The sequence below is a fragment of the Sarcophilus harrisii genome, chromosome 1, assembly GCF_902635505.1.
Source record: "Sarcophilus harrisii chromosome 1, mSarHar1.11, whole genome shotgun sequence".
NCBI classification, from domain to species: domain Eukaryota; kingdom Metazoa; phylum Chordata; class Mammalia; order Dasyuromorphia; family Dasyuridae; genus Sarcophilus; species Sarcophilus harrisii.
Window position 1 is genome coordinate 32,290,148 of NC_045426.1, and position 144,179 is coordinate 32,434,326.

The window sequence follows — 144,179 nt, forward strand, 5'->3', positions numbered from 1 at the left end:
TGGCAAGCATTCATTGGTACCCTTTCAATGTCAAAAAATGAGGAAGGTCTTCAAAATGTTGGGCTTGACCACTTGACAATGAACTTTGAAGACAATCTCTATTGTTGTAGAACTCCCTAACCAGTAAGATCACATATCCATTTTTGTTGTGCATTTGGTTCTCCCAAATGAGATAATAACATTATTATCCCCAATTTTTTCATTTGAAGAAACTGAGGTTCAGAAAATTTAAGTGGTTTGCTTGGGGGTGAGGGGAAAAGGGAATTGCATAGCTAAGTACTTATGTAGGATGGGATTTGAATCCCTGTCTTCCTCACTCCACATACAAGCAACTCATCTTCCATGCTCTGCTACCTCTCATTTAGGAATTTCAGGGATCCAACACTAATCATTTTGCAATTGGGAAACTGAGGCCAGCATACAAAGAAAGTTTAAAGGAAAAACGACACAAGCAGAACAATGAAAATGAAGTTGCAATTCAACATTCAGACTATCACTTACACCTCCATTCTTCACTTTCTTTAGCTGTCATCCTAGAGGGAAAGATATGCCTTATCGGAATAGAGATTTGTGTTAGAAGATGATTTCTAGGTGTCCTAAGAATGAGAGAATATGGAAAAATTCAAATTTTCCTTCCTGAAGATCTATCTCCCCCTTTGCTTTGCTTTACACAGGTTTTGCTGTTAAAAAAAAATAAACTTTGCTCATGTTTCTTTAGTAGTTGAATGATTTGGAAGTCATTTAAATATTTGATGTGATAACAGAAACATATTTTTGGGCAAGAATCAAAACAAATAGAATAAAGATCTATTTACCTCCCTAATTGCTGAATTATATTGAGGGGGAAAAGTTACCTTGCTAACAAGACATTCTTCCCAAGTGTTTCTGTTTGAGTCTTCCCTAAATCCTTGGGTGGGATCAAGATTGAGAATGTTTATATGGGGTGGGGAAAATTTGAGACCCAAAGTTGAATGTTTGCAAATAGTGGAGTTGTGTATGCAAAATATCCAGGTTTGAGACTGAAATTTTCCATTTCACTGGAATGGTTAGCATAGTAGAAAGAGGACAGAGATTGTTCAATCCTTGGCTTAGTCCTACTGTTGCTCCTTGTGATGGGGGCACAGATTCAATTTGATTCAAGACAATTCAACAAGTGCCTACTATGCACAAGTTGAATGATCATCTGATATAGTAGATCACTGGACATGAATTTAGGAAGATCTGGAGGCAATTCTCTGTCTGTCTCTGTTTCTGTCTGTCTGTCTTTCTGTCTCTGTCTGTCTTTCACACTTTCTCTTTCTCCATTTCTCTGTCTCTGTCTCTGTCTCTCTCCATTTTTCTCTTTGTCTCTGTATCTCTTACTCTTTCTCTCCATTTCTCTCTCTCTCTCTCTCTCTCTCTCTCTCTCTCTCTCTCTCTCTCTCTCCCTCCCTCCCTCCCTCCCTCTCTTTGCCTATCTTTGTCTCTGTCTTTCTGTCTCCCTTCCTATTTAGTCAGTTGCCAAGACTTATCAATTCTGCCTCCATAACCTTTACGTAGATATTCTTCTTTCCTTTGACGTTGCTACTACCCTGTTGCAGGCTTTTATCACTTTGCTCCTGGACTATTGCACTAGCTTGCTGATTGGTGTCCTTACCTCATATCTCATCCTGTTCTGGTCCATTCTCCACTCAACTGTGAGTGATCTCCCTAAACACAGGTCCGACCAGGTCCCTTTCTCCCCATCCAATAAACTCCAGTGGCTCCCTATTGCTCCCAGGATTAAACATATTTACCCAAGTCATTCACAGATTCATGAATGGCTCTCCTCCATTCTTGGACCACTCTCCCTGCTCATCTCCACTTTCTGTCTTCCCAGATGGGCTCTCAGTTAAAGTTCTACTTTCTATGAGAAGCCTTTCTCAGTTCTCCTTAGCTTTAGTGCCTTCCCTCCGAGACTACCCTCTTTTATCCTTTGTTTGTACATGATCCTTTGAATGCTGTCTCTCCATTAGACTGTGAGTTTCTTAAGGGCAGGGATTAGCTTTTGATTTCTTTTTTTCCCAGGCATTTACTATAGTATCTGGAATGGAGTGGGTGCTTAATGAATGCTCTTTGAGTTGAGTTTACTGTGTGACCACGGACAAATCATTTAAACTCCCAGAATCCAAGGCAATTCTCTAAGACATATGAGTCTATCAATGGAGGGAGTTTTCTGAATAGGATGTTCCTTACACTGATGAAACAATATGTCATCGGATCATAGGATCACCAATATAGAAAGGAAATTTACCCACCAGGTTCATCTATTCCATTTTATAGTTGGTGAAACTGAGACCCACACAGATTAAGTGTCTCACCCAAGATTAAACAGATAATTGGCATCAGAGCCAGGGACTTCTGATGCTAAATCCAACACTTGGCTTCTCAGAGCCCAATGAAAAAATATTCAAGGCAAAAATGAAATTGATATTGCCCTGAAGGGGCTTATAGTCTCTGTGGGGAGTCAGCGATGGTAGTATAATGCCATGGGTACACAGAGAAGTGTCTATAAAGTAATTTGGCAGCATACTGACAACTGGGAGCAAGGCTCAGAAAACATCCCAAAGTTGACAGTGACATCTGAGCTGAGCCTTGAAGAGAGTTAGAAATTCTACAAGTCAAATCTGAGGATGGCTTGCATGTACCAAGCATCATATACACCCTGAGCAAGGATGCAGGAGCAGGAGATGCAATATGTATAGGGAATGCCATATATGCCAGTAGGGATGGGATATAAACTGCATAAGGGAGAGGGATGTGAAGAAAAAATACTGTAAAGACAGGCAGAAGCCAGAATGTGAAAAGTTTTGAATGCCAAATAGAGATGTCTGTATTTGATGCCAGAGGCTATTGGAGACATTGAAGTTTCTTGAACAGGTTCAGAACTGGGTTTTAAAAATAATTCATTTGTCAGCCAGGTAGAGTGGGTAGATCAGAGAGGAGAGTCTGAAATTCGGGAGAGCAGTTAGTAGGTTGTTGCAAAAGGCAAGAGGTGCTGAAGGCTGGACCAGGGTGGGAGGGAGTCCTGGCAGTGGACAGAACGAGACAAAAATAATGTGATGGGGGAGATGATGTGATGGTGGAATCAATAAGCCTTAGAAAAGGATTGGATTATGGGGGAGAGGAGTGAAGCGGAAGAAAGAATCAAGGGGGAAGCTGAGAGGGCGAATGGTGCCCGAATGCCAAAAATTAGCATCTTATCTTTGCATTTGTGCATTCTAAAAGATGGGGAAAGAAAATCTAGGGGGAGATGTATGGAGTAAGGACTGACTGGGAGTCTTTATCAAGTTCAGATCAGAGACCAAGGATATAGAAAATTTGACTAGCACCGTAGGGATGGGAAAGTGAAAGGAACATCAGTGGGGGTGCTGAGCAAATAGTAACAGAAGGCATAATTGATTAAAAGGTCTGGGTCAAAAAAACACACAAATTCAGAGGGTCTTACATGTGTTCTGCAGAGCTGGAGCCATAACGATGCTTTGAATGCTGACTGAATATTGGAAGTGGTGGCTTTTGAAGTCAGCCCCACCTACAGAGTACCGTGAGGGTCTGCCAACACATCTTAGCCTGGTGCTGACAGGCATTTCTATTTCTGTCTAAAAAACCAGATTATTGGCGCATCCCACTGAGTTTTTGGCCTCCTGGTTGGCTATTTGTGGTCCTGTGGGATCTAATCTGTGAGTTAGGAGGTGCATCTGTTGTCTGTCATCCTGACAGTGTGCAGAGAGGATAGAGTCGTGAACTTGGAATTAAGACAGCCTGAGTTCAAATCAGCCATATACTAGCTCTGTGACCACGGAGAGGAATTTGGTTTGTTGGAAATAGGGTGGGATTTGAAGGCACAGGATCTGAGTTCGAGTTCTTCTGCCACTTACTTCCTGTGTGATCTCTGCTAAATTGTTTAATCTGACCCAGTCTTAATTTCTGAAAGAGTTTGGTACAGTGAAAATAGTGCCAGATTAGAGCTCAAACCTACTCTCTGCTAATTACCACCCCAGTGACCTTGAGTAAGCTGTTATTCTGGATTAGTTTCCTACTCTAAAATTAGAGGGTTCTGGGGCCTGTAGGTGGCTCAGTGGAGAGAGCACCAGCTCTGAAGTCAGGAGGACCAGAGTTCAAATCTGGCCTCAGATACATAACACTTCTTAGCTGTGTGACCCTGGACAAATCACTTAACCCCAATTGCCTCAGCAAAAATAAATAAAATAAAATAAAATTAGAGGGTTCATCTAGATGATCTTGTGAGAACCTTTCCAGCTCTCAGATACTTTCTTTTTTCTTTTTTTGTCACTTATTTTTAAAAATTTATTTTATTTATTTAATATTTTCCCCAATTATATTTAAAAACAATTTTTTACATTTTTAAATAAAATTTTGAGTTCTATATTCTCTCCTTTATCCCCACCCACAATTAAGAAATCACAAGTGAAATTATGCAAAACATTTCCATAAAAGTTAAGTTATAAAAGAAAATAAAAACTCTCAAGAAAAAATTAAGTTTAAAAAAAATGAGAGAAAGAGAATACTTTGATCTAAATTCAGACACAACCAGTTCCTTATCTGGGTATAATTAGGATTTTCATCCTAAGTCCTTCAGGGTCGTCATGTTTGATTGTATCACTGAGAATTACCTCTCAGTTTCTGATTCCCATCTGTAAAATGGGAACAAGATTTGTAAGAACAGAGTTGTGAGCCCAAATGAGCTTATATCTGTGAAGAATGAGCTTTTGTTATTCCTCAATGACTTGCTTTTCCACGTTTTCATCTGATAACATGCCTCTGTTATGTCTGCCATTTTGGTGCTTCTATGGAAGGCCTTCCTTTGCCCCATGGTCATGCAGAGAGATCTTGCATTTTGTTGCCTCCGTGACATGTAGGGCAACCTTAGCCTCTTCCATTTGTCTTTGTGGATGGCTGCTCAGTTGCATGGATACAAGAAGGCAGGATGTAGAATACAGGGATCTCGCCCCGTTCTTATAGAGTCCCCATCCCTGTCAGCATGGTGCCGACTGAATCAAATTCAATCATTATTTATAGAGGTCATGCAAAAACCTTTTTGGGCCAAGTTAAATCTAAAGTTGAGTCTATTAGGTGTTAATCAAGTAATTTAAAAACAATCCTGGCCCAAGTATGAGCTAGCTTTCATTTTACCCTCAGTTTTTTAGAGTGATCAATGCCAGATTCTCCAAGGAGGAATATCTCACAACAACCTTCTTATGAGTTATTCAAAATTTGATGCTGCACTATACTCAGATTCTCCAGCTCATGCTCAGTCCCAATCCTCTCTTTTTTATGGATAAGGCAGCTGTAAGGGGAAAAACATGGTGTTGAACTTAAGTCCTGTGGTTTTTATCCACTTTTCTTTTTCTCTATTCTTCACAACTCACAGAATCATAATCACATTATCTCCAAGTTGGAAGGCACCTGTAAATTCTATCAACCTGAATTTGACCCTACACTCTTTCTGCAACCTTCCTGATTGCACAGCCATTCAATCTCTGCCCATTGGAAAGCACTCGAGGTCCCTTTATAGCAGAGTTTCAAGAAAGTCCAGAATTCTAGTTCCAGTTGCCAGATCTCTTCACTGAAGATGTAACAGCCCTTTTCAGTGGTCCTAAGGGAGAGACATACTTTTCATTTTCCTCATTAGTGGTGAATGGGGAACAGGAAAAGGAAGAATATCTTATCTATCAAAGGAGCCCCAGAGTTTTGAAAATAAAGAGCTAGGAGAGAAGGCAATAGTGGTCCGGACAGAGCTCCTACATCCATGCCCTCTAGTCCTGGGCCTTAGCACAACAAAACCAAGCAGCCCATTTGAGGCATTAGCCAGACCCAAGTATGGTTTTTCAATGCGGTGAGATGCTCCAAGAAATAGAGAAAGAAATGAAGTCTTTAGGACTGGACTACACAAGTCAAATTTTATAAATTAAGGAGACAAGTGGATTATAGTTATATTTATCTTCTCCAATTCATATAGGGGGGAGAAGATGGGGCAGAGTTAGGTGGAATATTGTGGCTAGGATTAAGATTGAAAGTTTTACAAAGGTAAATGAGTCTTGATTCTTCTGTTCTATTATGTTTTTATTAATTTGACCTAATACTTATTCAAACTCACTCAGGGGAATAAAAACCATCCACATCCCAGAGAGAACTGCATGGTTATCTGATAAGAACCACTAAAGGACAGGAACTTTGGAGAAATACACTCAAGTATGATTGTTTTAGTCCTACAACAAGGTGTCAACTCGGTGGATTTGATAAGACACTGGTTATCTAGTTTATCATGTGAGTTCTCTAGTTCAGTATGACTGCCCTAGTGATGTAATGATTGGTTTATACTCAGTATACTGCAATGATGTAATTGTAATAGAGCATATAAACTGGGATAAACTCAGCCAGAGAGAGGCTCAGAAAAGACAGAAGACTGGAGGCTAGAGATCAAGCTCTCGGACTCCAAGAGATTCCATCTTCATCAGCCTCCTGGTGACTCTCCTGCTTCCCCCACTGAGACCAAGGCCCGTCTGAACGGCCTCCAGGAAGCTAGCCTGGGCCCCAGGCAAGGAGACAGACTGTGAAGGAGACAATAAAGACTTTTGGACTTTATCCCTGGCTATTCTTGTGGTGATTACTCAGCTGAAACGAAGGCTGGTCCCCAGACCGCTAGAAAACTAAGCAGCACATTATAAGAACCTATGGTTTTGTGTGATATCTGTGAAAGATAAGGCTGCGTACTTGATGGAGAACATCTTCCCCAGTCCTCTTGCTGGTTAATTACAAAATTAAAAACTGTTTGCCCTCAGGGTTATCTGGTTATTGGCAAAAGAAGAAAGAACTATCTCATACTTCCCAGAATCTGGCTAGTTTGGTTATTGGTCCAGAAAGATTTTCTATCTATTAAATGACTGTCTAGGCTCCTGACTTATATTTAATCATTCCATAGGTTCTCATTGTTAGAAAATTTTTCCTGATCTCAAGCAGAAATCTGCCTCTTTTAACTTTGACCTATTTCTCCTAGTTTTATCCTCTGTGGCCAAAATGAACAAATCTAGGATTACATGGTCAACCCTTCACATACTAGAAGAAATCATCATTTCCATGCCCCTCTTGCGTTAAATCTTCCCTTTTCCAAGTTAAACATTTCCAGTTCCTTCAAGCAACTGCTTTTTCTTATTAATTCTTAAATTATTTCTTTTTAATGTTTTCAGATTTATTGTGTTTTTATAAGAAATATTTACATTTTCCCTTTGTTTCAATATTTCTTGTCTCACTAATTTCTCTTTGTTCTGTTCTAATTTTTCAAGGAGTTTATTACTCGTATGAGTTTTCATGCTTCTTTTATTAAGATTTTAATTCTCCTTACATGATTTTTTTCTTGGATGTTCTCACTTCGTTTTCAGTTCTTTCTTCTAGTACTCTCATTTCATTTACGATAATATTTTTTACTTGAAAACAGCTCCTGTTTATGTCCTCACAAAATTTTAATTTACCTTGTGACCAAGCTTGGTTTTTCTTTGATACTTTGCATTTATTTTAGAATTATTCTCTATTTCATGACTTCTATCTTTGGCATACCTAATACCATAACAACACTTTATGATGGAATTCATTTATTTATTCTTGTTTGTCCATTCATTTAGCCCTACTTTCTGAATTGTGACTTGGTATTTGGGTTAGACCCTATGAGCTGGAAGGTTGAGGACTTGGTTTTTCCTTTTTTGTAATTTCTAACATCCTTTTGATGCCTTCTCTGGGTATTAAGTGTTATGTTATTAAAAGATCTCAGGCTGGGAAATCTATCAATTATCAGTGCATCTATCCTAAACACTCTGATCTAGGGTTAAATTTATATTCAGAATTTTGTAATAAATCCTATTGTCTGAGTTATGCAATCTTCTGACCACAATTTGTGTTTTAGCAACATGACTACAGGCTAGTCTTTGATTGGTCTTTCAGTAGACTACTACTGGTTCTAGCCTTCATCAGTCAGGTGGTTCTTCAAGTTAAGATCAATAAATGTGCAAGTGCACCCCACTCCTAGCCCTCCTTCCTATTCTAATCTGAGCTCCCTGCCCTGGTCACTCCATGGTATGTCTCAGATATAGCCAAAGTAGAATCCATGATCTCAATTCAAGTCATTGACAGATAGATTATATGCCTGCTTCTTGCCCACTATATTGCCTCAGGCAATTCTGGATCTTTAGATCTGCTAACACTTCTGGTCCTTGAACAGAGTAATAGGTCAGCCCTACAGATCCCTTTAAAAGTTTATATTATGTGAGTCAGAGCCATATAGGCAAAGGCTGGCTCCTTTTGTCTCCTTTACATAATAATAATTCTTTCACTATTTCTACCACTATTCTTTGCCCGGGTCGCATTCTAAGTCCCATTCTTGCTTCCTGGGCCAGAAATTTTTTTTACTTTTTTTCTGTTTGGATTTCCCAATTACTTCTCAGTCTTTTATCTTTCCTAGATCTTAGCTGGCATGGTTATGTATATGAAGTTGGGAACTGAGATGGAGTGGAGGTCGTATTACTTCCTTCTATCCCACCATATTGATTATTATCCCTTTAACTTTCCAAATCAAAGCATCCCTTCCTGGTCAGCAATATCCTTTGCGTGTTATCTCCTGTTAGAACATAAAAGCCTCAATGGTAGAGACTTTTTAATTTTTATATTCATATTCCTAGTGCCTTGGATCATAATAAATGCTTATATAGCCTGGTCTCAAGTCCCTTCACCATTCTAAATAAAACCTCTGGATTTTTTCCAACTTATTAAAAGGGCATTGTAGAATATTTCATTAGCTTTCTCCTATAGGACTAACTCTGCTCTCACAGCTTAAGACTTTCTAGGGTTTCAGAAATACTCTTTGGGGTCCAGGGGAATGGAATCTGCCCTTTGTTCAAATGCTGTATAGCCACTCCTTGGCTATTATTCTTCACTCTATTGTAAATAGCAAAAGGCAGATGAAAAGGGGGAAAATATATTTCTCATTGGAAACTACTTACCGCGGTCTAGCTAGGGCAATCAAAGGGAAACATCAGTTCCAGATCTGGTCAGTAATAATTCACATTGGACTTTAATATACTATGATAAACTTTTGTGGAATATATCTTTTCAAGGGTACAGTACTTTGCCTCTGATTTAATGTTTAGGGGATTGGTCCTGCACTGAGGCAGGTTAGATTTAGCATCTCTGGAAATTCCAGAGCCGTTTTAAATGACTTTCTTTTACCCCTTGTTCCAGCTTCAGCTTTCAAAGAGAATGAGATGTTTTTGGAATGAATTGTGATGGACTTATATTAAAATTTATATGACTAAGAATTGGATTTGTTCCTCTGGAATATTATGGATTATGTTTTATGTTGGAATTGCACTGGTGTGCAGAGCTGCAGAAGACTAGCTTAATGTAGCTAAAAATACACCTAGGCTTTCCAACGGCAATATAGGTGCACCTCGTGTCTCAACTGCACCCCCCTCCCCACCCCGCCATTGCCAATTCCCTCCTTAATGAAGATGATGACTTCATAACTCATCTATGCGGTAGATGGTAGAGATCTTTGAATTTTATAATAAGCCCAGTACTAATTATCCTTTAAAATATCTCACACATCTGTTCCTTCCTAGATATTCCTACTGTCTAGTATCCTAATTCAGTGTCTTATCTCATGCTTCTACTATTGAAATGATGTCTGAACCAAATTCCCTCCCCAGTCTTTCTCCTTTTCAATCTATTCTTCAGGGTGCTAGATTAATTTTCTTAAAGCACTATTGAATCATGCTATTCCCTTGCTCAAAAACCTTCAATAGCTCTCCATTGTTTATCTGCCTTTCTTCCCTCTCCCTTGTTATGTATATACCAGCTACTCTCAAGTAGGTTCTGGACTACCTTTCTAGCCTTGTCTTCCACTATCCTCCTATGTATCTTCACTCTAGTCTCTTTGTTGTTCAGTCATTCAGTCATATACAACTCTTTGTGACTTCTTTTGGACTTTTCTTGGCTGAGACACTGGAGTGTTTTGTCATTTCCTTATATGATTCATTTTATAAACAAGAAAATTTGAAGCACATAGGGTAAAGTCTCTTGCTTAGGGTCCCACAGCTAGGAATTACCTGAAACCAGAATTTGGGTCTTGCTGACTCCATACCTGGTACTCCATTCTCTAGCCATCCTATTTATTGTTTCAAATACCCAATCTGAGCTTTTCCCTTTCGCTGTAATTTTTCTCATATCATCCTTAACACCATCCCATATGTTAAAGTATTATGACAGATAGAGAAATGGGTTGTGTCAGGAAGACCTTAGTTCAAACCTTGCCTCAGATACTTACTAGCTGTATGACCATAAATAATCACTTAACCTTTATCTGCCTCAATTTTCTCATCTGTAAAATGGGGATAATTATAGCCTTTCATTTCCAGATTTGTTGTGAGCATAAAATAAGATTTATTTGTAAAGCACTTTACAAACCTAAAGCAATATAGAAGTGTTAGCTGTATTATTATTATTAGAATTATTATTACTGCTCATCTCTCAAGGCTTAACTCAAAGAACTCCTCCTCTATAAAGCTCCTCCTGATTTCCTTGGGAAGAAATATTCTTTCATTCATCTACACTTCTAGTGTTTCTTCTTTATTCCACTCTGACAACATTTATCAACATTTGTCAACAACAGCTTCCTCACAGGGCAGTTATATTGGCTTATTATCTCCAGGAATAAGTTACCCTTCAGGACAAAAACTGATCATTTACCTTTGGATCCATTGCCACATGTGTATAATGTTCACAACAAATTTTTTGAATGAATGAATAATAAATTTTTGTGTTATAGAGAATTGGTTAGAAATCAATACTCTGTACTTAAACTAAGATTCAATTGCAAATAGCCCAGATTCTCCTAGTGTCTAAAATGCTACTCACTTCCAAGATAACACTTTGACAGAGCTGGCCCTGGGTAAAAATTGCTAAAAAAAATTTATATTGATGCATTTAAAAACTACAATCTCTTGTCAATAAATCTTCATAGTGCTTTTTTTTTCCTATAACAGGAGTTGTTAACCTAAGCCCCTGAGAGATTTCTGAGGGTCTATAATGTTGAATGAGGGAAAGAATGCATCTTTATTTTCAGTAACCTTTGTGTTCCTTTGTAAATCTATGAATTTGAAAATATGATTTTTAAAAAATAAATTTATTTATTTTTATATGCATTTATAATTTGCCTCTCCTAAAGTCTCCTTCTTTGCCTCCCAATTGAACAAAAGTTTAAAAAAAGCAAAATGAAAAGAAAACCCTTATCACAAACATATTCCTACATTGGCCACACAATAAAATTTATGTCTCTCTGAATTTTAGATTTAACACCTCTTTGTCAGGAGGTGAGTGACGTGTTTCATTTTCAGGCTCCTGGAATAATGATTTTTCATTGCACTGATGCAACTGTAAAGTCTTGCAAAGTTGTTTGTGAAAGACCCATTCTGAGAAGGAACCTATAGACTTCACCAGACTAGTGAAGGGTTCCATGCAGAACTCCCATTTTATATCAGCCATAAAATTAAGTAGAACGTCTAATACCATGGCAAAGACCAACCATGTATGGAACTTTCCTCAACCATCATCCATGATTTTTTCCAATAAGAATAAGACTGCCTCATCATCAGTCTTCTGAAGCTGACATTCAATTGTTCATTGTAATTGGTCCGAGCACTATTATATAACTCTTAGTATGGATTTTTAGTGTTCTCTATCCAAAATGTTTCTTTTCTAAAAGCACCAACTACTTTCTTTCTTTTTTCTCAATAGTATTTTATTTTTAAAATACATGTAAAGATAGTTTTCAACATTCATTTTTGTAAGACTTTGTGTTCCAAATTTTTCTTCTTCCATTCCTTCTCTTCTCCCTCCTCAATATGTGCAATCCTTTTAAACATATTTCCATATTTGTTATGCTGTGCAAGAAAAAATCAGACCAAAAAAGATAAAACCACGAGAAAGAAAAAGCAAACAAACAAACAACAACAAAAAAGGTGAAAATACAATGTATGCTTCGATCTTCACTTAGTTTCCATAGTTCTCTGGATGCGGATGATATTTTCCATTCCAAGTGGAAACACTGGAATTGTCTTGAATCACTGTATTGCTAAGAGCCAAGCCCATCACACTTGATCATCAAATAATCTTGTTGTTACTATTTACACATCAGCTATTTTCAATCCACCACTTTGGTCCAAGCTGACTAGGTGGGGATTTAGATAAAGAAATATAAATGGACATACATTACCAACATCCTGAAGTTTCCCCATTTATTTGACCTTAAAAAACTTTCTGTTGTATTCACTATCTCAGACCACTCTTTCTATGACAATTTTTCATTGTGCAATGATTGTGCTCCTCTGCATCTGGTAAAGTACTTTTAGGTTAAGGAAATCACAGTCCTGGAACAAGAAAAAACAGCATAAAAATGCAACCTGATCCCTCTTCCTCTTTGCAGTTGGGAATTACAAGGTGGTCAATATATTCTTCTTATGCTATAGTATGTTAGAATTATGTTGTAATATCACTAAGGTTAGAGAGTCTTTTAAAACAATGGTTGTCTCATTTTAAATGAGACAATGGTGACATGAAATGCTCTCTAAAGTTCTTCTCAATACCAATATTTCATGAATTTAGAGTTGCTAGGTAGTATAATAAATAGAACACTGGTCCTGAGTTCAAGTCCTGATTTAGACACTTATCCACTGTGTGACTTAATTTCCTTCTGTCTCATTTCCTCATCTGCAAAATGGGGATAATAACAGCACCTATTTCCTAGAGTTATTTTGAGGGTAAAATGAGGTACTATTTTAAAGTGCTTAGAATAGTACCACGCAAATAGCAGATGCTCAATAAATGCTTGTTCTTCCTCTTGCCTCTTCTCTAAGTCTTGCCCAAATTAACCTTGATTGGTTTCTGGGATATATGAAATAGTACCCTAGAATCTCAAAAATTTAATGCAGCTGGTAAAGGGGACTAGATTATACATGGGAAACAGTTTAAGCACTTTAACAATATGGCTCAATCTAAGAACAACTCATTTTAAACATTTAATAGAAAGTTGTTAAATAGGAATAATAGTGAATGTCATCTCTTTAGCATCTTATGTACCTTATCGTTTTTGAGCATTCAGTCAATCTTATTACATAGTGACTTCAGGCATCATTATCCCCATTTTACAGATAAGGACACTAAGACAGAATAATGAAAGAATTTGATGATAGTTACACATCGGTAGAATGGGATTTTAACTCTTTTCTGCCTAATTTAGTCTGGCCTTCCACTGCCTTTTGAATTATACACTCATATTATCATCACTTCAGGACTGGAAAAAACATATCAGAAGCTATCCAGTCTAACCTTGTTAATTTACAGATGAGGAAACTGAGAACCAGGATTTGCTGAGGATTAGGAGAGGGGCTTCGAAACACAATTTTACCCCAGATCCTCTGATTCCAGGCTCAGTGGTCTTTCTCTTCTACAATGAATCTATAGGCAGGAACCCCAAAGTAAAAATGAAGGGGTTATTGAGAAACATTGAATTGAAAGCTTTGCATCTATAGAAGTTATGGCTTTACAAATTTGCCCTAAGTACACTTTAGGAACAATAGGCTTTTGACCTTGGATGTTATATAGCTCTCAAACTAAAAGGTTTAAGCAACAGAATGCCTTCAGTTGACTGGATCATTGTTGACTGATAAAAACAATTTATGGTCCTATAACTGTCCTGTAGAATGCTGATGAGGAAGCTGGCCCATGTGGGATGGAGAACAGGTAGAGAGCTCCACGGGTCCTTGCCAAAATAAACCACTCCAAGGTGAGTTCCTCCCCAGCCCTAGATGCATGAGGACAGGATCTTGGAATACCAATGAAGTTATTATATGATGACCCTGCATTTACAATTTACTACTGTGTGCAGATCTTAAAAGCATTTTGAAGATATTCAGAATTTTAACTACTCCCCAAGCTAACTAGTTTTAAAGTGTCCATTATCTGTGCAGAACACACACACACACACACACACACACTTTAAACATTTAATCAGTCTTACTCTCTTGTTGCTTTGAAAATGTATGATCCAAGTTTAACTCAGCTACTTTAATTTTTGTTGTATACAGAAGGAACTTTTTGCCATCCCCCTTAGTCACATCTTCTTTCATACACTGTTATGATTATTGGTTCCAAATGAAACAAAAGCAGGAAGTTGCCAACTTATGTTTAAATGTAATTTTTCTCCCCTTTGGTAAAGAAATAGATATAGAGATAGAGAAGTATATATATACATACATATATATATATTATATATATATATTACTTTCATCTCTCATTCTTGTTATAGTTAGATTTTTATTCAAGGTCTTCCTGAATACAAATATCATGCTATTCCACTAAAATATGTTGTAAATGAGCTTATCCCAATAACACTTATATAGCTGATAAGTGGCAAATGTTATCATCCAGTGAAATCCAATCATCCTTCAGTAACTTCTTTCCTCTTTATATTGCTGACCTTTCACACCTATCTGATCCTTCCCTTCCTCCCCCCCATTTTGAACTTCTGGAGAGCAGAGACTTTTTTGTATTAATATGCCCTTTGCTTAGCACAGTGCCTTACTCATAGTAGATGGTTAATTTCTACTGACCGTTGACTAAAATAGGACCACAACTAGAAATAAAATGGAACAAATTTTCCAATGGGTCTATAATAATCTTCTCATCATTGATGACAATGGAATCATTACATTTGGAATATGATATCTTAATATCTTATTGCAATATAAAGAAATGTAATTGTACTTGAGAAGATGAAATCAAGGAAACTGACTGGATCATCCAGCCAAAGTGTGCCACAGAAGCATATAGCAGCTCATTAATAAATGCTAATTGACTGACTTGACTGACCAAATGCTGCTGACAGCAACAAAATAAATGATGCTGGAAAAGGCATTTAAAAGCACTCCAGGATCAATTTCAACATAACAAAGAACAAAAGTTTCCAGGAAAATGGAAATTATTATTATTAGCAGAAATAAAAATGATTGAAAATAGTAGCACTACTGACCCCTGTGTGTACTTTAAAAACTTTTTTTTTTTTTCTGATAATGGTCTATGCTTGAGGATATCTCCTTGATAAAAATGGAAAGTGTTCAGAGACTGCTAGCAGAGACTATAAACACACAGAGAAATAAGAGAGGGAATGATTAAAGGAGGAAATCACATTTGGGCTTTAAGGGATCCTAAGTGTTCTAGCTTAGCCATATTGACATAAACATTATTTATATGTTTATACATATATATGTATGTATTTTTATGTTTATACACATATAAATATACAAATAAATAACAAACCTTTGATATTGCTAGGTTTGGACCAGAGATTATGCTAGGCTTTGAGGCCTATAAAGACAAAAATGTAGCAATTTCTGTCTCAATAAATTTCCATACCTTTGAAGATAGATCTAGTACCTTAGTTCATTTTACCTTACAAAAAAAACAAAACAAAAAACTAGTGATTTCATGTGCTCATACAACAGTTCTATCTGGCCTTAAAATAAAATGACAATACATTTTGTTTATCTTGCATTCTAAAATTTGCAGGACACATTTTATTGAAATTATCTCATTTTATTCTTGCAACAATGCTTCCATGTATGTGCTATGGGAATTAATATTTCCATTTTACAGATGAGGAAATTGATGATCAGAGAATTGAAGTAATTCATCCCCAATTATACAGCTAGAAACTGAATTTGATTTTTGAGCTCCTGCTTCTGAGGAGAGAGACTAATTCACAGAGCCTCCTAAATAAGCTGAATAAGTCAATTAAATGAACAATTTGACAACATTTTTTAAATTAAGTAAACATATTCCTTGACATTTTACCAATGTTTAAAATTTTATATATCCTAGGGAGAGAGCCTGTCATTTGACCAGAGCATCTGCAATGTGCCTCAAGTTACATTATTAACATTGCTTTATTTTGTTCCAATTTATAGTGGAAGATTATTTATGAAACTCCCATTTCAACATTTTCCATCTATGCATTTGTACTTTAAAACGATTTCTAATATGCCCCACATGGAGTTTTCTATTTGCCCAGTTTCCTTGTCTGTGTTTTCTTAGTCCCTTGGAAAATACTTAAGAGAATTTCACTCAATTTGCTTTGATTGTCCAGAGATGCTAATTCGTTTTGCAGGTCTGTCATCTTCAGCAGTGGAGAAATTTCAAAACCGAGTTAAACGTAACTGCATTTTGCCAGTGTTTCCCATACTTTTTTGTCTCCTTGTAGAGATGCGCTAGTTTTTATAAAACCCGTGGAGCAGATCCATGAGAAAGAGACTGTGAGCTTATATATTGCTGTGGGAACAACATAGTTCCCGATTCTCTAAAAGGGTTGCATGTTCTCAAATCACTTTTGGGATGTGTGTGTGTATGTGTGTGTGTGTGTGTGTGTGTTTGTGCATGCGCATGTTTGTGTGTCCCTGGGAATCTCTTCCTTTATGACTGTCACATTCTTTATATTCAAAAGCAGGATATTCCGTTGCTGCAAAAAACACCCGCGTGCTGCTCCCAGATTCTGACATTTACATCTCATCAGTCATCACATCCACATCTTTTCCCTCCCTTTATGTGTTTCTAAGCATTTAATTAAATCTTTCTACCTGTGTGGGGTTTACCAGCTATGCTTCTTAGTACAGTAAAGTCATATGATGTAGGGGGCGAAAATAACAACGCTGACTTTGGGTCCAGGATCCTAATTTCAAATTCTCCTATGATCATTATTATTATACATGTGACTTTGGACAAGTCACTTCTGATTCTCAGCTTCTTATCTACAAAGTGATTTGGATTCTTTGGATTCTCTGCATTCACGGATTTCTTTGCCTAGTCCCTTACACCCCCAAACTCTGTTCCACCTCTCATTTTGTTTATTGATTTTCCCATTATATTTTAAGCTCCTTATATAGGCAGGGACATTTTTATTTTTATAGTTGCATCTCCAGCACTTAGCACAATGCCTGGCACATGGGAGATGCTTAATAATTATTTATCGACTATTGATTATTGAAGTATTGAAATGTTTGCACTCTATGGATTCTGAAATTTGATCTATGATCTTATGATTAAAGTAAAATTTTTGTTTGAAAAATGGATGCTGTGTTATTATGGTTTATAAAGAAGAGAATATTTTCACATCATGTAAAACTGGCATTTTCCCATGTATCACAGTTAATTCTAAAAAAATGTTCAGTGGGTGAACTTAGTAAGGAAAGTGAGGACATCTTGCTGTTTGCACAGGACTTTTGCTGCAATTCAAAAAAGGAGAAAAAAACCAAAACATTTTCCAGTTCTTTAATCTCCCAGTATTCTATTTAAGTCATTGTCTTTGGTGATGGTGGTGGTGGTGTTGGGAGGCAGAGAGAGCAAAAAATAGAGAATATGAAGTCCAGCCTACCACTTTCCAGACTCACTGCACACTAATCTTCAGAGCTTTCCCAGCCTCACTTTACCCAACAGTCAAATGAAGGAATTAGATTAGATGACTCATTCAAGGTCTAAATGTATGATTTTATGATGAATTCTATTCTTCACGTTTTCTACATCCAAAATGGGATAGAGTCCAAAATGTTCCTAAGTGGAAACAGTGACCTCAAGACTCCAAATATCATGGTAGGTCTGATTTGAATCTTGGGACTATCTGATTTGGGAACTGGTAAAAGACAGCCAACTCCCCTATCACCCAGTGAAGAAGGCTGAATTTAGAGCAAGAGGAACTGGGATCTGATCTGAGCTTTGCTTCTCATTACCTATGTTACTTTGGACAAGTAATTTCACTTTTCTAGAATTGTTTTCTATAAGGAAATTGGATGTTTGTGGGCTTTTTCAATCTGAATCTAATATTATGTGAACTCAAGTTAAAATGGGAAAGAAAAGCTCAGCTCCAATGTTCAGAAAGTTAATTCCAACTGGGTAAAGATGATTTGATGTAATTGATCTGTTCTTTAGCTTTTTAATAGGCTTTTTCAAAATCTTTTTTAAAAAATGGAAGACAAGACCAATAACTAAGAGTTTCAAGATGTTTGTGTAAAAATGTTGGCAGTTGGAAAATATTTATTAATTAGTTGTCTTCTCTTAAAGTCAGTCAATAATATTAAGTATCTTTTATAAGCCAGACACTGTGCTAAATGATGGGGGTGAAAATATGGAAAAAAGAAATCCTGCTTTCAAAAAGCTTACATTCTAATAGGGGAATAAACATGTTCTCTAGGGAGAAAAGTTTGGTTTAAGCAAGCCACAGGGATTATGAATGGAGCCATGGAATTTTATTCCCTGTCTAGAAGCAAAAAATATTTGGTTGCTATTATCAGAACAAGATCAAGCAATGGGAGGGAGGGGAATATCTAGACAGGAAGGGCTGATGTCAAGGTACTCATGCTAAATAGATTCTGGTATACTGGTGGATGGCTAGAAGGTTTGGTATAGTCTGGGACTTACTGGATATAGTGGGTGAATTTTCATTGACTAACCCACTAATCAGAACAGCTCAACATCAGGGCACAGAGCCAAAATTTCACTGGGAGGGAGAGAAAGGGCATGGAGAATGGGGGTGATGTATGGATAGACTATTTACAGAGTGGAGTCTGGAGGATCATTCTTCCTGGTGAGAAGAGGTGCTGTAATGGCAGGGTAGGTGGAAAATCACAAGAGCAAATTGATGAGCATTGTTTGCTTAAAGACAACAGAATGGAGTCTCCTGAAATTAAGGTATATTCTGCAATAACTATAATCAAGAAAGATTTTCAGAGAAAATTGTCTGTTTTCTTTTCCCTGCTTTGAACTAAGAAATCATTTTCTATTTCATATTGTGTCCTTGGTTACTATACAAGTATGTTGTGGTGGTCAAAATTTTTATTAATGTTAATAATTACAAACTTTATCAGGAAGGGAAAAATCCATAGTATCTGAGTGACATGCTGCATTAAGAGCTCCATGCTGAATGGATAGCCGCATTTTTATATCTTTTTAGTGCTCGTAGAAATTCAAGCTAAGAAAACTGTAGTTTCTTTTGCATTCTCCTGTTTACCCTATGACAGAAATCAGGAAAAAAAGCAATTGATTAACCGAGGTCATTCTCCTCCTGAAACATGCACACAATTCCCATTAATGCTCATTAGAACTAAGGAGAACCTTCCTGTAACAAATTAAAAATAGACATAACCTGTTATGGCATAATCATAGACACAGATTAATATGGTCTAGAATTACAGCACTCCGCTGAAGCACATCAGACTTCAAATCCACCAGAGATGTTTCAGAGACATCGGCTGTAATTACAGCAACATGGTTCCTAATCATTTAATTCCCTTTTCTACCTAAACTGAACATATAAGTGAGTTTTAAGGGATTGTATAAATAAATTTTTAATTATAAAATGATGTTCTATCATCCATTATTAATAGTAACCAACAAAGCATGATGTTTATGTATGAGTCTATTAAGAAGAAGAGCTAATATATGGATGTCAATCCTAAAAGAGTGCCCCAGTTCTCCCGGAATTTGGGGATAGGGCTGAATCCATGGTGCAAGCTGGTGAATGTAGTCACAGAAAGAGGGGATTAGCATGCCAGCTGGGAAGCAGGAATGCAGTGAAAACATTTTGTGTCAGTTGTTTTGGATTTGTGTTTCATCTACGATTAAAGATTTTGTTTCTGAGTGTCGTGCAGTTGTGAAATTGTGAACAAGGACCTTGCGTGCGGAATGCAATTCTTCCCAAATGGATGCAAGATAATGTGATATACAGAGTCCAAGATGTTTATAACAAATAGACCTCACATCCTGGTCATATGGGAAATTTCTAGGAAATCAGAGTCTTTCTCTTTCTTTCTTTCTTTCTTTCTTTCTTTCTTTCTTTCTTTCTTTCTTGATCTGGTGCTTTCTTATGTTAGCGGTAACAGATTTCTGAAATCTCCATGGCCAGCTCTAAGCACTCGCTTGTCTCGTGACAAGATTCAAACAGGCTGCAGTCAACATCACAACTGCAATTGCAGTCATTTCTGGCATGATTCTCATCGGAGGCATGATGGTATCGATGAGATGGGCAGCACGTATTTATGCACACAGTTTCACAAGTATCAGGCAGCATTAGAAGGCAATCCAAAAATTGGCAAAACAGACAGGTGAGAATAAGTGAGGCACATTCATCTGTCCAAAAAAAAGGGAAAAAGATTATAAGAAACATAAAAGGAAGAAAAACATAAGACTGATGTCAAATAGAAATTGACAAGCAGGGTAACTGATAAATAGTACATCCAACTCTAAATAAATGACCCATATTCCAGAGAGAAATGGATTTTTCTTTCAATTTTAAGAAAAATAACCCCAGAATCTCTTTGTATAACTATTTAGTTTGTTGTGTTCACTACTGACCATTTTCCTACATGTTTTCTCTTCCTCCTACACATATATACATATTCACACAGACATAGTCACCTTATCTGATTTTTAAAAAAATATTATTTAGCGTCTTCCCAGACTGTTTTCTCAAGGATACAATGAGAAGACTGACACTTTTAATACCTTTGGATGTTGTTCTTGGGGAAGCACTTGGTGCATTGTGAACACTTACTCCATAGGTGTAAGGTTTTTTATTTTATTAGTCCCATTTCTCATGCCCCTCTATTAGTACAGATATTCACCACAGAGTTGCTTAGGTAAGATACATATTAATATATTTAAAGAAAAGTTCACTTTAAGAAAAGTGGTTTGAGAATTCATTATCTGGGCTTGTAAAAATCCAAAAAAGATCTCCAAGGGCATTTCTGGTAATTGGGAATTTCAGCCAAACAGCTGCAAGAGCTTCCCGCTGACAGTATTTTATTTTTCATTGAGGAATATGCTAAAAAATTTGGCAGTTCTATTGCTAAAATAACTTTCTATTTTTTCAGGTAGGAAAGAAATAAATTGAAAAAACCTTGCTGGTTTCCTGTAACTGAGAAGTGAGTGAATAGAAATCAAGGCAGGGTATCTAATTAACTGAAATGCATCATCTGAAGATCATCGCTGGTTGAAAGAAGTGGTCCATCACGACATAGAGAAAACATCCCAATCTCCTTTCCTCACCCCTTCCAGATGGACTGATCATCTGTTTAAAGTTTAATTTTCATAAGGAGTTTTATTTAATAAAATGTTCACAAACAACAATTGTAGGTCTCACCCTATCATGAGACAGAAAAGTGTGCCCCAGTGAGATGCAGGCTTCCCTCCAAAGTCCCTTGTACCCTCAACGCACTTGCCTCCAACAACTTTTTAAAGCTATTTTCTTCTCTGTGGTTCATAGGCTTGTAAAATTTTTAAGAGGTAGAAAAATATGGAAACTCTCCCCAAATAGAAGAAATATATATTTTTTTCTTAAAGCAAAGCTTTCTTCCCCCCCCCCCACTTGTAAAGCATTCTGTAAAGCTGCACTGTGAGCTGTGAATATTGGTATGTATTTTTTTTTCCTTTTAATGAGATGGCAGTGAGAATTCCCCTCTGACTCCTCCTGACGAGTATAATTGTCACATAAGGCTGCAGGTGCCGGGGCAATTACTCAATATTTATAGTATAGGCAGCCGTGCGCCCCTAACGCTGCCCGTCTCAGTGAACGGCACTTGCCTTTTGCCAGTTTTGATTGGTTTTGATTCACTCAGTGCCAGCTCCTGGCATATGGACTGTTCGCCAATCTCCCATAAATAACCAGAAAATCATCCACAAACATATAGAAGCATTCTAGCAGGCTGCATACATTCCAGCAGGTCTATGCATTTCAGAAGAGAGGAGTGTTGGCTGTTAGATATATGAGAAAAAAAACCCAGAAACCCTCGATGCATCAGTGCCTAGGAGACTGCCGGGGCTGCAGCAGCACCTAGCAGGGAGAAGGTTGGCTCCTGAGAGAAGAGGAAGCTTCGTTCCAGAGGGCAAGCACAGCTTTGCCTTAATACCACTGAAATGGGACCCACGCTATGTCTCTGATTGGAAGTGCACATGTGATCACAGATCCACGTATAGATAGACAATCGCATGTCTATGGGTAGTTGAGGGGTTGGTGCAATTCCTCTCAGGGCTGCGAGTGAGGAAATAGTATCTTTTTTAAAAAAAATATATATTGAAAGAATAAGTAAAATGTTATTGTTTCTTTCCAGGATTAATATATTAGCCTGAATGTTATCAATTATACCGATTCAAAATGCAAATGTTGCTTGGACTTTCCCTTTTAGGGGTGTTAGAGTAGACCCTACTCTGGACATTTGGAGTCAGGGAGACCCGCCGAATTCATGGGCTCGTTCCCTTACTACTAGTTAAGCTGCAATGTGTAAAACACTGAGCCTGGAGTAGAAAAATCCTGAATTCAAATCCTTAGGCACATAATAGATATGTGATTCTAGGCAAGACTCTTAATTTTAGACAGCAGCTGGTGGCCCAGTGGACAGAGTGCTGCATCTGGAGTTAAAAAAGTCCTGAATTTAGGGGCAGCTAGATGGTGCAGGGGAGAGAGTGCCGGCCCTGAAGTCAGGAGGACCTGAGTGCAAATCCAACCTCAGACAATATTTCCTAGCTGTATGACCCTGGGCAAGTCATTTAACCTGACTGCCTCAGCAAAAAAAGAAAAGAAAAAAAGAAGCCCTGAATTTACATCCTACCTCAGATGCTTACTACCTATGTGATCCTGGGCAAGATAATGATAAATTGCTGAAAAGATCGAATGAGATAATGATTGTAAAGCTTAACATCCTGTTAACTTTCTATCTTTGTGACTTTGGATAACTCACTTATTTCTCTCTTATATTCTCTGAATTTTATCTTTTGTAACATGGGAATAATAAAAGCATCCACCTCTTCCAATATTGTTGTAAGGAACATCTACACATTACTATATTGCCATGCTATATATATATATATATATATATATATATATATATATATACACAAATATATAATAATATAATGTAATATAATTTGTATATATATATACAAATAAATTTATGCTTATTAAAATAAAATTATATCATTCCTAGAATATATCATAACAAGAATAGCTTTTAAGAGTCCATTCATATAAGAATTTCAGGCATGTGTGTATTAAACGTGTGTGGGTATAAGTCCAAAAATGCATACATATATACCTGCATCTGAAAGTATTATATAAATACTATCTATTATTATATATCATGTACCTTAAAATATTATACAGATATTACCTATTCCAAATTATATTACCTAGGCATATGTGCACACATGTATACACACACATATATGCACACACATATATGGCTGAAAATTAAACAAATGCTACCTGTTATAGCTATATAACTATACAAATAGATACGCACATATTCACACATATATATTATACAAATGTTACCTATTATTATAAATTTTTGTGAATATTAATCTGCATATGTGCCTGAAAGTGTTATGCAAATACTACCTATTATTATAAATACTAATCTACATATATGTCTGAAAGTGTCATACAAATGTTACCTATTAGAAATTATTATAGCTACATATATATTGCACATGTATATGCACACATACATGGCTAAAAGTGTTATACACATGCTACCCATCATGAGTTATTAAGTTACACATATGCTTTCATATGTACATGCACACACACACACACACACACACACACATATATATATATATATATACCTGGAAAGTGTTATATAAATGTTCCCTATTATTAAAAATTACAAATACTAATCTCTCTCTCTCTCTCTCTCTCTCTCCCCCTGAAAGTGTTATAAAATGTTATCTATTAGAAATTATTATAGCTACATATATATTGCATGTGTATATGCACACATATATTGCTAAAAGTGTTATACAAATGCTACCCATCATGAGTTATTACAGCTACATGTATGTATGCATATGTACATGCACATATATGCATGTATACTTATATTCCTGGATAGTATTATAAAAAATGTTCCCTATTATTATAAATTACAAATACTAATCTCTCTCTCTCTCTCTGGAAGTATTATACAAATGTTACCTATTATAAATTATTATAGCTACCTATATATTGCACATGTATATACACACATATATTGCTAAAAGTGTTATACACATGTTAACCATCATAAATCATTACATCTACATACATGTATACATATGTACATGTACATATATGTATGTATAAATAGATGCGTGGAAAGTGTTATACAAATGTTCCCTACTATTATAAATTACAAATACATATATATATGTACATATATATCTGAAAGTGTTATACAAATGTTACCAATGATAAATTATTAGTTACATGTATGTGTATACATTTATACATGTATATATGGCTGAAAGTATTATACAAATTTGTTATACAAATGCTACATATTATAATTTATTATAAGTACATTGTATAAACACATATATATGTACATATATGCCTGAAAGTGTTATACAAATGCTACCTTTTATAAGCTATTATTAATACCTATTTAAAAACTAAGAAAATAATTTCTGTAGATTTCACTCATTTATTTCACAGGGGAAGAAGCTGGGGCAAAGAGGAATCAATTGTTTTGCCCTGGGCAACAAAGGTAGGAAATGATTGCACTGGCACTGGAAACAGGTTTCGGGGACTCTGTCTCTTTCAGTGTTGATGATGAGATTGCTTTTGCCAAACTGTCTGAACTTGGCTGCCTCCTCAGGTCTTGACTTTCAGGACATATGGTAAACCTTATTTGAAATGTTATTTTTCTCTGTATCCCTTGGCAGAATTATCATTAGGTCCCCCAATTTGCTCTTGAGAATAAAACTTGTTTTCTCAGTTTCTCAGTTTTTTATTTTTATTTTTTTTAATTTGGTCGTAAAAAGTGGCTACTCTTGCCCAGGGTAAACATGGCGACATTAATGAATTGAAAACAGATTTCTCCCCTAACTTGAAAATATGTTCCAGCCTTTGCTTTCTCAAAAGAAGCATTAAGGAATTCTACACAAGCAGAGGAAACCATTTTGCATGTGGCCTGTTTTTGTTTGCACAAAAGTAAAAGCAGCAGTTCAGAGGAAATTTTGCAACTTGCTTGAAAGAGAAATAGAGCATTTCCTGAGAGCAAGGATATTTTCTTTTCTCTTGTTGTACCTTTTCATGAGACTTTAATGTTTAATAAAGAACAAAGACACGGTGAGAGTCCCCTCCCACCATCTCTGCCTCTTTCCCAATTGGTCAAGGACTTGTTTCTGTTTCTTACTGGGTTCATTCCAAGATCATGAACCTTAGACCCAGTATGACTTTGAATAACTGAAATCTTGGGGTTTTTTCTAACACATTGTTTTTTCAGCATCTTTTAAAAAAGAATTAGAAATATTTGACTTCACTAAAACACATTGTGGAGGCAGGTTTTTAATTGGATTTATACTTAAAATGGACATTAGATATCATTCAATCAAAAATTTTCATTTTATGGATGAAGAAACTGAGTCTCAGAGATGTAGGTGGTATGATCAAGTCAAGTCAGAATTAAGGAGTGCCATAGTTTAGCTTTCTACTCAGGTCTTGTAAGTAGAAGACTTACTTACATCCAACACTCTCTGCAAAAGCATTCAACACAAAGCAAACGAATTCAAACTTAGTATTATATGCCCTTCTCCTTTTTGAGGAGAAATGATATTGTTATAACATGCATAGATTTATTTGTGTATGTCTATATATGATAGAGAGAAAAAGAAAGAGAGAGAGAGAGACATAGAGACAGAAGGCGTCTCACACAAACACACACAGAGACAGAGACAGAGACACACAGACATAGAGAGACAGAAAGCATCACACACACACAGAGACACAGAGACAGAGACAGAGACAGACAGGGACAGAGAAAGAGACAGAGAGAGGCAAAGAACATCACACACACAGACAGAGACAGAGAGACAAAGACAAAGGGAGAGAAAGAGACAGAAACAGGGAACTTCACACAGAGAGACAAAGAGAGAGACAGACAAAGACAGAGACAGAGAGACAGAAAGACAGACAGAGACAGAGACAGAGAGAGACAGAGGGACAGCGGGAAAGGGAAGAGGAGAGAGAGACAGAGAGAGACAGAGACAGAGATAGAGACAGAGATAAGAGAGACAGAGGGAAGAGGAGAGAGAGAGAGACAGAGAGAGACATATATATAGAGAGAGACAGAGAGAGACAGAGACAGAGATAGAGACAGAGATAAGAGAGACAGAGGGAAGAGGAGAGAGAGAGAGACAGAGAGAGACATATATATAGAGAGGGACAGAGGGAAAAAGAGACAGAGACAGAGGCAGAGACAGAGAGAGACACACAGAGACAGACAGGAGATAGAAATAGAGAGAGAGAGAGAGAGAGAGAGAGAGAGAGAGAGAGAGAGAGAGAGAGAGAGAGAGAGAGAAAGAGAGAGAGAGAGAGGGAGGGAGGAGAGTTAGTTTTAGGACAAACAATAAGATGGAAAATGGAAATCCATGAAGTCTTCTTTGTCCCAGATTCGGGATGATACTATATGCAGTTATGGTTGCATGAAAGAGTTATGGGAAGCAAAAAGATAAAAAACCCCAGAAGAAATCCTAATATAGATTTCAGCTGTGGAATTGAACCTGAAAAGATCTGGGGGTCCCCAGGAAACTTCTACCTAATTATTTTGATGTTCTCACTGGTTTCTCCCACATTCCACCTCCTTCCATATCTTTCTCTTCACCTTTTTTTGTATTGAAATCCTGAACTCCCCACATTTTTGGTCAAGGGTCAGTGGGATCTTGTAATACATTTTAAAGAGGTCAGGTTTGGGCATTCCTAAAAGCTCACCACATATTGAAGAATCATTCAATTACCAGGAGCATCTCCCCTATTTGAAGGCTTAGCTGTGGTAGACTTGAGGTGAGCCAGAATAATGAATTTAGACATCCAATGTGCTGCCCACAGTCAGGTGTATCCTGCTTTTCCCCATTTCTGCTACTCAGTGTTAATATCACATCCAACGGGAAACAGGAATGTCTTTTGGGGAGGCAACAAGCCATTGTCTCATTATCCCCCGTGATTAGCCATAACACTCCCTTGCAATGCTGTTGACTCCATTGGAAATGGTATACAAGGTAGGAGAAATCACACTTCCAGGAAAGCCCTGATGGGTGGAAGGAGCAGTAAAACCCTGTTTTCCCATCATGTGCCCTAATATGTCGCTGCATTATTGTGTGGAAGTCTCTAGAACAACTGATGAATTTCACTGAACAGCTTTATGATATTTTTGTTCAGCCTGGGAACCTAAAGTTTCTCATCCAAAAGAATAAAATTACCCCACCCCTTACCCAACGGTAAGTACTCTTAAAAATATTCTTTAGCATATAATATGAATAAATAAAGTGTGATTGAGTGTCTTTCTGTAACCAGTGTATCATCCCCAATGTTTTCAATTGTAATACATATTTAAATATGTCAAGAGCTATTTAAGTTCAGACAAGCACAACTAACTTTTAAGTCAGTTCTTTAGAATTAGAATGACTGGATTTGGGTGATCCTGAGTAAATTTGTGCTTTTATTTTTTTCTGAGTAAATGAACTGAAATAATTATAAAATTGAAACATTTTATAAGGTGACACGGCTGCATTTAATTGTATGAAATTTACAGGGTAGAAAATGTAATCATTTTATCCAGTAGGCCATGGTGTAATTAAGACTATTCTTTTTAGGTACCTTATATTTATGATTTTCCCCTCCACCTAGATAGCATGTATCAAATTCAAAATTACACATCCATTAGGCATCTTCTCAGGCTTTAAACACACACACACAGACACACAGACACACACACACAATGTTTTCTAATAACAAGGATATCCTTCCATTCATTAACCCAGTGATGCCCTAGTAATCAGACAAGAGCTCGATAATCCAGGACCCAGAGAGAGCGACTTCTCCAGACTTTCTCCATTATCCTGCAGAGGGACCACACCAAAAGCACAACATTGTAACAACAAAGTGATGCTGTAACACATAGATTCTGATGTTCAGTGAAGAGACTGTTAAATCCCCATCAGAGCACACACCATGAACTGTGCTAATGGATGCAGCACATTTTACAAAATCTGCATGGGTGAGGCTTTTTCATCCTGTTTTAAGCGGGGGAATGTATATAAATAATAGATATTAGCAATTAAGCATCCATTCCGATGCACGCATTTATACATTTGAAAATAAATTAACCACAAACTGCATAAAACTGGATGTCAGCTTCCCCATTTTCTTCCTGTTTCCCCTGCTATTTTTGAAAGACTTGACGGTATTTATCTCAGTAAGAACAATGACCCCTCCTCCCTATTTCTCAATGCTTACATTATTAAATTAATTGCAGCCGCCAAATCCTCCATTAATGAAGTGACTCTGAAACTCTCCAATTTCTTGATTACTATTTTTTAGGATTTAGGACACTGAGAGTGATTTGCTCTTCCTTCCCTGGTGCCTTATTCAGAGTATTTTATCCCCTTGTATAGCACAAAAAACTCTTTCCTTGATGTCTTGTCACAATGGGGTGAGTAAAGGATAGACTATTAGCTGACAGGTCAGTCATAAACTTGCATTTCCTGGGTCAGGCTGGCTTCAGTCCAGATCTTAACAAAAGCAACCTCATTCAATTAGCCTTATTAATTTCCTCGGCTATTTTTAACAATGAGAAGCCTGTTATTTATGTTGCACGAAGCTACTGTGTACCAGTTACCATTTTAATGGAGCAATTACTATGGCCCTTCATTGAAAATGCAAGGACCCCTGCACTCTCTCCCCGGGTAGGAGCCATTCTCATTATTCTGGGATCATCGATACAAGAGTTTAGAATAGTTCCTTGGGAGCATTATGGTTTATTGTGTTGATCTGTACATTGAGAATTCTTAACTCAAGGATCGTTTGCTTGATCCATAGGACAAATTCCAAGTAGCCTGGGGACAATCTAGCAAAATGCTTTATTATTGGAATCCTCACTGGGAAGTTTTGATTCTGGGACTTGTGTCCCAGTCATTTAATAATATCCTATAATCACAGAGGTAATCATTTCACTGTGTTAGAAGGGAAAAAAGAATATTTCAGGTACCACTGCCTATATGTGACCTTTCCTAATTTCTCCACTCATTATCTCTTGATAATATCCTTTTGCATATCCTTTTTTATTTAACTTTTTTTTTAATGAAATGCTCTATCTTTCCAATATTTCCAATTCCATTTCTAACGTAAACTCTTTGAGGGCAGGGACTGGTTCATTTTAATCTTCATGTTCCCAGCACCTTGGACAATGCTTAGTATATCTATCAACTATTTAAAAAGTATGTGTTAAATTAAATAACTGCAGGAAAAAAAAGTCCAGTAATGATTTAGAATTACCTGGGAGACATCTTTTTCTCTTCCATATTTTTGTGTTCTCTCCATCTTCTTCTTTTTTCCCTTCCCTCCTTCTTTCCTTCTCTCATGCTTTCTCTGTCTTTCACTCCTCCTTCTCTTTCTGTCTTTTTTTCCCTGTGTATCTCTGTCTCTGTCTCTCTCCCACACACGTACATACAAATACATCTCATTATTAGCATTAGGATATAATCTAATCTTTATATAGAATTTTCTAACAGTAACCAATATTTTTCATTCAAGTAAATTTGTGCTAGAAAAGTGAATGAAGAAAAAAGCAACACTGTCTTTTAGACTGAAAAGATCCATAATTGTATAGTATTGATGGTTTTCTACAGATTGGGTTTCTGGGGACATTGGAATGGATGCAGCTTCTAGGAATTTTCTCTGATGCTCTTTTGCATTACAAGATTATGGAAAGACATTTTTGAAATTGGAAAGGATCTCAGAGATCTTCTAGTCCAAATATTAAATTCTGTAAATGGAGAAACTGAAGCACAGGGAGATGAAGTGACCTCTGCCAGAGAGTACTGTAAATTACATAATGGAAAATCAGAGAGAACTTTTCTCCCCTACTTGGATCTAACTGTGGATCCTGGGTTAGATCTGCCATTGTCTCCAAAGAAGTACTGTTTTACAAGGTGAATGAATAAGTTTTTTTTTTTTTAATTTAGTATGTTATTGACCCCAATTGTGTGTAAAAACCATTTTCATATTCATTTCTAAAAGAGTTCCAAATTATTTCCCTATCTTCCCACCTCCCTCATTAAGAAGGCTGGTAATTTGATATAAATTATATATGTATAGTCATGCAAAATATATTTCCATATTAACCAAATATAGATCAAAATAAAAAGCAATGAATGAAGAAAGAAAAAAAAAGTGTGCTTCACTCAAGATATATAACTGTATATCAGTTCTATCTTTGGATTAGATAGCATTTTTCATCATAAGTCCTTGAGAGTTGTCTTGGATCATTGTATTGCTGAAAATAGCTAAGTTATTTACAGTTAATCATCTTACAATATTGCTGTTTGGGGGTACAATGTTCTTCTGATTCTTCTCATTTCATTTTTCATCAGTATCTATGTCATTCCAATTTTTTTTTTGAGAATATCTAGCTCATCATTTCTTATATCACAACAGTATTTCATCACAACCACAGGCTATAAATTCAATCTTTATCCAATTGATGGATATCCCCTTAATTTCCAATTCTTTAATACCAGAAAAAAAGCTGCTATAAATATCTGGGTATAGTTCCAAATTGCTCTACATAAATGGTTGAATCAGTTCACAACTCCACCAACCATGTGCTATTGGCTCAATTTTCCTATGTGTCTTTCAACATTTGTTATTCTCCTTTTCTGTTCTATTAGCCAATTTAATAGCTGAGAAAATGATGCCTCAGTATTGTTTTAAATTGCATTTCTCCAATCAATAGTAAGTTAGAGCATTTTTATATGACTCTAAATAGCTTTTATTACTTTATCTGAAAACTGCCCATATTTTTTATTATTTGCTAACTGGGAATGGTTCTTATTTTCATTAATTTGATTCATGTTTTTCTATATTAGACTAAATCAGAGAAACTTGCTTCACATATTTTTCCCACAATTAAAATTATTAACTGTATTTCCTTCCATCTTATTTCCCTCATTTATATTATTCTTTCCCCTTTCATCTCATCCCTTCTTCATCCCTTCTTAAGTGTTTTTGCTTCTGACTACTGCTTCCCCAATCTACCTTCCCTTCTATAAGTATAATCTCCCCCTATTCTCTTATCCCCTTCCCCTCCTACTTCAGTATAGGGTAAGATAAATTTTTATACCCAATTGAGTCTGAATTTTTCTCTTTAAGCCAGTTCCAGTGAGACTAAGGCTCCAACACTCTCTACTAACTTCCCATCTTCCTCTCCTGGTAAAAAAATCTTTCTTGCCTCTTTTATGTGAGATATTTACCCCATTCATTTTCTCCATTTCCCTTTATGCCAGTGCATTCCTCTTTATCTCTCCTTAATTTTATTTTTTAGATATCATCTTATCATATTCAGCTCACCTGTGTGCCCTTTCTAGGTACATGCTTCTTCTAAGTACCTTAAAAGAAAAAGTTCTTATGAGTTACAAGTATCATCTTCCCATGTAAATAGGAATGTGAATAGTTTAACCTTATTAAATCTCTTATGATTTTCCTTTCTTGTTTCCCTTTTTATGCTTCTCTTAAGCCTTGTATTTGGAAGCAAAATTTTTTCTATTCAATTTTGGTCTTTTCATCAGGAATGTTTGAAATGTCTCTATTTCATTTCTCCTCCCTAAAGGATTATCTTGATCTCATTAGTAGATGATTTCAGCTGTAATTCTAGCTCCTTTGCTCTCCAGAATATTATATTCCAAGCCCTCAGATCCTTTAGTGTAAAAGTTGCTAAATCTTGTGCTATTCTGATTGTAGCTTCACGATACTTGAATTGTTTCTCTATGGATACTTGCAATATTTATCCTTGACCCAAAAGTCCTAGAATTCTGGAGGTAATTAGTATATTCTTTCAATTTCTATTTTACTCTCTGATTGTAGATTAATAGGGCAATTTTCTTTGGTAATTCCTTGAAAGATGATGTCTAGACTTATTTTTTTCCATTATGGCTTCCAGGAAGTCCAACAATTTTTAAATTATCTCTCCTGAATCTATTTTCTTTCTTTTCATTCTTTTGATTTTATTTGATAATTTCTTGATTTCTCATAGAGTCATTAGCTTCTACTTGCTCAGTCCTAATTTTTAAGGAATTATTTTCTTCAGTAAGATTCTGTACATCCTTTTGCATTTGGCCAATTCTGTTTTTAAGGAACTTTTTCTTTGGTGAGTTTTTGTATTTTTTTCCACTTGGCCAATTCTGCTTTTCAAAGCACTATTCTCCTCATTAGATTTTTGAACCACTTTTACCATTTGGTCTAGTCTTTTTTAAGATCTTATTTCCTTTAGTATTGTATGTGTATCTCCTTTACCTATATGTTGACTGTTTTTTATAATTTCTTCCCTTCCTTCCTTCCTTCCTTCCTTCCTTCCTTCCTTCCTTCCTTCCTTCCTTCCTTCCTTCCTTTCTTCCTTGGAATTGGGGTTAAGTCACTTGCCCAGAGTCACACAGCTAGGAAATATTTGTTGAGTGTTTGAGATTAGATTTGAACTCAGTTCCCCCTGACTCCAAGGCCAATAATTTTATCCATTGTGCCATCTAGCTGCTCCTCCTTCCCTCCTTTTATAGGCATATTTTCTTTGAGGCTTTGGATGTAGGAGTTTTGACTTTGCTTATTTTTCTGAGTGTGTGTTTTGACTTTCCTTGTCATCATAATAACTTTCTATAGTCAGAATTTTTTTCTGTTGCTTGCTCATTTTCCTAGCCTCTTTCTTTATTTTAAAAGTTTTTGTTAAAATAGGGTTCTGCTTCTAGGGTAGAGGAAACACAACCCAAGCTTCAGAATATTTGTACAGTTGTTTTCAGAGATACTTCTAGGGATTTGAAGGTTTTCAGTTGTTCAAAGGAGTTATGATCTAAGAAGTATGTTTACTTCTCTCCTGGCCAGTGCTGGTCTGTGAGTGATCACAAATACTTTCCATCCCTGAAATTGTAAGTAGGGTACCTGTTCCACTGTGGCTGCAAGGTCTAGTGGGCTAGAGCTCTCCTGTGCCCTAGGATTGCCACCCAGGACTGTGATCCAGATTCAAATATGTGCAAAGCAAAGTATCCTGACTTGGTGGTAGCAAAGAGAACCCTATAATCTCCTTCTAATCAGCTGTTTGGCTCTCTTATTGTCTTATTGAGAACCTGCTCCTCTTTTTGCTAGAATCTGTCTCTGCTAGTGTGGCTTATGCTCCATCCTCACCAGATATGACAGACCTTTTTTGACTAACTTCTAAGTTATCTTGGACTAGCTTTTACCTTATCCTTTTATGGGTTCTACTGCTCCAGAATTCATTTTAGGGCATTATTTTAAGGTCTTTGGAGGGGTTTGGGGGAGAGTTCAAACGAATCCCTGCCTTCTCTCTGCCATCTTGGCTCTTTCCCTTGAATAAATATTAAGTATATACTATAAATAAATAGTAAGGTGAGAAGGGCTGGGTAAGTGAGTTCTCAGGAACTGAGAACTTCTTGTTGAGGACACTCACTTTATCAATGCAGTTAGTGCCTTGCCCAGAATCATACAGCCAGAACAGATCAGAGGAAAGACTTGAATGTAGATCTGTTCAGTTGGAAGGTAGGTTCTCTCTCCTGTATGCTCTACTTTGGGGACATGACAATTCTTAATTTTCTGTCGTAAATATACAATTTGGGGTAGGTACTTCTGTTCCCTTTCAGGGAACTTTAAACACATCCCTAAATATGCACCAGAAAATGCAGCCCCTGATGAGAGCTGGCCCCGAGGCCAGTGTGGATCTGCCTTATTCTTAGGTGCTCCTTCCAGACTGCTCTCTTTAGGTATGAAAACAGGAGTCTGTAAACCAAACATGGGCCCATGGAGTTGCAAGGAGAGTAAACAAAGGAATGATTTCCCCCTCTTAGGTATGGAGTCTCTATCCATCCAAATGACTTTGGTGAGGATTCTGCCTCCAAATCTTTTTCAGATTGCTTTGTAACTTGAATATCTCTTTAATGATACGTCTAGGTGTTGGACAGCTCATATTCCCCCCAATCAGCAAGTTCAGAGATCAATACTTCTTGCAGACATTCTGTCCTCCATAGGCAGCTGGGATCTGGTTCTTTGCATTCCCCACAAGCTTTATTTGTCTCTTTTGGAGCCACTTAGGCTTCTTCTTCCAATTTCTTTACACAATAGCAAAGGAAAAAGGAACTCAGAACCTTAAAGGGGAGTGGGGTGGGGGAGAGAAGCTTGCATTACCTAGCCCAGCAAATAAGACTGATTATACCCTAGCCACTTAAAAAACCCATTTTTTCAGATAAATTCCCAGTTTTGAGAGCAAATGATCTGTCGAGTATCATGTTATTGCCAAGTGACCTTGACATGTGTCATTCACTGTTGTCTAAATTCTGAGCCCTCTCTTTTAATATTCATAAAGATTTCTCCAACAGTAAGCATATAATGCTCTTTTCAGGATTGGGGGGAGGAAGGAGGGGGGAAAGGTTTTATTTAGAGATCTGTTGAATTTTAAGAAACATACCATCATTGTCTCTCTGATGAAATGATGTATCGTTTTGGAGGTATGAGAATTTTGTTTGGCACTCTTCAGGAGAAGATAATGATGTGCTGGATGCTGACAGTTTTTTCTCATTGGGGGCTTCCTTGGATGGTGCGTCGGCAATATTGAATTCGGATACTGAATTTATAACGATGCCCTTAACAGATTTCTCATCTGAGTGTTTTTCATTTGTGAGTTGAGTATCTGAATAAAAAACACATATACACACAGAAAAAAACCTGAAATTGTTTATATAGGAACTCTAACCCAGTATTCTTAAAGATATAAATATCATAGATTTCAAAAAAATTAATATATTTTCAGGTAAAAAAAGAATATCCATTCTAGACTTTTGAAAGTAAAACTTTCATTCCTAATATTATTTTGCGTATATTACTTATTACATATTATAATTAGATATTTGTATATATTTAATTATCTGTGAAAAGAACATGTCTCTTCCCAATAAAATATAATCTTCTGGAGGGCAGGAACCTCTTTGTTTTTGTCTCTGTATTCCTAGAATGGAGCACAATGTCAAGACCAATGTGGACACTTATGATTTAATTAAATGAATGAAATAATTTATAGGATAAGTTTTAGGAAAACTGGAAATGAGAAATTTAACAAGTGAAATAGGATGTCTACAATTCAAAAATTTCATGATGGTAATGAATGATTATTTACCTATTCCTATTTTATTGTAAAGAACTGGCCTCTGAAACCCAAGAAGATTTGGATTCAAGTCCTGTCATATATATATATACCAGGAAGATTTGGATTCGTCTTGTTTCATATATATATATATATATATATATATATATATATGCTATACACACACACACATACATATATATATATATATGAGTTGTTTGACCCTGGGCTTCTCCCAGGGTCAAATGTTTTAATATGATATAACTCATAAAAAAGATGTTGACCTGAATTGATAGAGGAAATCCTCTCAACAAGAAGTTTCCTAAAGCAATGAATCTCTGGTCCAGTTCCTACCCCTACCCTGTTTTGTTAGGGGTTGCTCAGTCATTGACCCTATTGGAGGTTTTCTTGGTAGAGATGCCATATTCTTCTTCAGCTCATTTTATGTATAAGGGAACTGGGGCAAATTAAATAAAATGGCTGGTCTAGGATCATATGTTAAAGCCAGCACTCTCCTTATGATACTACCTGGCTGCCCATTTTTGTTAGGGGTAAGGAGGAAGAATTGATCAATGTATACAGAGCACAGAAATATTGTTTCAAAAAAGTCTCATTGTAGCTTTAATAGAATTTAATTATAGTCTAATCTTCCTAGTAGAATGTAAGCTCACTGAGGGCAAGGACTATTTCATTATCATCTTTGAATTTCTGGCATCTATCATGGTGATGGAATGTTCAGTGTTGGTTGAATTGGGCTTTTTAAAATTATAACTCTATTTCAAGTATAATGATTTTCCTTTAATGTATTTTATGCGTTTAAAAATTTTATTTTGAAAAGTGCTCCATAGGTTTCACCAGAGTGACAAAGAACTCTAGGATTTTTGGTGTTTATTGGTAAAACATATCAATTCTTTTCTAACCCCCATATTCTGATGCTCACAGGCTATATTTTGGGCAGGGCCATCAAGTATCAAGGGCTGGTTAGTTTCTTAAAAATTAGAAATGCAAGTTGAAAGAGTTTGGAATGACTCAAATCATTTCTTCTCTGTGGACCTCAATTTCCTTATATGTGTCAGGTGAGAAAGTCTTATGAAATGATTTCAAATAGCCCTTTTAGCTCTTGTATTCTCTGATACTTAGAGAAAGATTATCAGCATGCTCTACCATAGCCTGCACATAGAATTAAAAGTTTTTTGAGAGTGAAAACAATTCTCTTTTTGTCATTGTGTTCCTAGTTTCAAGATCAGAGATTCTTAACCTCAGTTTATGTCCTGTATCCTTGGCCAGCCTGGCCAAATCTATGACCCCTTTTCAAAATAACATTTTCCAATGCATAAGAAAAAAATAGAACTACCAAGGAAACAACTTACATTAAAGCATATTTATCGAAATACAAAAAAGTTCATCAACTCCCAGGTTAAGTAGACTATTGAATCCAACATGGCACCTTCTACTTGCATGAGCAACAGTATGTCTTGGACTACACAGGATGGGGAACTGAATTAGATAGAACAATCCATGACCCCAGGATAAAAAGTAGATTTTAAAAATCAAATCACCATCTTAGTCCTTCTGTGAGTTGCATCTAAATTCAGTGCAGATGGAAAAGTCGGCTTGATACCCATTTATTCATTACAGCCATTTAGCTTTGGCCAGCAAAAGAGGGAATGGCAACAGCTTGCTGGCTCTTGCATCAGTGATTTTCAATGAGTGATTATAAGTGAGGTGCTGGTGGATACACCAGAGGATTGCTGGAATTAATGGCACAGGGCACATGCTTGTCTCAGGTGATTCTGGTAAATTTTTTCATCATTGTTATTTCAGATGTCACAAAGGGACTACATTCTCAACTTGCTGGTTGTACCCTCTCCATTTCCCTACTGGCTTCTTTTCTTCCCTATGGTTTGATCTTTAAAAAGGGGTTGGCAGGAACACAGGTTGTGTGTACTAGGAAAATCAGAAATCTGTATGTCGGGGGGGCTCAGAGAAACATCTCCAGCAGAACAGAGCAATGAGAGTGATATTTGGTAAACAGTAGGGTTGGCCAATTGGATGGGGAGCATCCTAATCTCTCTCAACCTTATGGAGCCGGCATTAAGCAGAGCAGCACCCATGTCTCTGCTTATAATTCTAATAATTCAGATATAAAAACACACAGCAGATAGGTCAGTCATACAGCTTCTTGCCTGATTAATCTTAAAGAATAATTTTCCTAATTTTTAAATTGCAAGCTCTTTGAAGGTAGTTATAGTTTTCATATAATGTAGAACCTGAATAATAATAATGGACTTGTGAATAATGCAGGGCAGCTTAGTGAATAAAAAGCTCGGTCTGGAGTTAGGAAGAACTAAGTTCAAATCCAGTTTAGTGACTTACTGGCTGTGTAACTCTGGACAAGTCACTTAATATTTGTCTTAATACATTGGAGAAAGAAATGGAGAACCACTTCAGTGGCTTTGTCCCAAAATCCGCATGGACAGTTCTAGTGTGGTATCACTAAGAGTCCAATTAAACTGAATAACAACTACAACATAATGCTTTGAAACTCGCAAAGTATTCTACATATATCAACTCCCAATTCGGGGTAGATACTAGAGCATTATTCACTCTATTTTACAAACAAGGAAACTGAGGCTTAATGGCTTGCTTATAGCCACACAGTTGATTAGTATCAGTGATGGAATTTGAACCCAGGGCTTGATTTGAGATTAAATCTTGGATTCATTATACACACTTCATTGGAAAAAAATTAAATTAAATAATGGTTCCCCACTAACAGATCTAATCATGTAATTCATTTACTCAAACATTTTCAGTGCTTCCTTTTTGCTTCTAGGATAAAATAGAAGATTCTTAGCATAACATAGAAAAACCTCAGTGGAAGAGGTATAGGTTTTAAGTCAGAAAATCTGTATTCAAACCCATGTTCTATGACTTCTCTACCCATCTGAGTTTGTAAGCCTTAATTACACATCTGTAAAATGGGGAAATTAGACTTGATCACTTTTCCAACACTAAATTTGTAAGCCCACGACTTTCCATCATCTTGCTCCCATCATTCCTTCCAGTCCTTTCATGTTATTCACTTCCACACCACTCTGTTCCAAACTAACTTCAAACTGACCTGTTCTCTCTTTTTTGTACACAATATTCCATCTGGCTTCCATATATGTTGTTCTTCCATATCTAGAACTAGTCCACAGTCCCTTCTCTCCCTTCTGTGCTCCCTTTTCCTTTCAACTTCATTTTATGTGTTGTTTTCTCTCTTTAACACAAGCTCCATGGGGATAGATACTCTCTCCCTGTTTGTTTTTGTATTCTTAGTGCCTATCAAAGAGCCTGGTCCCAAGCAACTGCTAGCTGATTGAATGGCAGGGACGGGAGATTATAGAATCATGGGATTTTGGATGCAATTTGGTCCGATCCCCTCTCCTTAGATAAATTCTGTAATTACAGATACTTCTCCTCCCCCATGGACAAGTATCATGTACAAGGGGACACACTCAGTTAGCATCAGAGAAGAAGTCAAAGTAAGATGCTCTTAACTATAAGCCCCCAGTGCTCTCTCCATTGTACCACATCTTAAGCGATGGAGCAGCCCTACGGTATTATGAACAGCCTAGCTGCACAAGTCTGCAATCCTGAGCCTGGCTGGTGAAAGCCTTCCACGGCTGGGCTACTTACTTCCTCAGGCTGGGATCCAGTGTGTTACACAGCTGCTTCCCACTGTATATAAAAGAAAGAGAGCCCAGAGAAGGTTGATAGATAGTAAAACCTTGATGAATAGAGAGATTGCAGGAGCTATTTACTTACAGAATTAATTAACAATCAGCTGAAATTATCACATGTAGTCAGGCTGCATGTAATTTAAATTGCTTTTGCACAAAGTAATTCAGAAACAAAAAAAGTTGGATAGGGGTTACTAAAGTGTAAGAACATGCTGAGAATACTGTATAAAACAACACAGAAAATGCTTCTCTTTTTAACTTTGAGACCTTTATAAAGTATATCATTTTGAATGGAGATGATATACTGCATTCAAGCAACCACTTGGAGCAAACTGGTCCCATACTGACATGGTTTTATGGAACATCCAAGCTGCCATTTGTAAAGCTATTTTAAAATTTTTATATCCCTGTTTATATTGTTATTTTTTTCCAATTCCCCAAAGAGAGCTATCTCTTCCTCTTCAGCAGAGCATCTGACATACGCATTTCAGAGCCCAGCCTGTTCAACCCAGAGTTCTGACATCTGAAATGAGTCACAGTCTTGGGGTGTATGTAAGTGACATTTCCCATCTTCGAGTGATGGGAAGCTAGCAATAAATTTCCCAGATTTCTTCTTTCGCCTAGTTCTTTGACATTGTACTCAAAGTATTATACAGTAGCGGCAGCTAAAAGAAGAAACACATAAAAAGAGGTATCAAATCTTGTGTGCAGGCAAGTATCTTGGAATTAAATAAGAAACTTGCGAAACTATATTTGGAATGTTATACATAGTTCTTGACATTGACTTGGAGAAAATATATTTTTTTCCAAAACAGTAAAAATAAGTCAAAATTAGAAGAGCTCGGAGGGTTTAAAATTAGAACAACTAGATTTCTTAGAAGAAGACAAAAGACTCAACAGGATGAAACCTCTCTTCTACAGAGTGTCCATGAAACAGGAAATTCATGTTGAGATTAAAGGTCAAGGCAGGAATTGATGAACATAAACTTAAGTAACAGAAAAGACAGACAGTTAATTAATTTTTTATTACCTTTGAGCAAATGTTATGAATTTAATTCAATTAACATTTATTGACTGCCCTTGTGCAAAAAAAAAAAAAGAATCAATATGACAGGCATTTGTAATTGATGTATCCTAAAGTTATTAAGGAAGGTAAGTTTTGAAAATGGCTTTCATTTTTCTTTTTTCACATATTCCTTTTTATTTTTTGCATTCATGGGATCTATATTCCAATACTTCAAGCATCTATGCTGGATCCTCAACAAATAGTAGCCCCCTGGGGATTCAATAAATGGTCTGAAAGCAGTTCTTAATCTGTGAGTGAGTGTGTGTGTGTGTGTGTGTGTGTGTGTGTGTGTGAGAGAGAGAGAGAGAGAGAGAGAGAGAGAGAGAGAGAGAGAGAGAGAGACAGACATACACAGAGAAAGAGGGACGGAGAGACAGAGACAGAGACAGATACAGAGAGACAGAAACAGGGAGACACAGAGATAGAGACAGAGAAACAGAGATGGAAGGACAGAAAGACACAGAGAAACACACACACACACACACTCAGAGAAAGAGAGAGAGAAAGAGAGAGAAAAGAGAAAGAGATACACAAAGAAAGAGGGACAGAGAAACAGAAATAGAGATGATACAGAGACAGATACAGAGAGACAGAAACAGAGAGAGACAGAGACAGAGAGATAGAGAATCAGAGATGGAAGGACAGAAAGAGAGAGAGAGAGAAAGAGAGAGAGAGAGAGAGAGAGAGAGAGAGAGAGAGAGAGAGAGGAGAGAGATTGAGAGAAAACGACAGAGAGAGAGAGAGAGAAAGCGAGCGAGCGAGAGAGAGACATACACAGAGAAAGAGGAACAGAGATGATACAGAGATAGAGACAGATACAAAGAGACAGAAAGAGACACACACAGAGAGATAGAGACAGAGAAACAGATGGAAGGACAGAAAGACACACACAGAGAGAGAGACACACACACACACACACAGAGAAAGAGAGAGAGAGGGAGAGAGAGAGAAAGAATCCTCTCATAATCACAGAAAGTCTCAGAATAATGTCTTTCAATGCATACATAAAATTTAAAACAGGGTTAGAAAGAAAACTAAATATATGAAATACTGGTATTAAAATAATATTTCCTTTAAGTTCATGGATCTCATGAAATTGATCCATAGACTCCTTGGAGATCAGTGGGCCCCAGTTTAAGAACCCTGTCTTATACAGTTTTTAGAATGCAAAATTCATCCCTTGCGGTCAACTTAGTAAGAAGCTAGTGTGACTTGGTTGTCTGACAACAGATACACAGTTCATCACTGGGCCAAGCCTGAAGCCTGCTTAGGTTATTGGAATATTGCAGAATACATGATTTACTAGCATTACTTTTGAGACCCCAGAATCCCCCCCCCACCAATATGATAAGGCAATTGATGAAGGATAAAGGCCATTTCTGAAAAGAGAGTTCCTTATTTGTCTCCCATCCACAAAAGCCGTAAAAATATTTTCAATAAATCAAGCAGCATGGGAAAGTTGAAATATGGCTGGCTCTTCAGAAAGTGCTGGATCCTGGTTCTGATGCTGCTAAATCTTGGGCAAGTCTTCCCAGTTTCCACCTTTGCAAAATTAGGGAGATAAACTAGGAGATCTCTAAGGGTCCTTTTAAGCTTGATTCTATCATTCTCTATAGTTGCTATATTATCTCAGTTGTTCCTTAGCTTTTTGTTTATTATTTTTCTCTTCTTTTATAACCCCTCTTTCTTCCATCCTTCTCTTCTTTCTCTAGCTCCTTAAATATGGCTGTTACTCAAATTCTATCCTCAACCCTTTGGCTCATCCCCCACATTTTCTCCCTATTGAGATCCTTTGATTGGATCACAAATCTTGAGTAAGAAGTGAAGTAAGAGGCCATTTAGTCCAATCTCCTCATTTTACCATTGAGGAAACTGAGACTCGGATCATGGACCTCACTCAATTCACCGAAGTGGTTTGCCCAAGGGGACACAGTGTCAAAGTCAAGATTTAAACTCATTTTCTGATTCCAGAACTAAGATGCTCCTATCTAAGTTTCCAGCCAAATCTCTTTCCTGTACTTCACTTGCACATTTTAATCTAGTTGCTAAACATTCCCCCTGGGTCTCCTGCATTATCTCTAATTCTCATTATCTAAAACTGAGCTTCTTTTCTTCCCCCTTCCCTCAAATGACTCCCTCTTGGGATTTATCCACCTCGGTTAATGGTACTATAATTTATTCTCCTAATGCCCCAAGCTCAAAAATATTTTTGACCCTATTGTGACAGTTCATTTAGTCCTACTACACTTCATTTTTACATATGATAGAACTGAGGACCAGAGAGGTAGAGTGATATCCCAGGGCATATAAATAATAAGGCCTCAAACTAGATTTCTAACCCAGGTCTTCATACTCCATTGGCAACACTCCTTATGTTATACCATCTTACCTCCTTTTCCAACTCAGAAATAGATTTCCCCTAGTTTTTTTCTGTGCTGAAAACTGCTTTATTAAAACAAATCTCCTATGTTATATGCCAGGATTTCAAGGTCTCGGATGTAGATAATGGCAATACTTTGGTTAGGACCCATCACAGAACTATCACAGCTGAATTTGGCCATACCCCCTTTCATTGCTGGCACATTCATTGCCTTCTAGGAACTTTTATAATCAGTGGCTTCCAAAGTACTTGAGAGGCATGGCCAGTGGAGGACCATTTTTGTCTCCCCTCTCCCTTGATAGGTGAGTTATATTATCTGTTCCCTCTGAGGAACAAAGAATTCTCACACAATCATGAACAAACTGAGTTCTTTGTGAAGGCCACTGGAAACTCCCTTCCTTGGTACTTAAGGTAATGTCTACTACATAGAATTTTCAGTTTCACAAGCCACACCAATCCTTTGTCTTCTGCGTCATATTCTGAATGCTGGATGTAGTCCCCATCCCTTCAGGTACGTGTAATGGCTCACATGCTGTGTCCATGTTGCACTCCATCTGCCCTGTATCCATCCTCCTAGGCTGTTCACACTGTAGCTTGATGAGTTTTCCCTCTCTGTTTTTCTCTGTCTCCCAATTTGGATTACAGACAGATTCCTATTTAAAAACTTGGTTTATTTCAGAGTTGTTTTTTTTCCCCCATAACAACACCGTTCCTTTATCCTATTTGAAACTCTATAGAGCCAACGAGAGGCTGACAAGGTAATGCTGACTTAATATCCAAGTTTAAAATTAACTTAGAAAACGGAAGATTTCTGACACAAACAATTATAAGAAAAACACAAATCCCCATCAGGTTTCCCTTAGCTAAAATGGTAAATGATATTCGTCCCCAGGATTTAAACCATGAGAAATTCAAAATTGTCATCATCCATTTATAGACAAGACAAGGTAGCCAAATGACTCTTCAAAGTTCCAGCTCCCCAACCAAATGACTGTATTATTATAATATGAAATATAATATGCTACATCAAAGCAGAGGAGACCTCAGAAATCATCAGGATCAGGCCTTTAATCCTTATCCTTCTTGATCTTTTTAGACTTTTGGACACTATCCATCACCTTCTTTCTGGGTTTGGGGGGGGGTGCTACTCTCTCCTGGTTCTCCTTCTTATCTGAATTTCTCTCAGTCTCCTTTACTGAATTTTCATCCATGTCACATACCTGCTAACCTTAGTATCAACAGAGCTCTGTCCTGGGCCCTTTCCACTTCTCCCTCTATGCTATTTCACTTAGTGATCTTATCAGCTCTTATGGATTCAATGATCATTTCTATGCTGGTGATTCTAAAATCTAATTATCCTGCCCTAACCTCTCTGCTGACCTCTAGTCTTCAATTTCTCAGTGCCTTTCAGACATCTCATACTTGATGACCAGTAGACATCTACAACTCACAAAAATATCCAAAATTGGACTCATTTTCTCTACTCCTAAACCAGCCCACTTTCCAAACTTCCCATTACTATTGAGGGTATCACCATCCTCCCAGTCACCCAGGCTCACAATTTGGATGTCCTCCTTGACTCCTCACTCTTTGCAGATGCAATCTGTTGCCAAAGTCATTCACTTCTTCCTTCAAAATGTTTATTGATAATTTCTATTTCTCTTCTCTGACACTGCCAGAATCTTGATCCTTACAAACCTCATACTTGGACTATTGGTCTATCAGCTGTAGATCTTCCTCATTCCATTAATCTTTATTCAACTGTGAAAGTGATGTTCCTTAGGAGTGGGTCTGATCATATCTCCCTGTCTAGTCAATAAAGTCTAGTGGCTCTTTATACCTCCAGGTTCAAATATAAAATCTTCCAGCATCCAAAGCTCTTTATAGTCTCTCTCACCTCACCTTTTCAGTCTTATTTTTCCTTACACCACTCTTCCAACTTACTCTCTGATGCAATGATACTGGTCTTCTTGCCATTCCACAAACAACACCCTCCTCCCAATTCCACTCATTTGGACTTGCTGTCCCCCATATCTGGACCTATGTTCCTTCTCATCTCTTCCTCCCAGTTTCCCTGGCTTCCCTCAAGTCCCAGCTAAACTTCCACCATCTAAAGGAAGCCTTTCCCAATATCTCTTAATCTTAGTGTCTTCCTTCCATCAATCACATCGTATGTATCCTGCTCATAGTTTGCTTCCATGTTCTGAAGTCACGGAGGACAAAGACTGTCTTGTTCCTCTTTGTATAACCCTAGCATTTAGAACAATTCCAAGCACATAGTAGGTGCTTAATAAATATGTACTGATTGATTAATAGAGCCCTAGCTAGAATAGGAGAGCAGTCACACAGAACTCTTTATTAAATACCTTTTGCTCCAGACACTGTTAAGTTTTGAGGAGAAAAACAAAGACTTAAGGCAATTCCTGCCTTCAAGGAATTCACAGCCTAATGGGATGCTATAACACAGAAAAAGAAGCTGGAAAGGGCTGGAGATAGAGTGGTTATCTTGTGCAGGGGCCTGATATAATTTGGAAACGATCTGAAGAGGTGAGAAGCTGAGAGATGATTTCATTTTGTAAAATGATGAGTTTCTGGTGACCTTAAAGTCCAGGAAAAATGTTGAGTGGGAAATAATGAGGTAAATTCTCTGAAAGTCCCCCCCTTGATTCATGGAACATCAGGAAGGAGATTGCCATTGAACTCTCCACCTTCTCCAGACAGGGGAAAGGAGAGATCTCACAGCACTGCACTTTAGAAGGTGTAGAAATCAGCACCCAATGAGTTCTTTTCCTGCTTGCAGGAAACTTCCCTAGCTTCCCTAGGTGTGACCTTGAATATCTTTGGGGTGATTGTGTATTCCCCCCACTATAGGGAAGTACTAGAAAACTCTTGTCCCACAATCAATTTGAGAGATCATTTAATACTTTCATGGTGAGAATAGGAATGGTTGCAAAATACTTCATCATAGTTCTAATACCAACATTTAATTTTATAGATGAGGAAAACTCATGTTCATTGAGGTTAAGCAATTTGCAGTAGTAATCTTCTTATTGGGAGCTTCAGTGTCAGTACTGTATCAGGACTCCCCATTTTCTCATCACTGCTTGTGACTATATTACATAGGAAAACAATCTTGCAGATTTTACTTTTATATTTTAAGCGCGCGCACACACACACACACACACACACACACACACACCACCTGAAATTAAGCAATTATTTTCTCCAAAAAAAATATGATTTATTTTCATTATAGTTGAGTTTGCCTGAACACAATCACCCTCTAAATACAGACTAGGCATTCAATGGGACTAGATTGAAAAATGTGATGAAAACCATCAGAAGCTGCCAGAGGAACATTGACTGTATCTGCACCCTGCTAATATTTGTGTCAACCAAAGTTTTAGAGCCGAGGCACTGCGGAAAACAAATCAAAGGGAGAAATATAAAGGCATGGCAGAAAACTGACTTCTTCATTCCAGCCCCATTTGATAAGAAGGGAACAAAAGTCATCATTCAAAAAACTTTTCCTTTTCCTTCAAGAAAAGCATACTTTAAAAAAAAATATATATATATACACACACACACACACACACACATATATATATATATATAGTAACTACATTGTCTCCCCAAAAGATTCATAGGAAACTGTCCAAAGTCCTTCCTACAGACTGGGTACCATGATCTTTTCAAAATATTGTTCTTGTTTTTGTACAATTATTTTTTCAATCGTGTCTGAATCATTGTTACCCCATTTGGGGTTTTCTTGGCAAAAATAATGGAGTGGATTGCCATTTCTTTCTTTAGCTCATGAGAAAACTAAGGCAAATAGGATTAAGTGACTTATCTACAGCCACATAGTTAGTATTTGAGGCCAGATTTGAACTCATGAAGAGGAGTCTTTCTGACTCAATGTCTAGCACTTTATGTGAGAATAATATTAGCAATATAGAAAATGAAACTTCATTTGATCTCTAGAAACTGGTTTGTGGAATTGGGATAAGTCTCTCTTCTTTCTGAGTTAAAACTCTTGGTGGTGGTATAGTATAGTAGTAGATAAAAAGTGTGGGCCAATAAAAATATGTTCTTTGAGGCAGGAACTAGTTAATTTTTGTTCTTTGTCCTAGAGTTTGACGTAATGCCTTACAAATACTACATGCTGAACAAATGCTCGTCGAATAAATGGATCTGAAGTCAGGAAGAACTGGATTCAGATCCCACTTTTCATAATAACAATAGCTAATATTAATATAGCAATTCAGTTTTGTACATTGGATATCGGATAAATTGCTTAAATAATATTTGACTCAATCAGCTCCCTAAGATTTATCTACTAGAGCTACACAGCAGGTGTCCTCCCTAAGCAAATCTTCCTAGAATCCTTAAGCATCCTTCAAGGCTTAGTTGTTATGCCACCTTCTATGAGAAATCTTTCCTGATCCCCAGAGTACTCCTTTCTCCCTCCTTAAATTATTTCACATATCTGCTTGCAAGTTGTCTTCTTCCCAGTAGAAGGTTAGTTTATGAGAGAGGATGAGCAAAAATTGTTTCTTTTTTTTGCCTTTGGAGCTATTGCCCAGAGAGGAAGACTTGGATCTTAATAAATGTGACAGACTGAAGAATATTAGACCTTTTTTTTTTTTTTTTTTACTTATACATCAGAATTGAGCAGAAAGTTTCATTCAAGGATGTTCAGCTACAATTAGATTTCTTCAAAAAAACTAAAAATTTACTTTTCTTATGGAACTTAAGTATCAAATAAAACAGGCATTTTCATTTAGAGGAGAAAAGAAAAAGGTTTGTACATGAAACTACAAATTTCTATTAGGCTTTTAAAAAGTCAGTTCAATCTTTAGTTTTTGAAAATGCTCTGTTTTTTTTTTTTTTGCTTTTTTTCTGCCCTTCCACTGATTTTCTTATTTTAAAATGATAATGATTTTAATATACCTTCCTTCCTTCCTTCCTTCCTTCCTTCCTTCCTTCCTTCCTTTCTCTCCTCTCACTTTTCCTTCCCTCCCTCCCTCCCAACTACATTTATACTTCTGAATTGTCCTTCCTAAAACTCTGGAAAGGGAATGTTTATTAGAACCAGACCCAGGAAAAGAGATTTTTTTTTTCCTATTCTCACCCTCCCTATAAATAGAATCTCCTTAATGTTGAAAATGATTCAATTAACAAATTAATAAAGGAAATAATGTATTATGTATTGGAAAATATTTCTCACTTTGGTACATCCCTTTGGTTGGATCTACATAATCAGGCTAAACTCTATGAGGGCAGTTCTACAGAGATTTTTTTTAAGGAAAGGTATTTTCTTGACTACAACTTTCTAAAAAATTACCTGAAATTCTAGAAAATTACCCCAATTTCCCTACTTTTCTCTGCATGTGTAGATATAGCCCAAGTGATATACTTTTATTGCTACATCATGTCCTAGTAATAAGATGCAATTCACTGCAAAAACTCTTTGAATCCAGAAAACAGTGTATTAGAGAAGAAAACAGTTTGCAATTATAGGTCTCCATTTCATTTTTATGCAGTTACCTTCAATTTAATGTTTGCACAAAGTGTCTCAAGAAATAAAGATTATGCTACAACAGCATAAAAAAATGGTTTGCAGTTTTTATAGCCTGATGCTACAAGGATTAGTAATAGGTTTAGAGCTTAGGAAAATAAATGAAGCCAAACGTGCTTTAAAACTCATGCATAATTGGTATTATATGTACAGTTGATATTTTTTATTATCAGTGTTTAAGTATGAATGCAAAAAAAATTAAATTACAATTATTCAAAGTCTTTTCTATTACCTTTAAACTAAAAACATAATATATCTCATACATCACTTCTCTTTTCTTCACAGTCTCTTATATTATTGGTACAGTCTGCAAGACATTTCAGCAGTCAAACTTCATATTCACAAATTCATTTTTGAAATAAACATGAAAAGAGCAATCTTTTGGGAGGATGTTAACCTCGGCTGTTTCCAACTTTCTGAACACTTTCTGAGAAAGTTGAATCTTCCAGTGAACATTTGATTTGAAGGTATTATATATGTACATCAAAACACTAATCTATTTCATAAACTAGGATTTAAATTTCCCATACTAGTTAGTCTCAGTTTTAAATTTCTTTATTGGTAATTAACTCACATTTAATTTGGATCTTGGGACATATATCTTGAGTTGAAAGGAGCTTTTAGAGGCCATATAGTCCATTCTTCTCAATTTACAGATAAAGAAACTGAGGTCCAGACTTAATGTCCCAGAATCACCCACATCAGCAGAGAGCTTTTGAGGTGAGATTTACAATCCAGACTCACTTCTTTCACTGTCTCATTTTCCTCCATGCATTAATATCAGAACTCTGGGTTGTTCATTTTAAATAAATGCCTGATTTTCTAAAATCTGGGAAAACATAGATTTCTTTTATCTGAAGGTCTAGAAGAATGTAAAGTCCCTGAGTAGAGTGACTCTATCATTTTGTGTGATGTCTAACACAATGCTTGGCGCACGGTTGGTGATTGTGAGTTTTTGTTGAATAAATGAACAAATGAATGAATAAAGGAGGACTGTTTCGTATTTGCTGCCTTTGGAGGAATTCCTGTAAATAGTAGCTCTGTGAACTGCTCAGGGACCTGGCATATAGCAGACAATAAATATTGAATTATTATTGACTTTCCTTTTCTTCATTCCTCAAATCCAGAAAGTTGCTAAATTTTGCTACTTCTGCCTCCACAGTCTCCCTCATCTAGACATATTTTTTGTTATTTAGGATATAGTCATATCTATATATAATATATATGTACACAGAAGTGTTACTAGTTAATGTTACTAAGTAATAAAGCTTATAGCTAACTCATGCTACGTGAAGAATGCCAGGAACAATAAAACAATAAAAAGGTTTTTTTTCCCATTTTTTTTGGTTAGCTATATTGTATGAAAGAAAAAAAAATCAAAGCAAAGACTGTTGCTGACAGGAAGGAGGGAGGCAAGATGATAATCACTGACAATGTATAGCAGAACTCACTAGTTCTTGATTTTTTTTCATTTCTTCTGCCAAGGAGAATGAGTCTTGAAGTAGATATGATGGAACCACAATATCTAACAAATATTTGATAAAAACAAGTAAAGAAAAAGTAAAAAATATACCTAGTTGTGCTTAAAGAATTCAAGTTTCCAAATCCTTTGGTACCAAAAGAATTGGGCATATGGTGTCTGAACAATTCACTGTCAGCGATCTTTGAAAGATTGTAGAAAACAAGAGAAATATGTAAGACTGAGGAAGGGCAAATGTCAAGATTTTCAAAAAAGGAAAAAGAACAGAGACTACATACCAGTAAGCTTAAATTCAGTTTTGGAAGAAATTCTAGAATGGATTGTTTAAGACCCACCTAATATACATTTAGGCAGCTAAGTGACCTAGAAAATAGAATGCCCAGCCTAGAGATGGGAAGATTCATCTTCCTGAGTTCAAATCCATCCTCAGACATTTAATAGCTTTGTGACCATGGGCAAATCACTTAACCCTGTTTGCCTAAGTTTCTTTATATATTAAAAAGGGAGCTAGAGAAGTAAATGGTAAAGTACTCCGGTATTCTTGACAAGAAAACTCCAAACGAGTCTCCCTTTACTACATAACAACAACAACTTCAAAATAACCATCTAGAAAAGGAAGCAGCGATCGAAAAGAGCCAACATGGCAACATTATGAATAGAAAATGCTAGATGAATCATATTTCTTTTTCAGATCAGTTATTATGCTAGTAGATCAAGGAAATTCTATCAATATTGATTACCTAGATTTAGCAGTTTGATGAAGTACATGATATTATTCTTGGAGAAAAGATGGGGATTTGTAAACCAGATAATAAAACAATTAGATTCAGAATAGATTGCCTGGAGTAAAAAAGTTATTGATGATGATTCACATTAAGTCAACAAGTATTTAAAAAGCATGTATTACAGCAAAATAACGTTTTGGTCATGTATACTTATTGTGTATCTAATTTATATTTTAATGTATTTAACATCTACTGGTCATCCTGCCATCTAGGGGAGGGGGTGGGGGGGGTAAGAGGTGAAAAATTGGAACAAGAGGTTTGGCAATTGTTAATGCTGTAAAGTTACCCATGCATATAACCTGTAAATAAAAGGCTATTAAAAAAAAAGCATGTATTATGGGTCATCTCTGGGAAAAGCACTGGAATTCAATGAGAAGATGGTAGAAAGTCTTCAGCTAAGTGCCCTAGGGACCTGTACTTTCTACTGGGATGTTTAATTCAGCAATGACTTGGATAATAGGGTCATAGATATATTGTCTATGAAATATGAGTGTGAACTCACTGGAAAGGGAAGCTAACCTATTTCATGACACATCCAGGACCCACAAAAGATCCTGACAATAAACTTCATCCAATCTGATGAAAATAAGTAGAGTATAAAAATCTTGCCAAAATGGGCCAAAAACTAAATCTTTCATAAGTACAAGTACATAGGGGAGACACATGTAGAGATATGAAAGCTCAATATGAATCAGCCCACGTGACATAGAAGTAAAAAAAAAGCTAACTTGATCTTGGAAACTATATATGACATCCTCCATTAATTTGACCTGATCTGAAATCTTGTGTTCAGTTCTGGGCATCATAATTTAAGGACATTGAGAAAATGGAGAATGTCTAGAGCATAGCCAAGATAGGAAAGTTGTATGTTCTACAAGGATCAATGAAATGAAATAGGAATGTTCAGCTTGAGAAAGATGAGTCTTGGGAACGACAATTCTCTCCAAGTATTTGAAAAGTTGTCCTGCAGAAGAAATATTAGAATTGCTGAACTTGGTCTCAGAGCTTGAACTCATGGTACTAGAAATAGTAGAAAGAAGTTGTAAAGAGATAAGTTGAGGCTTGTTATCAGGGAAAATGTTCTGTTAAAACTGTTGAAAAGTGGGATGTGGAAAAGACCGAAGGACTTTCATTGATTGTCAGTTAACTAATATTTCTTAAGTGACTATTAATGCCTCTATATTAGCTTGTGATGATTTCTATGTAAATGGAAACAACTCTACCAAATTGAAATTATAATGATCAAACATGTTCCCAAAGAAAGAAATATGAAAAGACACATTTCATACTCCTTTGCAAACATAGGAGAATATGAGTACTGACTATGGGTCAGTAACAAAATCCAGACTTTAAAAAACATTTTGTTTAGTTTTGTGCAATTTTATTCTTTTTTCTCATAATTTATTATAAAGGATGGTTTTTTATAGTTATATTCTAAAGGGAGAGCAGGAGGAAAAAATGTAGATGATGTAAAAACAAGAAACATCAATCAAAATTAATTTTAAAATATATTATATCCAGAAGTATATATAATACTCAGATGTGGTCTGACTAGAATAAAGATGAACTAGCTACATTATGAGATCCCAAATCAGTCAAAATAAAGATTACATGAGCTTTTTCACCAATCCATCATAATGTTGGCATTTAAAGTTTATATTTGTGTGTGGGGGAAGGGGAGAATTTTTTATTAAGCACCCATTGTACTCCAGGTATTATACTAAGTTAAAAATAGCTCATTTGATGCTCACAAAAATCAAGAGAAGTATGAATTATTTTTATCTCCATTTTACAGTTGAAGAAACTGAGGTAAGCAGTGCTGACATGACTTTCCAAAGATCATATAACTAAGAAGTTATTTGAATTTGAGGTTGAATTTGAAGTCTGGTCGTCACTTCTCTAATTCCTAGCTGCAATGAATTTTTTTTTGATATAAAATAACTATTAAGACAGATCCCTTCATTTTGAACGGGCCATCTTGATGTTCTTTGCACAAGACACCTCATGTCTCCCCTCCAAGAATTTTCACTGGCTCTCTTCCAATGCCTAAAATTTTCTTCCTTCTTTCTACCTCTCACCTCTGCCTTCTCACTTCCCTGACTTCCTCCATGTCTCATCTAAAAATCTCAATTTTTATCAAAAGACCTTACTTCCCCCCAAATCTTTCCTGTTTCTCCTTAATACTGATGCTTTCCTTCTTGAATGATTTATCTTGTTTCTACATAGTTGTTCATATTATCATCTCTCCAAGCTAAATCGTGAGCTCTTTGAGAAGAGGAAATTTTTTTTTCTTTGTATTCTCAGAGCTTTGCAAAACCTATTAGATGGGGTATGCTTAATAAATGTTTGTTGATTTGACTGCAGTTGATAGGGATGCTTTTCCCCCCAAACTAAGTGTAAGATTATATTTAATTTCATCTTGTTAGTTTAGTCACTTTCTAGGTTGGGGAGATATTTTCCAACTGCAATATTCATTGACTTTCTGGTTTTTCCTGGTACTCCATTAGCTGCGTGGCTGCATGGAAATCTGCAGCCACCCCAAATGCACAGGTGGCTACAGTTGAATTTTTCTCTGAGTTTCTGCAGTGGAAAAAGGATTAACAGAGTCTATTCTAGAAGTTCTTGGGTGCCATAACACCTCAGAGCAGAACTATTCCTGACAAGAATGTGCAGATGGAGATGCATATTTATGCCATTTAAAGTCTACATGAAGCACACAAATTTAAGCTATTACAATAAATAGAAAAAAAGCCTTCTCAAGTTCTGGGTAACCCATACTCAAATGCGTTGGCTTTATCCGCTTGCAGAGCTACCATTTCTTTGTCTATGGTCCTAAGCAGGCAGATTCAAAGAGCCTGAGGTCAACTCAATCACTTTCAGTGCTAAATTAAATTTCCAGAGCCAAAGATGAATATTACAAGTATTTCTCTTTTTTCATATAATTGATAACATCAACAACAAAAATGATGTTATTTTTCTTTGGTCAGCTTTTCAATACCTAGTTGTCATATATAAAAAGCAAAATAGACACTAAAATCCAGAATAAAAAATATGGCTCTTCTCTTGCTCCAAAATTGCTTTCTCTGAAGATGATGAAATTGTAAGATTTTTAGAGAAAGAGGGAAAGAACCACAGATGTCATAGAAAAGACCAACACTCCAGATGTGGAGCCACCATCTACATGAAGCCCTTCATGATATTGCTAGCTGCTAGTAATTCTCCAATCCAGATATTACCTTGCAATTATTTTGTCCTGGACCTATAATCGGGAAAACATGAATTTAATTCCTGCATTTGACACCTACTCTCTATGTAACCCTGGACAAATTACTAAGTTCAATTACCTTCCATCTATTCTACATGAGTTTTGTATATATCTTTTTATAGGTTTGTTGTCTGCTCCATTAGAAAGTAAACTTCCCAGATACTAGGGATGATTTTTGTTTTTTATTTGTATTTCCTGCCTTTAATGCAATATCTGGTCTATTGTAAGTGATGGAAAAATGTTTGATTGTGAAGCTTTCAGGATCTCCATCCTCTTTCTCTAAGAAGAGAAATTGCAGAGTAGATGGGAAGCTACTGAGTTTTAAGGAATTACTTATCTAAAGCAGTGGTTTTCAAAGTGATATCTAGAGAATCTCTGTATTTCCCTTTCAGAGGGTCTACACATTCAAAATTATATTTTTCTAATATGATAAATATCTTTAAATATAACGTACATAAACAAAAACTCTTTGGAGAGATCCTCAACAATTGTTAGTAATATAAAGATATTGAAAACAAAAGTTTGAAAACCATTGATCTTTTATTGATGAAATCCTAGTTCCAATTCCTCACCCCCAAATATATACTTTTATATATACAAATATTGTCTTTTTTGATAAAATGTAAGCTCCTCAAGGATAAGAGCTGTTTTATATTTGTCTCTAAATGTACAGCACCTACAGGTGTGTAATACTACTTGAATCAACAATCATTTTGTTAAGGTTTCACTGCATCAGCAATGATCTTGCATGTGGGCTTCTGCTTTAATCCTACTGTAGCTCAGAACTCCTGAGTTTAAGGGATCCAGCTTCAGCCTCAGTTTCCTTAGTAGCAGAGATTACAGGTCAGTGCCCAAATGGCAATTCTGTGGTTTCAAAGAGCTGATATTACTCTTAAAAAAATTCAAAAGTTCTAATGACTTTTATGACTATTAGAGATATCATAATGACTGTTGTGGCTAAATCAGGTATTTTAGGGATTATTCAAGTCCACTATGAAGCAGGTTCAATTTCATTCAAGGGCCAAAAAGAGTATGCCTGAAAATGAAAATCATTGTGAATCGACAAACTGTTGTTGAGAAAAACAGCCTTATTTACCACTAAAAAGACAAAAACTTTCAGAGGGACTTGGAAGCTGGATGAGATTGGTATTGATTCTTTTGTAGTACTTCATGAAGTTGAAAGAAAGAGAGAAGACTTATAAAAATATATCAGATTTTAACCATTGCTATAAAAACATTTATCATGGCAAGACAAAAGAAAGACTGGAGTATTAATGAAACTCATTTGTTCATTTAAAGGCTGTATTAAAATAGTTGTTGAAGAAGTCCAGGTAAGCCTTTAATATCTGGTTATCTCCATTAGTCTATGGAATATCAACCCAAAGAAATGTTTATTTCTGCTGAGTCTGAAAATATTGACTCCATTAAGGGAATGATTTTCTGCTCAATATATTGCTATATTGAGAAGCAGAGTTGTCCCAGTTACAGAAGTATGCAATATACTCCTTCATTATTAACATTTTCGTAAGTCTGTCCAATTAAAAATAAATAAATCAAGTAATGATTTATACTTGTTGACTTCTAGAGGTGTAAATATTCACGTTTGACAGTTGACTCTCAAAGGACATTTAAGCTGTCTCTCACACAGGCTTCTGGAATGGAGGCTTGAGAGCATTTCATAGTACCTTCTTAGACTGAGACAAGCAGTTAACACTGATAAATGGAGGTAGAATTAGAAGATAGAAAAGTCTACTCTCTGAAGATCAGGAAAAAATGTACCAAATATTTGTGTCAATTATTGGACTCTTCCATGTCTAATTTTTTTATGTTTTATTTTTAATTTATACAATTAAACAAGCATTTCCATGGTCTAATATAATAAAAAGATGATTGCACATGAAACTGTAAATTATGTACAATTTATGCTTCTTTAAAAATATATAATAGAGCTCTCATGGAAATTTCTTTTTTCCCCTTTTCTCTTATCCCCACCCTAGAGATGGCTACCATTAAACACAAATATGTAGATATGCATGTATATATAAATATATATGTGTATATATGTAAAATTATTTTATACATATTTTTATTTATCAGTTCTTTTTTATGGATGCAGATAGTGTGTTCCTTCATATATCCTTTTTTTGTAGTTAATTTTTGTAGTTAATTTAGATATTGAGTAGTTAGAATGATTTATTCACTCAAAGTTCTTCTTACAATAATATTGCTATTCCTGTATATAGTGTTCTCTTGGTTCTATTTGTTTCACTCTTCATATTCTCATACAAGTCTTTTCATGTTTTTCTAAGGTCATTGAATTCATTATTTCTTATTTCCATGTCTGATTCTTAAAGTGCTTAGGATGGACCGATAGGTAGAAATGCTTTCTGCTGAAGTATGGTCTTTAAATACGATTAAAAAAAAATCTGGACAACTCTCTTAGGCAGGGGACAACTCTCTTAGGCAGATAATGACTACCCAGAACTTTGTGTATTCCATAAGTTTTCATTGAAATTAAAAAATGAAAACTAAGTCAAATTGGAAGCTGTTAGAGCTCAGGACAAGGATCCTCTTTCTAATCCTGGAGCTTATTCAAGGCTGAAATACTAGACATTTGCAGTTTCATTGTATTGTCTAGAACACGTTGTCCTATTCAGTGTGACATCTGATGTCTCCACTATGGGCCCAAGCAATTTACATGTTTCTATACATATCATACTTTCTGAAAAGAGGGATAATGTGTCAATGGAGGAATAAAAAATGTGGTTAATATTTTTAATTTCTCACTCATTGTTATAACTTGAATTTCAAGAACCTTATCAAATTGCAATTGAGAGATGGGGATTCCTTACCTTACCCATTGATACTCAAAATTTTTCTAATATTTCCCCACTGGAAATAAAGTTAACTCTTCAAATTAACTATATGCCTGTAATTCTTTAAAGTATGGATTTTCTATACCTATGTTTTAAAGTTTTTTCCTTAAGGTTTTTTTTTTTTTAAACATAAATGAGTGCTATATTTTATCAAGGCTTTTTTCTTTTTCTCTTGATGTAAGCATCTTTTGTTTGTATTATTCATTGTGTTAATTATTTTCTTAATATTTATATCAATGTATGAATCAAACTTGCTCATAGTGAATTATTTTGTGAATATTAATAATCCTTTAATAGTATTGTATCAATAGTCATGAGACAAAATGGCCTACAGTTCTCTCTCTCTCTTTGCTTTGTCCCTTCCATGTTTAGGAATTGAGATTATATTTGTATCATTAATATAATTTATTTGAGTGATTTCTAAAATGGAATAAAAATGCTTTTCTAGGTGGCAGGTCAAATTACTTAAGATCTTATTGGACAAAACTAGACATTTGGAGAAAAATATCTTCTTTAGTATTCCTCTTCAACTATTCAGTGACCAACATATCTATTTTATACACGAAAGAGGAAGATAATAACAGCATATGAGTAAACAGGATGTCTGTCATGCCCAGATTTTTATGAATTGAAAACTGGGTCATCTTGATTGAAACAAGGTGGCTTCTAGGACAGCTATGGGTCAGTTATAGGTTACCTACATTAAGCAGGCTTCTATAATTGCATAAGGCCTTCCTGAGCACAAAACAGCAGAATATCTTGTTGTTGCCACAAAAAAATGGAATGATCTATTTTTTTATTAAGACATAAGAAAAGGTACATGTTCCCTCATTTTAAAACCAGTTTCAAAATGGAAGCATTTAAGCTGAGCTACCTTATAGATTTCTTTATTTTTAAGAATATTTTTGTAGCATGAATATTAATTATTCTTTAAACTTTTGATAAATTTATTTGCAAATCCATCTCTAGTAAGGATAATTTTAGCAGTTCTTTTATGAATTGCTTTATTTTCCAGAGAGTGCCTTTAAGAATTTGTTGTTGTTGTTGTGAATTTGGTTATTTTATGTTTTTGTAGATAATCATCTACTTCCTTTGAATAATCAGTTTTACTGGCATATAATCGAGTATAGTAGTTTCTGATGATTCTCATTATTTTTTCTCTGTTCACTGTGACATCTTATTAATTTTTTATTTTGATAATTTGATTTTCTACTTCCATTTTTAATCAGGTTACTTAATGGTTTATAAATTTTGTTAGTTTTTTAAAAGCAGGTCATAATTTTGTACTGAAGTTTGACAGTTTTTCCTGAAGTTTATTTACTTCTCTAATTATCAATATTTCTTTTGTTGTACTTGTTGGGGATTATTAATTGGTTTATATTCAGGTTTTAAAATTGCCTCCTCAATTCATAGATCTTTTTTCTATTTTGTTAATATTAAATTTATTCTGAGGAATACTTTTGTCACAGGCCATACATTTTAGTATGTTGTCTTATTTTTATAATTTTCTTTATTGGAATTATTTATTATTTATGTTTTTATTCTCTGAGTCCCTCATTAGTCAGGATATCATTACTTCATATCCATTTAGTGCTATTGGAGACTATATTTAAATGATAATATGTACTATAAAGAGTGTGCTTATTACTTCTGTCTACATTTGTTATAATTCCATTATGCTGGCCCATGATCACATTTTGTGAAGGTTTAATAGAAACTGATAAATATACATTTACAAACATACATACATATGTGCTCATTCTAAATTTAATGTCTTTCAAATGTATTTTCCCATATAAAAATGTGTATGTGTATATATATATATATATATATATATATATATATATATATATATTTCTTTTATCTTTCTGTTGTGTTTATTTGACTCTAAGTGAAGAATATTAGAATCTCCTACTGTTTTGGTATTGCTGTCAAAGTCTTATTCTATATGTCTTAAACTGTCACAAGTTTTGGTAATTAGTTGGAGCACTGTTAAAAGGTTAACTTAAAAAATGTTGCCTATAATTAGGTACAGTAGAAAAGACTTTTGGGAATATCAGAAATGGTTTATCCATGGTTCTAGTAAATTAATCTTCACTATTTTTTCCTATAACAACTATCTCATTGGGTATTTCATGTCTTCTTTTCTTACTGTTGTAATTTTTTCTTTATTCAGTTACAGAAGTTGGTGCTTGTCTTGTTGATTTGAGGTTTTTAGGGGAAGCTAAATTCAAGTTTTTCAAGGGTTTTTCATGTAGAAGAGAGATTTTTCTTTACTTCAGAAATCAGAATTAGGAGCAGTGGATATTATTTGCAGAGGAACAAATTTAGGTTTTTGATATCACCAAAAAAAATCATAATTAGAGCAATCCTAAGGTGAATGGGTTTACAAGCTAATAGGTTACAAAATAATTAATCTTTCTGCATATTACTAAGAAAACCAAAAAAGGATAAACATAAATAATAATTTCATAGGAAGTAAAAAATCTGAGAATCTATCAAAACACTTAAAATTTACATGATTATGACTATAAAACATTGTAGAAATAAAGGTTTGGTTGTAGAGATAAGTAGAGAATTGCCAATATAATAAAAAATGTTAAAACCTAAACTAATCAATAGTCCCAAACCATCTTTCAAAAAAATCATAATAAAAAAAGACACAATAAAGACCTAGATTTATCAGATCTCATATAATAAGGCAGTAAACATTAAAATTATTTGGCAACGATTTTAAAAATTAGGCAAGTTAATTAATAGAACAGATTAGGTGAACAAGAATGAAAAGTGATGAAATTAAGTGTAGAAGCTAGTGTTTGATAACTGTAAGAATGTCACCTGTTGAAAGGATTCCTTATTCAACATGAACTTCTGGGAAAAACTAGAAATCAATTTGGCAGAAATAAAGTTGAAATAATATCTTATACTACGTAACAGAACAAGCTCCAAAAGCAAATAAAAGGTCACATCATTGAAAAATAATAGAAAATTGAAGTCTTCCTTCTTTTCCAGTCCTTTCCTTCCCTCTGTTCCACATAAAGTATTAATACCCAAAGGAATGTAAATTTTGATCACTGAACCCTTTTAAGATATCTTGGGGTTTAAGGGCTAGATTTCTTTCTTAAGCACCAGGCCTTAAGTTCAAATCACTTTGGCTCTCACTGATTGACCAACAATAGAACCCAGGCCAAGCCCCAGTTGGTCATTGATTGGGCCCTGATTGGCTCAGAGTGAATGTAAATGGCAGTTGTTTCTGTTTAGGTCTCATTCTTAAGTGGGAAATCCTATGGTCAGGTTAGGATTTGATCTCCCAGATTTACACACAGACACACACACACACACATGCACTCATATCATATTATATAGTATATATATATATATAATAGTATATATTGTATGATATGTAATAGTATGTAATATAGGGTCTTCCTACAGCCACTCTCTTTCCCTCTCCAACCACATTTTGTACCATTTCCAGAATAAGCTTTCCCAGGCTAGATGTGGTTTTCTCAGTTGTATTTCAAATATCTTCAAGGATTTTCTGTAACTTCTGGACTAAAGCTTAAACTCCTCTCATTAGGATTGCAATACCTCCATGACTGGATACCTCTATTCCTCCCATAAATAAGCCTTTTATTACTCCCCTCACTCATTCTACATTCCAGGTGAACTGTTGTTAAAGTTTGTCCTTCACTCTGGAAGAGGAACGTGGCAGTGGGGAGATGTTGCCATGAAATGCCAGTGAACTGGATTTAAGTGAGAGAGGGCTGGGCAAAGTCTTAATTTTTCCTCTGGAACTATCTGGATCCAGTTGCAAGATAATTTGATGTTTATGGGCTGTATTTCTTTCGTTAGAACAAGAAACTGGGGGGATAAGAAGGCATGGAGAGTTTGTTATCTGGGAGGGAGTTACTAACATTAATGAGTTCCTTGATATGCTAAAGTATTGATTCATTCATCTATTGTGATAATGTCCTATATCTTTTCTTAGTTTTCCACTGTAAGCATCATGCACACCACAATTCACAGAACTGAGTACCTGGAGCAATTAGTTACTCCCTACCTGGCTCTCTCCAAAGCTGATTTATAACCTTAATTGACCCTGTAAGCAGTCAAAATGGTATAGAGAATAGTCTCAAGCATCATATTCCCAGAGAACCATTGTTCATAAATGATAGGGGAGGTCTGTCACAAGCTGACATAAGTGAACTTTCTTATTCTCTTAGGAAATCAGGAAATCATGTCAATACTTCCAAATGCTGCTAGGATGCTGCTTCCCAATCAATCCAATTTTAGAAGAGCTTTGCTGACTTTTAGAGAAAAAAAATTAGTTTTATCTATTAATTTATGTATATGTGTGGGGAGAACCCAGTTGAACATTAGCCCTGTTATAAGGACCCTCCTATTAGGGAATTTTGTCTATCCATCTTCCTTTATTAGTGGACTTTTCCTGGAAATTGAAAGAAGGGGTAGGAAATCCTTAAGTGGGAAATTCTATGGTCATTTAACTGATGCTACTCCTTCTACTGCACAATCTAGTTCTAACAGGCTCTTTTCACTCTACCTATTTTAATGGCTGGGTAAAGAGAGCACATTGTTCAGCATATTCTTGACTTGCACAGATAAGGCACTGTAACTAGCTATTGGAGTGACAGAAGTTCACTCTAAAGAGAAGGAATAGGGGTGAGCACACATATATGAAATATGTATGTTCAGGGCTTGTATAGTACTTGGTACATATATAATAGGCGTTCCCTTCCTATCTCTGGCCATTATTCATTAATCAATTAAGAAGAATATATTAAGCCCCATTACCTATCTGGCACTGGAGATACAAACAAAAATAGAGTAATTTCTGCTTTCAAAGAGACTACATTCTACACATCAAACTATTGTTTGTTGTGTAGCACAATAAGACAATATTCCTAAATTCGTTGGTTAAATTTCAGATTTGCTGGTATCCTGTTAATGAATTGACTTCCTGATTAACTTTCAAGCTGGTAGATTGAAAGCTGCTTGATGGTAGGGGCTGTGACATTTTCACCTTGTTTCCCCAGTAAGTTCTATGATGTTTTGTTTTGTTTTTAAGTTGATTTGTCATGTTAGGGTTTTCTTGGCAAAGATATTAGAGTGGCTTCCCAGTTCCTTCTCCTGCTCATTTTACAGATGAGGAAACTGAGGCAAACAGGATTCAGAGACTTCACCAGAAGCACCCAGCTAGTAAGTGTCTAAGGCCAGATTTGAAGTACTTTGCCACTTATTAGCTGTGTAATCTTGAGAAAGTTTCAGTCATTCTTTAAGTTTGAAACACTTCACCTCCTGACTTTCTGGGTTTCCATCAAATTTTAGCTAAAGTCTCACTTTCTATAAAACAGCTTTTCTTGATCCTTATTAATCTTAATGCCTTTTCTCTGAGAGTTTTAGCTAGGGACACCAAATGTGTCTTATTATGGAGACATCTCTCATGAGAGAATGAGAGCCTAACTACGTTTTTTGATGAAATTGAGCAAGTATTTAGACTGTTATTCAGCAGCATCCCCCCTGGTTCCATGAGTCTCCTTTTTCTGTTCTCCCTCCTATGTATATGAAGCCCTTTGGAGGGACTACTTACATTCTCATTAAAAGCTGCCCATTTTAGGAAGAAAAGTGCTTAGTTTTCTTGTTTCTCTTAATGAGGATGTTCTCCCAAGACACTAAAGCACCCTGCTGAGGACACATTAACTGTAGCTTTATAATTTCAGGCCTAAATATTTGAATTTTCCACTGCCCCTTTGCCTCCATGAATGTTAGTGGTAGTATTGGGGTCAGCCCAGGAGCTCTGATCAAAACTCAGGGTCTCTGCTCTGAGACTTCAGTGGTGGTTAAAGCCTCAGCATCTTAGAATAGAATTCACCTCTGTGTGCTACCACCGAGGTAAGATGATTCTTCCAGTTTCATTCTCTATTACAACACTGCACTTAAGAACATCACTGCATATTTTTTCCTTCCTGACACCTCCAACAAAGTAAAGGAGAAAAATGAAAATGTCTGTTAATTGAAAACATAATATTAGATTTGCTTTTCTTTTTTTTTTTTTTTATAAAGGATATTAAAACAGATTTATTAGCTTTGATGGAATGCCAGAATTGGGTAGGGGATCTTAAATTCATGTGCTTAAGACAATGAAACATCATCTTTTGAAAAAAAGTATTTATGCAAGTATATTTATATATATGCACATATACATATGTACCCACATATTTCAGATCTTTCAAAAGTAACAGAATAAATATATGGTAGCAGTGTTTTGTCACATTCGCAGTATTTTTAAAGCAGGTGAAGCTTTCTGTGGAATACGTTCTGTAGCATGATGAGGTCGTCCACAAAAGAACTTTTTTTAGCTTAATAAGATAAAGTAATTTATAATATTGATACATCAATATGTTTTTCAATAAACTTTTCCCCAGGTTTTTTTTTTCTCCTGAATTCTCTTCACTTTCAGAATTATAATTATATGTCTTCCTCCCACTTTGAAGGTGGCACAAGGTGCTCATTTGCAGAGTTCTAGCGTTCAAATCTTCCCTGAGAATAGAAGTGTCATGACTCAGTTAACAATGCTTTATTATTCACATTGATCTTTTTTTATAGTGTTCTTTATCTCAAAAACATTGTAAATCAGATAGCTACCTCCCACTCTTTTGTTCATTTGCAAATTTTTATTATTCGAGTTTAAGAAAGCAATGGAGTGTCAAGAGTCAGTGTGTATTGTTTATGTTCTTTTTGCTTTAAAATTACTTTTAACTGTAAAAAAGTGAAGATTCCATAATCATGCCAGAGTTTTCATATCCTTTATGTATACATTGAAACATTGAAGAAAATGTTGGAGCTCTTCTCTATTTCTCTCTCTCTCTCTCTCTCTTTCTCTCTCTCTGTCTCTTTCTCTCTCTCTCTCTCCATCCCTATCTCTCTGTCTCTCTTTTTCTTTCTTTCTTTTTCTCTCTTTCTTTTTTCCCTTTTCCTTCCTTCCTTCCTTCCTTCCTTCCTTCCTTCCTTCCTTCCTTCCTTCCTTCCTTCCTTCCTTCCTTCCTTCCTTCCTTCCTTTCTTCTTTTTTCAAGAGAGATATTTATAGATTTATGAACCTTGAAAAAATGATTATGAATTGAAAGTACTTCACAGTTTTTGATGTCCATTGTTTTTCCTCTTAGTTAAAAACCTGTTTGCTTGAGTCTCATTTTTCTCTATTTAGCAGCATATGACTTTACCTGGAAGAACAGGAAATAGATTGACTATGGTGTCATCGGATCATAGCTCCAAAGCCCCAAATATACTCACAGTTAAATCCTCTGAGCTCTAATCTGACTCTCTTTTAATGGTGGAGGAAGTAGCAGCTGCTATGTTTAATTTACTCAAAGTGTTTGGGGTCAGAGAGAATTATTGAGCCAGGGGCTCATGATCCAGCACTGCTGGCTGCTGTCATTAACAATAGGCTCCCTGAGATTTGTTCTGGGTTGTCTTTTATCCTTGCATATGAGATATTTGGTCCTGGGTTATATTTCCTAGTCCTGTGCGATTTCCTGCCCATTGGATTTTGGATATTATTACATATAAACAATCTCCTAAATTTTGTTTTTAATTTAAAACATATATTAAACTCCTATTACATATATGGCAAGTGTGAGATAAACAAAAATAAAAGTGAAATAATGCCTGACCTCAAAGATCTTACATTCTGCTGGTACTGTACTAAATCATTATTGAATGATAATGAACATATTAGTGTTTGGATCTAGCAGTCAGTTAATAAACATTATTATATGTGTAATTCAAGAGCCAGGCCCATTAACATGGGACTCTCTCTTCAATAGTGGAGGGTGATGTCCTGTGACAGCAAAAGGGATAAGGTAGAGTTGGTGGGAGCTTGATTAAGGAAAGATCAGCTGTCTGCACTCCCTGTATTTTTCTATCTTTTGCCTTTGAAAGAAAAATCGATGAGGTCAGCCCCAGTCCTAACTGGATGAGGAGAAAAGGGTTCTAGGAAAAAGCTGATATTGTAGGGAGCTGTAACATTAAAGATATTAAGGATGTTCTCTTAGAAAATGAGGGACAAACAAGTGCTGGGGATACAATTAATAAAGAGAAAGATAGTCCCTATATTTAAAAATCTTATAATGCAAAAGGAGGCAGGAAAGATAAGGAGACATCTGGGAAGTTTTGTTTCAAAAAGTTGACATTAGAGCAGCAGATGCAAAGTGAAGTGAGTTAAGATTCTATTTTCTTCCCTCTGTAAAGGAAGATATTGGGAGGAGTTTGTTAATATATCCTCCAATCAGAGGGGAGAGGAAGCTGAGGAAGATGGTACAATTTAGTGCAATTTGAAGCTGTTAAATTTTATGTTGCTTTATATTATGTGTTTTATATTTGTCTGTATATATGTGTGTATTTCTATCCATATATAATAAAAAGAAATATGATGTAGATGAAAGATAAATATAAAGGGATCTTTCCCATTTGATACTTCCAAATTTTCTTGGACAATGACTATTATCCAAGGAGCAGCTTAGTTAAGTACAGGGAGACTGGCATGAAGTTGGCCACTGGTGAATTTTTTCCAATGGTGATTTATGAAACTTATATATGTGTGTGTATATATATTTATATATATATCAGTTCTTCATCCTATTTCACCCATTTGTTTCCACAGTGATAATAACAGTGACAGAAAAGGTGTCAGAGGGTGATAAGTCACATGTTTTTTTGTCCTAAAAATTAATTGTTAGTCTGTTGAGAGCTTTGGTTTTATTGGTGTAAAAGACACAATTCACAATATATTTATAACTATATATATAAAATATATACATACATATGCATATATGTGTGTGTGCATATATATGTATACATATGTGTGACAAGTTACTAAAGTGCTCTGAGCTTCAGATAATATACATATTAATTATATTTATTTAATATATAATGTATGAAATATGTAATTATATACACACACATATCCTGGAGCTCAGAAGTTTCGAGTACTCTTGTGTGCGTATTGCCTGAAGTTCACAGCAGTTTAGTAACTTGTCCTATAGCCAGCACATATGAGAGGCTAGACTTGATCTCATGTTTTTATGCTTCCAATTCTTGAACACATTTTAATGAACACATTAAAACATGATGCCTTTTTAAAGAACTTAAATAATAAAAAAATGGAAGAAATAGACAGCTCTTTGATCAATGGTCTTTTGATCTAGTCTGATTTCCACTTAAATACTAAAGAAGCAACAAATATGTACGTGACATTATTTCATATTCCAATGCACATCTCAAGAAATGTCTTTAATCAAAGTGCAATTGAACAAAAAAGCAAAAACATCTACCCAACACTTCAGTAATAAGTATTCCTCCCTGCTTTTAAGAACTAATTGTCCAGCTCATTACAAATCTCCAACTGCCAATATAATCAAGTTACAGAAACACGAATTCTGAAATGTACTTTGCCTTATTAATATATAACATATACTTGGGCGAAGGATCCCTGATGTGCTTATTCTAAATTGTTCATCCTTTTGTCTTCTAGACTATTAAGGAGACTAATGCACGTAGAAAGAGAAAAGTTTCCAAAATCAATTTACTGGAATCTGGTGAAACACTTAGAGTTTCATACTTTTTTTTTTTTTTTAAATATATTAGTGCTAGATGCTGAAATGGAAAACTCCTCCCATGGCAGGAAGTTTTCTGAAAGCACACTTCTTTTTCTTTTATTCTTCTATTTGTTTATTTTTCCTTGGGAAATGAAAGAATTATGTCCCTACTTTAACTCTCTTTTTCTGGAAGATAACAGAGGCATTCAAATATGTCAAAATAATAGTAGATGAGATATATCTTACCCTAATAAAATTATTTGCTCACCTGTCAGTAAGAGGATTGGTACAGATGATCTTTAAAGTCATTTCAGCCTTACCATTCTATGGATCAGTGATCCGATGGCATTAATTTCAATATATTTTCATTACATAACAAAGGGAAATTCTTCATGACCAACACTTTTTATTGTAGGTACCCCTTTACTGGTGCAAAGTCCAGATGTCATTGGTAAAATGTCCCATTTTGTTCAAATCTACCATATTTGTTCTGTTGTCGTTTGTATTAACTATAGTTGTGATTCTCACCTTCTGATGGATTTGGATGATTCAGAGCTATAGTGTCTCACTGGAGGAAATATTAGCACTAAAGAGATTTTTTTTGTCTCAAGGATAAGCTCAAGAGCATCAATAATGAAGCATAAACTCACAAAATGTGGCCTGACTTATCTTCTTTACTTTTTAAATTTTGGGAATAACACACTACATTCCTAAAGCTGGAAGGTCTGACAATACCTCTTGCCTGTTCCATAAGATCCAATGACTCTCTATTGCTTTGTCAATCAAATACAAATCCCCTTAGTTAACACTTAAAGTTCCTCACAACCTGGTTCCAATCTATTTCTCCAGATATACAATATATTCCAGGTATACAATATACTTCCTGCACTCCACAGTATACCCACAATGACCTTCTTGTTGACCTTTATATAAAATACATTATCTCTCACCTCCATGCCCTTGCTCAGACTGGCCCACATCCCTGGAACTTTCATCCTCCTCCCCCATACTTCTTAAAGCTCATCTCAAACACCACCTGCTACCTGTATTTTTTCCAAATTCACGCTGATAGTGTCTCTGCCTTGGGAAAGGAATATGTATTTATATAGTGCTTACCATGTGCTGGGGATTTTACTCTTTTTCAGTATTATCTTATTTGATGCTTACAATAATCTTGCAATAACCCTTCTCATTCATTTTACAATTGGAGAAACTGAGGTCAATAGAAGTAAAGTCACATATCAAGTAAGTGTTCAAGGTGAACTTAAGTATTCCAGATTTCAAATTCAGATCTTGATCTGCTGTAACACCTAATTGTCTCAAAAACTAGTTAACTTATTCACTGAAAGAGATGTCGTTTCTACTGATAGAATGAAAACTTTTTGAGGGCAGGAACTGTTTTGTTTTTCTCTTTGTAACTCAGTCCCTCAAGCAACATCAGTCACTTATTACAGGTCTAACGATCGATCTACTATTGATGGACTAACTGGAGAGTCTGATTGTTCATCTCTATGTCATTTTTATAGTGTGATTAGCAAGGCTAATGTCTTTGGAGTTACTAAGGATCTCATTGAGGAGGCTCTGCCATGAAATTAAGGCTTGGGGCAATCAGCCCAAGGTGAGTTAATCTGAGAACAGAGGAATCAAGAGAAGCTTGGAATCAATATGTAATTCCTCTTCATATCACTCTGAGTGTATTTTTATAGTCCAGGCAAATCATTAAACAGAAACAGTGAAAGTTCTATAGGCACCTTTTCCCAAGAAAGGAGGATTGAGGAATTATAAGTTTCTAAGAGTTTGAGGGTTAATTTACTGTTTCAGGAAACGCTTTAAAAATAGGACATGATCAATCAATAAAATAAGCATTTATTAAGCATCTACTATCTATTGGGTTCTCTGCTATATATTGGGGATATACAGATAAACAATGAAATCGTTCTTGCCCTCGAGGAGCTTATCAAGAATGACTAGTATATGTGTGTGTATATCTATATATAACAAAATCTGTAAAGAGTGAACTAAAGATTATTGAAGAGATGGGGTAGGGATGGTAAGGTAAAGACAGAGTCAGCTGGGAGATCAGGAAATACCACATTCAGAAAATTGTATTTGAGCTGAGACTAGAAGGACAGCCAGAGACACCAGCCAGAGACAATGTGCAAACAACTTATTATAAACAGTATATAAATACAGTAAGTTGGAGCTGACCGTGGATGGACAGCACTATCAGTGAGGAGGATTGGGAATGATTTCTAACAGAGACTTTAGCTGGAGACTGAAGGAAGACAGAGAAGTGAGGAAGTGGAAAGGAGGAGAGAAAATTCTAGGTACAGGGATGCCCTTTGAAGATTCCTGGAGTCGGAAGATGGAGGGCTTTGTAAGAAGAATAGCACGGACACTAGTTTTTCTGTGTTGCAGAGTATGTGAGGTATAGAAGAAGCTAAAAGATATAAGAGAAATAAAAAGGTAGGAAGGGATTGGGTTATGAGAGCTTTAAAAATCCAAATGAGGATTTTATATCACTAGAAAAGCAGTAGGAAACCACTGAAATTTATTGTGTCAGGAGGTTACCTGGTCAGATCAGAACTTTAGGAAAATCAATTTGACAATTTAGTGGAGATGGACCAAAGAAAGGAGGGATCTGGAACAGCTAGTTCTGACTGATAGCTATCATAGTAGTCCAGGCATGAGGTGCTAAAGGTCTGCATCAGGATGGCAACTTTTTCAGCAGAAAGAAGGGGGTAAACTTTTGAGATTCTGTGAAGGTAGAATCAAGAAGATTTGGCAACTGATTGGATATCAAGGGTAGAAAAGTAAAGCCAATCACAAAGTTGGTCTCATGACAGTGTTAAGGAAGATAGGAAAAGGGGAATGTTGGGGAAGATGATGAGTTCAGTTTGGGATTTGTTGAGTTTGAGATGTTCAGTTCAAGATACCCAATTGCTGTCAGAGATGTAAAACTGAAAGTCAGGAGAGATGTTAGCACTAAATAAATAGATATGGAAATCTTCTAATAAAAATATCCTGTGCTTCCATTATGTACCAAAAAAGTATGGGCTTGATATAGTGGGACCAAGAAGACCTGGGTTAAAGTTCCCTCTCTGAATTATCCTGGCTGTGTGACCTTAGCCAGGTAACTTAACTTCTAAGGGCTATAGGCAATCTTTAAGACTATATGTTGTGAGATGCAACAGAAGGTTTTGCAAGCGTCAATGCTGAAAAATTATCCATGCATATATCTTGTAAATAAAAAGCTATAATAAAAAAGATTATATGTTGTTGACAAATATTAACAGTCTAAGTTTTCTCACCAGGGAGTGAGCTCCCTATAATAGTGAAACCATTGGTCCTAGACCCTTTCTTCTTTATCATTTGATGTTCAACCAACAACTTAGTTTCAAACCATTTTTCTAGTTTTCAGATTTCTCTCCTCAAAAACAAATCTCTAGAAAAACCTGATTACTTGCTAGTTCAGTATATTGGAAAGAGCAATGGATTGACATTCAGACCTTGAATGCTAAACTTGCAGCCCATTCCCTGAGTGATTTTGGGAAAACCACTTCATCTCTGTAGGCATAATTTTTTTCATCTGAAAAATGGAGTTGGACTAAATGATCTCTAAGGTCTCATCTGGTTTTTGAGTTATGATAACCAGTCCATGACATTCTTCTGTGAAGTCTTTTTAAAGTCTCAGCAAGATAATAAATGACTTCCACTGATTCCAGTGGTAAATAAAATTTCTCTTAAATTTGAGCAATTAGACTTACAATTTTTAAAAATTACGTTTCAAGGAAAGATAATGAGGCAGGGAGATTTGAAAGTAAAGGGAGGGGAATCTAATTTTTCCAATGCATTATGGCTTTGTAGGACTTAAAAGTTAGAAGAGATCGTAGATGTAATCTAATGCAACTCTCTCATTTTACAAATGAATAAACTGAGGCTTGGAGAGATTAAGTGAGGTAGCAAAGTAACACAGATTTGAAACCAGGCTCTTGCCTCTACATTGAATAATATTTCCATTTATCTTCCTATTGCTACTAACTTCGGCATGGCTTGGATTACTTAGATAACCTCTGCAATCTAAAAACATATTCTGTATTTGGGCAAAAGGTAGTTTGCCTTAGTATTAAAGACCAAAATCTGAAGTCAGTTAAAAAAAAGTTTTTTTTTAATGTTTATTCATTGTGTAACCATGGGCAATTCACTTAAACCTTCTAAAGTTTAGGTTTCCTCATTTATAAAATAGATATTATGGGACCATGGGCTTAGGTTTGCAAGCCACCTTGAAGGTCTTTCAGAAGAAGAATTGATAGAAGACATTAAAGCTCTGACCTAAAGTCGGACACATAGGAAGTAACAAAACTAGCATTTCAATGTAAATATTCTGAATCCAAATGAAGTATTTTTTTCCCACTATCATTCACTGTCTCAGATAATAATATCTACAGTACCTAGCTCAACAAGACTCTATCCTGTCTTGTGCTTCTAAAGAAATTGGAATCTCTATTAAAAGTTTTGGGCAGAGTAGGTATTTCTGATCTCAGAAAACTATGGAGAAATTTGATTGTATGGGAAAGAGTTTTGTCCTTGGATGGGACAATGGAAAGCAACCAAGAAATTTAGAATAATTGTTTGTAGAATGTTCCAATCAGAACCTAATCACTCTAACATGCGAAGTACTCCTTCATCAATCTCACAACTTTGTACTTCTCTTCCCCAATATTATACTATTATATTAACTTTTCCTTCATCACTGTATCACTCCCAATTTATTCATTTGTCTCCACAAGCCAGTTGTTAAACTATAAATGGTTAGTCATATTTCATTTGTGAGGAATTTGCTTGTGTCTCTGGTCCAATTCTCTATTTAAATTCACAACAACATAAGTGCCTTGGCTAAAACAGGAAAATGCAGAATGCTAAATTAAGTTCTGGACAGGGTCAAAGGAAGTGATCTTGCCTTGGACACTTACAGGGGCAAATCACTCAAGTTCTCTGAACCTGTTTTCTCATTGCTAAAATCAGAGACAGGATTGGACTCTGAGGTTTCTTTCAGCTCTAATTGTATGATACTATGATCTGAAAATGTTTTGAAAACCTTAAAGGTCAGATTATTATTATTATTATTGTTATTATCATCAGCATCCTCCTCCCTCTTTCCCCATTTCCCCATTCCCTCCATTTCCCCAGGTATCGGAGAAAACTAAAATATACGTGGATTTTTCTTTGGCAATGAGCCACCTAGTCTGGACCTCACTGGACAACTCTTGCCTATTTGGGGGACACATGTTAACCTCTGACGACGCAGCCCCAGCAGCCATGGCACATCATTGCCTGTGACTGTTTTGCATTCATAACAAGAGCAATCTCCTTTCTGTCAGCGGAGCACTATTGTTAACAACTATAAATGTATTAAAAACACAAGGGCATTTTCATCTGTGTTTTGTGCATGAGAAATATTGTTGCCTGACAAGCTCCAATTGGCAAGTGAAAAGGGGTCTTATTGAAGGAAACAGCAGTAGCAAACAGTGAGCTAGGCAGAATCATGGTAATTGTCCCTTTAACATTGGCAGCGTGCATTCACTTAATATGACTGCTGCTCTGTCTCTGCCTCATCCAGACCCAGAGGACCTGTTAGACAAGCCGCCAGCCACCTCTCTCTGGGATCAAGCTGTCAATGCAAACTTGCTTTCTTTCTCTTTTTCTGAGCTAAGCTCTACCCCCAGAGCTCGGCTTGCTTTTCCTGAGTGAAAGCTTTAAAAGAACTCCATTCTAAATGATATCACCCGTACTGTTCTCTTCAAACTGACAGAACAAAAGAACAAAATTCCAGAAGCTGGGTCTGAGTGACTTGTTAGTTGCCTGGAACGATGGCTTCCTATACCTTGGTCTATCAACACATGTTGGCAGAGGTTTGACCTTGCTGAGCCCCGTCTCTCATTAGTCTCTAATAAAATGGACGGTTGAGATATACTTGGTCAGAGACTCCTCCAAAGTAAGCACCATTAGGGGCTTGAGGAGGAGTATCTATCCTGATAGACCTGGGATTCTAATTTACCTGTAAGGACAGAATAGGTTGGTTGCTATTGGAGCTAGTTCCTTCCTTAGCTTGTCCCCTCTGCAGCTGGTCCAGTCATCATGGACCGGCTTTCCTGAGGAGTCTTTGTCAGTATCAGATTTACAAGGGATGCTCAGCTTTTTGCCCATCCATTCCCTGCCCCCCCTCCTTGATAGTTACCATCTATTAGAGCAACGAGAGTCACTTCATTATAGGGACGGTTATAACAATGAATTGAGAGTAATGTGTACTCTGGAGTCAGAGGCCCTTGGCTTGAATTTCCTCTGAAACTTACTACCTTTGTGACTTTGGACAAGTCCCTTAAATCCTTAAATATCTCATCTATAAAAATAAAACTTGCATGAGCTTTCAGTTCCTTCTCTCCTCTGGATCTATGAGCCTAATTCTGAGATCTAACACTGATTGTCTTACGGGAATGTGATGTTATCACTTCTGAGTGCCTGAAATAAATGCTTGGCCCATTAGGAAGAGTAAATACTTTTTCATATTCCGTGAATAAGGAGTGAAATCTCATTTTCACTAACCTCAATTAAAAAATTGGTCTACTCTGTGATACCTTTATCTGTTGAAAACAGCTCTCTGATTGAGTTACTGAAAAGATTGATCAATCAGTAGGCATGTATATATGATTGCTTATACATCTATTCATGTTTATCTATGTATATATATGTGTATATACATATATATGTATATACACATATACACATATATATGTATGTATATATACATATACATATATATACATATATGATGTGAATCTCTTTGCCTAAGTTATGATGAGAAAAGGAACTCTACTAGCTAACAAAAGAAAATAACCATATTTCTGATATATTTAAATAGCAGTGGAAAGTTAAATATTCCCCCAGTCCAGAGCAATCCAACCTAGAGATGAAATGTTAAGCATTCCATTTTGAACCAAGTTTCTGAGAGGGAGCTACTCTTGGATGATACACAAATGGGAATAGTAATCAATTTGCCTTCTGAGGATCTCAACCTATGGATTTAAACCTGAGTTGGGCGAAGAATCCCAGAAGAGTTGTTACTCATTTAAAATATTAATACTTTCCCACTCTTGGGGGGAGAGGAGAAAGCAGAGGGCAAAAACATTCGTCCCCTTCCTTTGATTGAGCCAAGAGGAGACAATATATCCAGCTGGGAGAAGAAAGATGCAAAGGACTCACTGAAGATAAGTCCTTTGTACCACTGAATCTTACTTTTGAGCCCATTTTTGCCATGGAATTGTATGTATTTACATAAGATTGTGTTCCATACATGTGCAGTGATATTTTATAGAAACTTTTCTTAAAGAAAAAAGTTCCTTTTCTCATTATGACTTAGGCAAAGAAGTTTTACATCACAAGATATAAACAATCTCATATACATATCATGCCTATTATTGATTGATTCTGTAACTCAATCAAAGACCTGATTTCAATTGATAAAGGTATCACAGAGTAGACCAATTTATAAACTGAGGTTATGAAAATGTAAAAATCCTTTTCTAAAAGCTAATCAAGAGCAGATGATTAATGTTAATCAGAAGCATACTGATGGGGTCTCATGAGCCACAACTTCTCATCATTATCCCTAGAATTCTAATGGAAGAAATAACCAACTTCACTCTGAGGAACTCAACTTCTGAGTCTGAACACAAATTGGGTAAGTGGTCTCAGAAGAATTGTTGCTCGTTTAAAATGTTATCACTTCCAAACGGGTTTAGGAATATGGAAATATTCAATGTAAGACCTAATCCTGGAAAATATACTGAGAAGTTGTGTTGGGCCACGGATACAGGACAGGACTCAGAATCAGGAAGACTTGTACCACTTTTGACACATACTGACTATATGATCCTGGGCCAATCTCTTAAGAGTAGGTCCCATTTCATTCTTTGTATCCTTAGCAACTTGCAGTCCTAGCACATAGTAGGTGCTTAATAAATGCTTGCCAATTGATTGATGTCTCAATGCCCCCAGGTAATTCATTAAAACTATAAATTGCAGAGTGTGTGACACTGATAGAGGGAGTGTCCTTAGCAAGATTTCTTTATATCCATGAAACAATAAATCCAATCTCTTCAAAATATTAATAGGCTACAAAAGTCTTAAGGGGACTTTTATCCTTTAAGCGGCTCAGTTTTCCTTTTATCCATATCAACATAGTTGGTTTAGAGCCCATTGATCATAGTGCTATGCTGGTCTTAGAGATGAGATGAGGAAATGAATGACATTGTTTTTAGTTGATAGTTCTGGGTTCAGATCTTGTTTTTGACACAAACTGTTTATAGTATTACAGAAAATGGCAAGTCACTTAATCTCTCACAGGCGAGGCAATCCTCTAGGACTATAAATTACAGAGGAATGAATTACCATCAGGTTATATATATATATATATATATATATATATATATATATATATTGTTCCTTGTGAACCTGTTTTCTCATTGCTAAAATCAGAGACAGGATTGGACTCTGAGGTTTCTTTCAGCTCTAACTGTATGATACTATGATCTGAAAATGTTTTGAAAACCTTAAAGGTCAGATTATTATTATTATTGTTATTATCATCAGCATCCTCCTCCCTCTTTCCCCATTTTCCCATTCCCTCCATTTCCCCAGGTATCGGAGAAAAATAAAATTGTTTGAAATCATATATGACATAAAGAAACTCATCATTTGATTACAGTGTTGAATTACCATTTGCTTTATATATATATATATATATATATATAATATATATACATATACACACATATATGTATATATATAATAGCTTTTTATTAAAAAACATATGCAGAGATAGTTTTCATCTTTCACTTTTCCAAAATCTTGTGTTCCTTCCTTCTCCATCTCCCTCTTCTCCTTGACAGCAAGTAATCCAGTATAGATTAAACATGGCCCACCAGATTCTTGCACTGGGATTTCTCTCACATCACTGGTAGAGTTCTAGGCTTGGAGTCAGGAAAGCCTTAGTTAATTAAAATATTGAACACGATCCTTAGAGTTTGGAAGTCTGAGCAAGTTAGTTAATCCCTATATGTCTCAGGGAACTTCTTAGGGGTATTTGCTAAACAGTAAACTAGTAATTATGTGCTTTATAGAAAGAATTCTCACAGTGGGAGTCTCCTGTGCTGATGTATTCAGTTAATTTCTTTCTATTGTAATTTAATACTTAGCATGCTTTTATGTCTCATGTTCTAAACTTATATCTTGTTTGGAGCAGCTCAAGGAGAATAAGTTCACTCTCATTAGAAGGAGCTCATCAGAGGATGGATGTTTACTTGTCTTGCAAGGAATAGTGGGAATTCCTTTTTGGTATGTGTTGATTATTATTGTTCCAACTAGACCATGAAGTTGCTGCTGGGCAGGGATAGGTCTTAATCTTACTTTTATCTCCAATAGAAATAAGCACTGTGCTTTGCACAAAGTTGGTACTTACTTAATAAGCTTATTTTTATCTTAGTGTAGCTACAAGCTTATTGTAGTGAAGAGCTAAATCAACTTTGAGGCAATCAGATAGCACAGGGGATAAAGCATTTCCTGAAATCTGATAGACCCCAGTTCAAATCCCACCTAGAATTTTACTAGTTGTATGAGTCTGGGCAAATTGCTTAATCTCGTTTTCCTCAAATGCCCTTAATAGTGGTACCTACCTTTCAGATGTCTTGTGAGGATTAAATTAGGTAATATTTGTAAATATTGTAATATAAAGTACCTGCTAAATAAATGTCATTTCCTAAAATAGCCTTTTATCATTAATTCCAATTGGAATGAATTAATTTAGAAAGTTGATAAATATTCAAGGTGAAGATTAAAGTTATTCCTTTAACATGTACCCTTAATAGCCCTTAATAAGAAAAAAGGAAGGGAAGTAATGGTGAACTTACCAGAATCTTCAAGGGGATTTTGGCTTGAATTGGATAATTCTTCCAGAAAGATAGACAGACACAGACAGAGATACAGACAGAGATAGTGGAAAAGAGAGAGAAACAAACAAAAAGGGTTAATTCATTATTTTTAAAAAATTGTTAGCATTTCTTCTGACTTCCCGATTTTCTTTTTTTCCCCCTTCTTTCTGTCTTTTCTTTTTTTTCCTCATTTTTTTAAAAAAAAAGTTAGCCTCATGGAATTTCCCTATCCATTTGATTCTATCTGCTTTCTTCAGACTACAAAAATGGATTTATAACAATAATAATTGTAAGAATTAGTGTTTAAAATTTTAAATTGTTCAAAGTATCTCACTTATAACAGTAGGTGAATGGTCTTCATTTTACAGATGAACTCTTGGAGATCATGGACCTTGCTCTTGGTTGTGCAGTTAATATATATCAAAGCTAGGATTTCTATCTAGTTATCAGGACTACAGTTTTATAGAAATAAGAGCAAAGTAAAATTGTGTAGATGAGCTATTTTACATAGAGAAATATATAACTACAGATATATAGATATAAAAAGATAAATGATAGATGGATAGATGGATGGATAGATGAATGAGAGATCTCTGTTGGGATCTAAAACAAGATAAATGTAGATTCTTATGAAATTCTTGTTGCATTTGAAGTAATATGTAAAATACTTTTTAAAAATAATATTGAGTTGAAGTGGTACCCTAGACTATCATAGATTTTTAGGAATTGATCAATTTGGATGTGGTTTCCAGTGACCTTGATATTTCCTCATTTGTTCGTCAATGAAGCACTTAGAAATTATATATGACATAAAGAAACTCATCATTTGATTACAGTGTTGAATTACCATTTGCTTTGAAAACCATTATTTCTTATCTTCCACTTCCTGTCCCTTTTATGGGAATTGTGTTGAATGAAATAGACCATGAGACATCTTATCAGCGGGCAAATTAGCAACCACAAGACCTGGATGGAGAAGAAGTTAGTCCAATACAGTTTGCATATAAGAAACAGAAGGGTTTTAATGGCTTGTCAGATCAATAAGAGGAAAACATATGATGTGTCAGACAGAAGAGCAAATGTGACTTTGGGCTGTGTTTATGGAAATTTCATTTCTAGAAGAAGGGAGTTGATAATATTTCATTGCCCTGTCCTCATCAGGTCCCATATGTACTAGAATTATGGAGATCACATTTTAGAAGAAATGTGGACAAGCTGCTGTTCAGAAAAGGATAGGACATGGTGATAGAAAGATAACAAGAAAATTTGACCAAGAATGGAGAGCTCAAGAAGGGAGGAAAACAGGGATGTTTAACCTGGAGATGAAAATAACTTTTTAAGAGGTAGTGATTTTCTGATATTTGAAGAGATGTCAGGAACAAGAGGGTAAAAATTTGATATCTGGCCTCCGACACTAAAACAAGGGACAATTGTTGGAAATTCAAGAGAGACAGATTTGGGACTAAAACAAGCAAAGAAAGTTAGATATATCAAAAAGCAAAAAGAGCTCCCTTGGAGATGAATAAGTTCCCTCACTCTGAATATCTTCAAGCAGAATCTGGATGACCCATTGCTGAAGATATAGTAGGCGGGGTTTGTGATGAGACAACCTCCCATGGGTTTCTTCTAGACTGAAGATTTTATGATTCTGTAGTAATTTTTGTAAAACAAATAGTAATAACTGATATGTGCATAATGTATTGTGTTTGCAAAGTGTTTTATATACAGTGCCAAACTGGGTTCTTATAATAAGAGAGCCAACATTCACTCAAGTATTTGTTCTATTCTAAAATTACAAACTTCACCCCTAGATGGACTTCTCTAGAGTAAATATACATCACTAGTCAAAACGAGAGTACAGCGAGAGACAGCTAAGTGGTGCAGTGGAGAGATCACAGGACCTAAAGTCATCCTCATGAATTCACCTTAGACACTTATTATCTATGTGACCCTGAACAACACTTTGACACTCTTTGCCTCAGTTTATTCATCTGTAAAATGAGCTGGAGAAGGAAATGGCAAATCAAAATCTTTGCCAAGATAAACCCCAAAATGGGCCACAAAGAATTGAACATGAGTGAAACAACTGAACAATAACAAAAGTCACTTTGGGGAACTGGAAGAAAGTAGGAATGCCTTGACATTAACTGGTCTAGAGGAAAGTATGAATGAAATTAGGGCCAGATCAAGAACATTTTTCCTAACTATTGGAGTAAGCAGGTTATGTAAGCTCTGAGGTTTGGGGAGATACAAGTGCATAGCTGAGACAAACTAAAATCAAGGGAAAATACTGGATGGCTAAAGCAGAACTGTAACTCTCAAAAGTCAAGTAGGGCAGCTGGATTGATTAGTGGGGAACTAACTAGGTAGGGAAGACCTAGCTTTATAATTATATGAACCTGGACATTCAATCTTTCTCAACCTTAATTTCTTCATCTTTAAAATGGAATGAAAGTTATATACCTCAAAAATCGTTGTGTGGAAAAAATGAGATGATATAGATATTATAATATAATATGCACATATTATATATTCTGTAATATATAATAGTATTATATCTTTTCTATTATAAAATAATATTATATACACATCATTGTATATTATTTAATAAATCTATTTTCAAAACTGGTACAGTTAAAACTATATGTTAGCTATTAACAATAATTGTTATTATTATTATTATTATGACACTGAAAATAATCATGATGACCTTGGCAATGATTAGTTGTGAATCACTCCTGGTAATGGGTATACAAAAGAACAGGGTTCCTCTGTGGTAGTGTGTGTGCTCTTTTGGGGGGGTAAAATATGATCATCCCTTTGCACCACCAGGATTGTCAGCATAGTCCCTATTTCCTAGAGATCCCCCTCCAGAAACAGTGTAGAGTAGATTCTGTGATGGGCTGTTTAGAAAGTTTAGATGGGAAAGTTTAGAGAGGTCTAAACTTTCAGATAAAGGATACCAATGTTTAATTCCCCTCTCTACTCCAACACACTTACACACAGATTCATGCACATTCACACATGCATATGTACACTCTCTCACTCATCACACACAAACACATTCAGCTGAATTTCCTCAGTTATAAGAATTATTAGTTGCAGATCTGAACTAAGGGATTTGAGTATTGAAATATTTTCTATACCAGAATAGACTTTCAAGGTGGATTTGCTTTTGTTTAAAGCTCAGGATTGTGGGACTCTTAGTGGTCTCAATAGTGAGTTGTTTTTAAAGTGAAAAATCACCAGTTAGGATAAAGCAACAAATTTTGATCCAAAACAAGGCCTCTAAGGATTTCTTAGCAGACATTGAACTGAACGGGATCTTTAGGGAGGAATCCTTTAATTGACTTTTCTTGTGTCCCCCTGAAAAGGAGAGGCTGGTGTTAGGAACACTAACAAACATAATACCAGCAGTGAATTTGCTTTGATCCTTCCCTTCTGTGTTTGAAGGAGAAAAGTAGCAGTCACCCCATTTGTGGCTCCCTCCTTTTTATCATGAGTAAACAGTGGGGTGCTGGCTTTTGGGTCAGAAGATTTGGTTCCAGAATTCATCTCTGATACAACCTACATGACCTTGGGCAAGCTCTAACCAACCAGAGTTTACTTCTCATTTGCAAAATGAAAAGGTTAGATTAACTGGCCTTTAAGGATCTGTATAGTTATAAATCCATAATTCTTTCATTTCCCACCTCTGTGCCTTTCCATTGGCAGTCTCCTCTACCTGACATACATCAACTCCTTGCTTCCAAGTTCTGAAAACCCCTACTTGCTTTCATGATTCTGAGACCTTCCTTCCCTTCTCTGTTTTCCTTGACTTCACTTTGAATATATTCTGTATACACAATTTGTTTACCCTACCACTAGAACAACTAGATTGATTTTACTTTTCTTTGTATCCATATTTAGTACTTTTGTCTTTCTTGTAATGAGTCCAGATCTGTAAGTTCATTAACATAGGGAACTGCCGATGGGAAAAGCCCCCCTTTACCAATGTAGATTGCCCCCCTGCCCTTCAATTCAGAGTATTAGAGAATTGGTTAGAGCATTGACAATCCATGTGACTTTCTTACAACCACCTCTCCAGGATGCACTCTCAATCCACTAAGTCATTCAGTCTTTCCTTCAGCATAGGCTATAGATGCTTAATAAATGTTCAATAAGCAAATAAACTACAGTAGTATTGTCTATTTAATTATAAAGAAAGAACAACTTCTTAAGCAAGCATCACAACCCTAGTATATGTTCAGGTATTCTCTGGATTCTTGACTCTCATTTAAAAATGTGTTTCCTAGCCCTTCTTACTGTGAATATCCTTGACGATATAAACAGATGCACTGTTTGGCTTTTTTATTCTGAATCCAGACTGACTGAAAGAATAGCTCCAAGAAAGTGTTATTTTTTTCATTCCTCAAAGCTCAATTATGAGTACTTAATTTTTTTTTTTTTTACTTTGCACATTACCGACTGTCATAGCCTTACCAACCAGGTTTTTTTTTCTAATTTTTTCTGGCTAGAGATATAGCTATTTCTTTAGGATCTTCCTCTTTCAAAGTATCTGCTATAGAAATAAACACAGCAACAAGTTTAAAATACTCCAGGCACATTACAAGTTGAATTTCAGCATTTAAGACATTTATTAATTTCCTCAAAATTTCAGAAAAAATAAGATTAAGTTTTGAGCTAGAAGGAAAATTTTGGATCCTCCCTTCTTTTCCCTCTCTTTCAGAGATGAAGAAACTGTGGTCCAGTGACATGGCCAAGGAAGAAGGCAGAGGCAAAAATGGAACCTGTGTCATCCAAATCCAAATTCAAACGATTTTCCATTGTACCAAGCTGCTTCTACAACTATGAAATTGCAAGTTTAGGACACTTAGTAAGCAACTTGAAGGTAATGAATGTTTCCAATAAAACTTGATTCATCCTTTGAAAAATGAGAACAGTTAATAGCTTACTAACTCACTCTTACCCTTTGCAGGTCAGGATATTCTTCATTTTTGTTCTAACGAAGGTGCTGGCACAACATTTTTAGACATGGAATTCATGGTACTAATACTGAGACCTGCACTTACAGAGCTCAGTACATACAGAATTTAGCCAAGGAAATTAAATCATTTCCTAGGAGTTGCTGGCATTTCTGAGAGCTGCTGCTTCCCTTAGAAACAGTAGATAAGAAAGTCAGCTTGAGCCAAATCAGAGCCCAAGGAGCAGGTGTCTGTTTTGAAAACTAGTACACTGTTAGTGGAGCTGCAGATTGTTCCCCTTGTTATGGAAAAGACCTTGGAAATTATGCAAGAAAAATCATCACATTATTTGCATCCCCAAAGAATCCCAAACCTGGACATACAGCAAAAGAAGTGAAAGATAGAAAAAAAATGAAAGATTTCTTTTATTGTCAAATATTCAAAGAATTATTTTTATAGTAGAAAAAAGTAAAACATATGGAGTTTCCATTGAATGCAATTGAATGCTATGATATGACAAGAAATTACAACCCTAAGCAATTTAGGGAATTATAGGAAGAACTGTATGAACTAATGCAGAGTGAAATAAGTAAAATCAGGAAAACAATATATGCAAGGATCGTAATAATGTAAGCAAACCCAGTTCTTTTTAAGTGCTTATTTTTGAGTAATTGTAATGACCTTAATCCTAGAGAGCACATTCCCCTTAATTACAGTAGAGAAGTGGAGACTATTGGTCTTACATGCTTAAGTCAGATAAGTTCACTATATCTGTTGGTCTTATGCAATTTTTTCTTTGTTAAAAGGAAGAGCTCAGTTGTAAGAATATAGAGGGACTACAATTTGAAAAGTAAAGGGAAAACCAAGATGAAGAATCTCCCTTTGCCAGTTCAGATCAGCACTTTCTTGACAAAGTTTAGAGAATTGCCCAGAGCCTTGAGACATTAAGGAACATTGCCAGGGTCAAAGGTAATATGATTAAGCCATGATTTCAACTAAGGTCCTCACAGCTTGGAGGGCAGATCTCTCTTTTCTATATTAAGCTGGCTCTGTATGAGGAAAAAAAATATTACAGAAAGGCAAAGAAGGTCAACAAAACTCCCATGTATTTTTCAAAATCATACATGATCCCTTGAAAGATTCATGTTCAAAAATAATTTAAAGGCCCTTGTTATTCAGTCTTGTCTGACTCTTCATGATCCCATTTGGGATTTTTTGGTGATAATCATTAAGAATATCAATTTGATAATCATATAGAGGATTTCTCCCTATAAATTATTTTGACCCATTACTGTATATTTTTCTTTCCTTTCCCAATCCAACTCAATGAAAAAACAATCTACTAATTGAGTAGTAATTAAGTACTAATTTAACTAATACTGGCTATTCAATCATTTGCAAATTAGATTCCTACCACATCACTCAACTGAAAATAGCTATCTCCAAAATTACCAATTACTCCTCTTTTTAAATTAATTAATTTTTAAAATAATAGCTTTTTATTTTCAAAATATATGCAAAGATAGTTTTCAATATTCACCTTTGCAAAACCTTGTGTTCCAAATTTTTTCTCTCTTCCTTTCCTTCATTCCCTTCTCTAGACAATAGTCATCTCTTAATTGATTAATATGGTTGTCTTCTCTTGGTCTCAATTCTTCTGAACTGATCTACTGAATTTGATGCTGTTGACCACTCTCACAGTCCCTCTTAATGGATTATCATCCATATCATATCTTCTAAGTGTGGGTGTTCATTCCTCAAGGTTTTGTCCTAGGCTTTTGCACCCATTGTTCCACATGCTTGGGATAGTCTTTCTCCTTCTCTTCTCTTAAAATCCTCTCTATTAAGGGACAGGTCAAATCCCCGAGAGCCTCCACAGCTGTGCATCATTATATCTGAAGGAGTTGCAGGGAAGCAACAGTTGTGCGGACTAGGAATGAAATAAATTAGAGGCAGAGGGAAGAGGAGAGAGATCAGACAATGCAATGGCCTCTCAGTCTCCTTGTATCATCCTCTCACAAGAGGAGATCCATTCTGGGTTGGATCTCCAAGAAGCCACTGTCAGGTAGTCCCCATGTATTTCAGCAGCTTTCCCGTGTATTCCAATACTTCTTCTTCCTTGAAAACTCATCTCAGATGTCACTTTCTTCAGAAAGCTTTTCTTTGTCTCCACATCTGCTAGATTCTTGAAACTAGAGCCTTTCCCCTTTATTTTCCATGCACCTATCTATATACCAATATAATCTTTAAAATTCAAAGTCCTTGAGAACAGGGATAGGCTTTTCTATTTAAAAAAAGCTCAAGTGCTTATATAGCGTTAATAAATCATTGCCTCAATCATTTATTTCTTTGTTGATAATTGAGAGAAGAGAGAAACTGGACAACCTATGTAAGTAGCAGTATAAATAAGGGAAGATGTATAAAATATTCTGTTAAAAAATCTGATTAGAAAAAGAACCCTATTCTCATGAACTTTATTGATGAACTCCATCAAATGGTTATTTGATGTAAAGAATGAATCCACAAAGAATTTATACAATAGATAGATGAAAGGAGATAAATTGTGATGTCTATCATTAAAGGAAGCTTCAAAGATAAGATGGATGAGATCACAGCTCCATGAGAGTCACAAAGCAGAAAAATAATACAAACCACTTGATAATCACAGTGAAACTGGCTCTCAGTAGCAAGTCCATTGATAAAATCAGACCCAATATTCATGATTTCTGAATTTTTTTCCTCCTAGAATTTTTCTGATATGTTGTTGGACACACTGAGAAACTCATTTATCTCCAGGTGTTTGAGAACAAAGAAAAAAAAAAAGAATCAGCCGGACAATATGACTATTCTCTCTCCACTTTCTTTCCTTGGTGGATAGTTAGGCTGAATATTTTTTGGGCTATATAGTTATCATTTCAGGAGGTCTGAAATGTCCCAAGGCTTGATATAATTGGCACAAGAATATGAGGAGACTTCACAGATAATAAGGAATTCTTCTTCCTTTTGAATTTTATAGATTATATGATAGTAAACACCAATGGCAAGCATATGGGTGCCTTGAATAAAATTGATAATCAGTTGGCCATTAAATAAAATTCAATCTGATATTAAATCTTTTAGTTTTCCCCTCTCAATCATAGGTACTATTCAGAGGAACCTTGGAATAGATATTCTAGTTTTAAGCTTTTTTCGTATGGACCAGTTTATATAGATAAAGCAGTGAGGGTCCTTGGGGAGGAGATAGTGAACTCTGGAAAGTAAGGAGTAAATCCCAGCCAGGAAGTAACCGGAAATGATGGTCCAAGGCATTCACCAACCAAGAGAGAGGGCCAACAGATTTAGGCATTTTTGGCAGCCTGGTGAAACATGGCAGACTCTCAAATATCCTTCTAAGCCAATATTAGTCACCTATTTTTCTGAAGTCTTTTTCAAAATTCCCTCTTTCTTTAAGTATATTGAATTGGTAAGACTCAGCATAGAAAATTATTCTATCTGGTTAAAATACAAAATCATCTAGTGGAACAACATTATGTAGAGAACTCTGCCTTGATCTATACATACTGAATCTTAAAATGTGATCATCTCATGGCTTTTTTTCTGGTGGTTGGCTTTGGAAAAATGAGGTACAGTAGAGTACAGATGTGTTGACCAGATGTGTTGGGGAAGAGTTTGGGAAGAGGGCTGCCTAGTGAGGTGGTAAATGGAGCCTCTGACAGGAGGAAAGGGAAGAACAGATTTTGTTCCAAAAAAAAAAATCTACCATAGGCTCAGCCTAGATACTAGTTTTCAAAGACAGCAAGGTTGCAGAGAGGGATAATGGCTTCTGGGGCTTAGGTTGATCGGCTTGTTTCTGGGTTATTCTCCTGGCCAGGCAGCTACTTCTAATTGTAAAATGGAAGAATCTTTTTTATCTTCCTCCTGCTTCTTAAGGCTAATCCCTTGCTAGTCTGTATTGTTTCCCTGTGTCTTTTGTCTTGGGGAGAAAGGAGACAATCTCGGGCTCATGAACATCTTGTTAAGGTCTGTTGAGGCTTAGGGGGGTGTGACAAAATTTTCTTGCTGAGTCTTTTTATTCAAGTTTTTTTTTTTTTTTTTTTCCAGCTGGTTTGTCTTGGAGATCTTTGAAATGTCTCCTAGTAAGCGATGATTTTCATTTCCCTTTGTTCCCTTACAGATCTGGGCTGTATTTTGCTCCATGCTCTTTGGGGGTCTATTTCAGGCATGATGGGAGCTGGCTGCCTCACTTCCAGAGTAGTTGGGGAGGAGGGAAAAGAGCCTGTAGGGAGCTGTCCAGCCCGGGGCTGAGTGCCTTAACTTGTGTTTCCCTTCCCCAACTGCCTCCCTATCTCTTTTCCCCTCCCCTCCCAACACTGTTGCTTGAAATGGGCCCATTTTGGGGCTTGCAGTTTGCAGAATTTTACAGGCACCCATCTAAGGAAAGGTTGAAAAGCCTGTCTGGGATGCTGCAGCAGCATTTTCCATAAAAAGCCCTGAACTTCAGCAATAGAATGACAGCATGGAAAACTTTATGCTCTCCTGGAGAAAGAAGGGAAGGAAGGAGATTCTCTCACTTCTGGAGAAAATGCCTTATCATAGTCTCTAGTCTTTATACTGGGTTCAAGAGCAGGTGAGGATCAACTGCTAATGGCATTTGCTCTCAATCTGCTCATTGGTTCATTCCCCAACCCATTCTTCCTTTCATTTCCCGGGAAGTGATTTGACTCCTTGAAGGATTTTAATTCTTCTCCCCAGACTTTTCCATATTCAATCGACAAATATTTATTAAGCCCCTACTATGGGCCAGACAATGGGCTAGGCTCTGGAGACATAAGAAAAAAAAGAAAACAGCATCAAGGAACTTATGCTCTCATAAATAATAATAATTATTATAATGGCTAACATTTACATAGTACCAACTGTGTGCCATGCTCTATGCTTTATAAATCCTATCTCATTTGATCTTTGAAACAACTTTTGAAGTAGGTATTATTATTATTATTATTATTATTGCTGAGGCAACTGGGGCTAGGGAATTTGTCCAGGGTCACACAGCTAGGAAGTGTTAAATGTCTTAATCTACATTTGCACTCAGATCCTCCTGACTTTAGGGCTAGTGCTCTATCCACTGAACTACTTAGCTGCCCCAGTAGGTGCTATTATTAACCCCGCTTTACACAAAAAGAAACTAAGGTAAATAAGGGATAACTAATTTTCCTGGGCTCCTATAGCTAATAGGTATCTAAACCTGGAATTGCATTCTAGTCTTCTTGACTCCAGGACTATCGCTCTATCCACTGTGCCATCTTCTTGTTGTTGATTTTTCAGTTGTATCTGATTCTCTGTGACCCCATTTGATGTTTTCTTGGCACAGATATTGGAATGGTTGAGGCAAATAGGGGTTAACTAATTTTCCCAGAGTCACCTAGCTAATAAGTATCTGAACCTGGATTTATATCCAAGTGGAGTTTTAAAGGTTCTCAAATACTGCTCCTGTCTTTTTGTTAAAACAAAAACTGAAGGATATATATGTGTATATATATATATATATGTATATATATATATATATACACACACATATATATATAAATACATATAAACAAAAACATAAGTATTTAATTGCCAATTGACTTAAAAGGTCTTGGATTTGGTTACTGTAATGTAAACTGTGATCCTGGGCAAGTCTCCTCCATTGTCAATGCTTTAGGCACCTCTCTCCCATCACTTTCCCCAAGCTAGAAGATAGTTTTGAGGTCATTGATTCCAATCTTCTTATTACCTGAGGAACCCAAGCAAAAGTGATTTGGACCAAAGAGTAAGTATCCAAGTCCAGACTGGAACTCAGAATTTCTCTATTCCACGTCTAGTACTTTATCCATTCAATAGAGTGCTGGGCTTAGATTCAGGAAAAACTGGGTTTGAATCCCATATTCAACACATTTACAGTTATTTGACTGAGCCCCCATTCTCTGAGAGTTTTTTCTGAGCACTTCTCTGAGACTCAGTTTCTTTATTTATAAAATGGGAACAACAATAGCACCAATCTACTTAAGTAGCATGATTTTTATATTTGTAATTTGGAAGAATAGTCAGAATTTATAGTCCCACAGAGGGTGGTTTTGAAGTCATAAAGAGATCATGTGTATAAAATGCTTTGTAAATCCAAGCTTATGTGTATGTAGGTTTTCACTAGAATTTGGAAATGAACTTTTTGGTGATCCACACAAGACCCAATGTGTTCAAGAAAAAATGTCACGGGGGATGGGGGAAACCTCTTAGATCATTGAGGTGTGGACTTTTAATATTTAACTCTTTGCCTTAGTCTTTTGATCACTTCTTTGACTAAACTGACAAGGATTTTTCTTAATGGGAATCATATAAGACCATCAAAGGGAGGCATTTATTTGCAATTGAAATCTCAATTAAGATAACACATACCCTAATACTGTAATCAAATGCATCTGATGGATGATATAAAGGTTTTTTTTTTTTTAATGCTGTGAAAGCTACAGAAGCATGCTAACAAATCAATTTGATCAATATATGGGATGTAAAAAAAGGGAGAAGACAAGATTGACTGATGAATAAGGAGAAGCTGACACCAATAGGTTGGCAGCCAGTTACAAGTCTCTTTAGGGCAAATGCAATTAACTTAGAATAATAGACTCAAATTTGATGGTTAGAAATGCACTTTTATTAAAAATCACTGGCTGGATCATTATGCACTCTTATGAATAAAATGGTACTGATATTCTGTGCATGTGTGTGCTTGCATATATAAACAGACATAGATGTACCCATATGTCTATCTATATCTACATACATATACATGCACCCATGTCTCATCTTCCTATGTACTGAGCACACTGACTCTGAAGGTAAAAGTGGATGTCAGAATAAGATATTTTTAAAGGGAAATTCATTCACAAATGATCTGTGGAACTATAAATTCTGAATATTCTCCCAAATTACAAATATAAAAATCATGCTACTTATCAGGTACTATTAGACATAAAGTCAGTGAGCCCTGGTCCCAGAACTGCTGGTCCTTTTGGGATTTGAAATTGCAATCAGGGATTTACAGATTTCATTTTGAAGAGGAGAAGTCATTACTAGAAACCTAAGCTCATTTCCTCTCCTTTAATAGCTCTTTTAAATCATTCATTTAGAAAATACATTAACTATTTAGTGTACTTGCAATACATTTCTCTGAGCATCAAGGCGGCATGTTTTTTTATAATCCCTTTTTAAATTATTTCAAAAAAGTGGGTTAAAATTAGAAGATAGATGCCTAGTAATTTTTCTTGATATTGCACTGCACTGTGGGCAGATTTTGTTTCTTCCTTTTGTTATTTAAAACAAATATATATATGCATATATATTTATGTGTGTGTATATTATAATGCATTTTTTGTACTTGATTTGATAACATTGGCCAATAAATGCTTTAAAATCCATCTGAAATCTGTTTTTGATAATCTGCAAATTAATCTGACTGGAATAGAAAACAAAAATAGAAAAACTCAAAATGGTTTTTGACTGAATATGGTACAGAAATATCAATTTAACATAATGTTCTTTAAAATCTGTTAATAAATGAAATAAAAATAATTGATATCTTGGGACTTAAGACAAGGTAAACTGCCTTCAACTTAGATGACAATTAGTGAGAGACAGTAATATGGTGGAAAGTGTGATGATCTGGATTCAAATCCCAACTCTGTTACTTTTTAAATATGAGCTCATTAGGAAGTCACTTAACCTTGAGCACATCATTTGTAAAATGAGTGTTTTGGGTTAGATGAAATTTAAGTTCCCTTCCAATTTTAAATCTATGATAGTTATCAGTGAGTGCTGGCAAGAAGACTGACCTGGCTATCATCAATACAAGCTAGACTGTAAACTCGAACAAGTCATTTCATTCTGAGTCTCAGTTTGTTCATCTGTAAGATGAAAGGATCAGACTGTCTTATTTCTAAGTTCCTTCCAGCAGATAAATGAAATAATGAATAGAGTGATGAACTAGGAATCCATAAGATCCGAGTTGGAATCCTGCCATGGAAACTTACTTGCTGTGTGACCCTAGCCAAATCCCTTAATTTCTATTTGCCTCTGTTTCCTTATCTGGAAAATGAAAGGCTTTGCCTATTCAATTCATTCTAGTTTTAAATCTATAATACTGTAAAGGTGAATCTGGAGGTGATAAAGGAGAAAATAAGAGGTATCAAAATAGCAACTTTGCTATTTCCCTGGAAAATTTTGAAGATGGTATTTTGTATAACACTTTGAAACCTGCTTCACAACTGGGAAATCCAATAAGCAAGGTGAATTTTCAATTTTCACAGACACTATTTGCCTGTTATGTTTTTATTACAACATGTCCACATGCCTGGCCGAGTATATGGCTCTGTAATGTAAAGCTGGAAATATTTTTGTTCATGTTTCAGATTTAAGGTATTTTTAACATATGCTTAAATTATCTTTAGTTATTGGCTTAACTTTGTAGATAATTTTAAATGCAGAAAGAAAAAAATTCTTCAGGATATGAGTCACAGAATGTCAAATGTGTAGGCGACTTTAGAAATGATCTAGCCCATTCCTTCCCTTTTGCAGAATTGGACACGGGGTGGGGCTGGGCAGGGGGAAGTGACTGATCTGAATTTGCAAAGCTAGCTAGTGGCAGACCTGGGATTCAAGTCTGCATCTCTGGACTGCCAGCCCCAGCTCTCTCCTCCATACCAGTTTCCTTGTAATTGCTCCAAATTGTCATTCTTCACAGGAACAACACAAGGGCTGGCAATTCAAAATCTGTCTGTCACACTTCAATGGATTTTGAATGTCTTCTGGTGGCATTAAAATAGGCTTATTCCCCTAAAAGAGCTGCCATTACAAATTCAGGAAAACGGAACTCATTCATTCATACATTCATTCAATAAGCATTTATTAAGTGCCTGCTATTTGCCAGACATTTTGCTGGGGGTACACAGAAAAAAAAATAACAAAATTCACCTTATTTCTTGGATTTCCCAGGTGTGAAGCAAGTTTCAAAATGTTATACAAAATACATAAAAAAAAATAATAACAGGATAGTCCCTGTCCTCAAACGGCTTACCTTCTATAGAGCAGAAATAGCCTACAGAGAAGTCAATATACAGCATATACAAATAAGGATGGTGAATGGGAGCAAGCAGGGGAATGAATATCATCTTGTAGGAGGCAGGCCCTGAGTTAAGCCTTGAAGTATTTTATGTAGAAATTCTGTGTAATTTCGGTGAGAAAGGACTTACTTTCTGGTAAAAGAGCAGAGGCAGGAGATATAATGTGCATCCAGAGCATCCCCCAAGTCTTAGTATAGCTTTAAGCTTTTATGAGACTATTAAAATGTGCTAAGATTAGGGAGCCACCCTGTATTAGGGAGAACAAGGAGAACAAGCAGGATTTTAAGCAGGTTAGGGAGTGACAAAAAGGGACTGGTGCACTATTAGAAGAGATAGGATGGAGCCAGGTTGTGAAGACTTTAAATGTCAAAAAGAAGAATCTATGCTATTGTTATTATTTGGGCATTTTGGTCATGGTCAACTTTTTGTGACCCTATTTGGGGTTTTCTTGACAAAAGGACTGGAGGGATCAGCCAATTCCTTTTCCAAGAAGAATCTATATTTTAGGTTTAAGACAATGGGAAGTCACACAGAGAGACATTGTCAGAGCCCCTTGCTCTGTGTTGTGAAGTTTGTGTGATCATGGCCTAAAACAGAGAAAACATCAGCCATGTTTTAAAAACCAAAACCACAATATTTTCTAAATGTTCCCCAAATTTGTGATTATCTTTGGCATTGAATGAAAATGTCCATCTTTTATATGTTTTTGAGGATTGTTCTTTCTACTTTTAATAATACTTTCTCAAGTGTCCATAGTGATGTTGTACCTGTCGTGAAAGCTCAGAACTAATCCATGGAAGAAATCTAGGTATTTCAAATTAGCACTGCAGGATTGGAAATGTTTTGTCTTACCAGTCATCCCTTCCGATTGTTCTTTTTGGAGAAACAGTGTTGAATGACTTGCTTAGAGTCACACAATTAGTATCTGAGATTGGATTAGAACTCAGGTTCTCCTGACTGCAGGACTGATGTTCTTCTGTTCATTGTGGTATTTAGTTGTTTCCAGTCAGTCATCCATTAATTTCACATGCTTAATATGGAAGGTTATTCTAGGAGGGATGAAATTCCAAAGATACAAGATGAATGTTTTCAATGAGGAAGAAAAAATAATGCATATTATCTGAAGAGACTGATGTGGATACACAGGGAACTCACCAGCCAATTTAGATCTAAGGAGGATCTGTCTTCAGGAAGTGGAAGTTAAGTTCCAGAGGATATGTACAAAAAGCCTGACACTATAAGCATAGTTGAGTGCTGAAGCTCAGGGTAAACTGAGGCTGATTAGGAAATTTAATGACAATTTAAAAAAACTGTATTAGCTATTTGGCAAAAAGAAGAAAATCAAAGAAAGGATAGGAATATTGTGGTATGACAATAATTGTCAAAAAAAAAAAGATAGCACAGTGGTCCAATTCATAAATTGCTTCTGTTTTTTTATGCTGAGGAAGTGATCTTTGGATAAGAAAGGACAGAGAATGAAAGGATAAGAGGGATCTATATAAATGGATAGAGAGAGAGAGAGAGAGAGAGACAGAAAGAGAGAGGGAGACAGACAGACACACAGAGAATAAGACAGAGAGAGACAGAGGCAGATAGACAGAGACACACACAGAGATAGAAAAAGACAGACCGAGAAAAGAGACAGACAGAGACAGAAAAACAGACAGAGAGAGACAGAAGAAACAGAAAGAGAGCAAGATAGAGGGAGACAGAGGTAGGGAGACAGAGGTAGGGAGACAGAGGTAGGGAGATGACAGAGAGAGAGACTAGAACTTGAAATCTGAGAGCCAGTGAGCTTTGCTTCAATTCTTGGCGAAATTCTATGTCAGTAAAACTCCAACCAGTAAATATCGAGAAAATAAAATGGCCAAGTGATTAATAAACATTTATTAATTGTGTGTCGGGCGCTGTATTAAGTACAGAGGATACGAAGAAAAGCAGAGAAACCTTATATATTACCAGGGGAGGCAACATGGAAATGACTGGAGACATACAATCAACCAGAATGGGTCTTGCCAAACTAACCTTATTTCCTTTCTGACAGGGTTATTAAGCAGATAGATTAGGGTAAAACTGTAGACATAGTGCACCTGAATTTTACAAGACATTTAATAAAGTATAAGTTAGATGATAGCCCAGTTTAATGGATTCTGAATTACATGACTAGTTTCGGTATCAAAGAACAATGCTTAGTTGTTCAGTATCAGTTTGGAAGGCGCACAAGGGTGTGTACTTGACTTTTTGATGTTCAGAATTTTTATCAATGACTTAAATAACAGAATAGATGACAAGTTTATTAAATTTGCAGATGACCTAAATTTGGAATGGAGACCCAGCTCCCAGGAAGGCAGGAGTTAGAGATTCAAGAAAGATCTTGACAGACAGGACATTGGGCTGAATCAAATATAGATGAAATGAAGTAGAGATGAATGACCAATTTTACACTTGCATTAGATAAAGAAGATCATGAGAGGCATACTAAGATCATAGTTTATATTAAAAAACCTGAAGATGTTTAGTTAGTTATAAGTCATTATGAATCAAAGAGATGATATAATATCACCTTCCCAGTCCAAAAGTAAAGTTATCTAAGGCTACAATAAAAAAAACAACAACAGAATTTCCAGGAATAAGAAGGTACTCTGCCCTGAACAAACCACAACTGGAGTATTTTGTTCAGTTCTGAGTGATATAATTTAGGAAGGAAACTGCTAAGTTGGAGAATGTGCAGAGGAGGGCAATAAATGGTGAAGGAAATTGAGACCTTTAGTTTTTAATGCCAAGGAAGTGATTTTTGTATAAGAAAGGACAGAGAATAAATGGATAAGAGGGATCTATATAAATAGAGAGAGACAGAGAAAGACAGAGAGAAGGAGAGAGAGAAAGACAGACAAGCAAATCTCTTGAAAAAACTAAGGATGGGGCAGCTAGGTAGTGTAGTGGTTAGAACAGCAGTCTTGAAGTCAGGAGGACATGAGTTCAAAACTGGTCTTAGACACTTAACACTTCCTAGTTGGGTGAACCTGGGCAAGTCACTTAACCCCAATTGCCTCAGCAAAAAGAAAAAAAAAAGAAAAAATTAAGGATATTCAATAGGGAGAAGTGAAAACTCAGAAGTAATGTAGTAGTTCTCTCTAAATATCTGCTGTAGAAGAGGATTGCATTTGATCTGTTTGACTCTGCAGGGCAAAAACAGTTACAGTAGGAAGAAGTTACAGTTTAGTCCTGATGTCAAGATATCTTCCTCAGATTAAAAGCTTGTCCAATATTGGAATAAACCCCCCGCTCCCCCCCCGGGTGCTATTTAATACCTCTTTGGTGGAGATTATTAGGTAGAAATTGAATCCTTCTCAGGTATATATAATGGATATGCTTTTTAAGCTATGACTTGGATTATGTGGTTACTGAGGTAACTTTTGACTTTGAAATTCTATTATTTTGCGATTCTATATTAGCATGAATAATAACGATGGCTTCCCATGTCTATAGGTCTTAAAGGTGGCAAAGTGCTATATATATATATATATAAAATCAAAATCTTATAAAAATGCTGTAAGGTAGACACTATGGGTATTACCTCACTTTATAGATGAGAAAACTGATACTTAGAAAACTTAAGTGAGTGGCCAATAATAACACAGCTGGGAAGTGTTAGAAGGGATAGTGGAACCCAGGACTTTTTAACTCCAAATCCAGTGTTTAAGCAACTATTAGCGTTTAAGTGCCACAATTTTATCATTCACTGGTTTTCTTTGACAGCAAGTGTCCTTTCTGTAATCCTAATCCCCAAACCCATGTAGGCCTTGTTACATTTCTAATGGCTGGAGGTAGCATTGGTATATTAGAAAAGGTATTGGGTCTCTAGTTAGAAAACCTGAGAAATAATTCTGCTCTAGATCAGGAGTTCTTAACTTAAGGATCCTTCAATTTTTAAAATATATTTGAATGTATTTTACAAGAATGGGAATACATATTCAAATATATTTTTACTAATATATATAAATATATTTACAAATATAATTGGTTTCCTCTCTAATCCTATATATTTTACTGTGTGCATTAAACATATTGTTCTGAAAAGAGTCCCATTGGCTTCACTGGACTGCAAAGGGGACCATGACATAAAAAGAGTAAAAATCCCTTCTCCAAATCTCTGATCTTAAAATCCCTTCATTCCCCAAAGTGTTAAATGACTTGCCCAGAGTCCCACAGTGAATAAGTGTCTGAGAACAGATTTGAATTCAGATCTTCTTAACTCTAAGCTTGGTACTTTATCCATCGAACCACCTAGCTGCCTCAGGTAGCTTTCAGGTATTCTATCAGCAATCTGTCATTTAAACTCTCCCTCAGCTCATTTGTAAATTGGGAATATTAATATCTATTTCACTGGATTGTGGGAAAATCAAACAAGATGATATTTTTAAAAACACTGTAAACCACAGAATGATAAATAAATGTGATTTTTAAAATTATTATAGCCAAATATCCTAAAGTTGGAGCTTAGAAGGGAATCTGTGACATCATGTAGTTCAATCCCCTGGTTTTGCAGATATAAAAATAGAGGCTAGTGGGCAAAATGGCTCAACTGGACAACTTCTTCCTTTCTCCTTTGTTTGAATCCTACATAGTTTGTAACTCATAGATATTTAGGGTACAAAAAAATTTCTCCCTTTTGCTGGATGATTCAGTACATTTTTTTAAAAACTTTTTCCAAATTTGGTTTTGTTCTTGACTAACAGATCCTTGAGCCTGGGTAGGAATATACAAACAAAGAAATAAAAAAACAAACAATTTTATTTTCATTTACCTCTAATTGAAATTTAGATTTTATTTTGAATTTATAAAATATAATTCTGGGAAGAGTCCATAAGCTTCAAAAGACTGCCAAAAGGGTCCACCACACACACACACACACACACACACACAAAAACCTTAGAACCCCCGAAGCAAAGGAATTGATAGCAATATCTTAAGCTCTGAAATCCCTTTGGAAAGTTTTGTTTTCTGACAAGTTTTGCAAGAATAATTTTTTTTCATGTTCAAATGAAAATTTTTCAAGTGTTTCAGTGGACTCATTTTATTTCATTGTGGATATAAATGACTTTTGATACCTATGGCCTGTAATATTGATAAATCATTGAAATATGCTCTTTAAGAAATGTAACTTTTATTCTGGGACTCCTAGTCATTCTTAAAAACTACATAATTAAAAACACAACAAAAATGAAACTCACAGGTGTGTCATTAAATCCAGCACAACTAATAAAAAACCAATTAAAGGCAGAGAAACAAATTCAATTCATTTTCATTTGGTCAAGGTCAGACAATCTATTAGCCTCTTTTCAGTAGAAATACTCAGGCACGACCAGTGTTGCCAAGAATCATTGGAAAGTTTAACTGGGCTTGGAGTTAGGAAGATTTGATTTTAAATCCAACTTCAGACATTTGCTAACTGTGTATCATGCATGTGTATATATTGCAATATCTAGGTGATGCAGTGGATAGAGTGTTAAAAGTTGAGAAAATTCATCTTCATGAGTTCAAATCCAGCTTCAGACTTTATGGCTATACAGTCCTTGGCAAGTCACTTAAGCCTATTTACCTCAGATCCTCATATGTAAAGGGAGCTGGAGAAGGAAATGGTGAACCATTGAAGTATCTTTGCCAAGAAAAACCCAAATTGGGTTCTTGTAGAGTTGGACATGACTGAAATGATTGAACGACAATAGCAATGTGCATGTATGTGTGCATTTTTAGGTTTGTATACACACATACGCACACACATACATGCACACCAACATATAATTGCAAATACCCTTGCTATGGAAAAACATCTCTCTTCTTCTCTCTGTCTCCGTTTCCATCTCTCTCCTCTCTATCTCTCTGCCTTTCTTTGTCTTCTCTCTTTCTCTCTCCCCTTCTCCTTTCCTCCTCCTTCCCTTCCTTCTCCTCTCTTTCCCTTCCTCCTTTCCCTCCCTCCCCCCTTCTCTCTCTCTGTCTCTGTCTCTTTTGTATGGAAGTACCATTAAATCAACAGTGACAGATGATGATGAAAACCATCCCTCCTTGTCTTCTTCACTTCCCTTTTTTGGGCCAATGATGAGATAGATGCTAAGGCAGCAAGCAATGTAGTCCTTTGCTTTATTTATTTTCTTGAGATTAAAGTTGCTAAGAGACAGTAGTTATTCCAAGTCTTAATGGTTGGTGCCAATAGTAATAAAATAAAGAGCTAAAATTGCTTTAGTTATTAAGGCTAATAATTTTTTTAAAATTCTTGAGGGGCTGAGGAAGTTCACTGCCTAAACAATAAACAATGTGTCAAGTGACCTGTGCTATGGCACATCATTATATTCATGGTTAAACTAGTATTGGGATATTTGGGTTTAAACACTAGAGCTGGAAGTTGCGTTTCAAGCAGTTTATTAAACAGTTGTTCTTTGAACCAAGGGAAGAGAGCAGGGTGTGTAAAAGTACTCTCTCTCCTTTATTCAAACAGCCAGGGGGATTTTTTTTCTTATTTTCCAGTCCATTTTGGCCTCTCTTCTCTGTGCACATTATGAGAGTTCTGTACACTCAATTTTCTTTCATTTTCTTGGCTGCCCTGGACCAGACTTCTAAATTTTTTTTCCTGTTGTTGTACACACTTCTACCAAACTCATTGGTTTTCTCTGATTGTTTTGTTTTGTTTTGGTCCGAAGATAAAATCAATGTAGAGAACTCCACTAATGCACATGGGCAACCCTTCTGTTATTTATTTTTGACAGCAGCCTGGGGCATTGAGATGTTTAGGGACTTGCCTAGGTTCACTGTGTCATTGTGTGTCAGAGAGCTACTTGAACGCAGGTCTTCCTGACCATAAGCGTACCCCCTGTCCACAGTGCCTTGCTGCTTCTTTCCAATTAAATTAACAAAAACTCTATAAATTGGGCCAGAGCACCAACTGTTAATTCTCTTATTTGATTTTTCAAAATTCATTTTGACTTCAGAGTGATCAATGACATTCCATGGGGTAAGGCTCAAATCATGCCTACAATTTCAGTTATTACTGTTGTTGAAAATAATAATATTCCATGTTTTTCTTCCTAACATGTCTTTCCTTCGAAGGACTTCAAGTGCCTCCCAAACATCTCATTCATCCCCAGGGCATTTCTTTGGGAAGGTAGGTAAATATTTCCTAATAACGCTTTTAAGAAAAACTATTAAAACATTTGGGCTGAAAAATAGATCCCGAGCAGCCAGCACCACAAAGACTTGTTCTGTAAATTTGAGTAATTTCAAATTATGGGTGTTTTTACTTCACAGAAATTTCCAACTTCCCCCAGAAACACTTTAAACATGAATATCCAGAGTTTCCACTGGCAGTTTCTTTGTTTGTCCTGGAAGCATCTTATGATTTGGGGCTAAGAAAATATTATGTTCCATTTGGATTTATAGAAGCAAACATATGCATTTTCCCTCTTTAACACAGTTCTTTTCATTGGGAGCCAGGCTTAATGGCAAATGGGCAAAAGCAAACAAAGCCTCATCAAAATTATATTATATTGAAAATTCACTTGATTATGGATTTAGAACTGGAGGCAACTTAGAAGTCATTCAATCCAACCTCCTCGATTTACAGATGAGGAAACTGAGTCTCAGGTGGGAGAACACACTTGTTCAAGGTAGAAAGAAGATTGATCTAGGAATACTGAAACTGGAGTCATATAGCCTTAATTAAAATCTCAGCATTGTCATATATTATCTATGTGGCTCTGGGCAAGTTACTTAACCCTGTATACCTCAGTTTCCTCATCTATAAAATGATCTGGAAAAAGAAATAGCAAACCACTCCAGTTTCTTTGTCAAGAAAATCCTCTGAATCAAACAACTAGGAGGAGTTCCCCCTACCAACGTCTTGTTGGTCTCCCTCTTGAAGAGTCAGACATGAGTAATACAGCTCAATGACAACAAGAAGAAGACAGAGCTTTTAAATGATGACACTTCTTGGGGTGATTTTATTGAAAATCCTATGCTACAGGATCACTGTTGAAATACCCTTCCAAAGAGATGACATCTTCATCTTCATCAGTGCAAACATAATATGATAAGTTTGTGATTGATTAGAATCACATTAAATAAATTACAAGAAGGTAGTTTCTGCCCACAGCTCTGGAGCCAAAAATCCTTCTTAAGATCTGTGGTTGCTAACATCTGGTGAACTTTGTGATATCAATGCTTTGAGTTTCAATGGTATTGTTAGAAACTACATCTGGGACATAAGGAATTTTCTCATATTTACAGCCTGTCTTGACATTTGCCTGCGCATATGTTCCTTCACCAACTAGCAGAATATAAGCTTGAAACTGTTTCATTTTTGTCTTTGAATTCCCAATCTCTAACAAAGCCTGTGTCCTGTGAATCTGTTCCCAAATTAAGACATTAGAGCAGATCTATTATTATTTGCTTGTAGTCATAAAATCTCAACTCCTTTAGCAATTGGCCTAGAATTTCCTGATATAAAGGAAATAGAGAATCTGTGTCTTCTAACCCAAACCTGGCAGGGAAAGCCTCTACACTATTCCAGACAAGTGGTTATCTGCCTTCTCTCTCAAGACAATCCCTGAGGAGGACTCGGCTACATCCTTAAGTAGCGTATTCTACTTAGGGAGAAAACCTTTCTAAAAATTAGAGATATCCCATTCTCATCGGCTCCTGCAACGTCTATGTGGTCCAATGGCCAGCAATTTGCTGGCTGTACAAAATAACAATAGATAACATTTGTATAACACTTATATAACTAAGAACAGATTGTTCTTAGCAGTTATTCAGTTTCAGTTATGCCTTAGCTGTGAAAGTAAGGCTCAATTCATTAGCATAAGATTCTCCTCATTGGTAAAGATTGATTACTTAATCAGTCCACCTCTCCCCAGGCACAAAGCAGGAGTAATCAATCTTCATCAAAGAGGAGAGTCTTATGCAAATGAAGTTGAGCCCCAAATTATAACTATATTATCTCTTTTAATCCTTACCACAGTTTTATAAGGTGCCTGCTGTTATTCTCTCCATTTTACAGATGAGGAAACTAAGTCTGAGAGAAATTAAATGACTAGTCTGAGATCACTCAGCTGGTAAGTATGTAAAGTATAATGTGAAAGCAAGTCTTCCTGAATCCAGATACAATAATCTATTTATAAGTCACGTAGTCAGAAAATACAGAAGAGATATAAAAATAAAATATGTTTTTGAGACATTAAATATTAAGAAAATCTAGAAAGGTTTCCTAAATTTAGAAGTTAGGATATTTCAGATAAGGATTGGGATTGGGATAGGACTTAGTATGGACAGAAAGACAGGGATGTAAGAGACAACTTGTATAGAAAGAGCAAACAGGTTAGTTTAGAATAGATGAGGATGAGTAAAATACAATCAGTCTTGAAAATTAGACTGAAGCTTAATTGTAATATAACAAAGAGAGAAATCATTATTTTTTATGGTCAATAGAGAGCTACTGAAATTTATTGAGCTGGGGAGTGACATATCCAATCCTATGTTTTAATAGTACCAATTTTCCTGGAAGATAAATTAAAGAGGTAAGAAGGAGTGCAATGATACAGTTAGGAAATTATTGCCAAGGTCCAGGGAGTTGTGATGAAGGCCTGGACTAGACTGGTTGTAGTGTAAGTGGAGAAAAGGGAATAAATGTATGGATGCTGAGGAAGTAACGTTAGCAAGACTTTGCAACTGATTGGATGGCAGAGGATGATGATGAGTGAGAGCAAAGTATGGAAGATGACTCATTGATTGTGCCTTTATGACTGGAAAGATGGAGATGGTTTCAAAAGAAATAGGAGACTTAGCAGGAAGAGTGAGTTTAGAGAAAAGGATAATTTGAGCCATGTTGAACAAGAAATGCCTGTGGAATGGATGTGTAGCAGACAGTTAGGAATGTGGGTTTGGAGGTCAGGAGAGAGAAAAAGAATGGAAATATAGACTTGGGAGCCATTTGCATAAGGATAATGGTTGAATCTGGGCTTGTTGGGGGAATCCCAGACAGTGTGTTTAAAAAAGATAGCAGAGAGCCCAAGACAGACATTTTGGTGTTTTCAGGTCTTATATATTCTATAACTAACCAAAATCTACTTTTAACAAAAAACTCAATTTGATTCAAATGGGATGATACACTTCCTTTCTTTATCATTGCCAAACTTTACTATCATCAGAATCAGCAGGTGTGGTTCTTCAGGTTCCTTAGGTACTCCTACAAACCAAAAAATAATCTCTACCATGAATGAGAAAGTGATGGGATGGATTACCAGTGTACCCAGATAATAAACTATAAACTTGAAATTAAATCCTAAAAAAGCAGATTGTTCTTAGCAGTTATTCAGTTGTGTCCAACTCTTGGTGATCCCATGTGGGGTTTTCTTGGCAAAGATACCAGAGTAGGTTGCTATTTCCTTCTTCAGCTCATTTTACAAATGAGGAAAGTGAGGCAAACAGAGTTAAATGGTTTGTCCAAGCTCATTCATTTAGTAAGTGTCTGTCTGAATCTGGATTTGAACACAGAAAGATAAGTCTTTCTTACTTCAGGGCTGGCATTCTATCCATGACATCACCTAGCTGCCCAAATCTGTTGGAATAAAAAAAAATTTATTGTACCCTGAAAACTCAATTGAAAAATATCCTACTCTTAGCTCTGAAACTGACTAAAAGGAGCTGAGGTTTTGGAATTTTTTTCCATACAGTATTTCTTGGCACAATGGAATTATAAAGACGAAGAACCCAAAAGGGGGTAAGTGGCAGTATTAGTGCTAAACTTTTATAACTATTATTCCAGTGATGACTTACTTATTAAAACATCATATTTGTATTTTTGCTTTCCTCTGGAGACATTAACGTTTTGTTTGTCATTCCTAACATAAACCAGTTCCAATTATGCAAAGAACAAGTCTCCTAAATAGTGATGATAGAACATTAGTGTCAATTGTATTGTTTTTACCAACTGTAAATTCTGTATTTGAATTCCAGTGAATTTAATGGATAAATTAAAGACATATTTTAAGACTACTTAAAAGAATCATTTTCTAAAACTCCCAACCCCAGGCTTAAATTGCTTATTTTTATTCAGTCTGTGCAATTATTCTAAACTATTATTTTTTCAAAAGTTTTACATTATTATAAACAGATGTGAATATATACTGAAATAATATAAATAAATCTTGGAAAGAAAAGACATAAAAGCAAAAATAGTCATTCTCAGAGCTTCGGTTTCTCTTCAATTTGAGAAAAACTAATTTTTAGTGTAGAATTTTTAGCACAGAAAAACTAATTTAGTATAAAAGTCTTTCAAACAATAACTATAATACTAAGTTGATTTACCTGGTAGGGTGGTGGAAAAACTTTTATTTAATAACTGGAAAGGTAAAATGTTTTTCTCTCATAAAATTCAGACTTAGGGAAGAATTGTCAGTTGAAGAAAAGGTGAAAAAGGATTTCTGAATCCATCCAATTCAATTTGACAAATGCTTACTAAATGCATCCTCTGGATAAGGCACCGTGTTTGGTTCTGGGAATACCAGGACAATAGTGTGCCAATCCCTGTTCTCTAACGATCTACAGGAGGGATACGGCATGAATAGAGGTAATTTAGTAAAATTTACTAAATTTAGTAAAAAGTAGAAATCATTTCAAGAGTATTAGCTATTTGGGAGATCAGAAAAGATATCATGTGAGAGGTAGCTGCTAAACGCTATTTTGGACTGAGATTCTTCAAGGTGAAAGTAAGAAAAGGTGCATTGTAGACATGAGGGACCCTTAGATCAAAGACATGGAGATGAAAGATTGAATGTTACATATGAAATTAATATGATAATATAAAGCATATGTTTTTTTATTATATTCCCCCACACATATATTTATGGGTAGCAGGATTAGAATGCTAATTTCTTGATTTTATTTTTTTAATAATAACTTTTTATTTTCAAAATGCATGCAAAGATAGTCTTCAACAAACAATATATTTAAAATTATTTACTTAATATTAAAGCCTTAGCGTTGGGGAAAGGGAAATTTGATGTGGTGGGAGCTAGCCAGAAATAGAAAACCCAATACAAAATAATGAATGAAACAAATAGTTATTAAAGTTTACTATTCTAAACATTTACAAGTACTATTTCATTTGGGTCTTGTAACAACTGTGGGAGACGACTACTAATGTTATAGCATTTTCCCATTGAGGGAGGTAAGGCAATCAGGTTAGATGACTTGTGTAGAGTCATATAGATATTAAGTATCTGAGATTTTTGAATTCGGGTTTTCTGGACTGGAAGGGTTCTGTCCCTTGTAGCACCACCTAGGGGCCTCTAAGGTTAAGAGTGTATGAACAAGATGTAAAATCAAGTCCCATATAAGCATATTTAGTCTGAATTTGGAAGTGGACCCATATTGACCTCCTAGGGGAGGAGGGTTAGTACCAAGAAGCACAGGCAAAACTATATCTGCTCAAGCAAATATATGGGTTAAAGGACAAAAATGTTTGGGGAGATGCATTGTAAAATTGTTCTATGACATATATTCTGTCCAGTTAGATGGATATCACATGAAGAAATTGCAAATATGTAAATGGAAAGACCAAAGGTGAGAATTAGAGTATGAAGTCAAACTCTGGTGAAATATAATTAATAGTTTCAGTCCTAAAGAACCGATAAAAACATCCTTTCTTCTTTTCAGTGAAAAGCTGGGGAACCAGAAATATTGAATATGTTAGTTTTATAATTAGAAAAGTTTCAAAAGGGTAGATGGTTGGAAGTTTAAGGAGAGATGATTGGTGTCAATAAAATATGATTAATAAAAAATCCAAGCATGAATTGCATTGCCAACATTGTGTGTCTTTTAGAAATCTATTTCGTACCCATTTGAAAGAGGTGGTTTGTTTGCTGGTGAGAATGCTGCCTTTGGGTTCAGGTCTTGCCCCTGAGAGTAATTTGTTCATCTGTAAAGAGAAAATTGGACTAGCTAACATTTAAGGCTCCACCTAGTCCCAAATCTATGATTACATATACATATTTGTAAAGACTCATACATCCACATACATGTTTCTATCTATACATATAAAGCACAGTTGCATACATCAGTACATATGAATGTAATCTGAGTCCTAAAGTACAGTGGTATGGGACCCCTTCCTCCTGAGTGGAGATAGCTGCCTGTCACCTGTATGAGGGGTGGCAGTGGGAGAGAGGAAATTCAGCCTCTTCCCATTCTTTGGACTCTATAGTAATTTAAGATACTTTTGGCTTCCAGCTTTCAGGTAGACTCTGATTAGAACCAACCCTACTTCATATTGTTGAACAGAAAATAAGACTCAGGAAGAAGCTGTTACATCAGCAGAGTTGGTAGTCTGAAGCAGGTCATTATCCCCAACTTACCATTTTGGAGGTTTTGGGGAATTTTCCCTTGAGTAGGATCTGGGACTTTGTCTCTTGGTTGAGTTGAGTTACTTCATTGCCAGTGGGAGGGCTTTTTCACTTTGTATTGTCTGGTATAAATATATTTCCTATGTATACCTTCTCTGATTTCTGTTTTACTACCAACTTGCATAAATGGGCTTCTATACTCTATGCCATATATGTGTTCATTGTGAGAATTTGGTGGGAAAGGGACCAAATCTTGGATCTACAACTTGGGATCCTGCTGCTTCTATTAAAGAACAGTGATCAAAAGATTATCTGGAGAATGAAAACTATATTTTGTAAATTAACAATATTTAAGGAAGAATATAAATATAATTCTAACCTAGTATGCTCTCTCTTTGAGGAAAACATGATGACTAAGCTACGCTCCTGGTTCCAACCTCTTGTTTCCCTTCCTAGCAGGAACTAAAGTCTCCTTTGAAGAAGGATAGAGGGAGAAGTAATTAGGGATGTCTATTGTGCCTCCTTTACAACCATACTATGATGTTCCCATGTTACATATGAAGGACAGCCATCACTACACACACGAACATATGTACATACTTATAATCATGAAATTTTGTAATTTGGGATATAATCACAAAGCATATCTCAACCCGGGTTCATTGCCCAAACAATGGAGGAAAAAAGCAAGAGGAGGCTCATTCCTATGCTTCTAAGGAGGAAATGAACATAAAAGCTGCATTTTTAATTGGTATGTTTCCCAAAAAATAATTATTCAGCATTAAAAGCTGATTACAATAGGCAGGTTCCCACTGGTATGGTGAGTAGTATCATACCTAGGTGTGAAATAACCTGTGACTTACCACTGAGCACTCAAAATTAAAGGGTGACAAAATTCACATTATAGATAAGAATTTATAGTAGCTCATTCTCCTTCCCTCTAGATTTTGTCTTAATTTTTATAATTATTTTCATATCATGAATTATTAAGTTGATTTGCAGATTCTGATCGTGATGCTTACTCCAGACATCAAACCTACTAGTTTTAGCTTTAGTGGCAGTTCTACTATGTGAAATGTCCCAAACATTGTGTTATTTTTTAAAAGAAAATGAATAACTGACATTTGAATAGGACCTTAGAGATTTTAAGAGGATTTAAATATAATATCTCATTAGATCTTTGCAATAACTTTATTATTATTATTTTTATTCTCATTTGATATATGACCAAGTTAAGAATTTGATAGGTTAGGCGACTTGTTTCTAGTCACACAGCCATTAAGTCTCTGAGGAAGAATTTGAACAAAAGTATCTCCTTGCTCAAAAGTCTTTATTTTATATATTATGCCATAGTAACTATGTGTAGTTTTATACATTTTTCCGACTGGTTTTTTTTATGAGCCAGTCAATAGGAATGACTAAGTGAGTTCCTGGGCATATCTGGCACTTTTAGGAGTGCACGGACTATTCCAGGCCAAGAATAAATTATTGATCCCTGGCATCCAGTGAGTGGTATGAATTCTAGTAACCTGCAGAGCTGGTACTTTGCGAAGCACCTCATTTGCATTCAACAACTACCTTTCTTAACAGACTTGGGTCAATTGAGAGGAGCATCAAGCATTCAAGGTTCTAGAGAAGGTATCAAGGATAAACTACTTCCTTAAGAACAAAGATTCGATGGGCTAAAAATAGTTCTACCATTATGTGTGTGACACATTAACACAGGTCCTTTTAATTTAGATGGTAGTCCCGGGGTCTTGATTGTATTGCGGGAAATGTCTTTCTCAAACAGTAAAACGCTATTCTAATTTAGTTTTGAGGTGTTGGGAGGAGGTGGAGTGGGTGAGATGGTATAGATGAGTAAGCTTAACACCCCTATTATAGGCTCTTTGTTTCTATGAGAGAGAGATGTGCTACGTTCTTGGGGGCCATGGTTTGGCTAGGAATGCAGCCAGACTCTTTAAAGCAATCTGTAGTATGATCCCATGTATGGAAGAACAGGTTTTTTTTTTTTTTATAAAGGCATTTTACTGTAATTAATAAAAAATTAATGGTCCAGTTCTTTCTTTAGGGAGGTACATTAACTCTTTCAGGACATTAGGGTCCATTTATTTCATTCCTTCTTTTCCCCCTCATGTATGTAACAGAACCTAAGCAGCCCTAAGGAATTAGCACAGCTTTACAAAGAAAGTGCCATTTAGTCCTATCTCAGTAATAGAATCAACTCATTATAAAGGGAAACCTAAAGTTGTGAGATTTATTCCTCCCTGATTAGCCATACAGAGTAGCACCTGGATTAGACAAATCATATTCTTGGCCCTCCAGTTAATCCTGGCTGTCTGAAATCCGCTACTTAGGGTTTTTTTCCCCCTTGTTAAGTTTCCTAAATATATCTAAGATAATAAAGCTGGAATTCAAAGTGGATTGGTTATTACAATAGTGACTCGAGCTAAAAGTTTGAAACGGCTTGGCAGATGATTAGGCAGTAGGGGTTCAGTAGGTGCTATCGAATTTGTGGGACTTTTTTTTTCCTTTTGCTTTCAGTGTCCTCTGAGGTGGATTAAAGTTCTGCCCCTGGCTGGGAAGCAAGTTTGGAGGGAAGTTAATTGTATCAAATGGTATGGAGCAGGGAGAGTCACTAGAAACAGAAAAACGGTTTAGCTAGTGTACAGTAATCTAGAGATTACGTGGCTAGGATTTGGGTTATGGTGGCAGAATTACCAGAGTTCTAGACTCAAAGTAGTAATGAAATTGAAAGTTTTCTGGCAGATTTTGGCTCATATATTTAGGGATCTTTTAAGTGTTGGTTATGTCTTATTTTGGTTGTGCCTCAATAAATCTCAGGCACAGTGATGTTTGCTTGTTAACTGAGACATGTCTTTATCAAGTGCAGAGGACTAAAATACACATTAATTACTTTGGGGAAATTTGAGCTCCAAAACATGTATGCTGGGCTATGTCTGTCAACTTCTTGGCACAGTTGAATTTTAATTCTTGTGTGAAACTCAATTCAACTGTTCATACAAGAAGGAACGGAAGCAGATTATAACTTTTCAGAGTTCTAGTAGATTATTTGAATTTTCTTCAGAGGCTAAAATATATCCTATTGCAAGAATAAAGAAATCATGGAAGTAGAGGGGGAGAGATAGAGATAAAGACATAGAAAGATAGAGTGAGACAGAGATAAGCAGAAAGGAAGAAGAAAAACAAGAAGGGAGAAGAGAGGTAAGAAAACTGGGCAAGTTTCACAAAGTGATGTTTTAGTGTATCCACCTCCTTGAAGTGCATCTGCCTTCTTAAAGAGGATGAGATACAGATTTGGCTCATGGTCCCTTATAGACTTCAGAGATTTTGAATTTTCTCTTCTCTTTCTGGTCAGGAAAAAAATACAAGATTTTTCAATGGAGATGGTACTTTGGGGAGACAGGGGAACGGAAAATGATTTGGGGAAAGAAAGAGAAAGAAAGAGAAAAGGCTCACCTTTTCTTAGTGGTTGTTGAGGTAAAGAAGCTACAAAAAAAGTGTCAAAGAATAATTTGCTGGAAATAGTATTAAAAGTAATATCTGAAATGTGGTTTCCCTTTTCAAAACCATGGGAGATGAAATGAAAACAATGGAGAAGATTGGAAATGTTTATTAGATGCCCTTTGGTATGGCAGCAAGCTGTGTGGTTGGCTTTTGCCAGGCATGTGGAGTACCTGAATTGTTATAGATTTATTTCTGAAACAAACCTTAGACACTATTGAATCTGCCTCCCCTTGTTTTATAGGTAAGGGCAAAATGGCATCCGAGATAGCATTCAGAACCTCACTGTTCTGTCTCCAACTCAAGAATTCTACTTCTATGCCCTCCAGCTGTCATATTTCCCTTCCCTTTTACCTCCTATTTTGGGTGTGACTGGCCCTTATTTTTAAGAATTCTGTAGTAAATTTTTTTCAATGTAGTCCAATTGTATTTGTCATAAGCATCTCTAGTCTATCCAGATGTGTATTTCCTTGTTACCCTTTGTTTATGGAATGTGTGTGAAGTGGGTCAGCTCTGGTCATTCTAATTACACAGAGGAAATGACTTCAGAAGCACACTTTTCTAGCTAAGGTTTAGGAAGCCCATCATTAGGCCAGGATAAAGAGTCAACTCTAATCACAAAAGTTTCCATTTACAAAATTCCAGCTCACTACAGGATTTCATACCTCTCCAAATGAATCGATGAATGCAAAAGTATTTATTAAATTCTTATTTGCCAAGTAATGTGCTAATCACCGGGGATATGAACACAAAAATAAAGACAGTTTCTGCTTTAAAGGAATTTATATTCTAATATGGAGAGACAATACAGAAAGAAAAGAGAATGGTAGCCTGAGTGGGAAGGATTGTTTAGTTTGCAAAGTCATCAAGAGAGTGAATAGAGACACAAGGAAAGTTGATTGATAAGCACTCTTTCCAGAAGCAATAGCAATATTGATTTGATTATGATTCTAGAAATGGAATGGGGGAGGGGAGAAGACAAATATTTCATGTGTAGTGAGATGACCAGTGAAGAGAGGTCCAAAGGATAAAATGAAGTATGGCTGGATCCAGCTGAAGGAAAACTCCCAATGGTGATTTCATTCTCTGTGTGACTGTCTTGTCTGTCTCTCTCTGTCTATTCTCTCTCTGTCTCTGTCTCTCTTTTGGTCAGTGTTAAAAATAGGGGGAAGATATTAGATCAATACATAGACCTATGGGGTGGGGCAGTAATAAATGAATCAGAAGAGTATCCTCCAACTCTTGTACAAAATTGGTTACTATCCCCTACTCTGACCCAAAGACTTTGACTTGATCCCACCTACAACTCTAATTCCTTTAGCCATATTTTGAAGATGCTATGAGGAAAGGGTAGGCAAGCGATCTAGGTCATTTATCCTTATCATCCCCATTTCCATGCTTGAAGCCTTTTGTTGTATTTCAGGGGGAAGAGAGGAAAGAAATAACATGCTATCTTCTCTACATTGATCTTGATTTATCCAAAATTAAAATACTCATGTTTAGCCCCAAAGAAGAAATATAATTAGTCTAAGGTTGCAGAACACATTATATAGAGGCAGATTTTGAAAATATATCAGTTAGTTTTGTTCACCATTTAAATCCCTTATTAAAGGGAAAATAAGGGAAAAGACATGGTGGGAAATGTACATGATACAAGAACAAAATATATCGAATACACACACACATTAAAAGAATCCCTGTTTCTTCTAATATATTGCTTAAGTGACACCTTTTTTATGTAAAGCCTTTTCTGACTCTCCCAGCTATTAATATTCTCCACCTCAAGCTAATTACTTTGTGTGTTTGTACATATATACACACACACATATATCTATATGTATGCTTTATATATGCTTATTTTTCTACACCTTTTCTCCCCCAAAAGAAAATAAGCAGGGGACGGCAACTCCAGCACCTAGGAGAGTGCCTAGCACATAGTAAGTGCTTTTTAAAACTCTTGATTTATTGATTGGTAAATGAATGGGACACAGAGTGAATGCACAATACATGAAATTAATATATTAAGTCTCAAGACTGACTATATATTGCGTTGGAGAGCGATAGAGATGCCAGGCAGGATCTATGGAAGCTGCTGTTTCTGTCTTTGACAGGTCTGTAGCCAAAGGCTCATTTCCAGGTTGATGCTATTCCTTGTGCTGAGATGGGAGTGTTACAATGAACAGAAAGGATTAAGTTTCAGCTCAGGACTGTGCTGGTCTGCTTGAAGTTCCGTCAAAGACTTTGGGTGGGCAGAGCCCTTGAACTGTTTCCCAAGGGTTGATCCTGATTTCTCTGAAACACATACAACATCTGCTACATTTAATAAAAGGAGATGGTAAACAGCAGAGCTGTTCCTTAACCAGTGCTTTGGCTCATCTCGCCTTCATTATGTTCTGAATGGGAAAATATCCGTGTGCTTACATAATGGGCAGGGGTTGTGTGTTTAACGTACAGGAGATCCGATTCCTTAACAGAGCCTCTCGGGCTTTTTCGTTTCATCATTCCGTGTTCAGTAGACATTGCCACATTTTCCCTGTTCCCTCCCTTTTCTCTCCAACCTGGCTGGTAGTCAATTGTTGAACTCACTCTTCAAGGTCACGCTTCTTTGTCTTAAATGCCCCAGGATAATGGGCAGCAGGCATCTGAGCGCACACAAAGTGACATGGAACAGATCTCTTCTCCTTTCAACACATCCTTTTGATAGGTTAGTCTCATATGGGACTTGCTGGGTGGTGCCATTTTGTCCAGCATACTAGAGCTAAGAGGGAGATCTGGGGTTTAGAGTAAGGGATACAGCTTTAGGTCCAATCTTTCAGTTCTTTGCATCAATTAAAGTCTCAGTCAATTAAATCCTCAGTTTTCAGGCTTGGAAAGAAAGTATATAATATCTTTCTCAATGAACTACTGACTATAATAATATCTTTTGTCAGGTCTTTAATTAGTCTTGGATATTTTGTATGTAAGAGCTGGTATTTATTTTAAGCAAATCTGCAATATGGCAAGAAATAGATTTTTTTCCCCAAAAGATTCTACCCTTCCCAACCACTCTAACATCATAGCTAGGATGTAAGCTTTGTGAGAGCAACAGTGTTTCATTTTAATATTTGTATTCCCTATGCCTAACACATAGGATCACATATGCAGAATTGGAAGAGACTTCAATGGCTAGCTAGTCTAATCCCTTTCATTTTGCAAATAAGAATTTGAGTGACATGCCTAAGATAACACAGATAGGCAATGTCAGAGGCAGAATTTAAACCTAGGCTCTTTCACACTAGAGCTGCCTTTTTCTATCGTGACATACTGCCTCCAATAACAGATGCTTATTGAAGACTTACTCTGGAGGCAGAAAGGAGCAATCTGAGCTGAAAGAGGGAGTCCATTCAAGTGTCTTTTTCCATACTTGGTTGGATCTGTTGATCTCATCAATGTGGATGCTCTCTCAAAGGTATAGATTGTAACCTTCCTATAGCCTCTATCTTGTGTGACTACTACTTTTGTATTACACAAATCTTCCCTAGAAGGTCTACCCAACTTATTAGGGTCATTGTTGAGATATTTTTATATCCATGAATATCAGTGATTTGACATGGGCTAGTTCTTGCTTTGGCCATAGGGAGGCCCATTTATTTTGTTCATAAAGCTCTCTGATGACATCCTTTAAGAAGTCTCACTTTTGTATTTGCATACCCTGGGACTAGGGCATGGGATGATGGATTATTTGTTTGCATACTTCTTCATTATTAATGTGCTGCACCCTATTCATGCTCATCATGCACTTCTTCACCCAATGGAACAATCGACTTAATCCAATATAGTGTATATAAAATGAACAAAAAATAGTGATTCAGCTGTGTTTTGTTGATGTCATTATTTAGTAAAAAGGATTTATAACGTTTTGTGTTATTTAGGGAACTACTTTAGTGAGTTTTAAGTGTAGTTCATAAAAATCAAAGGATTGCAAAGTTGGAAGGGACCCCAGTGGCTATTTAGTTCTACCAGTAGGACTGAAAAAGATACCTTCCAGGCTAGTCTACAAAAGCTTCATCTAACCTTTACTTAGAGAAATCTTGTGAGGAGAAATAATATTATTCAGTGGAAAGAATGTGAAATTTGGCGTTAGAGGATCTGACAATAAGTTCAAATAATAACAACAGCTAATGTTTATGTAGCACCAACTATAAGCCAGGAATTGTACAAAGTACTTTACTGTTATTATCTCTTTTGCTCCACAAAATGACCATGAAAGATAGATGGTATTATTTAGATCTATTTTACACTGCTTATGATTTTGGGCACATCATTCAAATAACGTGCCCCAAATCATAGCTAGTGTCTGAGATCACATTCGAACTCAGATCTTTCTGATTCCTAATGGCAGCTTAGTGACCCAGTAGGTAAAATTCCAGCGCTAGAGTCAAGGGAGATACATCTTCATAAGTTCAATTCCAGCTTCAGACTCTTACTATTTGTGTGACCCTGTGTCCTGTCTGCCTCAGTTTCCTCATCTATAAAATGAGCTAGAGAAAGAAATGGCAAACCACTATCTTTGCTGAGAAAATCCCAGTGGGGTTATGATAAGTTATACATGACTGAGTCACAGCAACAACAGCTTCTTGCCTACAAAAATAGCACTCTATCCATGGGGCCAATAAGCTCCCCAATCCAATGAGCAGTGTTGGACAAGAGATACTCTCTGCGTCTCAGCTCCTCATCTATAAAATAAGAAGGTCAGTGTAGACAGCCTTTAATGTCTCTTCTAGCTCTAAACCTATGACCCCCTGATAAGGCAATTAGGTGATATAATAGATGAAGCATTGATTCTGAAGTCAGAAAAACCTGAATTCAAATATGGCCTCAGGTATTTTTTAGCTGTGTGACTCTAAACAGGTCATTTAATCTCTGTTTTTTGCAACTGTAAAATGAACATAGTAACAACATTTACTTTTAAGGGTTGTTGTGGGGATCAAATAGGATCATATTTGTAAAATACTTTGCAAAAATTAAAGTGCTATATAAATGCTAACTATTATGATGATCCTCTATGAACCTGCTAGCTATTATTTTGATCCTCTATGAATCAACTTATTGAAAACAGTCCATTCTACTTTCAGACAACTCTAATTTTTAGGAAGTTTTTTTTCTTTAGTGCAAGTCAAAAGTTATTTTTCTGTAACTTCCCCCCCATGTGTATAAAAGAGATATAAAAACATCCCTTTCCATAGAAAAACTCTTTAAATATTTGCAAATATTCCAGGCTCCCTCTGAGTCCTCTTTCTCTAGTCTAAACATCTCTAGTTACTTCCACTGATCTGAAGAGGGGGACCTTGAAGCTGTTCACCAGCTTGATTACTCTCCTTTGGACACTTTTTCATCTTAGGAGAAAGAGATTGGGATTCTTCATATATTTGGGGGAATCATAGGCAGATAGGTGATAATTGAACCAATGGGAGTTGATAAGATCACCACGAGAAGAGAAGTTACAGAGACACACACACACAAATACAGAGACAGATTCAGAAAGACAGAAAGAAAGAGGAGGGAGAACCCAGGATAGAGCTTGGGCAATGTCCATAGATGAGGATAAGACATGGATGAAGATCCCCCAAATAAGAGTGAGGATTGAGAAGTCAAGCACATTGGTAGAAGAAAAAAACAAAAGTTTTATAAAAGAACAAAAGAGGAAAGCATATGGCCAAGTAAGAAAAGTCTACAGACTGAAAAACGGAATTCAAGAAGATGAGGATTGAGGGAAAAGACCATTGGATTTAGCAGTTGAGAACTCACTGGTAACTTTGGAAAAAGCTATTTCAGTAAAACAGTGGTTGTCATTCATCCTTCAGTTTTGAAAAGGATCACCCATAATGATGTGTTGAATCATGTGTGAATTGGATTTAGGTGAGACGGAATTACACAAAGTCATCAAGCTCACTCTCTCATCAACGTCCCGAGCCAAAACAAAAGCCAAGATGACTAGTGATGGTTCAGGATGCAGTGAATGACTTTGGTGTCTTCGATGGCTGACTAGATTTATGTACTCCACACCTACTTCAGCCTCCAAGGCTATCGGCACAAATGGTTTTCATCTACCCATTCCACCAGGGAAGTCTTCAGATGCTTGGGGTAGATATCCCCTGACTTGCTGACAGTTTTGAGTTACTTCAACTGTTTAGCCCATCTGCCAAGGCAGTTTTCCGCTGCTGTGCATGCTGCAGCTTCTTAAAGCCGTGACTGAGAGCTATGTAGACACTAAAAGTGGATGAACAGCCTTGAAAATGGCTTGGCAAGACCGCCTATCAGAGATGCTAGTCCTTCTTGAACACCTCATATACTCAACAGGTTGAGAAATGATAAGAAGGATTAAAAAAAAGGATTTATGGAGTTGTTATTTTCCTTAGGAGTTAATTTTGGGAAAGGGATGAGACAAGCATGAAGGAATTATAGGATGATGGGAAGGTATTTTTTCCTAACGTGGGGATGAATGGTGCATATTTATTGTTAGCAAGGAAAAAGCAAGTCACTAGAGACATTGAAGCCAAGTCAAATCAACCCAAAGAGCTTATATTCTAATTGACAAAATGTCAAGTGAGCAAGTAGGTACATAAATGATAATATATAGGCTAAACTGGGTTTAATCTCAGAGGGAGGGAACCAGTATTGAGGGTGATCATGGAATCTTATTTTAGGAGGTTGAATTTAGCTGAGATTTGAAGAAAGCCAGGGCAAAAGAGAAGGAGGATTGATTAAAAAAATATAGTCTTCTAGATGGAACAGAAGGAAAAATAATTAAGGTCATGAAGAAGGGATGACCTGAAAAAAAGAAGAAAAGGAAAAGGACTTACTTCTGTCTCAAAACCTGGATATAGGGAAAGAGTGGAGGATGAAGTAAAGGAGTTGGAGAGCATAAACTAGAAGAATGAGAGAACTCGCTATAACTCACACTAGGAGGTGAGAGTTGAGAGGGAGATACCAGAAACGGACGTGGGAGGTTTAAGGATTGAGACTTTTATCTGTTGGTACTAGCTTAAGCTTCATAATAATTTTAAAGAAGTTAAGAAGGCTCTTCTATTCCCTAAATAAATGAATAGTATTAAGCTGAAAATGTCTATGAAGATACCAGCTTGTCTATCTGTAATTTATATATAGTGGCCAAAGATATGTAGTTCAGGCCAAATATTCTTTGGGCAGCTCAGAACCTAAAACGCAACATGAAAAAGTGAGTGGAGTGGAAAGAGTCAACTGGACAAGTAATCAAGGCTGTACTCTTAGTACTGCATTAAATATTCTGTGTGACATTAATAGTAATAAGAAAAGCTAACACTTTTATAGCATTTTAAAGTTTGGGAAGCTCTTTGCAAATATTATCTCATTTGATCCTCACAAGATCTCTGAAAAGAAGGTTTTATTATTATCAACTCCATTTTACAGATGAGGAGCAAGAGGTTAGCCACTATCTGAGGCAGGATTCAAATGTAAGTCTTCCTAACTCTGGATCTAATATTTTATTCACTACATTATCCAGCTGCTTATCTTCCTTTAAATGAGTCATAATCTCTCTGGGCTAGTTTCCTCACTGATAACATGGTAGAATTGGATGGGCTGCCCTGCAATGGGGGCAAATTCAGTTGAATTGGAGGATGGATGTGACTGCAAGAATGGGAATCTCAGTTATGAATATTTCTAGATGAGGTTAAAGTAGAATGGAAATAGAGCTCAGGTGAGTTCTATGATGGGGGAAGAAGAAGAAAGGTATTCAATGGGAAGTGGAGGAGATTGAACCAGGTATTCTAAAATCCTGGAGCCATATAACTGGGTTATTACTACAACTTTTTTTTCATAGATCTCTAGCTGCTCAGAAATATTTACATCATGAATCTAGAATATCTAATTGCTGTGGAATGACTTCACACTCTAAAGTTTTCTCTAGTTTTTTTCATTTCTGTCCAAACTCAACATGAGTTCCACACCCAACCTCCCATTTGATAAACTTCTCTATCTTCTCTTTCCCTTAAAATCTCTTAGAACTTCCTTTTGCTATGGCACACTGGGAAAATGACTCAGAGAACCTGACAATTTACTTCTCTCAGATGCCCTCAGTTTTCTCATCAGCTAGACAAACTGAGATCCCTTCCAACACTAAACTCATGATTCCACATCTTTAGACTTTTCCTTCTCATAAAGAAAATTAATATTTCTTTTTCATTATGAATTTAACATATTTCAAAAATATATGCATTGTGATTTTTAAAAAGTTCAGAGTATATGGTAAATAAAACAATATACATAGGTTCTGGTAGTAGTAGTGATTAATCGTATTAGCAATTATTTTTAGTAGTAGTAATAGCAGATGAGACTGATTACAAAATGTTTTACAAATAATATTTCATTTGATCCTCACAACCTGAAAAGTTAGGTGGTATTATTATCTCCTTTTTATGAATGATACAGGGGCACATTGACTATCGAAATCACATAGTAAATCCTGGAGCTGGATTTGAACTCAATTCTTCCTGATCCCAGGTTAGGTTCCCTATCTTCTCTGCCTCTTAATTGCTAGTTCTATTCTCAGTCTTCTCTACTTCTCATAAAACACCTTGGATTTTCATTTCTTCAATCATGGAAGCCCCTGACCCCTATTTCCATGCTACATTATCTCATCCAGCAGTGGTAATCCTTAGACCCCCATTCTTGCAGTCATATCTGTCTTTTGGCTCAACTTGCCATAATTCCCAGGTAGAATCTGACTTCTTTCTTCTATATCTCACCATCTTGTAAATGAAAATAGGCTGGCACAGTGGAAAGAGCACAGACTTTGGAATCAGAAAATCTGAGCTTGAGACTTGCCTCTCCCATGGACTACCTGTAGAGTCAAGTCCCTCTGACTCACTGAACTTCAGTTTTCTCATTTGGAAAATGGGGAGGTTAGACAAGCTGACCTTGAAAGTTTCTTCCATCTCTTAAAATTTTGTGTTTAGCACAGCGACATGGGATCCCACTCCCCCAACTTTTGGCACCGGAGTCTAAGAGGAAACAGGCTACCATCCATACTGGCCCTGCACTTGCCCATCAATTGATGCTCCTTCCTCCAAAGCTGCCATCAGGGCTGGTGCCAGCCAAAGTCCCGAGCTTGTATTTGTCTGTAAGGAAGATGAATAACTTTCCCTCCACTGTGAGCCTGGCTGTTTGTGAAAATGCCTGCCAAATCTCTGGGTTACTCAAGTGATCAGGGAGACATGAAAGGCATGCATGAGCTCTCATGCAGATGTGAATGCTTGTCTCCAGAGGTTGAAAAACAAGTTTGTTAAGCCCTCACAGTTCATTAAGTCTTACTTCGACTCAACAATTTCTCTGAAGATTACTCTGAAGAAAATATGTGTTTATACAGTACTTATCACCCCTTTATTCTTCTTAAAAAATGAGATGCTAAAACCTTTAATCCAAAGGGAAGGCTTGAAAGCCACAGGACGGGATCACAGAGTGGTTGCTTTCTAGGATTGTATCCGTGTGCTTGTCACCCTCCTGGGACATGGTGAGGAATAATTATCCTAAAGAAGGAATATCAGGCAAATAGACCAGAGGCTCCATCCTTAAGGGGGGGGGTTGAGGGCAAGGTCAGCTTGACCTAGGGAAAAGTCTGAGATGAGGCACATTTGGAGGGGAAAGCTTCATTACTAAAATCCTCAGGCGCCATTCGGAAGGAAGGAGAAGGAAAGAATAGACGTGCACCCCAGGATCAGAGATTTGAACCAGAGGAGAACAGAGTCCAACTCCATCCTTTTACAAATTAAGGAATTGAGTCCCAGACATGAACCCAAGCACACAACCTGCAGAGCATCTTAGAATATTTTGCAAATTTCTAAAGAAATCGATGGAAATTGTTTTCAATTAGCACATTCATAAGACAAATCTCAGGGCTGTAACTAGGCGATCTGTTGTTTGGGTCAAGAAGCATAGAATTCAGGTTAGTGGTAAAAGGTGGTGAGACCCTAGAGAGAGACCTTGGACTTTAAATATGTGGTTTGATGGAGCGAGATACTTTCCTGGAGGCCAGATCCCACTAGAAAACACTCTGAAATTCCCCAAGTTGGCTGTAGGGACACCACCACTGGGGTAGGATATAGGGCAGGGCAGTGAATCCCCATTGTTCCTTTAATTAACTTTTATTGCTAATAATCTACTACCACTCAGTGCTAAAGGAATCTAAAAGCTGCCAGAACCCTTGTTTTTTTCAACTCTTAAATGAAGACAACAAGATCAAAGGTTTAGAACTTTAAGGCACCTGAAAAAAACCTATATCTTCAATTCACAAATAAAGAACCCAATATTTGTGGGGGGGGCATAATTTACCCAAGGGGATTTGAACTATAGTCATTGCCTTTTTCTGCTTTATCCTAGGAGTAAACTCTTCATATTCTCTCTTTATTTCTTGTCACTTACAAGTAGTATTTGACCTTCCTTCTAAAATGAGCTAGCTTTTCTTCATTCTCTCTATATATTTACTTAATCAGTCAATCCATCAATATTTATTACATGCTTTCTTGTGCCTAGGACTGAGCTAATAAAAATATAAAAGTTTATTGATATAGTAACTTTGGTGCAGCTAAATGGCCTAGTGGATAGAGCACTGGTTCTGAAGTCAGGAGGACCCGAGTTCAAATCTGACCTCAGACACTTAACATTTCCTAACTGTGTGACAACTGGGCAAGTCATTTAACCTCAAGTGCCTTGCAGCAAAAAAAAAAAAAAAAAAAAAAAAAAAAGTTGAAAAGAAGAAAAAAATGATATATTGACCTCTAAAGTAAGAAAATTCTTTCTATGACTACTGGTCAGTTTGCTCAATGATTTGTAGAAAGAGAAATACCTGTGATTTGGTTAAGTGACAATCAATTTGTGTCACAGATTGCGTTTGAGCTCAGGTCTTCTTGGCTACACTGCTTGTTTTCTATCCACTCCAACACTGGTTGGGTATAAAATAAATGGAAGGTAATTTGGGGAGGAAGACACCAGGAATCAGGAAAGGCTTCATATTGGAAACCTCATTTGAGCCGAGCCCACTGAGGAGGGGAATTGTCAGTGGAAGAGGTGAAAAAGAATGACATTCTCAGCATATGGTACGGCTACAGATGGAGCCATCTGAATGAATCGGGTTTGGCTTTCTCTGCAAAATATTGCAGACTGAAGATCTCACTAGGGATAGAGGGAGGAGGAGGTGGAGTTTGGTGAAATGGGGGAAGTCTTTCTCTAGTGCTCCATGAAGACTTTAAGAAAGACAAGTAGTGGAACACATGAAGGTTCTTGGTATCTTCCACTGCCTGGAAATCCTTTCTAGCAAAGTCCCACTTGCTCAAAGGGAGATGATATCATTTTACATATAATCTACTTTTTGTTTATTTTGAGACTTACCAATATTATTTTAATGACTTATGGAAGGGGAAATCTGTGTGATTTGAATTTCCCCCTTCCAGCACTGGCCTCATCCAGGCACATTAATGATTATTTGTCAGAGTCACACTGTTTGCTTACAAGGTGTGAAGGCTTTTTAGACACTGTAATGACAGCTTTTGATTCACTTGATAATATTTAGAATAAGCCGTAAAAGCTGATCTCTTAGCGAGCAGACCGCTTTTATTGGCTTTTAGTGCTATTACCGCTGTCATAAGTGGTAAATTGGCCTAATGTAAGCAATACTGCTGTGTCATACTGGAAAAAAAAAAAACACGGTTTCATTTGGAATTTCTTTCCTTGACATGAAGGTATGGCAGCCCATGGGGGTGGTCCGTTTGCTCCAGTGGAAGAACAATGGCAGTGGTGATGGCGCTGTCCATGGAGCATCACTGAACAGGGTGAACTCGGAGAAACAGCGGTGAGGTTTGGACACATTCCCTCCAAGGGGATCACATCTACATTCAAGGCACACCTTGAAGCCTCGGTTATTTTCAGTGATAAAAGAGAGGAAGTGTGCTATATTGTAGTAGATAAAGGGTTGAGCTTGGGGTTAAGAAATCCTAGGTCAAGGCCTGCCTTGGACACCTAATAAATGTGTGTTGCAAGACAAATCTCTTAACTTTAGTTCTCTAGGAAAGTGTCTAAGGTTTTAGATTGCTGATGTGTATGATTAAGGGGCTTTACTCAAGAGTTTCCTGTATCAAAGGAATCATAGAACCTGACCAATGGAAGAGAAGAGAAATATGAACAATTAAAAAAATCATCATTTAAAGTTCATTTTGAGATATACATACATACATATATATATATATATATACATATGTATATAGTTAAAATGAAACAGTGTCATATATCCTGGAAATTGAAACATAATAATGGGGTTGTGAACATTTAAGAATGAGAAGGGATTTCATTGGCCATCTAAAGCAACTCATATCTGAAAACAAACCTTCTCTACAAGATAACTTCATTAATCATTTACCTTTTTTTGACACCCTTTGACTCAGAAATGAGAGGTGGAACCCATTTCCTCCTGGCAACTCATTCCATTATTTCAGCTTTCATTGTTTGTTAATGTTCCTTTCTGTCAAGCTTAAATGGGATTCTTTTTCCCTTCTAACTATTTCTTCTGGTTTTATCTTCTCCTACAGAGAACATCTTCCAGATGACTCTAATTCACATACTTGAAGCCACTTACAATGCTACCATAACCTTACTTGAGCATTATTCTACTTTCTAGGACCAAACATGCCTTGCCCCTTCAGTCAATCTTCATATAACCCTTTTCACCATCTTAGTTCATAGATCCATAGGATAAGGGTGAGGGAATCAAATGAATCACTCACTTACTCACTTAATCAATTATTTTAACCTTATTAAGGTAACTAAGAAAATTCTCTGCACTTGTATACCTTTAGAGATGAAACTACCTCTACTGAATCAATGAGCCAAAGATTTTAAACTAAATATGAAAAGTTCTTAATTAGGTTGGAAAGATAAAAATGCTTTTAGTCAAAAAATTACATTTTGATCCATGAATTCAAAGGAAATATATAGGTTGAGGAGGCTGTCACATTTTGGCTAAAACAGCAAGCCAGCTTGGAAGTCGGTATTCTGGTGGAGGGCCAATCTGGAGAAGCCGAGGGATTCAGCCCCTGAGAAGCAATGGCTTGGGGTAGAGGAGGAGAAAGCTTCTGTTTCCTCTTTATTCCTTTGACCTTGTGAGCTGTAAAAAATTTGAAAAGATTTGGAAATTTCCATCTGTGCCCCTGTACTGTCTCTGTGATAATGCTGGCCGATGGCAGTCCCTGCAATGGGAACCATTCTAGACACAAAGAAGAAAGGCAGTTTCAAAATTCTACAAAGAGCTCAGCTCAGAGTCCCCTAAGGGGGACTATGTGATTGGAGAAGTGATCTGACAACTGGTAGGGATGAAGTTCTTTTGCCGCATGTGTAAGTCCACGTTCCTCTGTACTCTACAAGTATTTGTGGGAGAATATAACTTTCAATAAATAGATGATCAGTGTTAACTATTGTTACTTTAGCAAATAACTGTTTCTAAAAGCTTAATAGAACAAAGCCCAGCAGCAAGGGATAGAAACAAAAATTCCACTTGAAATAATTATAGATAAAATAAAATATTTGGGTGTCTACCTGCCAAGACAAAACCAGGAACTATTTGAACACTATTACAAAACACTTCTCACATAAATAAAATCAGATCTAAACATTTGGAAAAATATCAATTGCACATGGGTAGGCTGAGCTAATATAATAAAAAAGACAATTCTGCCTATTTTATCTACTTGTTCAGTTCCATACCAATCAATTTGCCCAAAATTATTTTATAGAACTAGAAAAATTAATAATAAAATTCATCTGGAAGAAAAAAAGGGAAGAATTTCTAGGGAATTAATGAAAAAAATAATAAGATGATTAGTATCAGATCTAAAACAAATACTCAAAACCATTTGGTACAGGCTAAGAAATAGAGTAGTGGATGAGTGGAATAGATTAGATTCACATGACACACTAATCAAGGCCTGTAGTAATCTAGTATTTGATAAACCCTCAAATTCCAGTTTCTGGGATAAGAACTCACTATTTGACCAAAAAAAAAAATGGATGGGGAAACTAAAATAATAAGGCAGAAACTTGACATAGGCCTAAATTTTATAACCCATAGCAAAATAAGGTCAAAATTAATACATGAGTTGGGCATAAAGGGTGCTATCATAAGCAAATTAGGGGAGCAAGGGATAATTTATCTATCAGACCTTTGGAGAAGAGAGGAATCTATGACCAAAAAAGAATTGAAGAATATTATATGCAAAAATATTTGTAGCAGCTATTTTTGTGGTAATGGACAATTGAAAAATCAGTTGATGCCCATAAAGTTGGGGAATGGTTGAACAAGCTGTGCTATGTGTGATACCATTAAGAATGATGAACTAACTGATTTTAGAAAGTCCTGGAAAGATTTACACAAACTGATGCTGAATGAAACAAGTAGAACCAGGAAGACATTGTACGTAATAACAGCAAGAATGTGTGATGATCAACTATAAAAGACCTGGTTCTTCTCAGCAGTTCAGTGATTAGATTAGATTTTGAATAGAAAATGCCATCTGTATCCACAAAAAGATCTAAAGAAACTGAATGTAAATCAACACATGCTATGCTCAACTTCTTTTTTCTTTTTTTTCTCTCCTATGGTTTTTCCCTTTTGTTCTGATTTTTCTATTCTAACATGATTCTTAAATCAATGTATATTAAAAATTAATTAATTAAAAACAAACAAACAAAGCTTAATAGAGGGTGGAATCATGATGGTGGAGGGAAAAAAAAGACTCACTTGAACTCTCCCCAAAGCATTTCCAAATATTTTAAAATAGTGCCAGAAGCAATTCCTGAAGCAGCAGAACCCACCAAAAGATGGGTTGAAATAATTTTCCAGCCAAAGACAACTTAGAAGTTTGAAAAGAAAAGGCTATTGCATAGGGGTGAGAGTGGAACATAGTCCAGTACAAGCCTTGCCAGACTAGCCCCAGCAAACCAGAAACAAGCGTCGAGAACCATTGAATTAGCAGCGACAGAAGTTGTTTCTGAAGTTATCAAGCCACAGATGGCAGCAAGAGTATCAAATAACTAATCAAAAAGAAATTACAGAGATCTCTATAGAGAAAGGACTCTATTGCTTTGCCCATACTCAGATCTGGGTAGAAGTCTTAGGTATCAGTCCCAGATTGAAGAAGAGCGCTAGAATACCAGAGCTTGTACCCAGTGAATCAGGATCCTCACAGTTTTAGGACAGAGGTTTTATTGTGGTTGCTCATAGACCAGAGCACAAGACAGCAGAAAACACATTTCTCCTTATATTATACTGCTTTGGGAAAAAACTGAAAACTTATAGGTACCTAGAAAGATATCTGAAAACAGCAGCACAAATCTCCCGAAATTTGGGACAGTGAGCAGAGAAAGCAGAACTCTACTTTAACAAAAGGTTTAAAGTCAAGAAATAGGCTGGGAAAAATTTGACCATAGAAAGGTATTATGTTGACAAGGAAAATCAAAATACTCAGAAGAAGATAAAATAGTCAAAAGCTACTAAATGCAAAGCCTTCAAGAAAAAAAAATGAATTGGTCTTAGGTCATTGAAGAGCTCAAATAAAATTTTGAAAATCAAGGAAGAGAGGCAGAGGAAAACTGAAAAAAATGGAAGTGATTCAAGAAAATCATGAAAAAATGTGTCAACAGCTTAATAAAGGAGACACAAAAATAGTTAGGAAAACAGTACCTTTAAAGTTGGGGAGGTCAAATGGTGAAAGAGCATAAAACCCAATAAGGAGAAAAATAGCTTTAAAAACAGAACTATCCAAATGAGAAAAGATACACAAAAATTTACCAAAAGAAAAAAATCCTTAAAAAGTAGAACTGGCCAAATGGAAAAGAAAGTACAAAAGCTCACTGAAGAAAATAATTCCTTAAAGATTCGAATTAAGCAATGGAAACTATGATTTTTATGATAAATCAGAAAACAATAAAATAAAACCAAAAGAATAAAAAAATGGAAAACAATATGATATATCTCACTGAAAAAATGACTGACATAGAAAATCAATCCAGGAGAGATGATTTTTAAAAATTATTGGAGTACCTGAAAACCATGATAAAAAAAAAGAATATAGACATCATTCTTCAAGAAATTTTCAGTGAAAACTTCCCTGATATTCTGCAGCCAGAAGGTAAAATAGAAATTGAAAGAATCAACTAATAACCTCCTGAAAGAGAAATGAAAATGAAAACTCCCAAAAATATTATAGTTAAATTCCAGGGGTCTCAGATAAAAGGAGAAAATATTGCAAGCAGCCAGAAGAAAAAAAAAATTCAAGTATCATGGAGTCACAGTATAATTCAAGATATAGTAGTTTCTGCATTAAAGGGTCTGATGGTTTAGAATATGACTTTCTGAAGGGCAACCAAGAATTACCTAACCAGCAAAAATGAATACAATCCTTCATGGGAGAAAATGAATATTCAATGAAATAGATGACTTTCAAAAAATTGTTGATGAAAAGACGAGAGCTGAATAAAAAATTTTCCTTTCAAATACAAGTTACAAAAGAAGCATAAAAAGGTAAACAGAAAAAGGAAATAACAAAAAGACTTAAACTGCTTATATGCCTACATGGGAAGGTGATACTTGTTACTCTAGGGCAGAAGGTACAGAGGTGAATTGAATATGAAAGAATGATATCTTAAAAAAATTAAAATTTAGGGGTAAAAGGAATGTATTGAAAGAAGGGGAAAGGGAGAGATAGAATGGAGTAAATCATCTTATGTAAATAAGACAAGAAAAAGTTTTTACCATAGAGAGGAAGATCGGGGAGGTGAGGAGGAAGTAAGTGAACCTTACTCTTCTCACAATTGGATCAAAGAAAGAATAACATACATGTTCAATTGGTATTGTAACTTGGAAGTGGAAGTAAGAGAACTTGGTGGGGATGATTTAGGAGAGGGCATACTCTCAGATATAGTCATCAGAAGCAAAATCATTTTGGGCAGGGAGAAAGTGAAAGGAGAGAGAAAATAAAATAAATGGGGGGATAAGAAGGAAGAACATAAAATTAACAATAGTAACTGTGAAAAAAATTGAAACAAGTTTCTCTAAAAAAGCCTTCATTTCTCAAACATATAAAGAACTCATCAATTTCATAAAATTAAAACCCATTCTCCAATTGATAAATGATCAAAAGATATAGACAGTTTTCAGATGAAGTAATCAAAGCTATATGAAAAACATACTCTAGCTCACTATTGATTAAAGAAATGCAAATTAAAACAATTTTGAGGTATTACCTCATATTCACTAAATTGGTAAATAGGACAGAAAAGAAAAATGATAAATGGTGGCAAGATGTGGGTAAAATGAAACATTAATATACTATTAGCAGACTTGTGAATTGATCCAACCATTTTGTAGAACAATTAGGAACTATACACAAAGGGCTATAAAACTATGTATACCCTTTCACGTAGCAATATCACTACTAGGTATGAATCCCTAAAAAGATAGAAAACAAAAAGAAAAGGTCCTATGTGTACAAAAATATTATAGTAGTTTTTTTTTTTCTGGAGGCAAATAATTGAAAATTAAAGGGGATACTCATCAACTAAGAAATGACTGAATAAATGTGATGTGTGATTTTGATGGAACACTAATTGTGCTATAAGAAATGATGAGCAGGATGCTCTCAGAAAAAAACAGAAAAAAGACTTACATGAGCTGATGCAAAATGAAATATGTTATGTACAAAGTAACAGCAATATTATAAGCTGATCAGCTATAAATGACTTAACTATTTTCAGCAATACAATGATCCAAGACAACTCTGAAGGACTTATGATGAAAAATTCTATCCATCCTAAGAAAGAACTGATGGTATTTGAATACAGATTGAAACATACTTTTTTCTTTTTTAAACTTTCTTTATTTTTAAGGGTTTTTTGTCTTTCACGACATGATTAATATGAAAATGCTTTGCATGGCTCCACATGTATAATCTATGTCAAATTACTTTCCTTCTCAATGGGTGGGGTTGGAAAAGAAAAAAGAGAGAATTTGGAACTCAAAGTTTTAAAATGAATGTTAAAAGTTATTTTTACATGTAACCAGGGAAAATAGAATACTCACTAAAAGCTTAACAGAATAATTGCCACAAACTGATAATCATTGGTGAAAACAAATCAGCAAAAGTTCATGAATAATAGCATTAGGAAGATTAAGTCCATCCCTTATGGTTATCCCTAAGACTCAGAGTGGAGAAACAACTAGACACCTTCTGGAAATACAATGAAAATGGGAAATTGTTTTAGTAGCTCCAGAGACTATGCTTTAATTAGATCATAGATTTAAAATTGGAAGGGACCATAGAGGCCATCCGGTCCAATACAACTATTTTACAGATAAGGAACATGGGAGTCCAAGAGGTTAAATAAACTTGATCAGAATCAGAAAATTAAAAATATTTGAAGTGGGTTTTGAATACAAGTCATCCTGATTCTACAATGCTCCATTTGTTCTACTACACTGTTTCTCTGGACAAACTCCAACTTATCATCATCTTTTACAAATGTGGTGCCCAGAACTGTACATACAATTCAAAATGTAGCTTTATCAGGATAGAGTTAAGTGGCTTATGACTTCCTTATTTCTTGAATATGATGCAGCCCAAGATCACAGAAGGAACTAGGAAGCTGGTCATTTTCCCCTCTTGGGTATCACAACCCAACTCTCTAAATATACTTTATTCTAATATATATATATATATATATATATATATATATATGTGTGTGTGTGTGTGTGTGTGTGTGTGTGTGAATATACATACATACTTTTTATTCTAAAAAAGAAGAAAAGACTTTATCCTCTCTCAGGTTATCTATACAGCAGCTTTAATCACTATTGAAGATGAAACATCTCAGTTTTGCACATGGGGAAGAAGAAAGCTGGGATAACCAAGACAGTGGTTACTATGGACAGTAGTTGACTTTCACATCGAGTTGCTCTTTGTTTTAGGGAGTAATTAGCAAAATGTCTTTTCCTTGTTTTCCTTACAACCTTTGAAATCATTTTCTTGGCCTAGTTCAAGTTCCACGAATGCAGGGCTTATTGTGATTTTCTTATATGATTACCCCACCAGGGATGCATTGAATAGCAGCAGGACTATCCTGCACCTTTAACTGGAACCTACGATGTTGGCGTTTCTTAATTATGATTTTTTAAAACGCTATCTTATTATTAAAGTGCTACATAAAGTGATTGTATTACTTAATTTCCCAGCATTTTGGAAAATTAGTCTGACCCAAAGTTATGAAATAAGTAGGATTTAACTTAACAGTTTCTGGTGTCACAGTGGAGATAGGGCTGAGTCTGAATCAGAGAAGAACTGAGTTCAAATTTGTCCCCAGACACTTACTAGCTGTGTGACCCTGGCTAAATCATTAAACTTCTATTAGTCTCAGTTTCTCAGCTGTTACATAGTGATGATAATAATAGCATTTATCTCTCAGATTTGTCATGATGATCAAATGAGATAATATTTGTAAAAATTTTTACCACAAGGCATAGAACACAAGCTCCATATAAATGCTTATTTCCCTTCCTTCTCCAGAATACTCCTAGATTGAATTCTTTTTCTCCTCTTTTCTGCCTCCCTCTTCTATCTTTAGGTGTAGGGTATTCTTACACAGACATTTTGCTCTATGAAGCATGCTCTGTCCCTTTCCTTCTCCCACTTTGTATCCAACATCAGAGCCATAGTTATGCAGTCCCACATTTAGATGATCCTCACAGTACTCGTTTCGCTTTTGTAATATAATTAATCATTTAGTTAATGAAAATACTTCTGTGATCAAGGTTAAGTTTTTAACCTCCCTGAGTGTATTTCCTTTTCTAAAAAACTTTAGCACTGTTCTAAAGTTCAATGAGATAAGATTCACAAGTAAAAGGAAGAGAAGGAAAAGAGGAAAAAAAGGAAGAAGAAAAAGAGGAGCAGTTAGATACAAAGGAAGAATAAAGAGGAGGAAGTTTATTGTCACTAATCTTTCTTTCCTTTCTGTTTTCTTCTACTGTCTTTTTCTTTTTCCTCCTCTTCAGAAAGAGGAAGAGAGAAAGGAATAAAGGAAGGAGGAAAATAAAAGAAAGAGGAAAAGTTTAGTGATTGTGGAACTTTTCTTTCTACCTTTGTGTACCTATCTCCCAAAAGGTGAGCTCAATTTTCTTTGCTCACTCTTGGTACAACTATGTTGGTTGGGGCTCTGATGCACCCTATTTGAAATTTACCTGTCTATTGACCATTTTTCTCAGGATTCCACTACTTGGGTAAACTGATTCATTCTACTATGATAACTTCTTGTGGGTGTATTTTAATAGTGGAATTCTAGAAACAATGCCTTAACCCAAGGTATGAAGATAAGATCTTGGGGGAAATTCAACTTGTGTAGCAGATAAATTTTTAGTGCTTCTCAATGCACATCATTCACAGGCTCAGTCTGGATCTAAAAAGGGCTACTTTTGACTTTCATTTTCATTGTTTAGGGCTGTCTTTTCTGTGGGTGGGACCTGGCTAACAAACACCTTCCCTCCCAAAATGAGAAAAATATTACTGTTTTTATAACCCCATGAACTCATTTAGATGCTAACTTTTAAAACCACTAAATAGTTCCAAATCTTTTTTTTCCAGTAGGAACATATCATAATTTTAAAGAACTGAAGATTTAAACTGGCCACAAAGCTCCCTTGGAACTGGACTTAGTTTTAGGCATGGGATACAAGAGAATTTCCATTTGACATCTGCCTCTGTTGCTTCTCATCAGTCCCCCATTCACAGAATGACTGCATTCCAAACTTAGAAAAAGCCTTCAGAGGTTTTTCAGTCCAACCTGTCTAAAACCAGAAAACATCCTGTGCAATAAACCAAGCAAATAGTCACCTAGTCATTAAATGAAAAACATATACACATGCAACAGATTTTCTGGCCAATATGTTTCTTATTTTATTTATTTTATTTTGGTTTTTGCTATTTGATGGCTTTCCAATTTTATATCTAAATATTCTTGGAAACATCTGGTTTAGTCGAGCTTTCTGCAGATCTGTTTTTTATTTTCTAAGATGATCCTGTTAATAATAGAAATCATTTTACAAACAAGTTTGTATCTTAAAGTAGCATTGTCTTAGTGCCATTTGCCTCTACCTGGCAAGGAAGTAAAATATTTTCTAACTGAGGCAGCTTTGGAGATCTTTCAACTTTCTTGTGATGGACATTGTTTTATATTTGCTACTTGAGTAGAAAATGTACCATTCTGTGTCAATGATCCTCCTTTAGCCATTTCTGATTTTTTTTTAGCATTTGTAGATTGTTTGGATAGAATAGCTTTGGAAATGTCTTTCTATATCATATTTTCACTCATTTATTGTCAATTTTGAGTTCAATTCTAACAGAACAGGACTTAGCAAATCCAAATGACTGATTCTGAATGATGCATATATAGGTAAGCAGTTATTTCTTGCCCATTGAGAGTAAATTTCAATTTTTGTGTGGTTAGCTATTGGGTGCTTATTCTATTGAGTAATGGTTAGCTGTCTTCTTGAAGTAATATTCACAGATAGTACAGTAGATAAATTGTTGGACCTAGAGTCAGGAAGATCTGAGTTCAAATATCTCCCCATGTATTTAGTTGCTGAATGACTCTGAGCACATGATTTAATCTCTTTAAGCCTCAATTTCCTTATCTGTATAATGGAGGTGAATAATAGTAATACCTACTTCTCAAGGTTGTTGTGAGGATCAAATGAGAGAATATTTATATATCACTTAGCAGTAACTAATGAATTTAGCAACTAGTAGCCAAATAATTGATGATGAACAAAATGTGCGCTAATTAGAGTGAGCCTCAGATCACAATCTTGGGGCATTTCCAGCTTGCTAAATACTTTCATAGTTTGTGCCTTTGAAAGCCAAGGGTCACTTTCATTCTAGAATAAGGCAGCAGAAGCAGATTTTAATGAAAATTTTGATTTTTGTGCATAAATTTCCTGAAAAAATGACCTCAGTTATTTCAGTCATGTCTGCCTCTGTGACCCCATTTGGGCAGAGATACTGGTGTGGTTTGTCATTTTCCTTCTCCAGCTCATTTTACAGATGAGGAAACTGAGGCAAGCAGGGTTAAATGAATTTCCCTGAGCCTCATGGCTATATCTGAAACCAGATTTGAATCTATGAAGATGAATCTTTGTGATTCCAAATCCAGCACTCTATCTACTATACCACCTAGCTGCCTTCACTCCCCTTAGTTGAATACTGAGAATCGTCCTGATAGGTGATTTGGTGGATGATGTCTTCATCTTACTGCTTAATAAGTCTAGTATAGCTCTGACTTATTCCCCTTTCTTTTCTCTGCCGATGAAAAATACCTGTGAAGCCTCCCATAACCCACAGAGTATTACTGAAAACCAATAGCAAGTTCCACTCAGGTGGTTGCAGTATGTGAAGCTGGTCAACCTCAGTATATGTGGAGAGGTCCTGCTTTAAATCTCTTGAGCTCAAGGTACTTCTAAGAGTGTCAGATTTAAAGTTTAAAAAGTGCTTTCCTTTCTTTTTCTTCTAAATTCTTCAGACTTAACCTTCTTCTTAGGGCTTTTTTTCCTCATTAATTTAAATATTTGGAACAACTGGCAATTTAAACATAAAGGAAAATCAAGTCATATAAAGACATGGCTGAGTTTAATATGGCAATCAATTTAGGCTAAGCACCATTAATAGGGTTAGCCTTTTACTATGTCTTTTACTATTTGGATTAATTAAACTGGGGCTGTGTTGATGGAGCATGGAAGTCCTCCAGTTTCTTGAACTATAATGTTGGGAACTATTTGCTAGGTTCTTCCTTCTATAGCAGAGATCCTTAATGCCCTGTTGGGTCTGTGAAAAGAATCCAGGGACTCTGTGCACTGGGAGGGGAAAAACCCACTTTTACATATAAATTAGAATTTTGTTCACTTACGAATTAAAAATAAGTATTCTGAGAAGAGGGCCATGGACTTCACCAGAGGGCCAAAGAAACTGAAAAAGAGCCCCTATTCTAGGGTGTGATTATATTGTATGGAGTGACTTTCTTCCATAACTCTCATACCACGAGGAGAGTAATATTCCTCCCCTCAGGAAGTGAAATTCTTAACAACCAAAGTTTACCCAAACTGAATTAATGAACATTTTTTTTTTTTATAGAATCTCAGGATTTCAGATTTGAAAAGCTACCTCATCTAGTCTCATTAGTCTCATTAGTCTCATTAGACTCATTAGTCTAATCATTAGATTCATATCCCTAAATGTTGTTATTGTTGTTGTTGATTGTCCTTCCTTCTTGAAGATGTCAGGGAGATGATGCCATGACATGCAAACGAATTGGGTTAATGAGGGAAGGCTGATTAAGGTCATCAGCTTCACCTTCCCTCCAGAACCATTTGGGTCCAGGGGCAAAAAATGGAGTAGGATGAGTGGAGATGGTTCTGGATGCTCTCTCTCTCTCTCTCTCTCTCTCTCTCTCTCTCTCTCTCTCTCTCTCTCTCTCTCTCTCTCTCTGTCTCTCTCCCTCTCTCTGTGTCTCTCTTTCTGTCTCTGTCTCTCTTTCCTCTCTTCTTTTCCCCTTCTCTAGATCTCTGTCTCTGTCTCTTTCATCTCAGTCTCTCTGTCATATTGACTTTCCTAAAATACTTTCAGTGAGAAGGACCCTACTACTTTGAGGAGGGCAGTTCATTACACTCATGGAATATGCTAATTGAAAGTTTATTTGTTTGTTTCTAACAGGAACACTAAAGTTATCTCTTTCTAGCCTCTACCCATGGTTCCTAGTTCTGCTATCTGGGCTAAAACAACGTAAGTTTAGTGCTTCTTCCTTAGGACAGTGCTTTAAATGACTAAAGGAATTAAAAACTTAAGGATTCAAATACTCTTAATTCTTCCCCGGCTTCCTCCCTCCAAGTCTTCTATTCTTCAGACTAAATAATCCAAAGTTCCTTTACAGATTTTGATATGGCTTGGACTACAGGGGCTTTCACCCTCTCAAAATTCATTACCAGTTTATTAATGTCCTTCCCAAGATGTATCACCCACAGTTGAATACATTCCTCAAAATATAATCTGGATCCAGCAGCATGCACTGAGACTTTCATCTCCCTGTGTCTGGAAGCTCAACTGAGTCCAAAGTATTCATGTTAGCTTTTTTGGCTGCTATTTTATATGGTTGGCACATATCGAGCTTGTAGTCCCCTAAACCCCCCAGATTTCTATCAGACAAATTGCTCTCTAACTATGATTACCTCTTAATATACTTATGAAGTAGATATTTTGAACCCAAGTGTAAAAATTTACATTTATCTATATTAAATTTCATTAGATTCGATCCAATGTTGTCTTCTGCCAAGATTTTTTTGGATCCTGACTGTCATCTAGTGTGTTAGGCATCCTTCCTCCCTCTCCACCTTGTGTCATTTGCAAATATGATTAGTATGCTGCCTCTTTTTATCCAAGTTGCTGATAAAAAAGTGGCACACAACCTCGGGCCAAACACCGATCCGCGGAGCCCTCCACTGGAGACCTTCTTTTGTCAAGATGACACGGGACTGGTTCTGTATGTATCTAATAAGATAATTAACTAGCCCCACATATTTCCATCTTTTCCACAGGAATAGCATATGATACTTCATCAAGAATTAGTTTAAAATTAGACACGCTATTTTTATTGCTTTCCCTGATGCACAGTAACCCTTTCAAAAAATAAAAATAAAATTAGTGTCAGGATCTGTTGTTATTCTTGTTGTGTTTGTTTCTTACAGCCATGCTGACTCCGTGATCATTGCTTCTTTTTCTAGGTGTTCACTATTTAACCTTTTAATATTATATTTTATAACTCCCAGGAATGATTTATAGTTTACAGATTACATTCTCTCTTTTTTATATGAGAACAGCATTTGCCTTTCTCTTGGCCTGTGGTGATACCTTATTTTATTTTTGATGATCTTTCAAATATTGCAGATACCGAGTCAATATTCACATCTGCCACTTTTTTCACTACATGAGGATATGGTTCTTTGGTCCAAATGACTTGAATTCATATAAGACATTTAGGTCCTCACTGACTTAATCTTGGCTATCAACTAATTCTCTGTTTATTTAATGGAGCCATTCTCCCTCCCTTCTTCCCAATTAGCACCCATTTACCCTTACCATGAGTGCTATTTCTTCTTTGATTCTAGCCTCTCCTCTAATATAGATGAAACAAGTAATGTTTGTTTATTTGACACAAAAATGTTTCTGTCATCATTAGCTTTCCTTGCCAGCTTCATGTCATCCTGAGTAATAGCATTCCTGACATTATTGTTCAGCCACACTTTTGCATTTTTCCTACCCTGGCCAACAATTCCTGTACGTATCTTTTTAAAATCCATGTTGCTTGGTGGATCCACATAGATCTTTTTAGATAATTCAAAATTTTGCCTTTTATTTGGATCCTTTCTTTGCATCTTCCTATCCTATCTGGGTTGACTTGCATTCATGCAATCCTGTTTATACTTCATTAAAATTCTTTTAAAAATTCTCTCTAAAATCAGAGCATGTTCTGTTTTTCTTTCAGAATATCTAGAATCTTCTAGTATAATTTATAAGAGTTCTTTCTTTCAAGGGTCCATCAAAAATCTGTTTTTCAGAGATGTTGAGAAAGGGAAGAAAGAAGGAGGAGAAGGAAGACACAAAAGAAAGAGGGAAGGGAAGAAGAAAGGGATAAAGGAAGGGAAGAAAGGAAAGAAAAATAAAGGAAAGAAGGAAAAAGGGAGGAAGGAAACAAATTTTTACTAAATGTCTATTTTGTACTTAACAAACTTTTCATTCCATCCTCACAATTCTGTGAGGTAGGTGCTATTATTATCCCCATTTCACATTTGAGGAAATTGAGATAGATATAGATTAAATAATTTGTCCAGAGTTCCACAGCAATTAAGTGTCTATTGATGGATGTAGACTCAGGTCTTCGTCATTTGAACCCCAGAAATATGGTAGGGAAATATAGAAGCTTTACTTTGAAACCAATTCCAATGTTGTCCTAAAAATTGTATCATTGTGGAAGAATAAAATCTAGAGTAGAATCATGATCTTCCACCTATAAGTGATTAGCTTGGTTGGTCAGGGACTATACATGGAAAGGATGAAGTTGTACAGAATGAGCATATTTTTCTTATGATTCTTTACTTTTACATGAAAAAATAATTGTGTGTGTGCACGTTTATAAATGAATGCTAATTGTTACTGTCACAATGTTTTGCATTTTTTATTTGAAGCAAAAATACCCAGAAATAGATTTTATAAAATGTCTTTCTTATTGGAAAGAGTGTGACCTTGAACAAGCCACTGGTCCTCAGTTTCCTTATCTGCAAAATAAGCTGCTTAGACTAACTGGTTCTTGAGGTTCCTTCTAGCTCAGATCTATGATCTCATTATAATTTATTAGGAAAAGCTGGGGAAAAGAAGAGAGAAGAAGCTCTTATGACATGCAAGGAAGGAGAGGAAAAGAATTCTGACAAGATTGACTAGTCTTTGCTTTTGCAAATAGGAACCACTGCAGCATTTCTTTCCTGAGGGGCTCTTTTGGGTTGTACAATATTTGGTTTTTGAAATTTCAAGGAGGCTTATGATAGTAGGGAAGGAATCAAGCAGGTTTTTTTCCCTTGTTTTATTTTTTTCCGTCTGAAATTCACTTCCCTCCCCCACCCAAACTTAAAAGCCAGAGCCACAGCTGAGAGTTGAAGAATACAAATATAGGATCAAGGATGGCTCTTTCTACAACAGTGGCATTAATATTTAATATTTATCAGTCTCCATTAAGGTGATATCTTGTTTCTACAAAGACTCTCTAGTTTTAAATTTTCCCATCTGAACTTCATCTCTCTCTTTTCCCCCCCACAGTATTGAAATTGTTAGCTTGTCATGTGACATATATTTGTCATTTAGAACAGAGTGACAATGACACTAAGACAGAAGAAAGGAAACCAGACTTTCCCTCCAAGTTTACATTCTTCCTCTCAAACTAAAAAGAAAAGAATACTGATGATTTTTTATAACATTACACTCCTATTTTCCATTCTCCAGAAAAATAAAACTCATGACTCTCCAGAAATCTTTCTTAAGAATATTAGACACAAGAAGAAATGCTTCCCATCTTCTTTTTGATTTATGACTTGGTCAAGTCTTTTAAACTTTCTAACCTTTAATTTCTTCACTTGTATAATGGAGATAGAAAGATTTAGAGCAGAGAAATCATAGGATTGATGTGATAAAACCAGCACTTTTTAAACTTTATTTATTTGTGTGTATGTGTTGTGTATCATTTATAGAAGTTCCCTGAAAAAAAAAATTCCCTCTACCAATGCAAATAGCCATCTTCTCTGATTTATTGAGTAGTTTTAGAGAGTTACTCATGACAAGTCCAAAGTCATATCACCAGGATGTGTTTGAGGCAGGATGAGATGCCAGGTGTTTGTCACTTCCAGTCCAGAATTTAATTTACTATGCAAAATCCTCTCCAGTAATGTTGTGATTATCATCATCATCATCATCATCATCAACAACAACAACAACAACAACAACAAAAACACCATCAGTACCAATAATGTGGAGGAAATGTGACATGGCGATAGAAACCTGTCCTTAGAGTTCATCATCATCATCATCATCATCATCATAGTACATTTATTATAGCACTTTGAAGTTTTCTGCTTTTTAGATTGATTCAGGGGTAGAAAGAATATTATAAGTTGACAGAGAGTCACTTTGCAAGGCCATGTAAGCATTACAACAAGGATTGGGAGCTAGGTCTCCTGACACCAGATCCACTCTGCCTTCTAGTATGTTATCTCATTTGATATTGAAGAAGAATTGTGTTCAGGTCCTTCTTCTGACACATACTAGTTGTAAGCCAAATCCCTTATCAACTTGGTAACCAAGAAAACTCTTTAGGAACTTAGGGGGTAAGTCAGGAAGATCCTAGTTTGAATCCTGCCTCAGACAACACTTGCTACTCTGTGACTTTGATCAAGGCTAGTCACTTAAACTCTGTATACTTCAGTTTCTTTATCTCTAAAAGAGGGATGATAATAAATTTACCTGCCTCCCAGGGTTGTTGAGATAATGTTTTTTAACATGCTTTGAAACCATAAGGTAATATATAAATAGTAGCTGTTCTTATTTACTGGAGTCAATGCTATAGTAATAAACATAACAATAATAAGATATGCATTAGGTATCCATCTACATCGATGAAGGAAATAGCCACATGGGGATTATCTACAAAAATGAAATCTAGACCACACACAAGCAAATTAATTGTCTTAAGGAGAAGTGTGTTGCACTAGTTAGAACTAGTTTGAAGTTCTCAGTTCAAATTCTATCTCTGACATTTGTAAGGCTGGTCAAGTGATTAAGACCTCATACAGCATCTTACAGAAGGATTTCTTAACCTTCATAGTGTGAATAGATTTCATAGAGTCCAGAAATTTGGATAGAAAAAGCTTATCATTATTCTCACTAAAGTATAAGTGAAACTTACCATTTCTTTTAGTTAACATACAAACATGATTCTGAGAAGGAATCCATAAACTTCAATAGAATTCCAAAGGAATATGTCATCAAAAATGATCATAAAAAAGGTAAAAGGACCCACCTGTGCAAAAATGTTTGTGGTAGCCCTTTTTGTAGTCGCAAGAAATTGGAAACTGAGGGGACGCCCATCAGTTGGGTAAAGGCTGAATAAGTTATGGCATATGAATGAATGTGATAGAATATTATTGTTCTATAAAAATGATCAGCAGGATGATTTCAGAAAGCCTTGGAGAGACTTACATGAACTGATGCTGAGTGAAGTGAATAGAAGTGAGAATAATAAGAACACTGTACATAGAAACAGGATTATGCAATTATCAATTCTGATTATACTGTCTCTTTTCAGCCATGAGGGGATCCAGGCCAGTTCCAATAATATTGTAATGGAGAGAGTCATCTGCATCCAGAGAGAGAACTATGGAGATTGAATGTGGATCAAAGCATAATATTTTCACCTTTTTTGCTTTTGTTTGCTTGCATTTTGTTTTCTTTCTCATTTTTTTTCCTTTTTGAGCTGATTTTTCTTGTGCAGCATAATTGTGGAAATATGTTTAGATGAATTATCCATGTTTACCATGTATTGGATTACTTGCTATCTAGAAGAGGAGGTAGAGGGAAGGCAGGGTGAAAAATTTGGAACACAAAGTTTTGCAAAGATGAATGTTGAAAACTATCTTTGCATGTATTTTTAAAATAAAATAGTTATTTAAAAAAATAAAAATAAGTGAAACATATAAAAAAAGAATTCTGAGAATTAGCTATTTAATCATATAGAAGAAGGGAGGGGAAGGAGATGAAGGTGATATTTCTATAGTATAATTTCTTAAAATTATACATTATTCATTTATAAAATGTCTTTACTAGTTTTGCCCTTATGTCTCATGTAAGAAAAGAGTCATGGGGCTGCTAGATGGCATGGTGGATAGAGCACTAGCCCTGAAGTCAGGAGGACCTGATTCAAATCTGGCCACAGACACTTAACACTTCCTATCTGTGTGACCCTGGGCAAGTCACTTAACCCTAATTCCCTCAGCAAAAAAAAAAAAAAAAAAAAGAAAAAAAAAAGAAAATGAAAAGCTTTCCCCCTTGGCTAAGCTGACTTTCTGTTTGTTGTTTATGGAAATATCAAAGGCAAACTATGAGTGAAAAGAGAATCATCTTAGTCTCTGGGTAGCTTGACTTGGTGGTGGTTTAAGCAGAATTCAAATTGTGTGGTTATTCATACAAAATCCAACAACATTATGTTCCAGAAAGGAAAAGTGTATAAGAACCCTGTTTGTTAAGCCATGGTTCCTTATTTTGTTGCATGGTCAAACAAGACAGAAGCAACCTTTTATATCTTTTTACTAAGTAGATATATATCGACCCTGGTTTATTTGTTCATTCATTTTCCCTCCCAATTCACTTTCCCAAACAATTGTGGACAATCTGATATCCTGGAAAATGAAACCCTAAATTAACAATGTGCTCAGAATTTTTCTTTTAATAGGTTAGCTCCTTTGGCCTGATTATAGTGTTGGCCAAGTAAGCAAAGAAAAGAAATTACCTTAATCATGTGACCAAATGAAAGTCATATAACCTTTCCGGGATTCTATTTTCTTGTATAAAAAAATGAAAAGTTTTGACTGTGATCTTGGGGATCCCTTTACTACAATATCTTATGATTAAGTAAATACCAATGATAATCCAAAATCCAAGGGACCATTACTGGCAAAAGTTTGAAATCCATTAGCCTATAATAAGAATTTTTGGATATTAAAACTAGAAAAGACATTTCAGATTATTTTGTGCATCCTGTCTATGAGAACTGAGACCCTTTAGAAATCTAGCCTTTAGGGAAAGATTTCCATTGAATTACTATTCATCAAGGCGGCCTATTTCATTGTGAAACTGGTCAAATTGTTAGGAAGTTCATCCTTATATTAATCTGAAATTCACTTCGCTAAAATATTCCCCTGTTGGTCTTTGTTCTCCTGTCAAACAGAACAATCCCTCATCCATGGAATAATTTTCAGCTACTTGAAAGAATACCATTATATCCCCTAAAAGTCTTTTCATCTCTAGGTTAAGCATTTCCAGTTCCTCCACGTGATCCTTTCAGGATATGTCCAAGTCTCTTTGTTTTAATTTAACTGTAATAAATGTGCAGAAGCTTGTCTATGACCCTCCTAAAATGTGGCACACTTCTCCAGATACAGTCTGGCCAGGGCAGAATGAAGTGAGCCTATCACTGCCATGATTCTGCATAACCCATCCTAAAGTTCCATTGATTTTTATATATTCCTGATTCATTCCTGAGCTTGAAGCCTACTAAAAGCCTTCTAAAAATCTTGTTCACATGAGCTATTTTCCAATCCTACTCTGCTCATCCAATATGGCATTATACAGTTGTTTCTTTAAGCCCAAATGTAGGACTTTACATTTATTCTGAGATAATTTAAAAGTATATATCTAAACTTCTCCCTGCCCACCATTCTGCCTCCTCCATGCCCTGGCATTTGGAACACAATGATATCAAACTCAAGATGCCAGAATTTTGTAAAGGAAAAGAGGAAAACAAAAATTGGTAGGAGCAGAAAAGACAATGATACTAGAAACTATGATTTGTCCCTATTTATATTATATTTATGAAAAGACCATGATGTATGAGTGTGGGCTCATTTTCCAGCCTATTTCAGTGCTGAAGTTGGAGGGCATTTATTAAATGCTTACTATATGCCAGGCACTCTGCTAAGAGCTTTACAGATGTCATCTCATTTGATCCTCATAGGAATCCTATGAGGTTTCTGCTATTATTATTCTGAGGTACACAGAGAAGATATGACTTGCCCAGAATCACCCAGCTAGTAAGTCTCTGAGCTCACCCATGAACTCACGTGTTCCTGACTCCAGGACCAGTGATCTGTGCAATCCGGTACCACTGAGCTGTCCAATGTCCTAAAACATGTAAGGATAGACTAAAGGACCACAAAGATCTCTAGCCTAAAGAGGTAGCACTAAACTAAATTTCTTGGTTTAGTCACTCCAAGAAATTCTGTGGCTAGCACAGGGATCCTGTGACTATCAGAGCCTTATACAAGAAGGCTAACTTCTAGCCAAGACAGTGAGGGACTGATGTTTCCATTCCCTTTACGCCTCCAGGAGAGGGGTGGTTTGCATTGGCTTAGCTCCCAAGTAGGATCAGCCACAAAGAGAACATCGGGAAGGCTTTCTGCCTTATTGAGTGTCTGGGTCCATGAATTGAATAGGATGTAAAGGTAAAATTACATATGGGTAATATTGTTGTTTTATTACCTTTCATTTTCCCAATTAAGTACTTCATAGATTAATGGTCTTAGGAGAGGTGGATCAATGGGGTAAATAAATAGCCAGAGATAAAAAAGATAGGATGACCCAGTAGAATGAGGATCAATGAGTCATGAAATTTAATTGGGTGACACAGATACAACCCTTAGTTCAACTTAAGACTGTTGACATCACCATGAAAGCCCAGAAACAAGGGGTGAGTTACTATTATGTGCTCTGAGAACCTGAGGGAGGCACAGAGGTATTGGTAGATGTTTCAGAGCTGGGTAGAATATACTACCCAGTGTATATATATATATATATATATATATATATATATATATATATATAATATACACTTATCAGTGTCATCGTGCAATCCCTTCCATAGCCTAGGGAAGCGGTCCTCAAAGTGTAGTCCAAAGAATTGTTGGGGTCTCTGAAACCCTTTCAGAGGGTCTACAAATTCAAAATTAATTTTTTTCTAATATAGTAAATAGCTATAAATATAACCCATGTGAACAAAAACTCTTTGAACAGATCCTTGATCGTTTTTTAACAACATGAAGATATTGAGAACAAAGGTTTCAGAACCACTGCCCTAGGGCCATCAAAAATAATTTTGGATCATCATTCTGCTGTCCAATGTGTTAACTCTTTCATTGAACTTTCTTTATTTAAAAATCTAGTGCAGATGTACATGTCATTAAAGGAAAAAAATAATCATCCGGTACAGAGTCAACAGTATTATTGTTTAGACCTTGTGGTCATGTTTAATTTTTTGTGATCTTGAGTTTTTCTTGGCAAAAATACTGGAGTGATTTGCCATTTCCTTCTCTAGCTCATTTTTACATTTAAGGAAACCGAGGCAAAAAGTTTAGTGACTTGCCCAGAGTTACACAGCTATTAAATGTCTGAGGCTGGATTTGAACTCAGGGAGTCTTTTTAACTCTAGGCTCAGAACTTTAACCACTGAACCAACCAGTGGCTAATAATTTATAATTGTGGTTTTTCACTAATGATCTATACAGGTTGATGTTATTCTATTTACAAATACTCTTTTGATCTGGTCAACCAAGCAGTTCAGAACTGAAATAATTGTGTTTTCTTCTTTCTCGTTCCCAAGGCAGTGTGAGGAATGGACAGATATTTTACCAAAAAATCCAAGCATATTCTATTTACTATACTCTATTCGCTTAGTTGAGGAGCTGTCCAAAAAGGAGGTTAGTTTGCCTTGATTTGTTCTTAATGATTTTATGCTGGTTGGTAGTAATTATATCTTCTCTTTGTAAATTCTTATCAACTGTGCCTTTAATAATCTATTCTAGGCTTTTAGAAGGAATTGATTTCAAGCCCATTGTCCTATGTTGGAATAATATATATATATATATATATATATATATATATATATATATATATGTATTTTTTCCCATTTGAAAATTAAAATAATATTTTTCATTTTTAATCATATGACATCTCTGTTCTCCTAATTTTTCAAAGCTAAGTAATATTTCTTAAGCAAATATTTTGTAAGTTTTTTAAGTGCCTCAGGATATAATTTCTTGAGTCCAGGTGGTCAGAGGACCCTAAGCACTCTCAAAACATGTATTCAGTTTGAACATTTACATTAAGGGTTTTTTGTTTAGCTTTTTTTTTTTTTTTGCCTGAAGATTTTTTTGTTTATTAGATAAAACCTAAATAGAATAATGTTAAAATGCTTGGACTTTCTTATTAAGAATAGCTCTTCTTCACTGTTTCTTTGTTGCCCCAATTATAACTTTAAAAGTCTCAGTTTTGGGAGTTTCTTTGTGTGTGTGTGTGTTGTTTTGCTTGTTATTATTGTGTTGTTGCAGTCATGCCTGACTCTGTGACCTCATTTGGGGTTTTCTTGGCAGAGATAATGAAGTAGTTTATTATTTTCTTCTCTAGCTCATTTTACAGGAGAAAAATAGAGGCAGAGTTAAATGACATCTACAGTCACACAACTAATAAGTATCTAAAGGTAGATTTGAACTCATGAAGATAACTCTTCTTGATTCCAGCTCTACTTTACTATCTAGGTATGTCTTTATTGTTCTTAATTTTCTTTCTATAAATCTAAGCTCATTCTGAAAAGTTGCTTGGAATAATGGGAAGAGATTTGGTCTTAAAGATAAATAAGGCACACAGTGACCAATTGTGTCATTGTAGATAAGTTAATGTCTCTGAGTCTCACTTTGCTCATTTATGAAAAAGAGATAATCAGGTAGATGTTGTAGTACTCATAGGTATTGATCGGAAATACATATAAATGTTTTGCAAATATTGGATTACAATGTAGAAATTAATTATTATTATTACTACTAAAATGTATTTAATTCAAGCCAAGTCAAGAAAAATTTATTGTGTCTACTATATGTCAGACATCATTATAAGTACTGAGAATACAAAGAAAAGTAAAAAAGAGCATGCTTTCAAGTAACTCACAGTGGAATGGGGGAGACAACATACAAACTTTTATATGCAAACAAAATATGTACAGCATAAATTAGAGGTAATTAAGAGAGGAAAGGCACATTATTAAAGAGGCTTTTTGCACAAGGTGGGATTTTAACTGAGACTTGACGGAAGCCAAGGTAGCCAGGAGGTGAGGTTTTAGAATTCAAGAGATAAGAGAAAACGAGTGAAAACATTTATTCATGTGATGGAGTGCCCAATACAAGGAATAGAATCACCAGATCATAGAGGACATGGAAGAAAGCAAAATGTAAGAAAATTGGAAATATAGAAAAAAAAAATAAAGCCTTTAAGAGCCAGGAAAAGCTTTTATATTTGATCCTAGAGGCAGTAGGGAGTCATTGAATTAATGAAACAAGGAAGTGATCAGATGTGAGCCTTAGGAAGATCATTTTGATAGTGAGTGAAGGATGGTCTTCAACAAAGAGAGACTTGAGACAAGTGAATCAAAAGCTCAATAGTGGTACTTGACTCCTGAAGTTATTAGCTTTCCTGATGCTCTTTTTATAGGAATGTATTAGTTATTTGTAATCATAACTGTCATCATAATCCTTGCCATTAGACACTGATATAACACTGGTCAAAACAGTTTATGAACTAAGTAGTATAACATTATTACCCTCTGTGTGCAGATTTTAAAAATCTGTACACTTAAGATATCTAAGAAATTTAACCAGAGTTTAAGTGAAATTATTGAAATCATTATTGAAATAATTTAAAATTACATTATTATAAATTTCATTGTTTAGAGGCTGTTTCTGATTCTTTTTAAGCTTTTGGGGAATCATACCTGTGGTCTTATCTCATTTAGGAAATTATTCTTCCTAAGACATATGGTCTTTATATAGCATGGTTATATCCTTTCCATGGACCTGCCTTTTCTATTTTGATATCAAATTGCTTCACATTAATTTGAATAGCAATTCCATTTGCCTCCTTATTTTTGAATATTGAAAGATAAATTTCTTTGAGATGATTCACTAACTTATCATCTGTTCCGCTTTGAACAGAAACCTTCAAAAAGAGGTCTATATAAATCAACCCTCCCATTACAACCATATCTTTCCAGACCACTTTTTTTATCTTTTTCTTGAATTCATCATACATTCTCTACATTTGTCTCGGTTGTCCATTGACTATCATGATATTGATTCCAGTTCTCCCTCCTTTTGTCCTCACCCATGCTACAACTTTCCTTGTCGCTTCCCCTTCTGATTCATGTATTTCTTTCCAATAATATAGCTTTTTGACATACAAGTCATTTGATAATTATTCCCTCTTAGAGTTTTGGTTGAAAAATCAGTAGGGAGTAATAAAGAATGGTTCTCCCCATGAGCATTATTCTCCTTGAAATATAAAAAAGTATTAATCTCATAACTGCCAGGCAACATTTTGCCATCCCTCTTTCCCCCTATTCCATCCTGGAGCCGTGAGTGATTGTATTTAATAATTGCACTAATTATTCTATTAGCCTTTACATAGACTATTATAATAAAATCATTAATTATAAACCCCAAACTAATTAGCTCTTGAAAGGACCAGTTTTCACATAGATGCATCTAGGGAAATTGAGGCAAGTTTTTTTTTTAAACATATCCCAAGGCCATGGAGACAATTGCTATCTTTGTAGAAATTAAGAGCTCAATCGTTTTTGGCAGCTAGTTTGGGAGTGTTTGATCATAGGTCTATTTAGAGTTATCCAGGTAGTTCATTTAGTACAAATATGAAATTTATATAATCTACAAACATAGTTTATAAGAGTAAGATTGACATATTTAAATCTTCTGGGAGACAGTGTGGTCAAATATTACTAGAAGTAAATTTAGAGTTCCCCAACCTGACTCTTCTGTTCCTTTCTGGCAGCTGAAAACATTAAGGTACATCTCATAAATTCCCTGTGCCTCAGTTCTCTCTATTCTTTATCAGGAGAGAAAATATGCTTGTTCAACTGTGATTACTTTTTTTCTGAGTAATATCCTAACATTTTTAAAGCTTCATATATTCCTTTATATGCTTTATAAATTTTAAGTGAAAAATGACTAAAGTAATAACTTTAGAGGCTTCTGATAATCAAAGTTGAGTCTAATTAAATTGATGAATAAAAGATCTTACTGATACTAAATCTCTCCAGATAGCCCTCTATATCAAGAGGTGTTTGCTACTGCTTTAGGATCTGATATTTGTGTAGCAGGACTTTTGCTCAATCCCTTGACATCTGCATTTCAAGAGACTTGATTATCTTGTTCTTATTTTTTAAATAATATGAAAAACACAACAGCTTTGACATACAGCCATAGTGGAGGCGGGGAATATCCTTTAGGAAATTAGAATGAAGAAAAGCTATTTCCTATTGAAAAGATTTTCCTTGCACACTGAGGTGAACCAACTCAATTGTTTAAGGTTTTGTTTTGTTTTGTTGTAAAAATCTCCTCAAAGAAATCCATTCCTTTTCTCAGTGATTGTCATAGAGTGGTTCAAGAACGGCCTAGACATCCTCGAGATACTTTCAATGGGTCTATAAGGTCAAAACAATGATACTATATTTCTAATATGGCATATACATATATTTTCCTATATAAAGTCTCTTTGGAATTCTTAATAATAATTTTTAAGATTATAAACGAATCCCAAGACCAAAAATTTAAGAATGTCTGCTCT

General features: G+C 35.9%; 1 protein-coding gene across 1 annotated transcript; it reads right to left on the reverse strand.

Annotated features, from left to right (window-relative positions):
* Positions 1 to 14,407: 14,407 nt before the first annotated feature.
* Positions 14,408 to 80,877, reverse strand: MDFIC2 (MyoD family inhibitor domain containing 2). Its single transcript, XM_031963376.1, has 4 exons — positions 80,841 to 80,877; positions 76,030 to 76,068; positions 34,620 to 34,841; positions 14,408 to 20,253 (listed from the first exon to the last, which is right to left on the reverse strand). Exons 1-4 carry the CDS (start codon positions 80,875 to 80,877, stop codon positions 19,994 to 19,996), a joined length of 558 nt encoding a protein of 185 aa, XP_031819236.1. The 3' UTR covers positions 14,408 to 19,993.
* Between the last annotated feature and the right edge of the window lie 63,302 nt (positions 80,878 to 144,179).

Coding starts and splice junctions, on each gene's coding strand:
- MDFIC2 (XM_031963376.1), bottom strand. CDS start 80,877: ATGGAAAATCGTTTGAATTTGGATTTGGATGACACAG. Junction 34,842..76,029: donor AAATCCCCTTGAAGATTCTG/GTAAGTTCACCA, acceptor TTTTTTATTCAG/ATACTCAACTCACAAATGAA. Junction 20,254..34,619: donor TCATCAGAGAGACAATGATG/GTATGTTTCTTA, acceptor TTTTTTGGACAG/ATGAATGTGCCTCACTTATT.